A 144,179-nucleotide genomic window follows, 5' to 3' on the forward strand; every position below is an offset into this window, starting at 1 on the left:
GAAGTTGGAACAATGAAAGGACACCTCAGGTGAAAATAAAAGGATGAAGATTATTTGATTAATTCCTGTTTTGTTACTGAACAAAATGCAGGGTGAAGTGTTTTTTTTTTTCTTTTTTCCCGCAGTCATGCACTGTTCATGCAGTTAGAGAGATACGGTATGTGGGGGTTAAATACCACGAAAGTGTTGCTTGATTTGTTACCCTTAAACCTCTAACCCTCAGCCGGCTCCCTCCTCGGCCTTGATCCCTCCATGAGGAGGCCGCTGGGTCGCAAGGAGGTCGCCAGGCGGCAATGGCTTCCGCTGTCAGCCCCCCCACCACCCCTACCTCGCTCCATGTGGTACAAAACAACTGTCCCCATGTGTCCATTTAAACCGAGCCCTGTTGCCTGGCTGTGGTATGCTTAGACATCAGTTTATGTCTCCTGTTGGACACAAAAAACAGAGCTATTTTACTCGGTGAGGGAAAATTCTCCACTGAACAAGAGCAGAAAAAATGGAAAACAGCAGATTCAGTTCCTCTCAAGTTTCAAGCCTTCCTGCCATTGTTTTCCAAGATGGCTGTTGCACAAAAGAGGAGCCAGGGTCAACTCCTATAAATTAGGTTCTGCAAACAATGTGGACTAAATAAATAGAGCTTCTTTTTTTTTTTTTTAAATCTACTTCAAAGGAAAACACTGGCATCAAAGTCAGATGACAAGATGTCCGTGATGCAAATGCAAATACAGAAAAAGAAAATAGCCTCTGTCTGACGAACTTTAGGAGTCAAGCATCTTTATTTTGTGTTCATAATGTCCCATGTCTCCCACCCCCTTTTAGATTCATTATTCTTGTTGCGACAACAGCAACAAGGCTCTTGAGTGCGCTCCAAATAAGGCCAGTTTTAAGAGGCCACTTCCTGAGGCAGGGAACACCGGTGATCAGGAGAAATTTGTTCATAGTTACATATGAGCATAATTCTGATATTTTTCCTGTTGCAATATAACCAAGAAATGACATCCGATGTGATCAAGTTACACATTTCTTTTGAATTATAATATTGGTTACAATTCCTAAATCTGTGACTCCCATGTGTCAGATTAGTCTGATGCTGTTCATAGTATCTACTCTGTCTAGTCTGGGCCTGTAGGCTGTTGAAAGTCTGCTATCCACTCAGATGTACATCTTGGCCCAATCTCCTCGAGATCCTGCTGTTTTATGCCTCTACGGCCAAGATGTTAGATAGACCACTGAGACACAGAGAATGAGGAAAAAAAAAGGACAGAACCACAGACTGAAAGGTTGGTTCTATCCTTCCAGCAGACCACCAAATGGACTTCCTCCACGCTCCTGTGTTATTTATGTGAAGAGGGCTCTGGCCTGTTTCTGCCTCAGGCAGCATAGTGCTTTTAGTAGGGATCCTCTCAGCCTCCCTCAGCCAGCAAGACATCACAGGGTGGAAATAAATAAAGGTTCTCCAGGAAGAGTCAGAGCAGTCAGATTGAAATGAAAAAAAAAAAAAGGAGGGAAAAAATGTAGTGGAGGGGTGGGGATTTGGGGGGCTTGAATAACAGCACTGAAGAGAGGCCTTTTTGCTCTGAGCTGAAGCAATTTCGTTTTTTATTTTTAGGAAGCTCACATTTTAGGAAGCTCGCATTAGGCTGTTATTTAAAAACAGCAACGGGTCATGAGAGACATGGGAAGGGGGATTTTAAATTGGTAAAATGGTGGATATTTGATTGACAGGATGGTGGACAGACGGTATGTTTGAAGGAAACTGAACAGCTACGAAACATAAATCCACTCAGAGGGCTGGGGGTGATACAGAGATGAGAGTTATATTTCCAGTGACTCACTGGCTCTATTGGACAAGCACGGATGAGGCCAACAGCTACAAAATAAATAAATGAATCCCTTGTGACACTGTTGTTTGAAATGACCTGTTTTGGACAGTTTTGAATGAGCAGTTAAAGCTGCTTTTCACTGAATTGTACTGCTTGGCAATGGAAACCTACTGGTATACTTTGCTAAAGAGGAAGATGTTGACTGGGCTTTCTGCTAATTGAGGCGTTCCCTTTATAAAAACAGTGGTGCTTTCTCCATAACCCTGCTGTCATATTAATCCAGAAGGCATATTTGGAGTTCCTTCCAGTGGGACCTGATATACCACGAGTCTGTGGCCAAGATGTCATACTTTAGCTGTATTTTACTGCGGCTATATTTGACCAGGTTATATTTTCTCAACGTTTATTGTCATGTATTAAAAATGGAGGTGGAGAACACTGCAGAGGGTGCCTTTGTGGTTGGAACGGCAGGGGTGACAACCTGCATGGAGGCTGTCTTCTTCAGCATTGGCCATCGGAAAGGTCAGCCCCCCTGTGTGGCATTTGGTCTGTGACAGGAGTGACCCAGAAACCCTGCCATCTCTCCGGCTCACAGCGAGGTTTCGGAGGAAACTGTAACATCCACGGAATCAGGTACAGACCAGCGTAGTGAGGGGCTGGGGGATGAGGCAAACAGCGGGGTGGTGGAGGGAGAGACAGCAGCGAGGCAGTGGTGTTCATCGGTGACATTCTAAAAGATTATAACTGTGTGGTAGGAAAATATGACTGAGGTAGAGAGGGGGAAAAAGGTTAGTTGCAAGTGGCTGGAGAGAAAATTTGATTCAGTCAAAACAAACCCTGGCTCACCCTTTCCCTTGTCCTCTACTGGTGAGCATGATGGCCTGTTGAGAGCAGTCACAAGCTTGCAATTATGAAATAAGTGCACCAAAGAGGAGGTGGAGCGACTGTACATGGGTGGTGGCAGCCATTTGAGATGAGCATAGCTATTATGGGATGCATGAACCTCTGGCTCTATTGGTTCTGAACAAAGTATGAATCCAGAGCATAATCAGAGTCACTAATCCAGATGATAGCAGTGGGCCTGGCCCTGTATACGGTGCCAACCCTGCTCTCATTCCAAAACACCCTTGTATTTGTCAAAACAAGCGTTGCGATTTTTTTTTATCATGCCACTGTAAATCTTGGCTTTTAACCTTAACGTACAGATGAGACGACCTCTCCGTTATGTGTAGACTCAGCTTGATTTTGGAAATTTTCGGAAGAACAGATGTGATTGGAGATTTTATTAACTGGTTGCCACTGGCAACATAATATTTGGATATTGTGGATCTAAGGGATGACAGCATTCGTTTTGCCAGTTGAGAGAAAGAAGAGGCAGAAAGGAGAGAGGAGGACGAGGCTGATTGGACTTAACTTTTTTTTTTTTTGTCCATGATGCTCAGCAAGTTCTTTTTGTTTGTTTGCCGGCTCGCCCGGGCAATTACCGATTTGGACAAAAGATCTGTGCCAGCTACAGTGCTCCTTTAGCTTGAAAAATGTGGGCTGTAAGTCATTTTTACAACTCATTTTCACCCCCAAAACACTCCACTGTGTGGCTCGATACATCATCGCTGCTGCCATGTCCTTGAGTTCCTGGTGACAGGTAAATATACACTTTCATCCAAACACATGTCCCACATTGCCTACATGTGACTTATGGGAGGTCAGCCTGTGAGGGATCGATGCTGCAGTTCATTTTTACAACCCTGATGATGTCATGCCGCTGTGTGCCGGGTTATGGCTCCACAAACCTGTTGCAGCAACAAAGCAACAATCGCCAGAAACTGTCCTGACTCAGAGTAAGAGATGTACGAGGTAGAGTGCTTGCCGTAATGAGTTCCACACACGCTTTGAGAGACACTTGAATGGACCGAATCTTGCTCTACTGTAACTTCAGCACATCGCTTTGCTGACAACATCCTAATCCCGCAGGGATCATCGCCGGGTCACACAAGAGGGAAGAATGAATGGAGTGATGTGATGTTGTCATTGAAATGCAATGGATCACTTGAACTCCACTGCTCACTTGTAATGACCCTGTGTAATGTGGTTTTCCCATTGGGTTTGAGAGAAACTCTATTCCCTCCCATTCAGGTGCGCAATAAAGTGCTTTTCACTTTCTGAGGACTTCCTGTCTCCAGTGGCGTTCTCCATTAACTCCTCAGACAGACAAGAGGCTTTCTATTGGCCCAGACACTCTTTATCGCAAGCAGTTATTCCCCCCAGGTATAGTCCTACCTGGCCCCTAGATAAGATAGGACACCGGCTGCCTGTCATTATTGGCAGATGAAGGCTATCTGAATATTGACAACAGTTTACACTCCTTGTTGAGAAACAAAGTTGGACTTGTGGGACAGTTGCACACAGGGGTTTTATTGTGCATTGGAGATATGAAAAACCAAGTTCCCTGTGGTCACACACCCATATAGCCTTATGTCACAGCTTGCACCCCTCCCCCTTCCTCCTCCTCCTCCTGCTCCTCTTCAGTTGGCTACTATTTATTCCCACCAGCTGCAGTGACGTGCTAAAAAAGTTCTTGACACCAGCTATTGCTTTTCATCACTGAAGCTTCCGACTGCTAACAGGGACAGAGATGGGTTTTCCTGGCTCTCTCTCTCTCTCTCTCTCTCTCTCTCTCCCATGGCAGTGGGAAGAGAAAAAAAAACTCACACACGCCAAATTTATCTGAGAAGGATGTCCCACGTGAAATCTTTCTTATAAATCCTTACATCATCTGCCACTGACGTAGGCCGCGTAAAACACACTCCTGGTGTGTCAAACCAAAAATAACCACAATAAAAAAAGAGAAGAAGAAGAGGAAAAAGACCCGATGCAGTTTTCACGTCTTTCACATTTTTGTAACCCCAGAAAAAAAAAGAAGGAACAGAAAGGTGTGTCTAAATCCTGTGGTACAGATGAAAGATCAATTTTTTATTTTCCAAGTGCAGAGTACCCACATGACAAACGTACGCAATGTCGCACACTGTGAATAAATAAACTGATAAATTGATCATTTTCCAGGTCGCTCTCTTCTTCGCGTATGTGAGCAGAAACTGGTAATACCCCGAGGAATTTAGGACCAGTGGAAATATACGAAGTTGTTGAAAATACGGAAGCCGCTTCATTTCAGAGAAATGCGAAAGAAACCTTTTTTATTTATTTATTTCTATAGGGACAACAGCCTATTCAGCTGTGCTGTCGTGACAAAATGTAACGTTTAATTCCAGCTCCAGAAGAAATGAATGATTATCATTCGATTCATTTTTGATAGAAATATTTCACAGATATGATATCAAACATGAACGATAAATTCTAGGTAAAAATTAAATTAAACAAAAGCGATGAAGGCTATTTATTATTATTGTAGTTGTTATTATTGTTATTATTATTAAAACCAAAGGAAGATCATTGCTGACGGTTTTATTATTATTCTGTTATCATCATCATTATTAAACCAGTGTAAAGTGGACCACCTGTATCTTCTGGAAACGTTCGCGTGGAACTCCATCCCAGGGACAACAGTCTCTCTCTCTCTCTCTTCGTCTTGGCTTTCCTTGTCCTCGCTCCTTCTTTTTTTTCCACCCCTTATTCTTTTCGTATGCCATTACATTGTTTTGAAAAATAAGTAGAGGTTTTAACTGCCACCCGAGACGATAATGGTTACCGGTTCTATACTTTGAGTCATAATCTTCAAGTGGGCCGTGATTAATGATGGCAGTGTTAGCTGGGGTCCTTCAGGCCCCTGGCTGGATGACTCCAGTCCCGATGCCCTGCTCTTCAGAGCCCCTCTCCTTTCTTTGAGAAGGAACACTGAGACTCACACTGAGCTTGCAGAGGTTTTGTGGGCGCATTTTATCAATTGCTCATTTCTCTTTGCGTGTCACACACACGCGCGCGCACTCAGGGAGAGGGGGGGGAGCCGGGCAACAAGTCCCCAGGTGCAAAGCATGATATTGACTCTCCAATCCATCTTTATTGATTTTACCATCAACGTGGCCTCCTAATACATGCATAAGCAGCTTTATACCTGTAAGTAAATATGAGATGAGGGTCGCTGGAGGTCACATTTACTGTTGCAGGTCGGAGTCTTATCATCTCACAGGTAGATGCGGAAAGAAAAATAAACACGTGCGATTCTGATGATCATTAATGGAAATAAAAAGAAAGAAAAAAAAAGATGTGATCGCTCTTCTGAACATTTACAGGAACATTGAGAGTGAAAGCTCCTCCGGAGCCGGTGCCTCCAAAGAAAGACCGACGAACCTCTTCCTCCTCTTTTTTTTCTCTTTCCATAAACAAATTTACTCTGGCCTCCAGAAGGGGTCGCCATCATGTAATAACAGTGCGCCCAAGGGTGTGGTGGGGAGGGGGTCTCCAGCTTCCTTTCTCTCGCTTCACCAACATCTACTTTATATTGGAGTTATTAATGAATGGATCTGAAATGCGCATCGTGCCTTTAGAAATGTGCACATTAATCAGTAGCCCGGAGAAATTTCATATTTTAGAAAACCCACTGTGTGAGTGCGTCCCTGCCTTCCCCTCTGCCTCTCTCTCGGTTCTCTCCTGTTATTTACAGTTCTTGTGAAATGTCTCACTTTGCTGCCCTCGGCTACCCGCAAGATATTTCTTGGCCCTTTTTTTTTTTTTTTTTTTTTGCTTTTTTTCTTTTTTTTTAAGATCTCAAAATAACCCAAGGAAATGAAGAAGAATGATTAAAAAAATCAAGTAGAACAACCCATAAATTAAGGAAATCGATATTTTCGCCGCGCACTGTAAGGACTTCCGTCTCATAATGGAATAACGCCGGATTTATTTGCGAATCTTATGGGTTCTCCAGCCATAAAGCGTGATTATTTCACCGGAAAAAGCGGTCAAATGTTGACAACCTTGAGGCCATTGTAACACAGCGCTGGAAAAGGCAATATAATGAGAAAAAGGGAGCCCGAGGCTCGCCTAATTAAATCTTAACTGATTGAAATAAAGGTTTGAGTACCTCAAGGCTTGACTAAACTCCGGCTATTTCCCTTTTTATTGCGCTTTATTTATTCTGCACTTACATGCCCTCCTCCCTGCATCTCCGGCAGCATCACAACTGGCCACTGCAATTTTCAGCTTGTGCTGATTTCAAAGCCCCGTAGCCATGTTATCTGACTAATTATAATTTTCACATCATTAAGAATTATTTTTGTGGCGTGAGTGCGCAGAAGAGAGGGAGGGGGGAGGGGTGACAGTCAGTCACTTTTAAGAGGACAAGCATCACTGAAGTGTGACAAAAAAAAGCCTTTAATATAAGAGGCCAAACAAAAACCTCCCATGTTATCCCTGGAAATTTCTGTTTTTGCTTTTCGTTCACTTACTCATTGCGTGATCTCTGGACGGATTAGTTGGGTGTACGGTGTCGACAGATGTAAGAATAAGCCTTGAAAAAAAAATCCGTAAGATTGAATATGAACCCATCTGTATTTGGATCATTCACCAAGATCCAAGGGCTTGATTTAAAATCCCAATTTCCAGTTGAACAGAAAAAAAAGAAGAAAAAAAGCCATCGGATGCGTTTGTGAAAGGCCAGAGAAGAGTCATCAGTGAGACTATCTGTAGGCGCGTTTCTCCCTCCATTGTCTGAGAAAATACTATCATAAATGATAAATAGATAATGGAGCTGTCTCTTGCAGACGCGTTCATCAGCGGCAAATGGGAGCTGGCGCGAGGCACCACGGAGAATTAAAGCGAAAGAGTTTGCAACATTCCTGCAGGGGATAAGTTGTTGACAATTAAAGAACACACACGCGAAGGAAGCGAGGCACAGGGAGCCTATAGGGAGGAGAAGAGAGGTCAGAAACACTTTCACTCGCCGTCTTTGTTGGTTATTTTGTTTATTTCTGTGTTATTTCTCCCTCCCGCGTTCCTCTGCGCAAGTTTTAGATGCTGCGTTCAGATGGTGCTGCTGTGTCTTTTTCTCCTTTCTTTCTTTCTTTCTTTCTTTCTTTCTTTCTTTCTTTCTTTCTTTCTTTCTTTCTTTCTTTCTTTCTTTCTATCTTTCTTTTTTTTCCCCAAAAGCAGAGAAAATACATGAGAGGAAATATATCTCAGCTCTGAGATGGTTTGTAGACTTTCACATCTTGCTTGACTCTCAGTGTTATGCTTTTGTTTGGCTTGTTTTTAATGTGGCTAATTCCTGCCACTGGGATTTTGTGTCGGTTTAAGAACGTGCTTAGACCAAGAAGGGGAACTATTCTTTCCCTCACGTGGAAGAGGGTCAAACACCATAAAAGAAAAATTTAAAAGGAATTCTTGTTTTTAAACAATATTTTATAAAAAAAAGGCTGATATAGCTCCAACATAGTACTGAGAAAACACATAAAAAAAACATACCGAGTATATTCATAACATGGAAACTGCGTCCAGGCGAAGTTTCTCCCCTCACATGATTGTCTTTGCCAGTTTGGATCAACCCTGCCTCCTATTTAAAAAAAAACACACACACACACAACCAGTCCCCCCTCTTCCAGAAAGCCTTTTCGGTGGTGCTATAATAAACCATTTTCCCTAGGCTTTATTGATCAGTCACTCTGAGCTAATGTAATTATCCTCATCAATAGGGGGACTGCAGGGAGAATCATTATGCGGTTGACATTGATAAATGATCAGCCAAATGCAGCCCTTTTCTCCCATGGACCCCCGCCTCTGACCCGCTCACACAGGCCTACATAACGTAGTCATAGAAACACCTTATGGCAAGAGGAGCGAAAACTGCTGAAATGTTTAAAAAAGAAAAGAGGGCAACACGCACACACACTCGCTGCATGCACAGACCCTACAAACTGTCCCCCTGAGCAAGCCATTTTGGGGAGAGCCAGCTGCACAGCGAAGGACACTCAACCCCTGCCTGAGCAGATTTTTTTTTTCGTTTTTTTTATGACCACTATCCAGATCAGCAATTTGAAAGAAAAACAAAGGCAAAACTTTTGTGCTCTCCCCTTCCGTGCCTGCAGATGCACGCGTGTATCTAAACAGTCGCCTCTCTTAGATCATAAAGCCCACTTCAGCAGATGCTCTACAGAGAAGAGGGGGGAAAAAATGATCCAATAACGTAAGCGTTATTAACATGTTGCCTCTGTTAAACACACACACGCTTTGTGTTTCCAGCGGGCAAACTGTGTGCGGACTTTTAATATTGTTGCACGGGGAAGGGTGTCTTCCACAGGAACGGGCTGCATTGTGCATCGGAGCAGAGGGAATATATTCCTTATTTTATTCCTGCAGCAGCAGCCCGGACTGGCTTTGACAGGGAGGAGATGAAGGGGAGGAGTTGTTTAGCTCGGCTGGATCATCCATCATCCCTGTCACACCGAATCGGCAAAAGGAAAGCAGCAGAGGCAATCTACCTTCTGTCTCATCGGGGAGGAGGTGGAGAAGGAGGGAGGGAGGGGGAGGAAGAGGAGGGGGAAGAGAGAGTGAGGGAAGAAAAAAAAAACTATTAATATTAAAATCCTCTCCATCCACAGTAATCCCCACGTTTTCTCTCTTTTTCATCTGATAATCTCCGCACAAAACGGCGGGATTCTTCCTTCCGTTTTACCCACAGAATAAAAGAGCAGCGAGAAAAACAAAAGAGTCTTTTAAGGCTCTAAATAGTTGAGAGAAGACGAAAAAGATTCTCCGTTAATTAAAAGTGATGTAGAACGAAGAGGAAGCATTTTGTTCTAGTTGGTTAAGGCCTAACACGACTCTGTGTGCGTGGAAAAATGCAAACTGTACCTGCACAGGTGCTACATCATGATTGCGTTATACGGTTTGAATAGAATGGTAATAAAATAAAATAAAAAATACACATAGTTTTTAACCTTTAAACCAGATGTTAAAAGAACCTGAAGACTGATGCTGTGGGCTGATTGTCCAAAACGATCCTTTTAAAAGTAACACTCATCAAACGATCAACGTTATTTGGGGGGGAATAAAGAAAGGCCTCATGCGGAAGTTACATTTAGTATGAAATGGGATTCAATAAATTCAGGAAAAAGAATACTACCATAATTTAATTTACTGTTGTTAAAAATGATTTAAATTCCAATAGGTCTTAATGCTTAATGTCAAATAAAGACTCGGGTCATATATATATATATATATATATATATATATATACTTTTATATATATATATATATATATATATATACTTTTATATATATATATATATATAAAGAAACAAGAAAAAACTGGAAATTGGGAAGGTGAAATAAAAAAGTATAAAAGGAAACTTGTTATATTATTATTATTACTATTATTATTATTACGTTATTATTACATTATTATTGTTATTAGTGATAACCTTTGTTTGTCAATTCACACAGTGGCAGAGGTCAGTGATAAACTGTAATAAAACTAAAGAAAAATCAAGAAAAAGGAGAAAAAATGGGGAAGAAAAATATGTATATTTAAAGGCTTGGGCCTAACATGGCAGAAGTTTGAACTTCTTTGTGAAGGACAAAACATATTTCAGCCGAAGTGATGCCGTCGTTTGTGGTTTGAGGCTATGACTTGGATGGCCGCGGGCAAACACATGCAGAGGGATGGAGAAAAGTAGAGAGGAGATGGCCCATCAAAGCCCATCTGTGTGCTCCCGGTGCTACAGTGCCGGATCAGGCCGACAGGCGGCGCTGCAAAACGGCAGAAACGAGCACAGAACACACGGAGAGGGCCAGCCATGGCTCTCACTGTGGAGGCGAACGTTCCGAGAGCAAAGACTTGCTCTGTTGTTTGAATGACCTGGGAAGCATTGAAGAACAATTCCAATTTAACTTTTTTTTTCTCTCTTTTAAATTGTTCTTATTTGGACTTTTTGCAGATTCAGCAATCTCCTACATTTATTGTATTAACCTCATTTATTGTATTAACCTCTACTTTTTTTTAAACAAGGATACTTCCAATCAAATTTGTATTGACATTTTTAAGAAAATGTTCTCTATTCTCCTTCTTATCATTATCATTATTATCATTGTCACCAAATCTGCTATTTTTGTCCCTCAGGCTCAGGAGGCCATTTTTATCTACCTTCATGTCACTGCTGATAGTTTAAAACTAAAATGGCCTGGTGGTGAATTTGCAGTGTAATTTGCACCCTTAATTTGCATTTGACAGTATTTCATCATTGGAAGGGTGCATTTGTGAATGTAAATAAATTGCCACGGCAAGATATATTTCCACCACAATTTGTTATTGTCATTTTAAGAGGGCAATCAATACTAAAATGGGCAGTCTGGGTAAGACAGGAGGGGGAAAAAAGGAAGAAAGGAAGAAAAAAAAAATGCTAGTCCAAACAATGCAGGAAAAAAGTGAGGACTCATGTATTTTTTTTTATGGTCATGTGCAAAAATAAATTTAACATGCAACAATATACCCAAACAATACTTAACCAGTAAAACGAGTTCTGTTAAAACGGGAAGGTGAATTTACGACTTTGTATGTAACACAGTTAATCACACAAAAATCTAACAAAAATCAAAAATGAAATATTTATTACAGCATTTGTGACTGAACACCTTTTAAACATTACGTCACAGTCCTCATACAAGTATTTAATGTATTTTTGACAAAGCTTAAGGGAGACGGCATCTTATCATCTAGTGAGGAACACGTGCTGAAAAAGGAAGGAATTCATGGACATACAATATCAATGCCACAGCAGATCTGAAACTAGCAAAAACATTCTTTTTCAATTGAGGTAAACACATAGAATATCTAACATGAAACAATTAATAGACTGAACTCTGTACGAAGTTTGTTACAATATTCTCTCAGCTTTTTTTTTTCCTCCCAAAAGCATTGAGTTCATAATTTAAGTCTTTTTTTTCTTTTTTTTTCTCCTTTTTTTTCTGTTTTAGGTTTTTTGGTGCATCAACCATCAAATGCTTCTCCAGTGCCGCAGAATCAACATTTGTTTCAGTTCTGTCCTTATGGCAAGTGTGTCGATCTGCAGATAAAGAAGCGCCGCAGGATGTTGCTTTTCCACCGTTAAGCTTCCTTCGATAGGCTCTTACCAAACGAGAGTCCAGGGTACAAAAAAGAAAAGAAAAGAAAAAAAAAATAAATCAAATAAAAATGTATAAAACCAACACAATCCAGTGCTTGGGCAATTCAAACAAAATAACTTTTTCCTTTAAAACCTACAGGCCAAACATTCATTCATGAACAAAAAAAAAAAAAAAAAAAAGAAAAGAAAAACGAGGGGCATGACAAATGTTCAAACTGAATCTTCTGGAGAGATCCGGTGTCATTTAGCAGCCTTTTCCCATCATGCCCTGTTCTTATGGGGGACAGGACCTGATTGCCCTCTGTGGTTTGAAGCCTTTTTGAGATGTTCCATCTTCTTGTTTTTTTCCTTTTTTTTTTCTTTTTTCTTTTATAGTGCTGTGCTGCGAGACAGTTTCTCCTCCAGGAAGGAGCACACACAGTGTGAGAGAGAAAAGGTTAACCTTTAATTCTAAAACTAGCTCAGGAAACATAAACCATGTGATCAACAAAAAATGCACAAGTTTTAACTTATTTATCTATACTTTTTATACTACAGTAGTTATAACTCTTGGAGTCTTTCTGTTTGTTTCTTTTTTTTTTTTTTTTTTTAAATCGTCCAGAGTGATATTATTTTAGAAGAGCGTGTCACATGAAAGTGTACTGAACGTGTTTATGGTAGTGTGTTGAGTGGGTGTGCGAAAGGTGTGTGTTTTTTCGAGTGTGTGCATTTGTCCATTCTTAGCACACGCAAACGTCAAAACATCCTCTGTTGATCTTTTACCAAAAGCCCAAGACTTTACAAAGTGTTCTTGTCAGCTTGGTCCTCCGTTTGGATGAAAGTAACAAAATTGACAAGTTAAGAAAAAAAAGTATCACAGCTCATCTGGAATTCTGTTTCTTTAGTGTCAAATTCTGGTCAAAAGGGTTTGCTTTTTATTCTTAAAAATAGTCTCAAAATAGGATTTGTTGTGGGCTGCATTTTTTTTTTTCTTGTCGTAGCTGCTGTTGTCGTGGTAGCAAAGTTCCCTTATACTATTGGGCATGGATGTCCAGGCCTTGTCCTCCAGTACTGGGGTCAATGGGAGTGAGCAAAGGGGGTCTCTGTGCAGACATGGTCATTCCTGGGTGCGACGAGGGTCCTCCGTGCATCAGCATGGCGTGGTGAGGGTGGTGGGGATGATCAGGTAGGTACGCATGGAGAGGGGGTCCGTGTCGGAGCTGGGAGGGGTGAGGAGTCATCTGATGAGGGTTGGTATAAGTGGATGGGGCCATGCTCATGCCCACAGGACTGCTCTGAGGTACATATTCCCCTGGCATGCCCGGCAGACCTGAGTGAAAGACAGAAAGAGAGAATGTATTCATGCAGTCCATAAAACGTCTCTGACTGCAGCTTTGACATGCTCCTTCTCCATTAACAGGCCTTAATTCAATTTAAACTCAACTCCACCAACAAAGAGCTTTGCAGATTTTATGACATTGTGTGTGTGTGACTACAGAGCTTTTAGCTTCGAAAAGTAAAGAGAGACATTATTGCACTAGGCTATTTTAGGCTATGGTGAGTGGTTTACAATGCCCAATAGCGTTGTGGTCAGGTCTCAGGTTGGAAAATGATCCTCAGTCATCCACAGACACTGTAGTCCTGGAGGATGTGAGGAAAACCAAGGAGGCGTATTGATGTGGAGAAGTGCTAATACTTTTACAAGTGGAACAGTCAATTCCCCGGCTGAATTTAGTGACAAACCGAAGAGACATTCTCTCCTGGGGACATGCCTCTGTGAACATATTTGATTTAGAATCCCTTTAAGAAGTTCTTAAATAATTGAGGACTCAGTTAGTTGCATCAGCAAGACCGTGAACATTAAAGGCTTGTTTCCACCTCCGAATGAGAGCATTTTAAGCTTACTAATAGAAGCACTGAGTGTGGGTTTTGGAAGAAGAACAAGAGTAGGAAACAGCGGCAAGATGCAGTAACAAAGATAAAAGGAAGTAAAGAGAGAAAGGAAAGGAAAGGAGGTGGGGTATGGTGTTGTTCCTTTAGATGGAGCCCACTTCATATGTGAAGAGACCCCAGCATGCTGGCATCTCTCATGCTGTGACAGCACCCAGGACACAGAGCTGCCTCAGCAGTGCCACTGTTTGACTTTTCACCTGACTGTTTGTTGTAATCAGAAAGAAAAGAGTAAAAATGTGGTGGGGGGTTGTTCTTGGAGCCTGGGACTGGAGTATGGGAACATGGCTGGTCCAGAAGCCTGGACCTTGGGGAGAAACGAGTGAGCAGGAGGTCCCACTGGAGCCAGGGGGCCTGGGTCTGGGATTGGGTCTGGGCTGGCCTGCTTTGTAATGTGAACCCCAGGGGGATTAGAAGCTGTAATAGGAGGGGAGAGGTCGCTGAGAGGTCACTAGGCATGCTCACTCTCTGCATTCCTCCACCTTCGTACACTGCAATTAAGAAATTACACTGGAGGGCCTCACGAGGGGAAGAGGCGGAGGACAGAAAGGAGAGAGGGACAGCAAAGGCCAAGATTAACGACCAGTCTCACTAGACGAAAGCTGTGCCATTTTCTAATACTCTATTTCCATGTCAGTTCATTTGAAATGCAAGTGTTTGTCAAAGCAGGTCTCTTAAAACCTCACTACTGGGGTCATAAAATGAATAAATCATTTGCAGTCTTAGGGTATGATAGGTGCCCTCGCCTCCATATAACCTGGAGCAGCTCCTGTTAAAAGGCCCAACAGATGTTTTTGACACTGTAAGCTGGTAATCTCTAGTCTTGTAAGCTGCAGTCATTCCATTAAGTAGATCTGAGAGCCTCCCTCTCTCTCCTTTATTAACAAGAGTGGTAAAACCATCTGAAGACAATAACTGAGAACAGACTGGGCCCCTCTCTTGCCATCTCTGCATGCCTGCCTCCCTCGCTGGCTGTGCATTTCTGTTATGGCACAGTAGTCCTGCTCAATGGCTGGCCATAATTAAGTACCAAATACACCATATTGTGTGGCTGTGTAATCAAATCAAGACAGGATAATATTCCTCTATATTAAGCTATTAATGTAATTGGTCATGAAGCATAAAGTATGTTATGCAATTAAATAGTCTCAAAATTATATAGCCCTATATTAAGAATTAGCCAACCTGAGCAAATGTTGTCTCTGTGTGGCTGTTTTAGGGAACATTGCTTCCTGATTTTCCTTTTTTTTTTTCTTTTGCTGCCATTAGTGAGACAGGAGGGGATGAGAGCAAACGTGCGGGAGACAGAAAGGACGGACTTGAGGGGTGAAATGATCTCTGTCGGAAGAATTGCCGCTGTGACCCTTTGGAAAATCTAGTCTCCATTTACATATAGAGGGTTCTTTTAATCAAGGTAAGTGTTATTATATAGTGCCTCATTGGGCGAGGGAGTTTAGGTGTTAAATAAAATCTCCACTGCCCTGCTGCCTTTAAGATGTGATATGTCTTGATTTTTTAAATGTCAGCACTGTGGTAGAATGACTGGCTTAATCAGACTGCCGCCATTTAGATGGGTAGAGCTTGTGTGTGTGTGTGAGTGCGTGTGCAGGCAAAACAGTCACACAGAGACACTGTATCTGTATGTGTGAAAGAGATCCTCTCCTTTTGGACCCAGCATGCATGCTTGTGTCTACAAGCTTATAAATTTATCTCAGTGCCTCTTGTCTGTGAGTCCCGGGTCAGGCTTGTCTCTGGCCCCCACCCTCCCTTAAATCGTCTCCCTCCAGTAAAAAATAATCAAAACACACAGCCCCCCCCCACACTCATTCCTCTCAATACACAGCTCAAACCAAACCCCCAGTGAGGGATCGGCCATGTCACCCACGGCCCGTATATCTAGCTCAGGAACCGTAATGTACTGCGGTGTTCCCGTCTTTGCATATAAGATAATTTGGGCATCAATCCTTCCCCAGACAGATTTATGTCACTCGGAGGACAGTTTCACTTCTCCTTCTTTATCGCTTCACTGGAGCCTGCTTAATTTCCCCCCTGTCAGCCCCTTCCCCAGGAGATGTTATTTTTTCCCTAAATGTCCAACATTTGCATTGGCTGTCCAAGACGGAGAGAGTGATGGCACTGTTGTGATAAATAAATTTGAGCTTGCCATGCCAGGTTGTTTCTCTCCCCTTTTTTCTGTTGCTGTTCCTGTTGTCTGGCGCCACAAGTCGGGTCCTCTCTGTCCCAGGATGGTTCCCCCTTTTCTCAAAGTTTCCAATTCATCCATGGCCCTCCCACCTCTACCCTTAAAGCATCCTGCTAAAGCAGCCCTGCAGGCTGGCTGAGGGTTGTTGCTCAGGGCAAGAGCTTGTTGTTAAATTGTGGCAAGGGTAGAGAGGTTGTGCTGGTGCAGTGAAAGGAAAAAAAAAAAAACTAAAACCCTTAGCCCAAAAGTATAAAAAAAATTTAAAAAAGGAAAAGAACCTAGTACTTACTTCCCCCTTTTTCTTTGCGTTACAAGTTGGAGGTTACATGTAGTGCCATTGCCCATCCATGCCCATATTCATCCCCATTCCACTCATAGGCCCTAGAAAGAGGAGATAAATGCCGGAAAAAAAGGGTCAGCAGGAGTTTGAATCATAGAGAGACCGGAGAAGACCCATTTATAGAGACGATGAAGTCTGTTAGCTTTAGGTGGAAAATGAAGGTGGAGAGAAAGAAAGATGCATAGAGGTAGCTGAGAATTTACTGCAATCCATCCCACAAATCCCATTGATATGATCATTTCTCATGAATTTATGCAGATGTGTTGGATTAATAAAAGAATGATAAAACAAGTAAACAAACAAACAAAAACAAAACAAGTAAGGCAGGCAAATCATGCAGGGACTTTAAAGCAGAAGTATTATAATGATAGTGGTCTAGTTGATTTTAGGGTTCTGTTGACCAGGGGGTTTTGCTCCATGCTGAGATGGCTGAATCTCATGCTACAGACAAGAGGGTCAGTGTTGGATCAGCTCTGGAATAACTAGGGGTGAAACTGGTGACTGGTAAAGCAGGCGTGATGGAGGGATGAAGGGAGAAGAGGAGATGAACACACTTACCAGCTGGTCGGATCCCCATGTGTTGCTGACCATCCAGCACGAAGCTGCCCATTGGCTGGCCCTCTGGACTGTATGCTGCTCCTTGGCTCACTGAAGGATCAAGAAGAAAACCTGATTGTAGTCAAAACGTGGACATGAAAAAGGGAGGGGGGAAGAAGAAAGAGAACACACCAGACAATCAGCAATTGTCCCAGCTCCAGCCCAAACATACTGTAAGACATTGTGCTCATGTTTGTGGACCGCAATGACTGACGCGTGGCATGCAAACACGCATACAGTAGGTCCTTATGCATGCAAGCACACACACACTGGTGCGTACACGCAGCTCGTGTCATTCAAAACCACGCTCACAGCAGATACATTGTTCTCTAACTGGAGGAGAAAGCATGCAGTTTGACAGGATGAGAAGAATTTCTGCCAGAGCGGGCGATTCATCCAAATAAGGAGTCATGTACTGTACATACATTTCTTCTCAGAAGATGAACAAAATATGTAATTCCAGAAATGTTGATAATCCCCAAATTATCAAATGATTTCTTTTTAGGAATGATTTATTTATTTTGCTTGTCATAATACACAAGACACAGCAGCAATAAATGTTCTTAGTCCTGTCTGGTTTTGCGTATTATTAGTCTTAATGAACTAATGCTCTTTGGAGTCTGTAGAAAACAGTGCATTCTGGGAATATAACAGTATTATCTTGGATAATCTGTAATTCTTAAAGATTTTGGGCAGGGGGGGGGGGGGGGGGGGGGGGGGGGGGTCCTTGTCATGCTGCGTTTGCACAGATTGCCAGTTGGCACACATTGGATGTTTGTTGTTAGATATTCCTCATTAAATGCGCAATAGCTGTAGACAGTCGCCCACATTTGTAAGTGCATCTCATCTTAATCATGGCTCATGTTTTTGTGAACAATCTCCACCCCAGTGTGTAGGGATCTTTATAATCAACAAAAAAAAAAAACGCTTTTGCCTCCCTGAGACAAATTACTTGGCTTGTTTCTGATAATGTCATTGTAAGTGAAGCGATTCCATCATCCCGCAGAATCGCAGAATCTTGAGTCTACGTCTGAGTATGTGCTCTTTTGTAACAGGTATGGAATAGATATGGAAAATTTGTGTTTAATCAGCAATAAAACATCCAAAATAATCCGTTTTAATCAAATGCAGTACTCTCAATGCATAGAAATTAAAATGAAATATAACATTTTATTTAATTAAGCAATCATCAAACCCGTCCTCCCTCCGTAGCTTTATATTCATTACTCAAAATTGTTTCTGTTAAGAAAAAAAATTGGTTGAGCAGTCTTGGGACTTCTTATATATGGAATTTGCTGAATGCCTACTGGAGATCAAAATTCTGAGTGATTCTTGAGGGAGTACAATAGAAATATGGCAGAAAAAAGTGAGGGTAACTCCCCCTTAGACCTAGACTGGACTAAAGACTATAAAAAATATATATAGAAAATGAAAAAAAAACTGAATAAAAGAGGAGATAACTCATAAATTGCTGCTAGCATTTCTGGCACTCCTCTTGTGTCCAATTAGTAATTCACAGAGAGAGTGCTAATATACCTCTCTCCCCACTTAGACTGGGAAATCTCCAATTAGAGTCAATCAGCAAACAGCTTGCAAAACATCTCATTGAAAAAACAGAACAGGGAATAAGCGGAGGGAGAAGAAGAGGAGGAAGTAGAAGGGATTTTCCGAAAAGTAGGTGTAGGGACGCCCTGTTGGAAAATCTGGGCTCCAGGCATCATGCGCATGCCAGTAAAGGATTGAGAAAGGGTGTCTTCATGTAGAAGAAACAAGTTAGGAGACAACACTTTACTGTTGATTGGCTGAATTGTTCTGCTTTCTTTTTTTTTACCTGCTCGATTTGACTGGTCAATCATGGGTTGTACTATTCTTCTCCTGGCGTTAATAAACCTGGCAGAGAGTATAGGAAAAACAAAGAGAAGAGACAGACAAACGTTAAATCAGCCTGCATTCACACATAGAAAGATTCATTACAACCCTCTACAAAGAAAAACAGTTTTGCATGACTTAATGGCAACATTAGCCACCAAGTCCTTAAGAGAGGCACACACAACAAAACGGTAACAAACAAAAGGGCAATTGTGTGCTGACTTGGGAACCCAGAGAGGGATACTTTTAATGTTCCATATGATCTATTCCCCTCTCTTTTAATCAAGCTTTTGATTACGTTTGGTTGCTATGGGCACCAGGGAGACATTCCTCAAGTATTAAGTGCAGCTTGGGCACAGAAGCTTGGGCACATCCTTTTTTTTTCCTCATCCTTTTTCGGTCCATCCTGCAACCAACTGCATACAACACACAGCAACTGTATACCTACACAGTACACAGAATTCTATCGACAGTGGTCCTGCGGAAACATTCTTTGTTTTTTTACTGTTATCATGCATTGCAATTTAAAGAGAGCTTTAAGTTAGCAAAATACAGGACATAAATGGTTCCTTTCATTGCACCCTGCCACTCTACCCCCACCTCCACCGTCCCCCTCTGTGGGACCCCCACTCTGGCTGCATTGTAGGGGGTTCTGCTCCCTTTCCAGCTGTCTAGAAATGAGGACCAGGCATGGGCCACTCCGTGCTTTCACAAGGTATTGTTATGTCAGTGAGCCCATCAATTAGGCTGTCTGAAGTTTTATCACCGCCACTGCAGCGAATAAGTGCAGCTCCACAAAGCCTCCCCAGCCAGGCTTGCTCCTGTGGCTTTTCCAGTGTAGAGCCGGAGGTCATCGGGAGGTGAGTGCCAGCCAGGGGCAACCTTTTTAACTTCGAATGGGGTGCCCTGGGCTGTGTCAAATGCAAGCTGGCCACTCAGGGCCAAGCAAACTCTCCACTTTTCTGTCTGTTTCATTCTCTTTCACCCCTTTTCTAATTCTGCCTTTCTTTCATTCACTTTCAAAAACTTTAAAAGAGGGAACATAGCACTACAGGTACCACCATGTGGTTGATATTAAAGAGGGGTTTCAAATCACATTGGAGCTGTCCAGCATGCTGGTTCCAAAAAAGCAGAGGAGAGGAAAAAAAAAAGTTTCAACTCCCTCTCCTAACATACAGGCCCACTGCACGATCAATACGGCTGAAGACCTGGTCATTAGAAGGAAGGGAGAGCTGGAACCAATTTGGGCTCCTAATCCCCCATGAAGCCCTGATACCTGCCCTTACCTTCTCCAATGAACTTAAACGCCTGTAATCTGCCTGGCTCAAAGTGACATGGTTAAAACGTACAAAATGCACGGCTGGGAAAAGAGAGGCGCGGTACTCATTTGCCAGGGGGCATCCAGAGTGCAGGTACGCAGGGGTGCTGTGGGCCCCTGGCAGAAAAAGATGAAACGCAGCCATATGAGAATAAGAGAGAATGAAAGAGGAGTAAATCAGTGTTGGACTGGAAATCATATGATTGTAATGTATGGTTGATGATTTATGGGAGGATGGAGGATTAAGTTTCATTAACTGGGAAAGAGTTTTGTGGTGGAACAAAGACAACAAAGCATTGTCAGATAGCTGTGCCGTCAGAAATCCTTGCAGCGCTTAGGAAAGAAAGACAGTTTCAGCATCAAAACCAGCTGAGCAAGTAAACAGAAAGACATTCCTGGTATTGCACTCCCTCTTTCAGCGTAGTGCATTGCCTGCTGAAATATATGTCCTGCTTTCTGCCTTTCTAGATGCACCGAGGGGCTCAAAATTACAACCATGTGCATTCTTACCTATTCTGGGTCATAACCATAAACACATAATATTAGGAATGTTCTTCCCAGGCACTAAATTTGACCATACGGTTTCCAGCAACTGCAAAGAAAATACTCTTGAGAGTACGCTCAAGGATCAAAGTGCCAATTTCAAATTCCTTTTTTTTTTCTTTTTAAATCTTCATTTAAAAATAAGGGTTCTTGTGTTTTTCCAGCTTTTTGCAGGAAATGTTTTAGTAGAAATATACAGGAAAAGATTAAGAATGTTTGCTCACATTGGCACAGTAATTTTCAGCATGAGAACAGCTCCTTGCTGTGTAGACAAAGATATGGATATTCAAAAATATTTCTCCAACAACCTGCTTCTGAGATGAACCTGTATCTTCTCTATGTTTCCTATTCACTAACTAACACCATATCACACCGCAAAGTCACAAAGGCTTTGTTTTTGCATGCTGAGCAAGTTGCCACAGTAACCGACAGGCGATGAGGTGCGCTAGAATGAGAGGTGGTGGTGGGTGGGTGGGGGGTACCAGGGGCTCCTATTGTGGCCCTAGAGCACCTTTTATCTGTCTGAGTAAAGGCAATTGAGATTATCACAGCCTGGCCTGATAACAATGTTTTCCCTCGACCCGTGAGCCGCTAATGGAGTGTGCTTAAAACAACACAACCAGGAATCCTCCAGAGATGAAGGCCAGTCAACTTGGATGGACAGTCAGATGGATGGACCCAAAACCCCGAGGGAGACACAGAGGTTGACCACAGGGACTGAGAATTCCTAAACCACTTGCTAAAACATACGTGTGTGCTGTAAATCTACACAACGCCACCATGAACATGACCACAACCGCCGCAAGTGTGTCCGAAGGCTAACCAGAACACAGAAGGCACACTGGGGACGCTAACTAAAAACCTCTAACCCAAAGCCCATGTTTTATTATCTACATCTGGTGGTCTAGCTTATTATGGCCTGCCTCTGCTCAGTGTTAGCGCACAGAAACACCAACACACACAGTACACAGAGTACCTCTCAGCATGGGAACTTCATGCTGTCTTCAAACAAATAATTAAAGCCAGGGTTAGGGGGTCATGGGGAGGTCATTCATTGGGAGACAGCCCTGAATGTGTACAATACCCCAGGAGAAAACGGCTTGGGGTGGGGAGTGGAGAGAAGGCAACAGCAGCAGTCTTCTGCTGTTTAATATGAGGAGCTAATGTCGTCCAGCCAATAAGACTTAAACACATTTTCATGTTGCATATCAAAAACTACCCTTGCAGCGCTAAGTGCGCTTTGGAGCGTGCATGTGAATATGTATGCACGTGTCAGTCAGTGTGTGTGTATTGTGCATGTCAGCACATTCTTCACAGACTGTTGCCAACTGGCCCATGGTAGCACTTCCAGCTGACATGCCCTGCAACGGTGTAAAGGATGCATGTGTACAAACACACGTGTGTGCAGATACAATATGCAACGACTGAGAACCCAGCTCCTTGATGATAATAAAGTGGCAGGTTTACGAGAGCTCTGACCGTTGAGGCTTTGCAGGTCGCAAAGGAAAATAACAGACAGATATGAATGATGGAGCCATGGCAGCAGGAGTCCACTTGACACAGGGTCTCCACTAGGCTGGATCAACACGGCATCCGTGGTTAATAATATCTGTTCTCACACAAGGGGGGAGCTTTAGAGAGAGTCTCTCTATGTGTTAAATACCTTGTCTAGCATACAACGTTATGTTATAAGGATCGAGGGGGTAATTGAAAACCTGAAAACTTGAATAATCCTAAACGGCAACTTTATGAGATTTCCATTTTATGTAACAAGCCAACTGCATTGTCATGTGTTGACGAATTTGAAGGATGGTTACTGAAAGTCTTAAAGATGTAATCACTGCAAACCAGTTTGGCTGACTCGGGCTTGCCTTTATTCTCTTTTCGTACTTCCTCATCTCAATCTGTCAGAAATGCCTTCTTTCTGGTTAACTGACTTGCAGCCACACCTGGTAACTCACTCCTGTTGTCAGCATTCTTTCGCTGAGAAATTGTCATGCCAAACCACCCTACCCTGGAGCAAAGCCAAGAAACAGAGTGCATGAGGGAGAGAGATGAAACGGTAAGAGTCTCGCTGCTTGGCTGGCCAATTGCTGCAGAGATCGGCGGAGACCCAGCCAATCATGAGTGGGGTCACTCGTTTGACGAGTTTGTGATGAAAGAAAGAAACCGAGCCATAGCCAGAGTGAGATGGGAGAGAGAAACACTGAGCATGTCCTCTCTGTGAAATAAGCACCAGAATGCTCTAATCGTAGAGCATCCAAAGAAAGGTGGTTGCTTTGAAATTGCAACACAGAAATTGTTGACAGTTTATTACCATCATGGCTGACCAGCCCATGCCCGTTTTGAAAGCTCACATGCCAGGGAGAGGGGGAGCAAGTTTCCGTTCATCGGTCAAATTCCAGGGCCCCTGTCTCTCTGCCTTTGTAGGAAGATTACATGCAACACAATCTGAACAAGAACGTGCTGAGCTCAGTCTATGATCACTGCTTGCAAACACGACTGTCCTCTGGTTCCTATTAAAGCTCATTGCTTCCATACTTCCGCTTCAGACAGAAATAAAGATTCCAAACCCCTAGCAATTGAGTCACAACTGACTGGAATCAAAAGGGGGAATGTTTTAGTTAGGTCCTCACTCCCGAAAAGAAGGATGGAAGGAAAAAAAATAAAAGCACTCAATGTCTTTTGACCAGGAAGTGCATGCAAATTAACCCCATGAGGAGGGTGTGTTTAGTGTAAGCAAACACTAATTATGGTCTGGACAGACAGTGGAGCAGGCTGAGGCTACTGAACTTCCAACACTGATCTATTGTAGTGTCAACAACAGTGATTTAATCAGCTCACATGGTCCAGCCAGGCCCCCTGTAACAGTTTATACACACAGTAGTTCACCACCAGACTGAGCCTACAGTATCTGTGTTTTTATCATAAACTATCACAAAGGAGCTTTTCACAAGCTCTATTCTTCCAGGATAGGGAGATAAAAGACAAAGAGATAGGAAAAGAACGAGGAAGCTTCCTCCAGCTCATCCTATCAGAAACAGAGTTTCCCTTTTTTTTTATCCCTCCTTTCCGTCTTTAAGTTAAAACAGGAGTCGGGAGACATACGCTGGGTGAACATTACCTCACCCCCGTGTTTGATTTAGTGCAGATGTGAAGCGGAGCAAGGCAGGATCGTTTTTTAAGGAACGTCAGAGAGTGGGCCCACGTTTAGGGCAGCCACTGTGTTTACATAGTTTTACCTCTGTCTATCTCTCCCTCTTTCTCTCATCCAGAGTGCCTCCATACCCCCACACACCCCCAAGTCTTTTGTCTCCCTCTGAAAGGGGGACTGTTTCACCTCTCCTCCATGGACTTTCACTGACCTGTTTTTCTTTCCCTTTTTATTACTCCATTCATTGCCCATTTGTGGCATCCCCCCCTTAGCCCTATATGACTAACATTTGCATTGCTCTGTCAGTCTTACTGCAGAAGTCATTTCTCTGAAACCCGGGGAGTGCGTCATTAAGACTCCAGTGGAAAATCAGACAAAGAATTATATATTTGTGTTGCAAACTGACAAGATTTAACGAGGAGCTAATTAAAATAAATCAATAGCACTGCGGCACGCTTGCTCCCTGTCTCTCTTTTCTCGCTCTGATTCTCCGCACCAAAGAGGTGGAGTACCGCAGTGTTGTGTGCAATGCTAGGATACTAATGGTTTACCGTAGGTCTAGCTTCAACTAGTATGTATGCATTGTGATGGATAAAATGAAAAGTCGCCCACTCATCAGAAAAGGGTAAATATCTGGTAGAAATACTGAAAAAATAATTCCAGCTATAACAACTAGAAAGACAACAAGAGACACAAACATAGGCATCGCTGCTGCTATTTACCCTCCCATCTAACACCTTCTCCCCTCTTCCCCTTGTCCAGTGAGGTCATGTCATCTCTGGGCCTTGCAGTCCAGCAGCCTGACCCCTACAGGGCGGGCTATACGGCCCCAGCTGCTGACTGTCCGTCAAACACCTCCAGAGCAGCGTTTGGCCAGGAAAACCACGCTTGTTGCCCCTTTGATCCGGCAAGCAGCAGCTGCTGCTCCACACAGCAGCACTTTGTTCCTCTGTCTCCTCACCACACTGTGTCCTACGGCACAAAAACACTGAATCCAGTACAGAAGTGGAGGGAGAGAAATGAGGAGAGGAAAAAAATGTGGGGGTTATGGGGGGGTGGGGGTTAAGAAAAAACATTTTTTTCCTCACTACAACACCAACAAGCTCTGACAACATCAGCGGGGGTTTTTCTTGGCCCCGACACAGCTTTCAGGCATCTTCTGCCTGACTCTTCACCCTCCCTTCTCTTTTAAGAGATACGATAGTTATTGTTCAAATCAGCCAGGGTGAATGGAATGGACTGAGGCCAAGCCTGCCCCAGGCGTCAACACACCTGTATGAAAGAGGCCTTATTGTAGCAACTCAGCATGGCTAGCTTGCCCTAGCTCTACCAGTTTTCTGATGTAAAGAACGAGGATGGAATCTCTTCTCTTTTTTTCAACTCAACAGTCCCCTAATATTTTCCTTAATTAACCTTCCTTTCCTCTGAGGTTGGCACCTCTGCCCTGGAATGTTTTTTTATTATTTCATTATTTCTGAGTATGCCAAGCAGAAATGAGGGGATTACGGGAACAGTTGATCCACATCTCACTTGTTGGCACAGCCTTCTCCTCTTACTCTTGCACCCCCTCCCTTAAGACAACACCTTATTACGTCCTTAGTATACAAAAGGTATTTTCTGCCTGCCCAGGAGCTAAAGGACCAACAGCTGTGTTTTCTGCTGTTTTAAGTTGTCTGAGAACAACCAAGTCAATATTAGCCCCCGTCAAAGGGTCCAGCACATAGCGCAAGACAGAGGCCGTCAGCGTGCTCATTCTTTATAAGCCAGTTTCTCACCTCATGGGTGGATGAGTGCTTTCATACATGGCCAGAAAGATACAGAACAGAAATGTACTCACAGGCTAACTCAGACACACAGACTGAGGTAACATACAGAGGGAGAGCAGAGTGGAGAAGAGGGAAAGACTCAATCCAGCACTATCATTACCCCAGCCTATCCATCAGCCCTCCTGAGATGAGTGGGTGTGCTTACAAGATCACCCCAATTTCTCATTTGTGAAGAGCGCCACACCACTGCCCAGATTTTTCTAATCTTTCCGACAGTGCCACCCTTGTATGTCTCTGTGGGATGGGCAGATATAATCTCAGTTTTCATCACTTTTTACAACTATCATACAAAAGTGTGGCTTTTAAGCCTCTTCATCTCTCCTGTGTTATCTTTCCATCTCTTATTTCCCTCACCCTGTCTTTGTCTCCAGCTATGTCGTCTTCTGTTCCCCTTTATTCTCAACCCTTTTTCTCCCTGTGCCTGGTAATCGAGTGAGAGATTCCGTGACTCTGTGAGTCCCCCTTATTGTCAGATATCAAACAGGGTGGCTTTGTGGATTACCAAGGGAAGCTGATAATGACATGATAGAGGCGTGATATTTCAAACAAAATTGAGTGTCAATTGCCTGCATCGTCTAGGCAACACAAGTGTCTGTGTTGCAGCAGCCAGGCAGGAAATAAGGCCAATCTATTTCCTTTGCTTCATATCAAACGTCTCTCTTCTCCCTCGTTTACAACCATAATGGGTTCAGCTCAAAGAAAAGAAGAGGGGACCTGCCAAGAGCAACAGCACACATACATGCTTGGGTACATTTGTAAGCATGTGCCGCACATGTGCCCTCACAATGCAGAGGGTTTATTTTGCTGATTCTAACTGAAATCAGAGCCAGTGGGAGGTTGCGTCAAAGGTGCCCCCATTTAATCACCCCACCCCCATTCATAAGTATACATGCACTTTCTGCCCCACTCTCAATCTTTTTTTCTCCTCTTCATATTGGTGTGCTATTAACTGAAAATTTAGGGCAGTTCAAATCAACAGCATGTGAAGTTATTAAAAAAAAAGACATCTAACCCTTAAGATTCTCTAATGCCTGGGTTTAAGTGTCGCTACTCTTGGAAGTGCTTAAGAACCTACTGGACTACTCAAAAGTACAGAGTTTGGGAAAGGGCTCTCCATTGAAAAGGGATGTCATCATCCTCTCATCAATGTATCTCTGGCGTGTGAAAGGATGTTTCCATCAAGCATATTTCCATGATGTGTCTGAGTGACTTAATTTCTGTCTTGCACATATTAGTGACCATGAAAGTCATTGGTTAAATGTTGTCAGATTCCTTCTGACTTCCCTATTGAATAATTAATCTGAGTTTCAGTTGCAGAAAACTGCTTTGGCACACATAACGCTTGAACATACAGCCGCACACCCATTCACAAACATGTGCAGGCATGATCAGAAGAGGATTTTAGGGCTAAAAAGCCAAGCAGGAGGCCAGTGATATAAATAGCTGTTGTTTGTGGAGGGGACTACAGGCAGAAACGGTGATGACACCGTGGAGCAGACCACAGTGACTCTGATGTGCCTGGTGGCCTGAAGCAACCCCTCTGCCTCTCACATCAGCTTTACCACTGACTGTGCACAGCTTTGACTGGCCTGCTTCATATGTGACAACCTTAAACAAATGCATCAAAGACAGTCAGTGCAGCCTAAACTGCAGTATTGATCTTGAATTTAAGACTGTCAACTTTGTGTGATAGTCCATACAAACATCATATAACACACAATATATCAGACAATATGCTTATGCTGCACACCTCACATGCTCACAGTGACTCCAAATTGAAACATCAGCATTGGTAATGGGAGGAATAAATATTCAAAAGGATGAGAATTGAGAAATCCTAGATTAGGCTAATAGACTCATTGTTCCCCCTCCTTCTTTTCTCCAGCTCTTCCTGTGTATCTCAGGATCTTGTTATGCATGTTATAGTGTTGACTAATTCCTTCTGCTCCCTCTGATAACCTCAACAAAGTGCATGTGTGTGTGTTTGCGTTTGCATGCATAGAACGTGGGCAGCAGGCTGCATCTTTTATCCTCTCTCCTTTCCCAAAGTGCAAACTACCAGGTTCGATGTGTAAGGAGTTTGGGCCAGGTTCTGTTTATGTTTTGCTCCTTCCTCATCTTCCCTTCACTTTCCTACTTGGCACATACTTTACTTCTATCTAATCTCTATGAAAAGACATCTGTGTTCTACTGACCAATCATGTTTCATAGAGCACATTCACGTAAACCTCATGTAAGTAAGATGTCTTGAAACAATTGGCTACAAAAGAAAAAAGAAAATGTATCTACATTCAAATGATGAAAAACATTGGCCTTTGCTTGCCATCACCATATGATAGCTGATGGTTCCCAGAGTGACTGATACTTCATCCATAACAGGGCTTTTACTAGGGCAGAGCATGGCTTGAACCAACAAAGGACCATATTGATTTATAGGGTCTTCTATGATAGACTTATTGGCCTACACCTCAAGCCACAGAGGGCATGACGCTACGAATCACAGTGTCAGAAAACACACACACACAACAAGTAAGAATAATACACTATTGTGTTGTTAAGAGTGTAATAACAACTCTCTCCTGTTTTATATCCCAGAACACTCACTTTCATTGAACAGAGAAGGAGTGAGGTCACTGGAGGTTCCTTTAAATGTGACACCACACAAACAAAGCACAGATAAAAGATAGTGTTACTCCGTATCAAAATACAGGGATAGAGGGAATGTGAAGCGTGTAAGAGGGAGGTAAAGGAAAACAGATGGTAATAGAAAGAGTGAGAGAATGAGCATGCCTGGACAGAGAGAAAATACCTTGTGGAGGTTCATAGAGTTTAAAGAGCTCAGCCAAAGAAGGCGCTCCTGTCCTCTTTGGCTCCAACACACACAAACATGCACACACATACCCTTAAGGCCATTCTGTTACACCTGGTCACCTTTATCCCTTTTAGTCCTCCAAACCACACCCCTCCTCCTCAGCCCATACACAACATCCAGCCGTCCAGTTCACATCACCGCCAATGCACATATCACTGCAGCCTGTGGATAACGCGCAGCTCCTCTGGCTATCTCCCTCAGCAGATAAAACTAATTATTCCAAATCTACTCTGTCAGGTTGTCTGATCCTCTGGGGCCTCATTTTAATTCTCTCTTCCCCTCCTTTTGTCACAGCTTCTCTCTCAGTCATAAACCACAAAAAGGCCGGGAATCTGTGCCAGCTGACCTCCAGAATAAAAACATAAACAAAAGTGACAAGTCATAAAGACACATATAGCGTCACAGCAGCTGTAGCGCATGACTTTCTTTGTGAAAGCAGACCTTTCCTAGCAACTGCCAAAACATGTCTTAAAATGCAAGATTACTTCACTAATAACAAAAAAGCAGCGATCATGCCTAACAATCCCCCCCCCCAAAAAAAAATAAAATGCATGACATCATCTAACACACAATCAAAACAACTGACGCACCGATTCACATGCTTAGTCTCTCCGTTGGCACTTGCTGTTGGCACCAATGTTAAGTTTTAGGGCTAAATAATAAGCTAAGATGGCAGACTTTCCAACTGCGCCCCCTGAAAATCTGCAGAGAAACCATCCTTCCCAATGAGTTCTAAAGGCAACTGGAAGCTCATAAACAGAGACTTGACTGTATAGACTTTGCATTTTATCTTTCAGCAGTTTTCCCCTTTATGAGCAGGGACCTCTATAACAAGGGTGGGGGGGGGGGGGGGGGGGGGGGCAGGAGGACAGCGGAGAGATGGTGAGGGTGACAGTAAGGATGTTAAGAAAGAAGATGATGGTAGAAAGAGCAGAAGAATAAGAATGAGGCAGAGGTTGGGAGAATGAGATAGAGGAGTGCTTGGGTCACAAATCTTGCTGCTATTCTAGTACGTGACATCTTTGCTCGTTTGCGGCTGCTCATTAACAAACAATACTGCTGTGAAATTGGTTTAATGACAAAGTAATAAAATTGCTATTCTGCTCACAGATGGCCTCAGGCACAGGGAGATTCTAGCAGGCTTACTGTGGCTGCCCGTGTGCATTAAGCTGCTTGTTCACGAAAACAGCATCCCTACACTTTCCTCCTCACTATCACCAACCTTTTTTTTCTGTCTTTCTAAGTTCTTCTTCTTCTTACAAATGAAATAAATTAACCTACTTTCCTCTCTTGTGTTCCCTTTGAATTCTCCCTCTCCAACATTCTCACCCTCTTGCTCTCCTCAATCTCTCTAGTGTATTCTCTCGATCTTTCTCCAGTTCTCACCCCTGGTACAGAAATTACCATCTTAAAATAAAAAAAAGAGAGGCCTGCCCACGCAAATGCAGCTCGACTTCATTTCAAACGCAGAGCCCTTGTTATTAAACGACCCACCAATAAAACCAAGCCGTTGAGAAATAAAAGAGCCAAAAGGAGCAGAGAAGTACAAAGACCTCCCTCCTCCCATCTCTCTCTAATGCTTTCTCTGTAATGCCTCTCTATGTTGCCTCGTCTGGCTTCGTTCTCCTTGCATGCCGTCTTCGCTGGGAGAATTCCACAGCCTCGGAGAGTCTTGAGTTTGTAATGGGAAAACAAGTAAAAAGGCATTCATTTTTGTGCATGATCGCCCAACATTGCCAGTTTTATTAAAGCACCACCTGTTTTTCATAACTCCACACTCACACAGAGGTGGGCACCGGGCTGCTCCATAGCCTTGGTGGGTGTCCGTGCCACGCTATGACCCAATGTGCCCCCAGTGCCTGATAAAGTGGGAGTGGGCCCTGTTAATCACACTGAACATTTCAACAAGGCTCCTGTACTCACACGCAACACATGCTGTATACTGCGAGAGCAGACATAAACACAGTGGCACACATTAGCATCAGCTGTTTAAGACTCCCATGGCTTATCCTGTGAGCAAAGCATGTGTCTAGATTATGCCGTGAGCAGATTTTTGGATGCATGACAACTGCTGAACAAAATGAAAAACAAAATGAAACCTGCTACAACAGGGAGTCTGCTCTGTTCTACTCTGCCAATAATGATAATATGTTTTTCCAAATGTGTTTCTCTTTCCAAAACTGATAAAAAGGGATTATTATTACGGCATCAAGAAAGCAGCCAGATCAAATGAACTTAGCGAGTGGAGGGTGTTGGCAGGGGGGCTGGCACTTGGGATCTGACAACAGAGTCAATTCTGCTAATTAACTGCCAATTAGTGGTCCCTAAATGAGAGGGATCATGATGCCTATGTTGGCAGTGCCCTGATCGTCTCTCTTTTTAGTTAGACGCACATATACACTCATGGTATCACACACAAACACACCAGAGAGAGAGAGAAAGACACACTCATACACACAGCTGCAACCTATCCACACTCCAGCTGTATATTTAGAAAGCCAGGGGCATGAGATGGCCACTGCTGGGAGTCCCTGGTTGCAGCCAAAAAAAGGCATGACATTTCCATCTGGGTCAAAGTTACACAGATAACCAGCGACTTCACTCAACTAGTCCACCAGTGTAGCACACAGGAAGCGATGGAAAAGTAAGTAAGAGGCAGATTGTAGAGTTTGGTGAGGGGGAAAAGGACCCCAAAAAATCTGTGTGAGATTCATGGGACTTAAATACTTATAAAGAATGTGGAAAAAACAGGCAGCTAGGCCAGTTTCTTTATGTTACATTTGGAAAATATTAGTTATTATTTTGCATTTCATAATGGGCTTGTCTGCCAAACCAGGGAATCATAAAAAAAATCATAAAAGCAAGTGTTCCAAAATGTCTCATTGGACATGGAGAAGGGCTGGAAAATGCTTTTATTGAGTGAAGGAACAAATTTGATTTTGTTCCTTCTTTATCTTGTTCTCACACAACACAAATAATGTGCTTTATCATAAAAAATTTGCAGCACAGCTTCTACACACCTCTGTTGGGAGATTTAAACTCTGAGAAATCTGGAGGGAGCCATAGAAAGAGAAGAGAGAGGAATAGAGGATCTGAATGAGGATGGGGAACCTGCTGTTAAGAGAGCTGCAGAATAGTCAGTTTAGAGCTATCAAAACACAGCTTATCTGCAAGATGTGCTCCAGCACTGCACAATTTTGGAGGAGAATACTAATTCTACCTTAATAGAAAATGCTGGAGAAGCATATGATTTGAGATGTATGCCTTCTTTAACTATTGTATACTTTCAGTATTTCAATATATGCATTGACTAAATTTATATGCACTGATAGGTTTGGTTGTTTCATCACTTGAAATTCAGATGAAATTCATCTTTTTTAGTTGCTAAATCTCAATACAATGAGGAAACATCTAAATCTTAATATAAAGAAACAGTGATTGTATAATGGGGGAATGGTGACTGTTCCTCAATGTTGAGTTTGTCCCGCTAGTAATTAAAAGAACAGAAGAAAAAAAAAAAACAACAATCAGTGCACCATGCCCTGCCCTGAATGGCTGCAGAGATTGAACCTATTTCATCTCCTCAGTAGGCACAGGCCGCTTGGCGCCGTCGTCTGGCGGATATCCTTCCCTTATCATGTGACCTGTGCTCCAACAGGGGGCAAAGGTTGGCTGCGATCCGCCCCTGTGTCTTAATAACTCACTCATTGTATTCCTTTCTGTCGCTAATTAGAGCCTCTCCCCAATGCATGTGTGTTGTGTGTGTGTGTGTGTATGTGTTTGTGTGTGCATGTAGTCCCTCCTGGGCTGTAGAGAGGAGGCAGAGAAGTAAAAATAGAGTGTGGCTTAGTGCCCTCTTTATTGTTATTAGTGCTCCAGTGGCACAGCAGTCAATCATCATAGATGCCAAGAACTGACATATTCGTTCTCTGACTTGTTCTGCCTCTCCCTCTGCCATGGAAATGACCAACTGGCTGCCTGTGAGATGAGGGAATAATGACGAGACGATTTCCTTCCTTTTTTTAGATGCTGTTTCTCTCAGTCATCTGTCATCGCCGTCATCTCCCAGGCTCATGTAATAACCCTCTGTGTGTATATGTGTGTGTGTTAGCATAGCTGCAGTGGTAAATAACGGCAGGATAGTCGGTGTGTGTGTTTATGGCAGTGAGCGAGGGCAAATCATGCTGGGTCTGAAGCTGAGACATGAAAAGATTCAGTCAGGCTCCATTTAGCCCAGACTGATAGCAGGACACCAGGAGCTGCTGAGACAGGCAAATATGCCGCTAGATACTGTAAACTATAAATGCTTCTTTAGAGTGCAGACACCTGCGTCTGCCGTTTCACCTACTTTGGTAACCCACAATGCCATGGGTGAAATGGCCCTTACCTTTTCCTGCAATCTTAAACAAATGCAATTACATATTAGGCCACACCCCGATTCTGTTAGCATGACGCCTGTTGTCTCAAATGTAAGCAGAGCAAACAAAACGCTACACACCTGATGGTCCACTAATAGTGTTCTGACACACCATACACGTGGAACATCTCAATACATATTGAGAATGTGTATGCATATAGCATGCACACACACAATCACTTTTGAACACTATTAATAGGATAATCAAGTCCGCCTCATCTGCTCAGCACCAGTGCTGTGAGACTGTGGACTTTAACCTCTTCCTCTGCTCCTTATTAGCATTAGATGGCTAATGGGGTGTGAGCTACAAACAGGTGAGGCTGTTAGCTAATGATATACACTACATATAGAAACAGGTGGAGTGTGTCAGTGGCACTGAGACAAAGGGTTTCCAACCAAATGAGTGCTGTTTTCTGTGTGTACAGGTGAGCTGCAGGTAAACGTAAAGGGATGTGTCAGTTGGACAGTATGGCTCTGGGAGGTTTGATGGGGCAAGAGGGGAGAGACTAAGATGCACTGTCTATTGACTATCACACAGAGCACCGTTGTGCCCTCGCTGGGCTGTGATTGTGCCAGCGGACAAAGCCCTGATTCAGCACATCCTTTCCCCGAGGGAGAGCTCTGGAAACCGAAGACGGCAGCCGTCCCCTCCTTTTGCCCCCTCTCATCCTCGGCTTCTGTCTCTCCCTTCGCCTGTCTCTGTCTCTCTTTGGCCGGTAGCATGGCAGCAACCATGCATCAAAGGGAACTACAGAACAATGCAAGGGACAAGCCAGGAATTTGAAGAGCTTTTTTCTTTCTTTTTTTTTTTTAAAAAAACAATCATTTCATACAGCTGTGTTTTGTCATTTCCAGGATGGACCATATCTCAGAAGCCATTAGAGCCAGAAATAAAAGTAAAATTTAACTGTAACTTATTAGACTGGAGAGTTATAAGTGGGGAACATCCTCTCTGCTTCTCATCTCTCCTTCACTGTAATGCAGACAATAATGTGGCAGCAACCTGTGCTGACAACAGAGTCAGTAGCACAGATAGATTAGCACAGTCTCAGCCACTTCAGCAAATTTATTTGTGAAAATTGATTCCTGTTGTGTTTTAACTGACACAGCTGGTGTAACATTAGTACCCAGCTCTAATAATTATCTACGTTTATGTGCATGCATGTGTGTAGAAGCAGGATGAATCTGACCAAAGGAACCTGGGGTTTAGGTTTCATGTTCAATGAGAAGATGGGGAATCCTTCTATATCTATCAACAGTATGATCCTGTCTGTTTCCCTTTCTCTCTCCTCCCAGGTTAGCTGAGTATTTCTGCATTAATCACCATGACACAGGCAAGGCAACTCAATTTTCTGCTCCTGTAGGTAAGGTGCATGGTGTCCCGAAACGGTGGCATGAGGCATGAAACAGGCAAGCAGGGGCTAATCTTTGGTTACTGGTGTAATTGAAATGCTATCCACACTGTAGGGTGCATTAAAGTCTGATAACAGTGGTTCCTGTGGCCAATTTAAGTAGCTTGACTTCCCCTGGCTAGAAGAGAATAAAGCAAAGGGTGTGTTAGAGAGACAGAGAGAGACAGAGTATTTCAGGTTGGAAGGGGGAGGTTGGGAGGGGGGGCTGCTAGATAAGACCGACAAACCCCGGCTAATTCTCCAGGCATGTTTCTCATTGTGATCCAGGAAAAATGAGAAAAAAATGAATCACAGAACCAAAAAAAATCAATTGACCCTCGGGTGGCTTGTCAGGCTGCGAGTCTGATAAACCTAAAAGCTTCGTTAATGTCGGCCTGCCTGTATCCAACAGATAGAGCACTTTGTAAATGAACCCGCTTTGATAAATATATTAAGAAAAGCTGTGAATAAAAGGCACAGACTTGTCATTTGTAAATAGAACCCCCGCTACATGGAATTAGAATGATAAAATGGGGTTCCATATAATTAAGTTTGTGTAAGACCTGAAATCCGTGCAAATACCTTCCCAGAATTTTGAAAGGAAGCTGTCAGTTCAATTAATCTGAACATCACCCTGAGAATGTACTGAACAAAATTAAGCTGCCGATAAAACCTAGGCTAGTATTTTGATAAGTAATTCCTGTATCATTTCTTTGCTTCTGTGATCATTTTATTTAATCCACCACCCCCAGTTATGTGCTAAGCCATCTACAAAGGCCCTGCTGGCCAGGCCACCAAAACCTTAATCCACCATATAGGTTGTGTAAAACAGGGAGGGGGTGGAAGGCAGTTTTGCCTGTTTGTGGGGGCACTGGTGGCAATGCTAGGTATGGTTTTGGGTGAAGGGGTGGGGTGGCTTTGGGGGCTGTAGGGGTAGCTTATGATCTCTGCCTATCTTCCTTAAATATATCCCACTGAATACATGTGCATCAAACCACAAAGACCACTGACTTAGCCGCAGAACACTGTAACGATAACACCGGAACATCCCAGTAGCTTACATATAAGAATGTTACAAAGGTTGTCTGTGTGTATGTCTCCGCGTCAAGCGCTGTGTGTCTATACAAAACAGGAAGGGATGTACATAAACGGTTTTCACACTTTAGGAGTATTAGTTGTCTTGGCTGGTGGGAAGAGGGGAGGCAAGGCTTTTGAATATAAAAGGCAGAGCGATGCTGGTGGTGAAGATAGGATAACAGAAATCTTGACTCACCAGTTGTTTACTTGTAAGATAGTGAGGCCTGTGTCTTGGGCTAGCTGCTTCTTCTGCTCTTCAGAAGGATATGGGTGCTGCAAGAGCAAACAGAGAGAGAAAACACACACACATGAGCCTCTTTGACATAAATATTCAGACATATGTGAAGACTCCTTGCTGTTGCGCATTGCTGTATACATTCAATATGTTTCTGTTTTGTTGCATTGTGTAACGCAAGACTGCACCTTCTTGTGACCTCCACCCAACCCTGCCCCTCCCTTAAACAGTATAGACATTCACTTCATACACGTGTCCACCCACTCACACACTCGCATAGAATTCAGTGTTAAACCTGTCAGAGCGAGCCAAACAAGTTTGTCAAATCTGTGAGCGGTGATAACCCTGTTTCCTATCCCCAATCTGCCTACACACTAGGCTAGGTAAAGTCCATGTACTGATCATATGCAAAGACACACATGATGACAAGCAAACAAGACATTCCAGTCGGCCTAACACATATTAGATATTGTGGTGTCTTTTTTTTGATGCTAGACAACAAAATGTGTGGGAGCACATTTGCAGTAAATACATTTATCTTTCGTTGAATGTCTGACATGTATCCTGGTGATGGCTCTTTCAAAAGAGAGCAGCTGAATACAGTCTAATGCTGAAAGAACAGAATGCTGTGAAATCTCCTGCACAGCTTTGCCAAGATTTTTACCTGAAAATGGAATTCTCCAACAAGGGCTGCAATGATACTATTTGTGTCAGGTCCAATCTAAAGAACATTGGCTGATATAAATGGCAGACCTTGGGCTGCCTTGCTCCCCCTGGGCCTGCTATGAAGCATGACAAAACAACAGTGATCGCTGGTGACAGATGTCTTTAAGGGCCAGATTAGGAGTCGGGGCGCACGCAAACGAAACAAATGAGACAGTGTGTGTTTCATTCAGCCGAACTAAACAGAGAGCATGCATGCACGCAGACTTGCAAATACACAAAAGCGTGTGCAAACAGAAATACATACAAACATATAAAAACATTCAAAGACATGACACCTGCGAATCACAAATTCTATTAAAAGGTGGCGTTTAAATCCTGGTCTGTTTTCTGAAGGTTTCAAGCTCCACTGACACACATTCTCCAAAAAAAAAGACAACCCAAAAAAACACCTCCACTTGTCAAAACTTTAACTTTTTAGCTCCTTTCCCACTCATGCTCATCAAGAAAGCAAATTCCATAGCTGGTAAAGCTTGCATGGCTTGTGCTAATTGAATCCAATTTTAATGTGAAATGATAACCGCTGCTCAAGAAGCATTTTCTCATTTACTGCTGAAATAATTGATGTAAGTGAGAATTCATATCAGCAGAGAGGAGGATTTCTCCTTTCAGGTAGCCCTGCCTGTTTAAATGTTTTAATTAAAAGAGAGATGGAAAAAAAGGTTTGAGGAATGTGCTCAATTAATAACAAACAGGGCTAAGATTGGACAAATAATGAGTCCCCACTGCAGAGAGGGATTAATCTGATTTGTACTTGTGTGTGCAGTCCCCTTTTTAATATGCTAAAAAATTATTAACAAAGGAAAGATGATAATGCTTGCAAAGAAATACATTTTTTGATTGCCAGGTGCTGACATTTCCTTGGCTGGCATGGACAGAGTTACTGTGTGTGTGTATGTGTATGCATGCTCAAGGCAAGGCAAAGTGTGCAGAAAGTCTGAAGAAAAAAAACATATCTACATCTTCATTCGTATTTGTGCACATGGTCTTGACAGCTATGTTTACCAGGAGTGTAATCTTGTTTTTTCCTCTCCCGTACTTTTGTGTTTTCGTATGACCCCGTTCGTCATCAAAACACTTACAAATATAGCAGAGCACACATTCCCTCCCACTTCTCTCTCATACTACACAAACCCATGCGTATGTACACAAAAACATAAACAGACAAAGCCCTGGCTAAAGATGATGTGCTGTGGAAGCATAGGGATAGGAGCAGTTTAAATTGGAAATGGGAGTGGGTCATTTACATTGTATTAAGGCTTCCTCAGCCTCTCTGGCCCAGACCTGGTCATCAATCGCCTATTGTCAGCCAGAGCGCGCTCTAGCCTGGTGATAAATATGCCGGCCAGCGGCACAGCTCGACCAGCAGCCACCAAGTAATGAATGGTTTGAACAAACTAGAAAGATGTCTCATCAAGGAGAGTGGGGACGTTAAAGCTCTCCTCACACACAAAACCCCTGAGTAAGGAGATTTACTCTGACCACATAGACACCACTAAAAAAAGGCCAGCAGAAACAAAACTATTTTGTTCAGCTCATGCCTCTTGCAGCCCTCTCTCATTCCAGCATTCTTTGCCTCTCTGTATCAGATGATCGCCCCCCCACCCCCCCTGCAACCTCAAGACTTGCATGCATTTGCACATATGCACAGCCAAGCATGCACACATAGAAAACTACAAGCACACATGAACATACACAATGTGCCTGTACTCAACCTTCACTCATTCTGTCCTCATCTTTCATCAACTCTGTCTTACATTTCTTGCTGACCCTCCCTCTCCAACATACTCAAATAATTTTCATGGTTAAGACTGTAGGCCACCCACCCAGACTTACGTTGTGGCAGCATTCCCTTAAGCATGGCACTCAGCAACAGAAAAGGGCGTGTGATGGCAATTGAGACACATAGAGAGACACGAGAAGCAAGCCAGCATGGTGGGCCTGGTTATTACAAAGCTGCAACCTTTGTGAAATTGGAGAATGACTATTTAGACCTCTGCATAACTTCTTATTGTTTAGTCATCACAGTTCAAAACATATATGTTTGTAAACCACCCAATGAACACTCAAAAATATGATGTGAAAAGATAAAAGGTGAGATGAATGGATGAATAAATGTCAAACAAAATACACAAAGTCTGCCTTGAAGTCCTTCTGTATCCTCAGGAGACAGTATGACGTGGTTATTTAATGGATGAAACACAAACACAGTGCAAGAACAAAGATGATATTGATAACCTCACCAGTAGCTCTGGAGCCACTCAATATGTTCAGTTAAAAACACCAAGACCAATATCCTTAAAAGAGGATTGACTGCAGAGCGTAAAACAGTCTATAAATAATTAGAGCCAGAAATGAGTAGTTTCAATTTGTTCTCAGGGCAGTGTCAGCCTTCGATCGAAACAACTCTGTTAATTACGCTGAAACCTGTTAATGGCAAAGGGTCAAACTATGCTCATTTACACATGTTGTCCAGTTCCTATAATTTGACCTGAGAAAGTTAAGCCAAACACTGAAATATTTCAGCCGATGTGGATCACACTCCGTGCACATGTTTGTATGTTTGACCGACTACTGGCTATATTACAGGGTTTGATAGGTCCTGTGCTGTCTGATAGTGCTGGATATAATAGCCCCTGTGGTTACTGAACATTACAAGCTGAGGTAGCTCTACCATCTGCTGTGCATGATCCTTAAACTCCCCCTGAGCCCAGCTTGGCATTTTACCACATACAATAACCACATCTACTGCTGGACCACTCTTACTTCACCCACGCTGACTCCTATCTACTCATTCAATATCCAGTTTGCTTCATATCACTTTCATACCTTCCGACACCTATTTGTAGCCGTCATCAAATCCCACAGCTGGATCATTATCCTGGCTGTTTCAGGCAACCCCCACCACTTTTCCAGCTCTGATGCTTCCTCTCCACTCACTGAACATGCAGCCCCTTGCATGAGCCACTGGTACAATCTATTGATTAATTACATCATCAGTGTGTGACATGAATTATAGAGCGAGGTCACAAGGTTGCAGTGGCTTGCAAACCTATTCCATGCTAATGACTCCCAGGAAATCACAGGCCATTGGCTGTTTACCCCCAGTGCCATGACAACACAAAGGATTTGCTCAGATGACCGGTGTGATTTGACCCCAGTTATTTATTTTATTTATTTATTTTCGCTGTTGGGTTAGGGATTTAAATAATCTGCCTCAATATTTTTCATTACGATTAATTTCCAAGTGTTTATTCATTTTAGAAATGAAGTAGGCACAGCGCTATAACTTATTTCATAGTATATGCTTTGGCCTCATTGATGGGCTTTATTGTGACTTTCTTTGTCTAATTCTACAGATATATTGCACCCCAGTATTTCCTTTCATATATGCCTTCCACACATTGATTGGAATCATATTTGTTTTTAATCAAAGTGACTGGAAGATGATAATGATATTCACTGTCAGAAATAAATGCAATCAAATAAAGGAATGACATTTTAATATGGATTCTGCATTGAGCTGGGGTAAGATTGGCACATTTTAAATATCAAGTTGCCGTTGTTATTAATGTTACAAGTGGCTTCTTTGACAAATGACAATGAGATTGAATGCATATCAGCATTACTGAGAGATCAAACAGATATGACAAATAAATCAAGTCGAGAGGTTTTGAATCCATCTTCAGTGTCTACTTTGTACTGGGCCCAAACCATAACTGTTTTTTAACGGGAGGTTTTTGACATATTTTGTGATTTAAAATGAAGAATAAAGTTAATTGCCAAACATCAAATAGAAGGACACTTGACTGTTAAAAAGCTTTGAATTTATGACAATGAAAGATATAATTCCTTCTACGCAATGATAGTAATGCTGAGCTAAATTGAGTGATTGAAATAATGATTTTTTTTATTTTAAAATGTTATTTTGATAATTATAGAAAATGATAAATATTGTTTGGATTTTAATGGAGCCTAACCTAAGGATGCCAAAGGGGTTTAACTTGAATGGAGTTCATATTTAGACAATGCGTGTCAGACTAACTTAAAGCTGCACAAATACTGTTATTTTCTTTTCTTTGTTAGCTTCATGTCCATCACCTTTTTTAATTATATGTTCAACTCATCTACTGTACCCCCTTTGTGAAGATTTTGGCAAGTGGAGGTGGGAGGTAGGGTTATTAGGTTGATTTAGGTTTATTTCACGGGGAACTACTCTGCTTCCTGACAACAGTCTGAAAGCAGGCAAGAATGCCACATGACTCAATGACTCAACCCTGCTGCTCTCTCTCTTTCCCTTTCAACTGCACACATACACAGATATGGCCAACTTATAAACAGAACTCACATGATGCCAAACAACAAACTGCACGCACTGCATGCCAAACTCTGATAACAGCATATGAAAGTACATTCACATCTACACTTCATACATGCATTCAGAACATACCACTACGTTTCTGTCTCTCCCACTCCAAACTCCAAAGCTTCCACACTAAGTAAGGACTCTCAGTGGACTGCCCTTTGACTGTAAAAAACTCATGATTGAAAATACAAGGCGAACTGGCCAGGCTTGCGGCATCTATTATAGAGAGAAAGGGCCCCCAGTCTGTCTGTCTGCCTCTCTGACTGGCTGGCTGGTAGGCTGGTTGGCAGTGCATCAGTACTACTACCGCTGTTGCTGCCACGGCCCCCCACAACAATCGCTGGCTGGGCTCCTGAAGCCAGTTCCTGGACCCCAGCCAGCAGCCTGTTTGCTCTACACCATTAATTTATGTTCACTGGAGACAGTGCAAGGTTGTAGAGGCTCTATGGCATAACTGCCCTGTATGCCTGCCAAGCTACAGCAAGAGCGAAGTGGGTGAGGGGAGTCAGGAGGGAGGAGGGAATGGAAGGAGAGGGTGAGGAAGGAGCCCTAAAGGATGTGCAAGACATAGGCATCTGATTGTACTAAGCTCCATGAGGCTAAATAGCAATCACTCCCACACAATCCCAATGCACCTCCAGACTTAAAAATTGAGTCTTTTTTTAGGGGAACATTTCCAAATGCGTTCATGCATAATGAAAAATATAGATATCACTTTTATCCAATAGAGAAACTAAACTGTAAAAACCCTGTTCATTATCTTAACTGAAGTCTTTGAAAGAGACCCAAATAAATATTAGTTTAGAAATTAATCCATAGACTAACTGTTATGGCTATAAGCTGTGCAGACCTCGTCCCATTTTGTGGCATGCAGCCATAATGATCTGCCTATTTAATCATCAGATCAACTAAATGGTTTCTTCTTCCACCACACGGCGGCTCCTCTGCTTTCAAGAGAAGGAACACGATCCTTCCATCCTCACAGTGGGGGTCTGGTCTTCTGTTTGTGACTCTTGTTTTTGTTGATCTCTCCCTCCATCCTTTGACGGCCCCTGCAGCAATCCCTTCCTCGTCGCAAAACTCTCTGCCCTCGTCTCCTATCCTCTTCACTCCACCTCTTCCCCTCTCCTCTCCACTCATCTCATCTCATCCCCCTTTTTCAAAGTTTCCGCTCAAGCTTTAAGCCAGGTCCTAGAGGGCAGGAATTTGGCCTGGTTTTTCAGACCAGTCTGTTGGCTTTGTTGTGGTAACTGCCTGCTTAGGGGCACCCAGCTCTGTTCTGCTTTCCTCTCCAGCTTGCCTGATGTCAAGACATAGCCACACTCACTATTTGCTTTCAAGACATCTTTAAAACATCTTGTTGCAATGACTTCAGCTGAGCCAAAGGATCATCCTTCCAAAAAGGTTTTGTCCTTGTTCAGTTTCCATACATGTAAAGTCTTTTATGCAATTCTTTGTAATTCTCTAAAATGATTCTTCTGTTCCTCTGGCCTCTACGATGCCACTTGTTGGAAGTGAGAAGTAATTGGTGTCTTGCCTTTGCGAGGTACTTTTAAGACCAATAAGCAGATCATTAGAGGCCTGGTGGGCTCGTCAAAGCAGAGGACACACCCCTTTTTCCAGCATGGGACAACCCCATATCCACACCACTTGTTACTGTTGACAGTCATAAAGTCATTGGGAGCACATGCAACAGCTAAAGCGTAGTAAGCCTCTAAATAAACATCTGCACTGGTTTAATGATGTATGTACACATTGTAAAAGAGCAGCAACTTTTTCAACTGAGAGTCTGAGCCTATGAAAACCTCTAACTTGGGTAATTCCTATTTCAGCTTCTTGTATATTCAGTCTTAGCAAATATATACTTAACTAATTAATTAAATGTAAACATCTAGTTTCAAATTAGGCAATGCATCACAAAGTATAAAATCAAGCCTGGTGAGTACAGCACTTAAGCTGTACAAGCTAGAGCCTCTTGATAAAGTCTTTTGAAAAAAGTTCTTAAAATTAAAATACAGTCTCTTCAGTTTATCCTCTTTCCCTATTGTGTACTTTAGGTATTGTTTAACTTGCTAAGTCAAAGTAAAGTGGATCTGATCTTCAATTGAAATAGAAACAGTTTAATTTGTGAAGAGCTGGGCCAACTAAGCTACAGAAAAGTGGGTGGGTTGCTCTTCAAATAGAAACTTCTGAGAGTTTCCACTTGATGGTCCTCCCTTTCACTCTGCACTAACTTAGTGAGAAAAGTATTCAAACACACAACTAGCACCTCTTTCTGCTCTCCCTCTCTCCTACTAGTATCTCTGTCTCTTTAAGACTGCACGTTCTCCAGAGAAAGGCCAGTACGTTCTAATAGCGAGCCTTGGGATGTAACAACAAGAGGACAACCACTTACAGAGGACAAACAAGAAACCCCCGGGGCCAACTATAGAATGTCAGGCCTATTTGGAAGATATCATAGGACATTTGTAATGTCAATTTTTGTTTTCAGGTCAAAAATCAAAGGCAAACATGGTGGGTAACATTTGTCCATTACATTGCAAGCAGGAACACCCCCTCCCCTGCAAAAAAACAGCTGCAGGGGACACTTCCTGTTTGCTAATGATGCTAAATGTGTTCAAGTCAACCATGTCAAATTTTCTCCCCCTCTGAATGGACAGCTGGGGTGGAAGGCAACCTTTTCCCTCTTCCTCTCCAGTGCCTCCCTTTTTCTCTATCTTTCTCTTGTAAGGGAAATTCTTATAGGCCCATGGCAGACAGACACTTTAGATCATGTCCCTGTCAGTAAGGTAGAGTAACATAGCTGATGGTAACCATAGGTGCATTCATGTGAGATCACAAGTACTTCCATGGCACAAAGCCAGCCAAGCCCTGATCAGTCATCACCCGTCCCGACCTGTTGTGTCGGTTCCCTTTTACTGAATACAGTTTTTGCCTTTCAGAAATGCTAGTCTTCTGAGCTCTCCTTTCATCTAGGAGTGTATGAGTCAAGGAGATATCTCCTGTCATTGCTCAACACCCAGGGGCGACTGGCTGCATGGGGCTGTGTGGACTGACAAATGCCCTCAGGATCGTTCACTTTTTTTAATATTCCTCAAAGGACAGCCGACACGTCACAAAGTTAAAATGCCTTCATGAACTGCTGTGAAGAAGAAGAGAAGAGAAGAGAAGAGAAGAGAAGAGAAGAGAAGAGAAGAGAAGAGAAGAGAAGAGAAGAGAAGAGAAGAGAAGAGAAGAGAAGAGAAGAGAAGAGAAGAGAAGAGAAGAGAAGAGAAGAGAAGAGAAGAGAAGAGAAGGCTTTTAGGCCTGGTTAATAGCATAGAATCTTTAAGTGCACTCTTCCATCCTCTCTTTCTCTCCCCTCACAGTGGTCTTAGGCTCAATCCCGCCCGGGGGCCGTTATGACCTTTGACCTGGCTGGCCTGCCTAGCTACAGCCCTCTCGTTTGTTAGGCGCTTTATCCACTGACAAAGCAGGCAGGAAGTTGGCAGCAACCCAGCAGCCCCATGGGAGGATGACCATCAGCTAGCTCAGCTTACCGCTTATTACAGGATGGTGGGGAGCATGTGTGTTTTTTTGTGTCTGACTGTGCACTGCCCTGAATGTGTGTGCTTATACCTTATGCATCTCCTGTCTGTTTTTATGTGAGTATGTTTAGAAATGTGCTTGTGCATGTGCTTCTGCAGACGTGTTCAATTGCACATGTCTAAAAGAGCAAAAAGATATTAAAATATGACTCATCTTTTTTATGTATGTGCTCATATGTTGGCAAATTTTGCAATGCTAGCTAATGACACGCATAGAATAAGCCTGGAAGCTTCAAACGTCCCCGTCTCCAAGCTAACCAGATCAGCTACGCATGTTAGCAACAATCAGGCATCCTTCCAGCTGCTGGACTCATGGGACCCGAGCACACTTCAGTCTTTCTCTCTCCACTCTTTCTGTCTTCCTCCTCCTCTCTGCAGTCTGCTCATCAGAGCGCTCAGAACAGCTCACTAAAGCATTATATCATAAGACACTCCAGTTTCACTCTCGCCACTCTATAAAAGTCAGGTAATTCATACTTCATTTATATACCTTCCCATTAATAAAGCTGATGAACTTTTACTCCTTAAATCTAATGGGCCATTTTAGAATGACTGCCAGCTCTGCCGTTTTCTCTTTTTCTGCTTCTCCTCTTCCTTGTATGGCTTCAGAGAAAGATATTCCACACATACTTAGCCACTGCTCATATGCAATGTTATATAGATAAGTAGCAAGAGAGACAGCTTTTGAGATTTTAGAGACTTATGACCAACCCTTTCTTCAGACAAGCGATGACACGTACCTTATGGTGGATTTTTTTTTTTCTCCCTCCTCTCTTTCTACCTCTCTGTCTAGGTGCAACAGAAGGTCATTGACCTACAGGCCTAACGCAAGGCATGATGGCTCCCTGGCTCAGAGGCTGTTGACAAGCGTCTGTGTTCTTTTCAACAACTCGTTGAACCACCCCCCACCACCCCTTCCCTTCTCAGGAATGTAACACAACCGCTCACTGAGGTAACCCAAGCCCCTCCCCTCTACCATCCTTCATTTACAGAGAGACAGACAGAGACCAACTGGGGGTGTGAGACAGCTGTCCCCCATCTCCCCATCTAACTCTTGCTCCCTCTCTATTTCTCTTCCTCTCTTTAGATTTGCTTCTAGCCCATTGCCTGTGGAATAATTAATGATGCAATTGAGCCGAGGAGAGGACTCTGAGCAGCAGGGGCCATTCCTGAATGCCTGGGTAGCCATTTTATGGAGGACTTGAAAATAAAAACAGATACAGATAGACAGAGGAAGAGAGCGGAATATAACAGTCAGAGAGTAAGAGGAATAGATTGTTAATACGCTAATATGTTACCCAACAATCTTCTTTTCTGTTTTTGTCCCTTCAAGTCTAATCCTTCATACCCATCCCCCTCTTCTCTTGTCCGTCCTCATAGAAGAATTGGGGGGCCTGACCTGTCTGGTGATTGATGGTAATGTCTCAGGAAGTCATTTTCCCCAACAGCACCCCACCGCCTTTCACCAGGCCTGGTGCAGAGGTGAGCCCATCACATGGGCGCTTTTAACTCTTTGCTCACTAACCTCTAGGTCTTGTGCACCGATCTATCCCGCACACCTCATCCCTACACCACCTCTTCCCTCAACACGGCAATGCAAACCACAACTCTCAGGACCCCTACTTCTGACATTACAGCAGGGGTGAGAAGTAATTCTGTGAGAAATGGTTTTCAAAAATAGTGAAAAGAAGTCTGTCTTAACAAAAAAAAAAAAAACAAGCACAGGCCATCTTGAAGTGGATCTGCCAAGCAGCCCCTAATTCAGGTTGCTGGGGATGGATCCCCACAACTCCATTACTGTCAGTGCTTACCACCTCCATTATGGCAATTAGGACATGGTTCCAACGCTAGGAATTCTTTGCTATGTTGTGGAATTGCTAACATCTGTGCTGTCTCCGCTCCATGTGTCAGAGTGGAGTTTTCTTAAACACACATCTTTTTACAGTCACACCCTTTTTTCTTGTCCTCTTATTTCTTCAACACTGCTCTCCACATTTATTTTCTTAATTCGACTCAAACTGTGCCTTAAAGAGATTCCTCTCTGTTTGAGCCCAAATAACCTAAAATGATCCGTGAAGAGACTCGTGGTCCCCGTTTTCAATAGGCTTCATTAGTTTTTAATATCTAGCCAAGGAAAGGAGGGGAAAATGGTACCGAGATAATCAATGGAAAGGGGTTGGTAGCCTATTAATCTCCCCCAAAGGATTGTGGGTTAATACACGTTCTTGCATAGGCAAACATGGCTGTGTGGTGAACACATCTGTCTGCCTGGATGGGCTACTTAATGAAACAGCCAGCGTTTGGCTGCTGAGATGGATGTCGTTCCCCCAGTGAAAAATGAGTTCCCTCTCCCACTATGCTGAGGCTGAGCTCCACTTGATAGGGCTCTATTCAATTCACTAGAGACCTGACTGTGTCCCTGTGTGAGAGCAGCTTAAACAATAAAGGTGCCGGGCAGGACAGGCAACGCATGGCCACTAGAGCAAATCTTCATGGAGATCATATCAGGGAATCCTAATGTGAACAAGACTCAGACTGATCTAAGAATGAGAGAAGATGCTGAAAGACTAGAAGAGAAGTGGTACAGCAGACAGATAAAGAGCTATGTGGAAGGAGAGATGAAGGATGAGCCAGCTGTGACAGAACAGCAGACTCAATGTGCTTATGTGTTTAAACTCGGTGTGTATGCATGCACAAGTCTTACTTCCTATTTGCCAGGACATGTGTGCATGTTTCTGTGTATTCTGACAATGACGGAGATGACCCCTGGTCAGGGAGTCTTGTAACAGGAGCTCACCTCCGGTTTTGCGAGCTCTCCTCTCACTGTGCTAAACAGCCACCTGAAGACAGGATTAGCTATTGTGACCCTGCCCCTGAGGTAACTGAGATACACCTCCAGGGAAAGACATGAAACACACACTGTCACGTGTTGCAGAGATACAGCCAGGTGGGGAGAGCCAGACACAGAGGAAGATAGAGGGTTTAAAAGAAAAAAGCAGTAGACAGGTGGTGGCAGGGATTGTTAAGTGCAAACAGAACACTTAAAGAGGATGAATGCAAGTATGGTACAGTATAATGTTGAAGAAGCTAAGGTGAAGGTGTAAATGGTGTTTGCTGTTCTCTAATGAAAACAAAGCAACAGAGTGTAAGAGGATTGGACATCCTTACTCTGTGCCTTGGGATAGCTGAGATTTGTGCCTGTATAGAAATTGATGCCTGTCAGCCTGCCTATGACTCAACTGTGACAATATGCATTCATGTGTGTTTCTGTGTTCATGCTGTGCTATGACAAATGAGCAGCGCTTAATTTGTGACTGATTATGTGGGCTGCGGGTGCCCTAAACTCCTTTGAACTTGTAATTGCCCCTGGTTTCCGTAATGAACATTAAGGAGGATTCAGAAATGTGTGGCTAATTACACCCCCCCCCCCCCTCACACACACACACACTCCATTTTTTTCTTTCTCTTTTCTTCATCTTCATCCAGTTTGAGAAAGAGGAAAAGGAAGAGCCGTTGTGCCAGTAGGAGGATGAGAACCAAGGAGGAGGTTCTGGGTTGGGAGGCATGCACCGCTGTTGTCACCCTCTTTATCTAAATAATTGTACAAGCTGGTTTATGGGCTTTAGAGAGGTGCTTTGTGTGTCAGCTGCTGCAGCCCTGGGGATATGGGGGACTAGCTTTCCCCACGATCAATATTCAGAGAGATTCACATCTGGAGCCAAGACCTGCTCGGCGCAGATTTGGATTTATATATTTATTTTCCCCTTTTATTTGATTTTTCATTGGCTCCCCACTTTCTTTATCCATCTGCTTTTTCTTATCAGTGTGTGGAACAGCTATTTTTGCTACAGTGTTTGCTATCTATCACACATGCTTATTTGTGTAGTATTACATGATCTTCAGAGACATGTGACTACGAGAAAAATCCAGAGGTATGAAGAGAAATAGGTCTGCTCTGTATAAAGAACAGAGACCAAAGATACATGGCTCAATAATATATATGCTATGAGATGTTTTCAGAATGAAGCATTCTGGGTAAAAGGGTACAGAGCAGGGAGAATCCACTGTAGCTGGTGGAGGGGGATGAAGTGGGGAAAGGAGCAACAAATTGACCCGCTCAGCCTCAGTCTTTGATGTGAACTGGGCTCCCTCTTAAAAATCAGTCCATATGTTCAGAGGGGGAAAGAGAGAGGATATCAATAGGGAAAAAATGAAAAGGTGAGGAAGTGGGGTAAGAGGTGAGAACAAGAGACATGGCTCCCAGTTATAAGGACCCCACTGTGCAGGAATCCCACTGCTTGCCTCTGGACCGAGCGTTGGGCAAAACAAAAGCATGCATGTGAGAAGAGTAGGAAGAGAGAGAAAAATCGCACAAAATGGTAGGAGTGGGATTTGGTGGAGCTATAGGGTCCCATGACAAACCAAACAGTGAAACACATCGTCTGTCTTTGATTTCTACTCAGTGCCTCCATTCCTCAACCTTTCCTCTCTCTTGCCTCCCTCCCCTCTTTAGCCTGGTTTGCCGTTTCCACGCTTGTGCTGCTCTGTTTCCCCTTTGCATTTTCCTTCTCTTGGTGTGAGATGAATATCAAAGCAGAGCTGGAGCAGCTCAGAGGCCTGCAGCAAAATCTCATTGGCCTCTATGGTCCCCAGCAAGCTGCAGCCACCGTTCTAACAGCTCTTGCCACAACCCCGCAATCAACCGAGGGGGCCATGTGACTAGCCCACAGGGCGGAACCCCAGGAAGGGTAAGGGGTAATTTAAGGGAACCGGCTCCAAGATGTGTAACCAAAATCCTCTTATACATTTTGTTATGAGTAAGATAACCCCAATAGTGAAGAAAAGGGAAAGCTGAACAGAATCAATGACCACCATCTTAATAACCCTGTTTTTTTTTTTTTTTTCCACCAGGGGCATGCAACGCTATCACTGAATACCATATGGGGTCCCTTTTTATAAATGATGTCATTCTGTCCTATTTGCCTAAGAGTCTCAGGCAGGTCCTAGTCTAGATCAGTGTTATGACTACATAGGCAACTGCTGAGGGGAGGGAAATGTTCCTGAACTGGGTTCTATTCTCATTGGAGCATAAGGCCTTAAAAAAGTCTTGTTGGCTTTGTATATGTGTGTTCTTAGATGACTCTCTCACTGCTGAGAGCTGGGAGTTTATAAATCTGACTGCCGTCCACAGGTCTTGCTCTGTTTGTAGTCTGCTGTGGTCATGCCATGTGCAGTCACCTCTGCAGGGGCCATTCAAACTCATGCTGTGCTCCTTGTCTTCAATGAGGACACCCCTTTTGTAAAACCATTATTTGAAGAAATGTATATTGCATCACATTTCTTGGAGCTTTTTTTGGGATTGTTTTTAATACTGAACTGTGTGCTGCAGGTTTTTCTACTTTTTTTCCTGCAAGCACTGGATTTTCTCCCAGCTTAATCACCTCTACGCAGTCCAAATGTGTCGTAAACAGTCCCTGAATGAAAGCACTCATCTCTGCTACTTCATTAAACGACCTGCATTAAGATGCAAACAGCAGGAATGAAAATTAACAGGAAGGGATGAAAATGAGACGATACACAGGAGGAGAAGTGGTGGGGTTATGCATGTACCCTTCATTTACAAGTGCATGATAGCATGAAGCTAATTTTCAATAAGCAAACCTATGGGACTGAAAAGTTCAAAACGAAACAAGCAAAAATCATAGCAACATGTAAGCACTTTTCTCACACCCATTGCTGGCTATATGTAAGGATAATGTGACATGCTTTATATGTGAATAGATTCCATGCGGGGTTTGTTGGCTTTGAAGTGGAACTGTGACAGATCTGGATTAGGGGGCAAAGTGTAAAGGTCTGATGTCGGAGCATGAAACGAATTAGCGCTTATTACATTCAAATGCAGCACTAAATCTCTGGAACAGCTACCATTTTTTCCAAAGCACACTGTAAACAAGGCTTTTGTCAGTCATAGCGCTGCACCACACCGACACTTGGAAGTCACAGCAGAGCTCCTCTGCAATGAGTCGTCAAACTTGATGCAGCTCATATAACTGCACAGCCTGAGAAAATTTGAAGTCACTGGATATGCCTTCTAAGTGCTCACTCTGCTCTTTGCTTTATACTCTATGAAAAAAAAACAAGGAAAAAAAAAACATGTTGACATGTTCTGATAAGGCAGATGAAATTCTTAAGTGAAGTACAGAATAATTTCACTGCTGTCTCTGCATTTGATTGCTCTTTGCTGTGAGGGCCTGTCATTGCTGTGGTATCCCCTCTGTGGTGGCCTGGCTGAAGAAGAACAGATGGTAGACAGAGGTGGCTTGTGTCTCTGTTTTCCAGGGTCGCTGAGCAGCCAACATTAGAACATAGTGACTAGACAATAGCTAGGCACCAAACCTCAACCCCCTCTCATTACCAGTGACTTTCAATGACTCCTGTGATAAACATCACCAAACTATGTCATATTGTCACTAACATCTGTTTTGCAAACACTCACACAGCAGCTGGTATTGTCACAGTGGCAATGTGATGACTCTTTTCCCTATGTCTCCGACTGATAGTCACACATTTGGATAGTGGCAGTGAACCAAACCGTCGCCTGGGTTGCTACGGGTGACTAGAGAACTGACTTTTGGGCTCCTGAGGCAAACAAGCACATGACAGATTAGTGTGTGGGCCTCCTCCAGGCTTCCACCTCTGTGACCCTTAGGAGCCCCCTCTTTACCCCCTCCCCACCCCTGCTCTTATCCCTAAAACCCACTCCCTGCCTCTCCTTTGTCTCCACACTCTCTTCATCCAAACTCAAAACAACCTAAGGAGGTGGAAAAGCAAACTGATTCTCAATCACTGGAACGTAGACATGAGTGAGTTCTTTATAAATATCTGGCTTCCAAAAGTACTGCTATTTAGATAAAATATACAAATGAATGTAATTACAGTAGATTACAAGTAACCAAAGTATGCATTTATGAAGAAAAAAATAGATGTCGTGCCATGTATACTGGAAAGGAAATAGTACACACCAAAAAATATGAAATAAACAGCTTTCGGCGGTTCAACGTAAAGAGAGAAAGGGCTTGGGTATTTCAAACTGTTTGCAGATGTGTGTCTCCACCGTTAAATGCTGCATCCACTGGAACAACACACATGGTATAAAAGGACTAGATGAGCTTAAACAAAACTGGGGATACTACAAGACTGTGTAGTCTACCCAAACAACATGCCCACTCCTTTTTTAGGGATGGACTTGTACACTTGTTTATTGTATGGAACAAACATCCGTTGCCAGGGTTTGGCCTTGCCTGCGCCCATGTCTTGTGAATGACCCTTGCTGGCTCTTTTATGTGCATCTATAAAGGGTGGCAGAGAGAGCAGCTCCCACAGGAGGGCTCGACCTGACGATGACACCCTGTTGTCATGGAGACTAATGCTATGTTGGGCTTGGGTTGGGAGTGCGTGTGTGTATGTGTGTGTGTGTGTGTGTGTGTGTGTGGTGGGGGGTGGGGGGGGGTGGAGCACTGTCACTAGTGTGTCTAATGATGTTTGCAGCACAATGCACTCAACTCCTCAAAGGTCCTCACTTTTGTGATCCCCTGTATTAGCAGGGTTCCTGTTGCTTCACTGGCATCTTTGAGTAGTATTGTAAGTGTTTTTCAAGGTATGCAAGTGAAGCGCTATCATTTTCATTTCATAACTTCAGTAAAAATACAGATCAGGAGTCAATATTCCCTTGAACATCACATTTAAGAAGGTAAATGCCAATTAAGTGTTATGCTAATGACAAAAGCCAAATAATCACAGATAAACATTTCTCTTTCTCTGTTCATTCAGTTTTGTCTCTCATTCCAAAGGCTCTCTAAATGACCAAAGGATATATCACTTCCCTTTCAAGGTGCCCAGGGGACCAATACACCTGGCTTAGCAGCTTAACAGCATTTCCCCAAACACCCAGGCCAAAGGGTGGCCCTGTACAGAACTTGAGACGCTTGATGATTGAAAGAGCTACCTACTTACTCATCTGACTGACCATTCTCCCTCTATCACTCAGTCTGTCCCTCCATCTAGTTCACACATTCACAGTAACTTTCAACTGGTTTGTCTTGCTCCTGAGGTCCTCTATTTATTTTCATAGGATTTTGAAGGTTTACACTAGTCAAAAGACAAGGCCAGGGCTCAGAGTGATATCTTTGCATCTGAGTGCTTCCTGTTTTCATTGCAAGGCCGACCCTTGTCTTTACAGGGGTGAGTAAGGGCCAGCAGGGGGTGAGAGGGAAGGAAAGGCCAAGGGCGCCAAGGGGCTAATTGTAAATTTCAGAGTTTGCTTTTGCTAAACACAAAAGGGTATCCCTTTTGGAACAGTAGCAAAAAGTCACATCACTGCACTTTAATTTATCTTCTCTTCTCACTCTTCTTCTATCTTACATTTCCTCTATCTACATATCCAACATTTTCTTAATTCTGTTGGGTAGTCCATGCTATTGAAGTGCAGCAGAATATTTTACCCCTAACAGAGAAGTTTACCTTTCTGATAACATAATCTCCCTGTAGTATTGAAAAGCTTATACCAACAGTCTGGGATTTCCCTTCCCCTAATGTGGCTGGAAGACATCCAGAAACTCATGGCGAGAGACAGGGGGGTGGCATTAGAGAGAAAGAGTGGGAGGGAGGATAGAAGAAGGGAGTGAAGAGACAGTCTGACCCTCTTCTGCCAGCCAACACCAGCTGATCTGGCCAGCCGTTTGCCAATTACATGTGGGATATTTAAGGTTGCCAGCTCACGTGCTCTCTAGTACATGTGCATATGGCCTTAACATAAAAGGAGTCAGGGATATCACAGCCTCTCCACACAGCCTTTTCATACTTTGTAGGATCAATACGGGGGAAAAAACTGTACTTTCCTCTCAGTTGGGATGCTGGCATTGTAGGGTTGGTGGTATATATGAGCTCAAATAAGTGTTTTTCTTATAATTGACTGTCTTGAAGAAAACAACGCTGTGGTTTCTCCAAAGTGAGTGTGAGGTCAGAGGAAAGCCTTGGAAGGTGGGAGGGGAGAGGGAGAGGGCAATTTTGTTATACTGAATCTAAAAGCCAACAGTTGTTACTATTGGCCCGTGTTGTTTTTTTTTTTGTGTGTGTGTGTGTGAAGGGGGGTCCTGTCCTTTTGAGCTTTTCAGAAGATGTGACAATGGCTGGATGTTGAGAACATATGTAGGGAGACCCCTGTGGCTCATGGAAGAGGAGCTTCATGCTGGCCCCTCAGTTTGAGAAAATACAAGGCCACTCCTTTCACTCCTCACCCCTCAGTTAATGAATGCGTGAATGGCAGAATGCCGCTATAGGCCATTCAGGGGCCAAAGTCCCCAAGAATTCACCCCTCGACAAACGCATCCAGCTATGGCAAATACATTTGCTTAACAAATTAAAAGAAAGGAGAATGGTTAATGGGTGTGTGTATGTGTATGTGTGTGTGTAAGAGAGGGAGAGTTTAAGGGTGGGAGAACTGGATGGTGAGAAGAGAAAGGGGATAATTCAATTAGTCCTCTTCCTAAGCAGAGAAATGAAAGCAGGTTAAAAGGGAGGGATTATAATTTGTACAAGACTGGCCAGGGCTTTGCACAAAAGACACAAATAAAGATTGGAGAACATCCACAAGCAGGAGATTTGATAAAGGAAAGAGGAACAGAAAAAGGGGGCCTTGAAAGCTCTGCTCTGTATGAATTCACCAGATCTCTGAAAGATGTGCCCAGCTCTGGGCCTTTCCCCTACCGTTTCTTGCAGTTCTTTCAAATTTAAAACAAATCGAAAGAAAAATGTTGGCAACTCCTACAGAGAGTCTGTGCAGAAGGGAATCCTGAAATTGTGAGAGACTTTCATTAAAGAAAGTGCAAATCAGAATGAAATTCATAGTCTAAACGTCATTAAATGGTTTAGTTTTTTTATCACCTCTCACACTCTGCTCATGTTCAAGGGAGGAAAAAAGACCCATAGCAGAAAGAAATGTTTTCCTAAATAGTAATTAATAATAATAAAAGTTTAGTTTCACTCCTGTCCTAAGCCTCTGAATGAAGCCTGGTCTGGGCAGTTTGACGAGAGGTCTCCAGTCAGGGAGCGATGGAGCTGTGAACAGCTGTGAAGTCATTTTGATAATGATGAGAATAATAAGCGTGTAGACTGGCGTGGTGGAGCTGCTAAGGCCTGCGAGGCTCAGGGCTTTGCTGTTGCAGCTTCACTGCTCCTGAATAGATAAAAGTGATTAAAGCACTCCTGATTATCCCTGACCAATATGTAATGGATTTACAGCCCTTTCAATTAGGCTGTATTTGCTGGCCGCTTATTACTTGGGCTTTTGGTTAGGTAATCAGGGTAGAGAGAGCTTTAGGTTGGGAGTGGGCACTTTGGTGGTGGTTGGGGGGAGGCTCCAGGGCACACAGGGGGGCACCTGACCCTCTTAAATGTGAGGATGATCTGTAATACTATAGCTCTAAACTAAGTATCTTCTACTTTCTCCCTTCTTTTGCTTTGCCCATCCCCTGCATCATCCCTCCATCTTTGGAACAGGGAGGCACAAGCTCCGGCAGCTTATGTGTCCCGGCGTGACCACCTCCTTCTGAAACCTGACCTATGTAGCAAAATCAATACAACCCGATGTTCTGATAATGTCCTAACATTAGCAAGGGTGAGGGGACATGTGAGAAGACCACCCCCCTTTTACAAAGACACATGCAGAAAAGTAGACTATAGTAGACATTTTATTGAGTATGAGTGAAGTACTGTGGCACTTAAATTCCAAATCTAAGTCATGTCAAATGAGTGTGTTTCGTGAAGCGAATGAGCTAATTTCAGAGTTGTCTGCCTGCACTGTTTGGCCAACAATTTCTCCTCAGCTAAGGAGAAGAAACGCATTAGTACAGCATGAAGTCAGTCAGATTTAAAAACGTGAAACTGGTGGAAAGATCATTAAATATAGTCTTTGCTCATTCCAATGAGAAGTTGCATCTTAAGAGACATGAAGTACATGTTGCTAATTCTGTTCCCTCAGTCTTTACTCTCACAATTGTTCTCCATTAACTATCACTCTTCTTTATCTGCTGAGAAACTTTCTTCACGCCAGCCAGTGCATCTCATACTGTAGTAAATGTCATGGATTGTTTGGCCCTTTCGGGATCATCCAGAGTGTGCTGAGCAGAGCAAACAGTCCAGACTGATTAGATTGACCTCGTCACTGTGTCCCTCTGACAGGCGGTTGACAAGTGAGCATCACGACGCTGCCATCACTCTTTCTTTCACTTGCTCTCACAGCAAATGCTTTTTGGAATGTGTGTGTGTCTAAATGGGTTACTTTCATGTGTGCATCTTGAAAACATAATGGCTTTACTTACCGTGAGATGCTGGAACAGCCACGCCCTCATGATGTTTGTGGCCACTTTAGGGAAAATGCCACGCTTTTTCTGCCTCTTCTTATCCTTGTCTGGATCATCATCATCCCCTGTGCCAGGCGATGCAACGCTGTTGTCTAAGCCATCTCCTGGACAGAAACCAAACCCAGGGTTAAATAACATCTCAGACCACACCATAGACTATACCATAGATCTGTTGTAATGTTCAAAGCTTAAACAGAAGGTACAGACAGTCAAAGCTGAGTTTAAGGCTCATGAAAGATGGATAAATGGACAAATACTACAGATACAGATGAAGGAATTGGAGAGTGGTTCACTAAGGCCGAAAGATTGCCACAGCAAAGCCGGTGTTGTGCAATGAAGATGTGGAGGTAGGGGGATTTAGACGGCCTTAGAGACAGGCCCATACAGAAAGTGAGGGGTTTACACAGAGGCCTAGTAGAGCTGCTCTATACCCCAGAGTACAAGAAAGGGGAACAGGGGTTAATTACTTTATTGTTATGGTTGGACACTGAAACACTGTGCTCCTCATTCAACGACAACAGTTGAAAGAGGAGAAAGCAAAAGGAAAATGGACAAGGAGCCTGTGAGTACAGGAGAGACTGGGACTCATGTCATTAATTCAATTAAATTTGCATGCTTGACGTTACATAGGGCATTTTTCTTTCCATCCTTTGAAAAAAGCCAAAGGGGACAGAATTGAGTTATGCGGTTATGTACAGTAATATAGATTTATGAATTCATACCATCCAGTTGAGGTGCATGAGCATTGATATGTGATTTAGGGAGGTTCATCGTTGCACTTCAATGCACATAATGAACTCATCGTCTGCTTCCTCCACCCTCCCCAAACTTGCCCCCCCCCCCCCCTCTCTATTCCACCACAAGATTAGCATGACAGGCCAGCGGAAGGCTTTGCCTGCATTAATGTCCATCAGCGTTTGATTTTATGAGGAGAACATGAACATACGCTGGCACGATTTCTCCTTCAAATCGAAGTTTCCATCTTTGTCCCTTGCCTTTTTCTTGTTCCTCTTCCTCGGCATTAATTGTGCATTAGCAAAAATGATTTACTTTTAACAGTCATGGTTATTTTTTCTTGCCCCCGGGCACAAATGCCTTGAAAGCCTTCCTTGAGGGCATCTAAATTATGTATCTGAAAAACTCCTCCACTAAGGAAGAGAAGGACCCTGACATTCTCAAAATTCAGACGCACATGTCCTCCTGTTTTTGGGGAGGCATCAATCACAACCACCTATACAAGCCTTAATCTCGCATAAATATTTGAACTAATAACATTAAAAAGGGGGAAAGAAAAAGGATCCGACTGGTGGCGTAATCAAATGCAAAATAAATGAAGAATTCATGGCCAGCAGGGGCCCGCACTTCTAACTTTTTCCTCTTTCTTTTCCTTTTTTCTGCCCCCATTTTTTCCCTCTCTTTTTTCTTCTCTGTCTCTCTTTTCTGTCTGTGCACAGTGTTTTCCTTCCACATCATTAGTGCAGAGCCACACGAAAGAAGAAAACAGAGAAGTGCCGACTTTGCGCTCCCTGTGTGAAGTTAAAGAAGCAACAGCCCTCCTGGAGGACATATGGGTACGGGGACACAGATAAGGGGTGTTGTAATTGTAGAATGGGCTTTCATTAGTGGCAAATGCCATAAATCCCAAGCTAAGTACGAATCCTTGTTCAGGAAAGCTTAAAACAATAAACTTTGGTCTGGCCATAGCCCTACCCTAACTGTGAGGGGCTTCCTGAGAAATGCAACCCAGACGGAAGCTAAGTCTAACTCCCCCAGTTTGCTTCCAACTTCAGTAAAAACACAACTTGTGAGCTGTGAATTTTAACCACCCCTTCTTTGTTTCTCTGCTTTTGAGCTTCACTGAATAATGTTGATACACAGTTTGGTGTTTGTTTGTATGCCGCTAGGTTTTGTGTTGATTTTCGAGCTTGTCTCCAAATCCCCCTCCTGCTGTGAGCAGTCAGGCTCATCCAATAGAACCACACAGTGGCCAAAAGGCTGGCAGATTAATTTTATTGACGTTTCCATTTTCACTGCAATGCGATAGCCTTCCCCCTGGCCACGGCCAGTGCGACCCGTGCGTATTTACAGACTGACCTGTCACTTCATTACCCAGCATGCTTGCTGCCTCCTGCCCCAGCCCGAAAGGAAGAAACCAGACTCCCCTACTTGTCAGCTCCTCTCTAGCTTGTATACACATGGATACTGACATGTGTCCACAGATCAGACAAGCGGTATTCAAGCATCAATTTTATGTACAGTTTTAAAAGTTGTTTCTGAAACTGCTATTTACATGCAGATGTACGCATGTTCTCACCAGAGAATGAAGAAAAAATAAAAGTGGACATAACATGAAAAAAGAGAGCGCAGAAACAAGACAAAGCATGAGCAATAAAGAAGGAGTAGAAATAGAATAAAGAAGATCCAACTTGCTCAACCTCATTACATCTAAAGGAGAGCTGGTGCTTTGCATCCACCCCCACTCCTTTCTTATGAGCAAGAGAAGGAACGCTGCAGGGCAAATTGTCCCAAACGCTAATGGCTTCTGACTGTTCCCTGGCAACTCTGCCATTCTAACCTGCATGGATGTGCACTCCGAAAAAAAAAAAAAAAAAATTGGGTGAGGAAAAAAAAAGTACAGGGCAGAGCACAGGGAAGCGTCCCATCATCTGGCCATGTGACACAGATGGGGGTTGGCTATTAGGAGGCAGTCGAAAGGCCTAGGGGAGCCGAGGTGCTGGAGTGTAGCCCCAGGCACTTTTGGAAAAGCAGTGCCCTTGGAGACGGAAAAAAAAGACAGCCCCCCTCACCCCCACCCACACACTCTCCCCTCTCTCTTTCTGTCTTCCTTCAACCTTTTCTCCTATCGCCCTCTCCCTCCCTTCTTCTATCAAGATCTTGACTTAAAGTGTCGGCAATGAAAGTTTCTGTGCATATTTTCAAATGCAAAGAAAACTGAGAGAGTGTAATCAGGCAAGAAGGAAGACAATGACCGGACGCAATGAGGGTAAGAGAGTGAATGAGCACGCTAGCGAACAAACAAGCATGAGTCCAACAGCACATTACGCTCACATACATTCCCTCTCTCATCACCAGTGGGTGGTTATTAAAAATGCATTCAGATATATCTCCTTGTGAGTAAATTGGTCTCAGGGCTTAGCTCATTATCAGGCTGGGAAAGGACTGTAAACACATTGCAACTCTGCTTATCTAATGTTGGCACATTCAGGGCCGCTTCAGGAGTTCTTGTACAAAAAAAAAAAATTGTGTTATTACAAAGTGTCCCACAGTTTCTGCTGAGAGTAGTGGGAGTTCTAATGACACTAGAGCCTATGTTTTATGTCTAGGAGGTACCTACCCCTTGGGGAGCCACTATGGTCTAGTCAGCCCAGGAAGTAATATGGATATAACCACAAGTAACACATATTACTGCTATCAGTACACCAAGAGTGCCCTCCGTCTGCTGTTTTACCATTCACAGATCGTCATGTATGAATAGCTGCAAACCACATTAAAACCTAGTTATGGTTAGTTGTGGAATAGTACTCCAGATAAGTCCTGATACCATTCATATATTAATCAAAAAGCCTCTAGAGAAGCTTTACATATTGTGTGTATGTGACTCTAAAGGCTGTGCTGCAATTTTGCACTGGGAGGCCCCCGCATTTGTTTCAGAGTAATGAAGCAAAAGTGTAGAAGCAGTGGCTTATGCAGGCTGTGGTTAAAGTGACTAATTACAACAGACCCCCCACGCCCCCTGTCAGCCCAAACTAGTCAGGCATGTTCACTCAAGCTCACCCAAATACGGAGAGGAGAAAAACTCATAAGGAGAGTTACAGTACAAGAGAAATAGATGGATAGCAGAGGCTATGGTTTTTGTTGTTGCAGAAGCTTCTTTGGATTCTCTACCTTAACACACCATTCTGACCAGGCCCTCCACCTCTCCCTCCAACACCCTCCTATTACACCACCTCTATCCCTGCAGGCTTGGCTGCAGAGAATAAGGAGAAAAGAAGAAGGGGGATTTAGAGCCTCCCTTTTCCCTCTTTTTCTCCTCAACTTTTCAGCCAACATAAGCGCCGTTTAGCACATTCAGTCCCCCCAAATGGCAGCGAATGAGAGAAGCAGTGGGGGCTCCTCTTTTGTCCGTCTGGTTACCCCTTTTATTTACTCTGGATTTACGAAGGGGTCTTTGCCGGCTCTGGGACCACATGCTTTTGACACACACAATCTCTCTCACATACACAAATGCATAGAGACTCCATTCACACTAGTGGAACAGCTAACCCTCCATTGCTCTGTGCTGACTGAGGATTACAGGTCCTTGCTATAACCACATGCTAGCAATATGCTTCACACGTAATATAGTTAAGTACCAACAACTATAACATAATCCTTTTAATGATAAAACACTTACTTGACCAGCCGATTTATAACTGCAAGTAGGCTATCAGTGTGTTTCTATGACTTTGTGTGGACATGCCATATGGTTTCCTGCACTTATTCAGATGCATACAGTAGATGAAGGCTCTAAACGGAACAATTTTAGTGTGGCTGTGCCACTGCAGCCAATGTTTTACGCTGATTATTTCCTGATCTGTGCTTAAACAAGCAGCAGCCCCTTGCACTGGACCATAAAACAACAGCTTAGTAAACAGCAAGCATGCTGACAAATTGGTGGCGCTCAGGCCGGAGTCATTAACAGCCTTGAAACCTGTCAGAGCAATTACAACAAACTCTCTCCTTTAGCAAGTCTCCCTGCCAAACTCAGATGTCACTAGTACACCCACCTCCTGTCTACCACTCCCCTTACCACCAGGACACTAGCTAAAGGTGAACAAGAAAACACAACCCTTCTCCCCCGTCTCCTTCAACAAGCATGACACCCTGGAGAAATAAGAACAAACCTCCGTCTCAAACACAGCTGTATCTGAATCCTTGGGGCTACAACTGAGTGGTTCCTTTTTCTTGATAAATAATATGTAGTTGTCTCCCTACAAAAATACATCATTAAGCGTTCCATTAAATGAAGTGGAATAAGAGCTTCTAATTAGATGGTTTTTTTTTATCAATGTGCGAGGAAGCAAGGCAGTCAGGCAGTAAGAAAGGCATGGAGGGAAGGAACAAGGGAGGTGTGATGGGGGGCAGTTGCTCAACAACTCCTGTACCTCTTCTCCCTCCCCTCTCCACCCCTTCTCTAAGCCCCCTAACCCTGCCATCAGGCAGATATATCTCTGTCATCCCTGGAATGCTGAAGATAACTATCGCCTCTCCACCAATACATGGCCTCTCACAGGCACAGTGTTGACCCCACTGTGCACATCCCTACCATAGAGGGTGAGGCTGAAGTAGAAGGAACCGAGAGAGAAACAGAAGGGAAGGGGTGAGAGTGTTGTGTTGGAGGTAAAACATGCTTTTAACAGCCAGTAAGACCATTTTACCTTATAACCCAAAATATGGGCTGGAGCAAAGCCACCCTCCTCTTTCAGCTTCTCCCCTGGAGCCAAAGAGGAGTAGTGGGTCCAGAAGGGAGAGGGAGGACTGGGAGAACTTGTGTGGTTCAATCCTTTTATACCAGTCACTGCCTACACCTCTCTTGGTCTTTTTATAAAATGAAAATCTGATAATAGCCCACAGTACAATTATAGTTTTCAAATACTTTCCTGTACTTCTGTACATTTACATGTTTGTATAAAAAATACAAGCAAGTGCAGCTTTTACACAGATGTGGATTATATTTAACAGAATGCATGTCAGCTGCAAGAAGGCTCTTCCACCTAAATCAGGCTTTTTTTGAGGGGCTAAAAAGATCTAAAAAAAAGAGATGGTATAAAGATGTATAAAAGAAAAGAGGCAGGCTGTTGCAGATGTCAGGACCCAATTTGCATGAATGGCAAAGGGCTAAATTGCAGGGGATGGGGGGAATCTACCCTCCACACCCTCACCCCGCTTTTTTGGGGCGAACTAAAAGGGAGTTGTGATGCCCATGACTGCCCCTCACTCAGTAGACAGGGATCAGTGGCTAATGAAGGGCTTTGGGTCTCCACCAGACATTTCACACTCTCTGCCTCCCTGACAACTCCACCCTGCTCCCCCTGCCCTCTAAACTCTGCAGTAAAAACTGCGGCTGCTCCTCCCCTACTTTTAGAATCGAATGGGGCTAATTGGTCTCACAGGTAATCTCGATCCATCACTTGTTTCTTCATAAACAAATTTACAAACTTGTCAGTGTAGTAGTGCAAACCTTGCTCGTGTCTACCAAGACTGTACCTTTTTTCTTTCCCTAAATGACACAATGGAGCTATTCTTATTGAATAAAAATGCAAATAATGACACTACTCGCTCTATAATCTATTATTGTTACAACAGAAAAACAGGGCTGGGTGTACCCAGAGAAGCATACCTAAATCCTATGGTTTGATGCTGCATTAAATATTAAAGAACAGGTATTTCCCTAAAGTAATTTGGTCTTTGTTGAATTGAAACAAGCATGATCATTAGTAAAACAAGCTGCTTTTGAGCTTGTGCTTGCAAAAAAATACTAAGTTGCTCTGCTTTGGAATGATAATGTTGCGAAAGCTTCAACTTTAGAGATGAGATAGAGCAAAAGAAGAAAGGAGAGCATGTAGAATAATCATATGGATCCATCTGCTCGTGAAAAAATGGCTGCATAATCCCCACTAGGAGCTATTGTATATCAAAGACTTCTACCAAAACCAGACAGAGCAGTTGTATGGTAGTTGCCTGTTTAAGCTGGCTGTGGTTTCATGATTCAGAACAGTTCCCATTGTTTGAGACTACATATGAAAACAGGAGTCATTCTTTACCCTCAATTACAATTTGAAACCAAGCAAACAAACATGCTGTTTTATACATAAAAAGGATAAATAACTTGGATTTATTACAGACACCTGATGGACTGTGGCATCAGAGTAGAGTTTAACAGATATGGAGTGGCTTTACGTAAAGCAAGGGAGTTGAAAGAGTATATGAATTAAAAGGTTTATAAATCAACAAGTCAACCATCAGATTGTAGCCTCTGCTCAGCAGCCCTCTCATCAGCCAAATGCCATGAAGTTTTTTTTTCCCTCTCCGCTCTCTTTTTTTTTTTTCACACAAATGTCCTGGAGGCAGGGAACAAAGCGAGCAGAACTGATTACTGCACTGTTGCTCCGCTCCGCCAGTCTAAACTCTGTTTGGCTTCCTAATGAGCTCACTAAAAACCCAATTCATCACCCATAACCCCTTCTCAACCTGCCTTGAAATCCCCCATTATGGGAAGTCAAGGACAGTCCGTTTACAGGCTTTGGGCTGGGGTCAAGGGCTCTAAGAGGTGGATGGCAGTGGCTGTGACAACAGCGCGGCCAAGGTTATTTTGACACAAGGGATATTTCCAATGTGGCTTCTCTCACCTCCCAGTACAGTTCACCAAAAAACATCCATTTCATTCCAACTTTTTGTCCTTTTGATTGTCACACACTGTTGATTTTATGCAGTAAAAAGGATATTTGTATTTTCTTTCTAAGCGGGGCATGTTATTTTATAAGTCTTACACCAACCATCCCCATCTCCTGCGCCCCCCTTTCAGCAAAACCAGCGGTGTCTCAGCCTGAGCGGAGGTATGTCCGGCTTGATGGCTGCAGCAGCGGGAACGTCCCGTTCCAGTCAGCTTTCGCACCAGAGATTTCAAATTTAATACCCCTTCGTCCCATCCCTGCAAAGACAGGAATTTGGTGGGAATGCGGTGGGGTGGGGGTTTGGGTTTAAAAGAGTGGAATACAGTTGGTCTATTAAAAATGGGACAACGGAGAGTGAAGTGTAAAACCGACTGAACATTGCAGGTGTATGACACACAGCCGAGAAGATGGGAATCGGGATAAGAAAAAGAAAGTCTGTTGATTGGAGGGTTACTATGGTGGAGTGGTGGGGGAGGAGGAGGCGGAGGACAGGGTTGGGGTAAACTCCCACAGTTCCTCATTACATGAAGCTGAAATGATCCTCCTGACACCTGGGCTGTAACCAAGAGATTACAGAATTGATGAATCCTTGGTTTAAAATGCAGCTGTTTTATTCTGCTTTAGTAATTAATTCTTTTTCCGATAACGTATTGATTAAGCGTAGCCCCTGATAAAGTTCAAACTGAAAGAGATCCCCTCAGGGCTTTGGGTTGGCCTACACTAGAGACTCAAGGAAAACTTCCTCCCTTCACCTGCATCTATTTCTCTCTGTCAGTGCAGTTTACCCTCATAAATTAGTCAGATCTGTGAGGAGTGAAGATCTTGCTTGGTTGATACTTGCATTCTTTACCCTCTTCCTGAAGTGTTTCCTTGCTATTTTTCAGAAATCATACCCACACAAATCCAGATGACCCATTTGTCCATCTTGCACATATCACCAAAACATAAATTTGAAGAGTTCCAGCTCACTAATGTACTACATGTATTCATGGAAACAGTGCCTTCATCTAGGCACTGCCTTCTAAGCTTCGTTTGCTCTCCACCCTCGTTCTCATTGTCACCCTAGCATGAAATCATGGTGTACAGAATGAAAGCATCTGGTTTTGTCAAACTACTCTTAAATTCTTTTTATCACTGCATTTTTCATACAGCTGTGAATAAGAGTGATCAGCAGAGGGTGGAGTGGGTCTCTCCAGACAGCCAACAAGCAGAGAAATCAGATACAGCTTTACAAGAGAGTCAGCCGCGCTAGTCTTGTCAAGACCCTTCACCTAAAGGCTCCTTTACAAGTCAATAACCAGGGACCAACGTCCTCCACTGGGCCTTGACACATATTCACCTCTTCTTATAGAAAGCAGAGGCAAAGGGGGAGAAAAAGAGTTTTGAATCCATTGTGCAAACCTAAAGATTACTGTTTTGTATGCAACTATGGAAATAACTCTAGATTTCTGCCATGAAAAATCTTTGTGGAAATAGAGTTCCTCCATCCTTGCAGTGGCAGTGAACTACATTTATTTCTAATATAAAACCCAGACTCTTCTGACACCCCCTTAATACGCAATGACAAATAATTGGTGACCCCACAAAGACAGAAAAGTCAGTTAAAAGCCTTTTTCAATATTAAAAACTAATGAAAGAGTGAATGAATTATGAAGGGAGAGGGGGAAAAATATAATTAGAATGTGGAAATAGTGCTTAATACATTTACTCGAGACTATTTCCTTTCGTTAATGGGACTGTAGCATGAACATAGATGGTTTTGACGAGGCTAGTATTGACTGTCTGCCCTGCTCCTTAAGGTAAATCCAGCAGGTCATTTCATTAAAGCCCAATTCCATGGCGCTAATTTTGATTTTAGGGGCTTGACAGCTGTTGGCATGTGGAAATTGCTATGGCAGGATCAGTGGGAGAGGAGCCTATTACTGCTGTGAAGAAAAAAAAATACAAATTACAGCTACAGCCTTGCTACAGATTAAAGCTGCTCTGCCTTGCTGATCCAAAGTTGGATTTTGTTGCAGTCCTTAAGTTTTCAATAACCAAAAATAGTATGAACAAATGATAACGTATCATGCAAAAAAGGTCCAAATCCAACAAAAGTAAAGAAATATGTGAGAATACCTACTTACATGCATGCCTACTGTCCCTACTGTTTGTGATAAACAGTAGGGACTGTAGTAGCAAAGTGTTTGAAAATATTATATCAGTGTAATCAGTTGCTATGAATATGGCTCTTTTACATGTTTTGGCTAACTCAAAACCACAGCTGTAGTCCAGTGAAGATCATGATAATTCAGTGTGATTTTTTTGTGTTGGTCTTCATTTTCTGAAAAGACATTACCAATCCTCCCTCACATGTAATGGTTGGTCTGGCAGTGAGATGAACCTGACTCACAGTATTAGCTGTTAATCATCCTGCCCTGCAAGTTAATATACAGTATTAAAGTTCCAGAAGGTAGAAAAAAGAGCTCCTTGTCCGATGCTTTTAATTAGCAGTGCTCTGCAGCTCTCAGCTTTTTGAAGCCCTCCATTTCCTTTTGTTTCACCCTTTCTTTTCTTTCTTTTTTTTTGTATCTTATTTCTTTTTTTCAGTGCGGCATTTGCTATTGACTTTTCAATTTTCTCCTCACATCCACTCCCTGCACTAAAGGTAGCACCAGTGCCTCCACAGTGGTACCCAGCTCAACAATACCCCCAAGCCGACTCTACGAGACGCTGGCTGGGGAGCCCTATGAGCTGGGCCAGCCCTGCAGCTCCCACCACCCCAGCACTCACTCCCCACGAGACCAAAATCAAAGAGAGCAGCCCTTAAAATCTAACCATGGGTAATGAGGGTGCTCCAAAGAACAATAAGCATATACACCAAAGGAGAAAGAAGAGTAGGAGTACAAAAGAAAGAGAGATAAAACTATAGGAATGTTGGCCTGATATTGTTCTTGAGGAGAACAACAGAGAGTGTTGGAGGAATAAAATCCTAACTATACTGTGTAGTGGGAGAGAGGGCAAAGGGCCACAGCTAGTGGTGATGGTAGCCGGGGCCATGCATCTATCCAACCACGTATCTCAACTCAAAACAACAAGGGGGTCTGCCGCATGCCTCTGGAGCCGAAGGGAGCCAAAGGGAGCACGACTAATTTCTGCACAACAATGGGCCTGGATGAGCGCCCACACAATGGCAGGTGCTTTGAATAGCAGCAGGGCCCTTGCAGCGGGGATCTTCTCCTCTCTCACTCCAAGGGCTTGGGCTTTGGCTTGTGTAACCTTTCATTTTCAACCAGGCTTCCTTTTGACTCATAAAGGATGAAAATGATCTCATGGGGGGCCAAAGGAGTAAGAGACAGCCAAGCCTGAGAGGCACAATTCAGGCCAAGTCTGTCTATGTTTTCTGTTACATGTTATCTGCCTCAGATTTCTTCTCTCCCCCTTTCACATATTCTTTGCGCTCCTCTTTTTCTACCCTTCAAATGATCTCCGCATTTGTTTGCTTGCTTTAACATAACTCCACATTTTTTCTACCTCTCTCTTTTCAGTGACTGTATTTAGTGCTGTTATATTACTGCAGTACTTGTGTTTGTTGTGCTGCGGCTGCTGCTGCTAAACTGTCCTGTAGGCCATGATGCAGTGGAAAAGGCAGTTTTCCCCCCACCTTAAGAGCATTCTTTCCGGGGTCACAAGGTCAGGCTTCACAGATGTCTCCTGCAGACACTGTTGTCAAAGGACTGCATCCCTGGGAGTAAGTATTCATACTAAACAATGCAGCTTTAGCCCTCACTTTGGGAAATGCAAAATGTTTTTTTTTTTTGTTTTGTCTTGCTTTTTCCTACCTTTCTGTTTTCATTGTTTTATTTTTGAATAAACCAATACAGTGAGTGCACTTTTTCCAAGGTGGAGTTTTTTGCTTTGAGATAATGAAAGAAAGCGCTGGTTATCACAAGATAGTGGTGTTTTCTGCTTGCTTTCATTCCTTTAAACACTCCCCGTCTCCATAAGTTTCCTCCAATTGTTCAAATGGGGCCTTAGTCATCCTTGCCTGATGGCAGAGGGAAAGATGCTTTAAAAGGTCTTTCTCATTATGTGTTGCCAGGAGAGAAAAATGAAAACATGTAGTAACTGTCCTGAAATACACACTGAGAGACAGATACAAAAAAAACCCGGGGAAGCAGGGTTGAAGGCAAACAAAGAGTAACCCTCAATGAACAGAAAGGCAATATTTGAACTAGAGTATCTCTGTGTAGCCTCAATCTCAACAAAAATTGTTGAGAACAGAATTCCTGAGCCAAACAGCTTTCATTAAAGGGTAATCAGCTTGTGTGCTGTTAAAAGGCGGAGTGTAACTCTGATAACAGAGAAGAGATTGCACTATTTAACATGCAAGTTCTGCCTCAGAACATGGAAAAGTGTGTAATTGGAACAACATTTTAAAAATCCAAGCACTGAGCTATCCTTGAATATCTTACTCTTTTCATCTCGCTTTTCCTTGTTTCTTTTTCTCTTTCTTCGTTTGATATGGCATTCTTGCTTCCCCCTCCAAACATCTCCTCTGTTTTCTGCAAATTGATAACCCTCTAAATGAATTATGGTAAATGCGTAATGAAGGTTTTCTCAGCTTCAGCCCTGCAGCCAGCCAGGATGGAGCATCTCGTTTGGCATGTTTGATTCGTTTTGTTGCGCATTTAGCCCCAGTGTTCCTTCAGAGTGCTCACTGCTTGAGGGATGTAAATAAGAAATTATCCTTGCTGACTAACGTGGCTAATACCTCCTCTGGGGTAATCAAAAATTATTAGTCGCTCGCTTCCAATAAACATTAGGGCTCACGGCGCTAACCACTGTCAAATCGCTCACCTCTGCCTGCTCCCCAATAGCCATAAAATGGGTGAACAAAAGTGATCAGGTGTGGAAAAAGCACCCTGGCTACATAGAAACTGAGAGACTGCGGGGCTCCTTTTATGCCTAAAAAAGCAGCCCTTGGCTTTAAGAGTCATTAAAGCATGTACTAGAGTGGGAATCAGACTAGAAAATGAGCTTATCTTGCATAATGCCCTCAAAAGCTTTGCATAAACGTGAAAGATGAGCGCGTGAAAATCAGCAGCAGAGAGGAAGAGCCCGGATTGTAAGACACTTCCTTTATCATCCTCCCACTCTCTTGGACGATGGCAGCATGTTAAAGCACTACCTGTAGGGTACAGCTACTTTGCTCAGTTCCAAATATTCGTCAGTGTGTAAACCCTGGTTTACACAAGAGAAAAACCACACAGCAAGTGAACAAGCTGTAGCTAGCCTCGCTAAGCCACTCTACTCAACCGCGTGCTGTTTTTTGGAGGGACCTTTGCTGTGATGTGGGGTTTGGACATTAGGGGGAGGAGAATTGGGAAGGTGGGGGTGGTGGGAGAGATTAAAGAGCCAAGGGAGGCAGAAGGAAGAAAAGAGAGTAAAAGAGCACAAGGCCCATTGGTCAAACACAAAGGGGAAGAGAGGGAAAGGACATTTGAAGTCAGGGTTACACTCCAAATAAGCACACCTTAAACGGCCCTGTGTAAGCTGGCAGTCAGGGTTTTTGGAGTTTCCCTGCAGGTGTGCCTTTGACAGACTTGGCCTCCATAACCTCTCTCTGATCAAGAATGAGGCCCAGGGTTGGACACAGAAACCAGTGGCATCTTGCTGTCTGTGCCTCCCATTCTATGTCTACTGCACACACACACACATGCGTGCACGCGTGCATTCTCCATAAACACACACACCAAGACACTGCCAGACAAGAGGAAAACAAATCTGGCGAGGGCTAGAGCGATTGGATTATCACCTCTTAAGGGTGACTTCTTGGCTGACCCCTTCAGGCTAGCCTGCTGAAACAAGACAAAAAATTTCCTGGGAAAACATTCTCTCCCTTTAAAGAAGTGAAGCACTGTCGTCTTTGCAATGCAATGACGGCAGCATTAATGGACGTGGAAATGCCCTTTGGGGCAAGTGCTCAAATCCCTTTTAGCCATATTACATCAGACCCCTGTGCACTCCTCATCATCACCACATGCACTGGTGTAATCAGCAATGGAACATGGGTGTGTAAACCCACTGTATAATGAACTGCTACAACAGCACTGCACTCTGTCCTTGTTTTTTGCCAAAGCCTGTGGGTGAATGAAAGAATTCCCTCTTTTTTTTTTTTACTGTAGTTCAGTTCTGATGACTCCCCTACAATACTGTTTCCTCTCACTCACTCTCAGATAAACTGGTCTTCGTCTACTTGAGAAACAGAAGGAAAAGAAAGAAAGAAAAAACGTATTCCCCAAGCTTTCGCTTAATGGCGCACAACAGACATTCTCCTCAGCTGCTGTCAGAATAATCTGGGTAATTTTTTCCCTATGTTCCCCAAACATTAGTTTGCACATTAGGCTGACCCAGTTAATGTGCCTTTCCTGCTGTGCAGGACCCAGTTCCTGGCCAAGCTTGGCCAGGGAAGCCAGGTCGCGCAAAGGGTCTGCTCATGATTATGGACCAGAGGGACCAGGCCTCATCTAACGTTAAAGCAGAGGGGACAGGGGGGAGAACAGAATGAGGGAAAGAGAGAGCATAGGAAGAGGAGTGGGAAAGGATTGAGCTGTAGTGTGGACAGAGGGACAAGGGGTGATGGTCATGTAGTAGGAAGGCTATATTGCTGGAAGCTGAGTGGCAGGCAACCTTGTATAGACCCTCTCCTTTCGTTGTTTTACAGCTGTAACACACGCTAAGAAGAAAGACAGAGACTGAAAAAAGGAAGAGAGAACAGAAGGGAGGAAGGAAAGAGGGAGCTGAGGGAGCTGATCATTCTCTTTAATCACATTTTGGATGAGGGCCAGGTAGTCTACAGAACTTAGGGCAAGACAGAGGGGTGAAAGAGAAGAGGGAGAAAGTATAAGAGGGAGAGGGAGGAAGAAAGAGAAAAAAGTGAGAGATGGAAGCATAAATGGAAAAAGAGGGGGAGAGGATGGGAAAGTGTATGTACGTATGGAGAGACACAGAAAGGAGGATGAGCTATAGAGCTTGAAGAAAACAGCCCCAAGTGCAGCAGTGCTTAAGCTAGTGCACACATATGCCCACACATACCATGTGTGTGTGTGTGTGTGTGTGTCTGTGTGTGCGCAAGAGAGAGTGACAGCGTTCCCGTAAATGCCCGCGAATGCTGAATCTAGCAAGAATCTGGTGTTAGAGCAGAGGCAGAGAGAGATCCATTTTAAAACTATGTGCATTAACTATACTTTTCCCCATAGATTAAGCACTCCACATGAATAATTTAGCCTCTTTTATGCTAATGGGATCATGAAAGTATCCCCTCCATACTGTTTTCTACCCCTCCACAGCAACTCCTCTCAGCTTTCAACAATGGCCCTGCCCCTTCCCAACAAACCATCGGACAGACACGCCGCACTGTTTTCACAGCAAACACCTGACTAACATAAGGCTGACATGTAGGGACAAGGCTAAAGTTGCACACAGTAGCGTATTGAGAAACACCACGGCATTGCAATCCTTATTAAGCTGGTTTGTCTTCAGTTTATTCTCTGTTAAATGCAGTTCTACTTCTTGCAAATGAGTAATATATGGCAAGTTTTAAGGTGAATGCACCACATGGCAGCGCTTGGTTTAATGTTTATCTGTTGCTGTTGAGCAAGTTTTGTAAATGGCCTCTGAGGTAGACTGCTCCTCTTACACTTCTGAATGCTTCACTGTGGTTCTTTGTGTTTTCTTTTCAGTGGGGAAGTCGACATATCCTGAGTGTTTATGTGTTTTTTTTTTTTCTTTTTTGGTTCAACTTCTGCCATCACCCACTAAAATAAACTTGTGCACACATTAACAACACATACACACCCTTGTTGCTTCAGTATTGTGTTGTGGTGAGGTGGGGGCACTGTGTGAAAATTATCAGTGCTCCAACAGCTGGGAGTGAGGGCCATGAAACAGCAGGGCTTGGGTCTGCTTTATTGTTTATCTGTTGTTTATGGGCTAGTGTTCAGCTTTAATTACTACACTAAATTAAACTCTAACAGGCACTTAGAGGGAACCAGCTAACGCATGCACATGCGTGCCCATACACACACACAAACCATATATTTTATATACAAAGACACACCTCACCAATCACTCAGAGTTTGAGTATATTACTACTAAAATGTAACAAGGCTTCCATCTTGTGTTTAGCAAAGATTGTGTTATTTCTTTTGTGGTTACATGTTTGTTTCTTTCTGTCTATACCAACATTTTTGGGACATTTTAAGCCCTAAGCATAGCTGTTAAAGTACAAAGACAAAGCCAAAGGTTCTGAAAATGCAGGATTCAGTAAGCCTTGTTCATGCTGGGACACCAAGAATCATGTCCCCACCAGGAATGACCTCTTGCTAGTGAGCTCAACCACAAAGACCCTGTCGAGTGGGGCCCCTAGCCAGGGCCAAGGGGGCTCACCAAACTCCCCACACATGCACACACACGCGCAAATGTACCACAACACCATCAAGCGCAGCATGCTCCCTTGGAGCCGAACACTCAAGCTCTCCCTCTCTTCTCTGCCTTCCTCTCTATCTCCGCCTCTCTCAGTCTCTCTGGGGAGTCTGTCTATCCACAGAGCGTAGGGATTGTTCAATTGCTGAGAAAATGTACAAAATGCTTTCTCCTCTCTTCTGTAGAGTCATTTCCATCTACAGTAGAATCTGGGAACTGTACAGAAAGCCCCTTTGCTGAGCACTCAAGATGTCATCGTGGATTTGGTCTTCATGCATAGCTAATAATTACAAGTGTGGACTGGAGCAGAGGCACACACACACTCAGACTTACACAAATACACATTCAGGAAGAGGGGAAAAACATTACCTACCAGGCTAAATCAGTGTTGGGGATTTGCAGTTTATGACTGAGTGCATTTGACGTTCCTGTGTTTGTTGTGGGCAAATGTGCAGAGTATTTCCCTACACTGCTCCATCACACTTTGAGTGTTTAACATATTACAGACACCTGCTTGGAATGAGTGCTATCTTGAGGCACGCACATTCATCAAGTTTAACTCCCTGCAACTGATGTCTCTGATGTTTCTAGATAAGCTTGGAAGAGCTCCAAAGGACTGTTACTCAAAATGATGTGCATGCAGAGCCAGTGAGGTTATTGTGTGTTACCTTCTGAACTATCTCCCCTTAACCGTTGATATTTGTTTATCTAGTCAGAACCTAGGTAGCTCTCTAAGAGTCAGAAAGAAAGGGGGGGGGGGATCATTCTTTTTTTCTTGTCAGGGCAATTCTGTGTCACAACCTTTACTGATGGCTATGAGAAGGCTTATGGTTATCGGTTTACTTCTTGACGCTAAAATCTTCCACAAGTTCAACGATGTATGTTTTGACACTTGTTGACTTTTTTTTCTCTTTTGTCACAGGCTTAGAACATTGCTCACTGTTGAGATGCAAAAACTTCAATTCAGTTTGTAGCGACCATCCTGAGTCCTTTTTACACATGCGGTACTTTTTGGAAAAAATAAAAGAGTTATTTAGCATTACTGACATTTATTTCCTTTGCCAAAGACAGAGGAATAGGTAAAACAAACCTTTTGATTTGGTCACTGTCAGAAATGCCTCAGTATTTGAGAGAGGACTGGGCTGGACCCTTATATTCCACACAGGGAAGCTCCTGGATCTATTATTGAGCTAAATGTTTTGCAAGCCACAGGCACAAATAAAAAAACACCTTTAAAGATGGTACGCTGCAAAAAAAAAGTTGATGTTTTTCTTGGCAGCTTGAACCAAAAAGCACTGTGGCTCTCACGCAATCTTTCACTCACCCCTCCTCCCTGACTCTCACCCATCTATTCTGTCTTCCTTAACTGATCCACATTGTCACCCCTTTTAACAGGGGCCAAGCTGTTAAAGACCCCATTACTGAAGTGAAGAGCGCATTTTACATTTTCTCAGAGGACTTGAGAGTGCGGACTACAAATTTTATGTTGAAATGTATGGAGAAAGGAGGCGAGTTCATGCGTGGATTGGAAAAGAGTAGGAGAGTGGAGGGGAAGGTGGGGAGGTTGGAGAGAGAAGGCTCTGTCAGTATGGAAGGGCCAGAGTCGGGAGTCAGCGAGCGCTTCAAGCGTTAACGTAATTGCAAGAATGTGAAAAATGAGGCGGCGGGGCTCCCGAGCGAAGCGAAAGGTCAGAGCATGCCTCACACAAAACAACTGGCTAGAGGACGGCCTCATTAGACCATTAAATCAGTTGCCCTTGGTCTCTTTCCCTTTTTCACTCTTTCTCTGATTTTTTTTCTTGATTTGCCAACTTTTTCACCTTTTCTACTTTTTAACCTCTGTACGTGAATGACTCTTCTTTCTCCCTGTTTCAAATCTCTGCTTCTTTCCTGAGCCGCTTACTTAGTTTTTCTCATAAAACATTATGAGCTCCTGAACGTTGCATTTAGCATGATCTAGTCTCGGTCTTCGCTGGCCCAGTGCATGATGCTGTACCGTAACTGTCTTTGGCCTGTATTGATCCGCTGTTACTGGATACGGAGGGGAAAGGAGTCGATAAGTGCTCTGTGGATTACAGGTCACTTGTACTTATGTGTGTAAGATAATCAATAGGCAGTGCATTTCTTTCGCTCATACCCCCCCTCATCTTTTGGCCGCACTTCATCCCTGATGCAGCTGCTCTTGCAAAAAGCCGTGCAGAAATTATTCTTGTGCTTTGCCATACTCTGTTTTTGACCTTATTTAACTCTTGACATGATTTCATGCTATGTTTTTAATTTCTTTTATTTCTTTGTTTGTTTTTTGTTCTCTGGTAATGGCTTTCATGTAACACGCCCTATGTACCCTATGTATGTGTGATAGTAAGCCCTGTGTGATTCGCACTGATGTTGCTTAATAGCTGTCAGTACAAACTCGGTATACCTCACAGTATAAACTAAATAAGGAAAACAAAGAGAGAAGAATCCAGTACTAACACATTATTATTCACCATCTCTTCCTTATGCCTATACTATCAGATGCGCATGTTACTTAATCAAAGCTTATCATTATCTTCCTTATTCCTAGCTTGACAACAGCCAGTGATCCAACTGATACTGAAACAGCCAACCACAAAGGTCAGCTACGGCCCTCAATCTGTGGTCAATAATTGTACAAAAGCTGCAACTGCTGCTTCTGTCTAGAGAGGAGAAGATGATTTAAACACCCGCACCACAGAGGACACAGTCCATCGATACGTTTGATCGCTTATTGGCAAAACGATAGCCTTGAACAGACACAACAGACGTGTTCACACGGTAAGTGTGCTGGTGAGCGTGTGTACTTGAGCGAGTTTGTGTGTGTAAAAAGTGTGATGAAATTCCATGAAAAACTCTGGACATTGCCAGAGGGCATATAGAGAAAGAGACCGACAAAAACACACACTCTGCCGTCAGTGGAAGGAGACTATTGGTGCATTCAAAACAAGGCGAGGACAGAAAAAAAAAGAGAGGTCAGGTGCTCATCGTCTGTTCTCTTAGTCTCAGCAGCATTTGCACATTTTAAGCAACATGTCCAAATTACATGTCAAGGCTGAGACACGCCGAAACAATAATGCACGGCAGATAGCTGTGGCTTAAACACACTATCTGTAATGAATTCAAATACATTTGTTTTTAGATGCATTATTACTGTTTGGCAGGTCGAGTGCAAGATAACACAAGACTTAGCAAGACATAATTATGGGCTGTTGTGCAGGCAAAGTTGATATGGTTTAAATTCAAGGAAGAACTGGCAGATATATACAATTAATCACCAGTCTTTGTTCAGCTCTCTAAATAGCAACATTTTGGAAAGCCTTTTACAAGGTTGGTGCATTACAGTAGTTGTTGCTTGTGTTTGTGCCCAAGTGTTACAGTGGATAAGCATGTTCATTTTTAGGTGTGACTGTTTACATGGACGGCAGTCAAAAAACGGGATAATCCAAAGTGTAAAAGCAAGGTCTGGGGTATGTGTAAAGAGGCATCCATTCACTATAGGTTTCACATTAGACACAGTTAAACTGAAGTGTTGGCAACTCATTCCACGCATGAGGATTAATGTGTCCTACATGGATATATATGTATGTTTATGTGTTATTGCTTGAGTGCACATGGACATCCATGTATGCACATGTGTGAGTGTGTATGCTCACCTTGTTCGCTGCTGTTGTCACCGCTCTGTGAAGCGTGTCCCCCGCTGGAGGGCCCCGGTGTGCCGGCTGAGTGTGTGGAGGTGGCGTCATCGTGGTCTCTCCAGGAAGCTGGGTTCTGGAGTTTAAAAAGGGAGAAAGCGAGCGTGGGATCCATCCATCCATCCGTGCATCCAACCACATTCCCCATCCAAGCCACAAGCCAGGAGCAGAGAGAGAAGAGGGTAGAGGACAACCACAGAAAAAGAAAAAGTCCATATGAGTTTGCAAGAAACATGAGCGTGACATCTGTAAGTGTCTACAGTCACTTTGATGGTCCTTGCCTTGGTCTGCTTACATTCTCCTGGCAAGGAGAAGAGCCCTACTTCTTAGTTCCAAACTAGAAGACAATCAAAGAAGCTATGATAATCATAGATGAGGAAGGAAGGAAGTAAGATGACGCTCTAATGCAGCTGGCTATAAGTCAAAACACTGTAATCAAAGTGTTTCATTAATGCATGAGAGCCAAACACAGCACAGTTAATGTGGCGGCTGATTTTGAGAGCTGCAAGTAGAGCACTTGTGAATAATCGTCTAAACACACATGGCAGAGCCCAGTGCTGTTCATTTATACCATAACCAATTGAGACTTCCGTGTCAAGTGAGAAATAGAGAGGTAAAAAGTCCAAACACACCACAGCTGCCATTAATCATTACCACTGTCAGAAATGAAAATAAGATATGACAGTGATTCTCCTGCTAATCTGCCAAAAATGTGTATACACCCACACTGACATACACACACGCCTACAAAAGCTTGCAGAAATACACTCATCTACACATACTAATGACATAATAGAGCAAGAAGTTAAAAAAAAATACATGCGTGCTCTGACAAAGTGTTACATTTCTATTGGGTCATTTCAAAGACATTCTCGTAAACAAATGAATAGCTTTTTAAGCGACTTTCGTCTTTACTGCCTTTCCTTGTGCCTTTTTTTCCCTCCTCTTCCTCTCTTTCCTGGGCATTCCCACTGCCCTCTGAGTGCACACAGGCAAACAGGATTTTCTACTGTACAGGAAAGGCTTTATCAGTGCCACATGAAGGCAGGCTAGAGGTGGAATTTCCTCTGCCATTCAGGCTTTAGAGAGACAGACTGATCACGTCATTTACTACGCTAGAGCCCGCAGACACACAGGCTCAGTCAAATACACACAGAGTTGATACAGACTCATAGCTGTAGACCCTAGCTAGTCTTTCCCAATTTAACATGTCACCTGAGCATGATGACAAAATGTTGGCAAATGTGAGCCTAACGTTGTCTGGGGCCCGGGAGAAGCAGCCCCTTGAGCAGAACCCAAGCCAAACAAACACAGGCCTTCACCAAGGCTTCCCACAAACCTCAACCCACTTCTCAGTTCCCGCTGTGTGTTTTTTTCTCCCTCAAACACACATAAACACAAATACATACATACAAAAGTAGAGGGGAAAATGAACACGCCACAGAACATTCCAAGAAAAAGACAATTTTTACCATTTTGTCCAACTTGAGTTCCTGATGAACTTCTTTTCCCTTATCCCCCGCCAAAGAGGAGCCCGCCTGCCCGCCTGCCTGCCTGCCTGCCTGCCTGCCTGCCTGCTTTGGTACCCCAGTTAGAGTAAGCTGTACTGGAGGAGGACAGACAGGATAGAGCCTGGAGACTAATGGAGGTTCGCAGGGAAATAAAGGCTATAAGACAAGCTGCTACCGAGGTCCCTTGGGCACACGGTCCTGATGTGCTGCTGCTTGTTCTGCAGCGGAGGCGAGGCTGCTGCTATGCCTGTGAGCGAGGCCCTTTTATCTGCTTGTTTTTTGGGGAAGGCGGGCTGTTTTCTCAAACAGCTCGAAGCTGAAAACAGCAGACAGAAACACACAACACCCTTCAGACCCTGCGCTCCACTCAAGGCCCTCTCAGCGTCAGCTGTTCACCGGATGGCAATCAGATAAAGAGCTTGGAGAATTACTCATGAGAGGGGTAAGAAGACAGGGTGAACAATGGCCCATGCGTGGGTTTTAGCCTTCCTTAGTAAGCCAAGAGAAAAGTGTCCCTGCTCTGAAAGGGATAGGTGATTGTGATGTTTTCACTCCCTGGACTACTGATCAACACATGGGAACAAGGTCTGTTGTTATAGTAATTTTCTGTTTTTCTCAACACAGCGCAGGCTGAGTAAAATCACTAATGTGGGAAAAGCCCATCCATCCCCTTGTCTCTGTCATATGGCAGACGGAGGGAAGGAAGAAAGAGAGGTAAGAATCCCAGACTCCCAGAATACATTATGTATTTAAGCAGAGCTGGGCTATGTACTCTCAGAACGAGCTGTTGTTGTTCTAAGAGAAGAAAATGACTGGGTACTACTTCCTCACGATGAGACACCCACTGCCGGCAAAGCACAAAGCAGACCTGAAAAACTATGCGTGCTGCTCTCATACACACTTGTTCTCTTAGCTACGGCCACAGTATGATTTTAATGCAACAGTGGAATCGATAGGACTTAATTTAGCTATCATTGCAGAGTAATGTGTCATTTTTAATGGTGCTGGCACTAAATTAAATTCAAAGACACCTCAGCTAATGGTGTGAAAGGGAATGATATTTCGCTGTGATTTGCTACCCTGTGGATTTAATGTGCCTGTATGCTGGGATGTAGTTAGAGATTTGTTAGTCTGGCTCTTAAAGAGCAAAAAGAGCTGCCGCACTTTATATGACCAAATAATAATATTAATAATGCAGTGGATACTAGGACCAGAGCACTCTCTCCTTTTAATACCTGTAAGTCATGGCTCCTTCATAACATTGTCGGCAAAACAAGACAACGAATATCAAAACAACAGTGTTAACTTTCCACGCAGCACAAGGCGACAAAAGCAACAGCCTTTCCTCTGCATGAATAATTTAAAGGCGGGTGCATCATCAGACACTGTGCAACACACACAATCATTTTGTCAGAAACCCTGTGGGTCTGATAAAGTTCAAACAAGTTGTAAAAAGAAAATTTTGTCATCCAAACAGGCTTCCCCAACCTACACAAGGAGTCCTCGAAAAAACAGAGGCAAAATAGGAAAAAAGAAAGGCCTGTAGCCCATGTGACTATTCCCTGAAGCCGGGCATAATTAGGAGTCAAACATGGTTCACTCCATGCTCTTCACTAATTGTGTTAAAGAGCAGTGTTACCAGGAGGAGGAGGAGAAGAACACTAGCAGGCAAATACACATATATGTGCAGGCAGGAGCGCGCACACAAATGTACACAATAGGACTAGATAGTGAGTTAGATACAAAAGAAGCACGGTCTCTAGGGGCAGCCTGTTCTATTTGCTGGGGTTAGCAACTGGCGGCTGATAATACAAGTTGTAATTAATATAAAAGCAGGAGACAATATGGGAAGGAAGGCTTGTAGTGCAGCCTGGCCACAGGAGAGCAGGAGAATGCTGCTGTCTCTTTTGCTCCTGTCCCCTGTTTCTCATTTACAAACACCTGCCTGGCACAATCTTGCCTTCCTTACTGCACTCTGTCTACATCCCAAGGAATTTCAAATAAAATTGATTTAGCAGCGTCATTGAATTTCCCTCAAATTCCCTCGAAACCTGGAGGGAACGGAAGAAATCTGTCTGTGTAGTAGCAGCATAAGGCAGGCTGAGAATGGCTAACCTTGTGGGTGTGTGTTTATGTTGTACTACCAGTGTGACAGGCAGCTACAGGGATCCTGTGCTCAACATGTACAGAATTGCTGACACATCAGAAACACACAGGATCGTAAATCAGAAGGCGAGCTGACATTTCAAGACACATCTTGCCGCATGGCACAAACAGAGTAAGAGAAAAACTCCTCACACATTTTTTTCCTGGGTTAAGCTCATAATCATACGCAGCCACTTCAGAAAAAATGTTGGTGTGCATCTATTGAACACCTGAGTATTTACAACACCCTCAATTATCTGGAATATAAAGAGTCCTTAATTTAGCAGCTAATAATTCACCATGGCATGTTTTAACAGACAAGAGGGATAAACTGGTCATATTTATGCTTGAAAACTTTCTCTGGGGCTAAGTCACTGTTGAGAGACACACAAGATGTGCAAATATGTCCTCAGAAAGAAGAGATTATCATAAAAAATTGTGAAAGCTACTGTGATTCATAGGCTGGCCATACATCAAAATGATGTTTCTCAAAAAATGAAAAGGCATATAAATGTCAATATAAGACTGACATTTCATTATGGATCATTCTGCTTTCATTTATGCCTTGTAGCAAATAACTCAAATATATGGGTTTTCAAATTAGTATGTAAATTTATGCCCGTTCAGTCGTTAACTCTATATCTGGTATTTCAATCTAAGTAAATGTACAAGTATCTCATGATCCTAAAATGACTAGTGAGGAAATGTTCATTGCAGTCATTTTCAGAATAAAGAAAGGGGAGGGTGGGACATGCAACAAGTGAGCAGAGCCTCTCTTCAGCCACAGTCGTGATGATTAGACATGCCTGCCAACAGGACCCTGCCTCTGAACACTAATCAAATAAGAAATGTATGGCCAGACATCCAAACTTCACAAAACAATCGTGCAGAACAGTCAGAGCAGCCCAACTCAGCAGTTTTCATCAGGTTCAAAACATAGTCGTTCCCCTAGGAGAGCAAAGCTTGTAGAATTAGACTACCTCAAAAATGGAGAAATTCCACGCTTCAACAGACCAGCGTGGCTTGAGGGCTCGTTGCCCACAGACAGAGAGCTGCACCGTGCATGGTGACGTACAGAAATAGGACAGGACATTACTGAGCACCTATCTCTGCTAATACACTGTAAATCATTGCTGAGGCTCACGATGAACGATTGCATTTACTTGATTGAACCTGTGATATCACCACATCCGACCATATATCTGGTACAGGACCCCGAACCTGTAACAGAGAATCAGAACAGAGAAGGCTTTTTTTTTCCTTTTCCCTCCATTTCTAGCTATGCAGTTTCAATATATGCTACACCATAACTATGGGAACTATTATAACTCCCCGAGGAAAGCTCTCAAAAACAAAGCAACGGGGACTGTGATTACTGCAGAAATTCTATATAACAAATCTGGAACCATGCAGAAATTCAAAGACATTCTCAACAATGTAATGCATATGCATAAAGGGAGAAAAAAGCCTTCTGCTAATATGTAAGACTGACTGAAGAAGCGGCACAATGGCACAAGAAGACACAAAGGCTAATTTATTAGAACAGATAATACTCAGACACTGTTAATTCTATTTGTCTGCCTAATTGGATGTAGCACAGAAGAGACAGAAATTTTATTCATTAATTAAAAGACAAGCGAGCAAACCATTGACAAGTGCACACACCAGCCATTTACAAAACTACACAGCTCTGTGTCTTTTTCCCCCTCTATCTCTCTTTGTGTGCAATCCAACATCTTTTTTCCCTCCATTTAAATAGGATGGAGTCAATGTGAGGATTGGCAATGAGTTAGGAAGCCTTGGGTGGGCTACATGGTTGAGATAGTCACTGCCAGCAAATAAGGGAAATCAACAGTGTCAGCAAGGCCTCATCCTGCTCTCACTATACCATAATCCAATCATCTGCACAACAGTGCTGCATTCAAGTGTAAATAAAACTGTGCTTATTATGCTCTACTATCAGGTATGAAGAGGGGAGACGAGGGGAAAAGAAAGAGGCAGAAAAGGAAGGAGACATACATAAAAACAAGCTTAAGGTGCCGCCTCCCTCTCAGTGAAGAGCCTCATCATCTCCAGAAAAACCAACTTTCTCCAAACGAGATGTAGCCCAGGGCTATATATTAAAAATGCATATCAAAGCAAAGAAAAATGGACGTGAGAGATTCTAACTAAATAAATTAGCATATCTAACTATCAAACTGCCTTCCTCTCCTCAATAAGACAAGGACAGAAATGAATAATAAAAAAACAGAGTCAAAGACAAGTGAAAAAAGGAAATTTAAAATTGGAAAAACAAAGACAACTAGGGCAGAAACTATTTTCATCCAGCAGCACAGTTCTTAAACCAAATGCATTTTTTTTGTGAATTGTGACTGCACTCTTGTCAGTTATGGAAATTACTGCTGATTTTCTCACTGAACACATTATCACCTTAACAGTTGCACCTTCTCCAAATATTTAAAGAGAAAAAAAAAACGTAAGCACCATGAAGCGTGCGCGTGTTCTCACACACTGTATGGTACTTTACTTTTGAAACACAACTATTAATCTGGGGTATGAATGTTTCCATGAGGTGTAGTCATTATTAAAATTCCCTTTCACTTCAAACACGGCTCTGAAAGCAAACAAGGAAGAAAAGGGGGAGGGGGGGGGGGGGGGGGGGGGGCTCTTCTTTGCTTTAGAGAAATTCAGGCCAGTCGTTGGGTATAATAAAAAGTTCAGTGGTGCCACAAAAGTGAAGTAAATCCCTCAAACCTTAAATGCCTAATGAGGTGGTCAGTCCAAACGACTCTAAGATAAATAGCCTGTCATGCAACCTGCTTTGTTTATTGCGGCTCCTTATTTGCTTTATTGACATATTTAATTTTCTAATTATCAAAATATTTCTTACAAGAGCAGCGATGACAAAGCTGGTGTCTGAGCGTTGGAGGCTCCATCGGAAATTGGCTTGAGTATCAACCATCTGCCATGAAACTAAACAGGCCAGTTTATCTAATCTCTCCAATATAAACAACAGCATGCCTCATTTCTACACTTGTGTTGGAGGATCACAGTGTTGCCGTTTCTGACCATTTCTGAAACCCAGCATCGTCCTGTGCGGACTAACACGAGCTCAGTTCACCTGAAGCCGCGCGCTGCGTGGTCCTGTGCAGGCGACGGGCATCCAAAGGGAATCCAATATTAGGCCAATGGCCAGACCCAACAGATGTAGCGCAGAGACTTTGCATAACACTTAAATCTGCTTTAATTCCTAATAGGCTTGGCCCTGTGCTGCACAGATATTAACCAGTCACTTTGTTACTCTGTAGCCGCTGATTTTTACTCCCACCAAAACATTAGCCGCTTTATCACAGGCGTGCGGGACGCAGTAATTCACAGATATCAACTCAGTACCACACTGTCAGCGCAACCCATACAGCAGACGGATATTCTGTGTTTACTACGTCGAAAATGCGCGATTTAAACTAGACAATCGATGCTCAAATTTAAAGCTACTGTACTTCAGGTGCATATAATTGAATTCAGCGTTATGGAGCCTCCGGCCATAAAACGGGGGAGCAGAGGAGAAAGCAACTGCAGAGCAAACCACACGGCAATCGATACGAAACAATTAAACACATTAACATCAACAGCAATGGAAGGCCTCCAGACGAGCCATCATCTGGCTTGTGAACTTGACATTGATGGTAAACCCTCAGCTCTGAGATCGCTTTCAGTGCAGACTACCACTTTCTCCACCTCTTCAGCAAAATCCACAGCTTCGTGCGCAGCCCACATCAAGCTGCCATGTGCAGCCCCATATATGAAGCCCTTTTCTTTTTAAATATTGGCCTAAAGCTAAAGCTTACACGGCTGATGCCCTGCTTTAACGTTAAACCTGCGTAACAGATAATTGCCTCACTTTTTTTCTTTCCCATTGCTGGAGCGATCCATAATGCGCTCCAGCGATTTACTCACACGCACACATACACACTCATTCAAATCTCCAGCACTCACAAGCAGGCACGGACGCATTATGCACACATGACTGCTCCTAATCAAAAGACTAAAACAATAACTCAGTCTATTGTATCACATGTAGCTTTTGACCCCAGAACATCGATCGGCAGATCTCCCTTGCAGAACAGAGCATGCTCTATTTACTGACGGCGCAGCAGGGTCAAGCAGAAGCCCCAAAGTTGGCTTTATGAGAAACATCAAACAGTCTGATTATTCTGCAGAATGGTTGATATGTCATATGCATGCAGAAATAGAGACCCAGCAGTAGAAATATCCGCATCAGACAGGGACAAAAACAGCACGTCACGCATTATGAATATAATAAAGGTGGCGTTACTTACATGATCTGCAAGGTTAGTCGACGATCCCGAAAGTTCTTCGTGATCTGATTTTGAGCTGCCATCCCGTTCGTCAATAACTAGGTCTATTGGCATTTTTCCTTTCAAACAGCTGATGTACCGGTGACAAAAATTGTCGCAGAGCTCATGCACCTATAGAAAAGAAGAAGAAATAAAAACACCTTTTTCAGGATGGGGAAACGCTTCAGCCAGTCCAAGAATAACTCCAATTACGGGGCATTATCGGCAGCGAGGAAACAATAGTGAAATTGTTGCTGTGCTTATTATTCTCCTGAGACCAGAGCAACAAGTTGAACGGCAAAGAATAAACAGCATGCCGTAAGCTGGCGAGATAATGAGCGACTGAAACTAAATATGTGGATCAATAGCAATGTGCAACGTGGGCACAGAGGCTCTGACATATTCCATCAATAGTTACCTCAGCCGCGTCAATTATTGGCTTAATGAAACAGCATATTTTATTCAAATTAAAATCATTAAACTTTTTCTCAATGCTTTCCGGATGCCTTTCAGATACATCTGATAACTACAGCACTGCACAGAATTTTGATGCACGTTTGACAACAGTCATATGGAACTTTTTTTTGCGTAAGATGGCAGCATTCTCTCGCCACAGGTTAAAGACAAAAAAAGGTGTACGTCCATAGAAAAATTACCTTTTCTAATTCCAAGAGGTGAAACCGTAATACTTGTATGGCTTGTATCATCTGAAAGAAAAAGAAAAAGAAAAAAAATTTAAAAAGAAAAAAAATAAGCACAATTAATTTGACCAAATTGAAAATATTAATTTTCTTTCACACTTGTACAAAATGATCGAATACGAATCATCAAAACAGTATGGAGTGCACAACAGCCAACTATGAAGGAAAAGAGAAGTTGCATCTCATAATCTGATAAGTAATTAAACGCCGGTGAGCTGCAAAGGTCTTAGATGAGAAGCCTGAAAAATGACAGCAAAGACTAATGTGGTCACGCAGCTTCACATCAACACGGATCTGATATCTGTGCAGAAGTTTAAACCCTGTGTTCACATATTTGCTGCTGTGCACACTTCAGAGTATTGTCGGAGAGCATAGTCAGATAATCTTGAGAGACAGAGAGTTGCGCTTACCAAATTGTCCAACTCTGGATTCGATGAAAATAAAGGTTTTTCTGCTCGGACCTAAAGTAACACAGCAAACGTCACAGTTAGCGCGGCATGAAATGACAGGAATGTTTGTCTGTTTATTTTTCTTTGTTGTCCTGACTGCAGCCAGATAACACATCTTAAAATTTCATAAATTAAACTCGTGAGTTAAGAGGAAATCCTGCAATGAACACACAAATATTGCCACAATAATAGCATTTTTTTTTTAAAATTCTCTGCACAAATATGTATGAAGCAGGCAGGAAACCGTGCGTCATAACGCAGCCATAACATTCAGTCAAATGCATTTATAGTGTTGCTAAAAAAAAAAAAGAAAGAAAGAAAAGTGACCTGTTTGGCAAACACTGCAATGTCCTCATTGAAGGAATCTGAGGAGCAGACATCGCCGCCTGCTACGCCGGGCTCCCTCGGAGTACACGTCGCCAACTCGCACTTCTCAAAAACCAGTGCGAGCAGTGGGAATAAAGGGTGACTGCAAGAGGGGGAAACACAGCCTGAGTACAAGCAGCACACCGGCTCCACAATGCCCACTGCAAAAAATGGCCCGTCAACCTGTGTCCGCTTTTCTTCCATTTCTCTTAAAACTCTCTCAGCTCTTAAAACCTCACACACAGCGATAAGATATAGATATATATTTTCTTGTATTTTCCCTCTCCCTGAATGAGTGCCAACGACTCAAAGACAAGACGGGCAACAACAGTTTTATCAAGTCAATTCTTTCCATGGGCTGTTTTTTAAAGTTGAAAGTAAGTCAGAGGGGGCGCCTGGAATATTTTCACTCCATGTCTTGGAAAATTTGAGCCTTTTTTTAAGCTTAACGTGATATCATTTTACTCGTCGAGGATGACATTTTTTGCAGTGCAAAGAAAAGAAAGAACGACCGGGAAGTCAAGAACACTCAAACACAACAACAACAAAAAACACACCGACACAGTCGACAGATGTCACTGGAATTTTTTAGAGAATAAACGGTCTGCAAAAACATTCATAATTTTGCAGTTGTTATTCACCAGAGACTGTAATGTGCCCCCTCTGAACAGGCCTACAACTTTAGCCCATTACATAATTAAAATGGTTCAAAATGAACTTTCAGTAAGTCAACATAAGACAATCAAAAGTCATTTTTCTGTGTAAATTGTAATTCAAGAAAAAAATATGTCTGGAACAAGCGTTCGCTTCATGGAATCGGCTTTAGACTCTTTATTTCTCTCATTTTGATTTATGGGAGTATGGAAACGAGGGTAAACTTTGCTTCACATATAAAACAAAAGGTTAGTATGGGAGATGAGGTGGATTTAGTCCACGCTACCGCCCAGATTACATCTGTGGATTAAAGCACTTTCTGTGGATGCATGTGAGCCAATAGCTGTAATAATATTTTAAGTTTTGCACTCTCCTGCTCTTTTCGGAAATAATCTTATGAAAGTGGATTTGGGAAGACACACGGTGCGTTGTAACGCAATCTGTGTGTGTGTGTGTGTGTGTCGATATATATATACAAATATATAATGTGTGTGTGTGTGTGTGTGTCACTGAAAACAATTCGTGAAATATTTCAGGCGAGAACAAAAGCGATTAAATTAGTCCATCTTTTTTTTCATGTTGGTACCATATAGTTGGCAGTAATATTGAAGCAAGTTTGTTACTAATGTTATCAAGTTAAAATATAGATTTTTATTCTAGCTCCCAGCTGTCTGCCACTTTTGAGGTAGGACTTTTGAGCTTCCATATTATTTTACAAGCTCAAGGCTTATATTCTTACTTACTGCAGGCTTGACGATGCCTTGTACAATGAGTGTAAAATTACACATCAACAAAACTCCCCGAACCAACAATGGGGCTCCGAATAGCGGTCAAATCTGCACAAAAACACTGTTTAAAATGAGCGGTGGGAGAGAAACTCTAACAAAACAAAACTTACAGAAAAGATTAAAACTTCAGGGGGGGGATAACAACAGAAAAACAGGAACCTATTCGGACGCGTATTTAGTCCGTGCAAACCTTACCCATAAATTTGATCTTTATCCCTCTTTAAAACGTCGTTGACAGCAGAGCCCATGCTCGTGGGCATAACGTTAGGGTGAGGAGCGTGGGCTCCGTAGTGCTGGCTGGCGTGCAGCGGCGGTCCGTGGTTCAGGTGGTGGACCTGGGGAAGCGGCCGGGGAGCATGCGGGTCCCCGTACATCGACGCCGGGACTCCATCCATCCCACCGTAATGGGCCAGCTCATCGTACTGGGAATAGAATTAGAGCAAAAGTGAGCGCACTTACCGGTTACTTTTTCAGCAAATGTGAAAAGTACAAAAAGCATGCCGTCTCATTGTGAAAACACGCAAAAGGAGAAAACTACTAAGCCGCTGGCTGGGAGAGCACGCTGCAGCCAGGGCAGAAAAAGTGTCAAAAGTGTACGATATTAGGTCTGTTACACGGTTCTGTCTTTACCAGAAACATTACAACTTAGTCGCTCCCCTCTGTTCGCAGAGTTTCGTGGGCGAAAAGAGCGAATTAGTTTGGAGTCTCCTCTGAAACTGCTCCACGACTGTGGAGGCTGTCGGTAAGAGCAGAGGCTGTCACTTTGCTTGGAGAGTGAGTGCGCTGCAAAAATGTCAAATATAGCAGCTTTGATATGAATACTTTGTAAATTTGCCAGCACACGACACGAGGGTAGCGATACGAGGGCCTCCCTACAGTGGATCTGAACAGGTAAGTGTTGGAGATTTAAAACCTACCCTTTGCGCCATCAGGCTGCGCTCCAATAAACTCCTGAATCTGTCCGTATATTTAATATCCCAGTCCCGGTTAGAAAGTGATTTAGTGGCAAGATTCCTCTTTCAACCAACTTTGCGAATTGTCCTATTCGCCAGTGTGGTCCAGCTGAAATCGTAGCATCAGGGAGTTTTGCAAATTTACTTGGTTTCCCTCTTTCCTTGAAAAAAAAAGAAAAAAATGCGCCAAAGTGAAGGTTACAATCGGCCCATCAACAACCTGCATGTATCTAAACTGTCGTGTCTCATGGCTTTTTGCCACTCCAGCTGTCAATCAAAGCCAGAGGTTGTCAAGGTAATGAATGAATGACGGTTGGTGATGATGTTCAAGAGAAGGACGAATCTTTTTAGTCCGTTTTCATCCCGCAAGTCCGCGTCTCCTTTAATGCCTCCAGATCGCTATCTTGTTTTATTATCACTGTAAAAAAAAACAAAAACAAAAAAGAAGTAAAAAGCCGTAAAAATTAAAAGATTGCGATTCGGATCTCTCCTTTCTTTCCCCCCGTAGGTATTTCGTCTATCTGGCGAGACTGAGATGAGTGAGTGTCAGCGAGTGTTGGCAGGTTGGCTGCTAGCTTGCTTATAGAAACAGAGTCAGTTCGCAGCGCTGAGCGGTGGGCGAATGAAATGACGGATCCCGGAAGTAGTGGTGGCCATAGCCAGTCCTACAACAGCTCCAGAGAAGAGAGAGGAGAGACCAAATCTTGTGATATGCAGAGTATATGCGAGGCACAGGGACGACTTCAACTCCACACTGGGGGTAACAAAGCTAAAAGCAACACAAGCTCCAACTCCCACCCAATTCCTTGTTTCGCCGAGTAGAGTCCTGAAGAGAAAGAAGAGGAGGTTGAATGAGACAGAGCGGACACTTAGAGTGCTGCGAGTTGAATTAAACACAACAAAGACTGAACTTTAGTGCATGAATTATAATTTACGGTTTAAAAAATGACAATCTCAAAGCACAATTACGCACTGCTCATCCAAACCTTTAAACAATGAAAACAAATAACCTCAAAGTAATATTTGAACTTGCAACCATCCATATGGTCAGTGATAGAGAAATAAACTGTTTTAAGTCACCTACAAAAAACAAAACAAAACAATAAATACTAATGCTGGGTTTAATACATGAGCGCTTACTTGTTGTCTGTTTTGTGTTTATAAGCCGGCGTGCATTAACATCTCAGTAATACCTCCTAATCTTGCAGCTAATTATTACTCTGCTACTTTTTTAGCAAATTAAACGGCACACAGCACCCCTCTAAGCCCAAAATGAACTTTTCCAAGAGAAAAAAAAAAGCTTTTGTGGGGAAAGTAATTTTGTACGTTTCTTTCGTCCAATCCCCTCTCTTGATGGAAACCCGTGCCTTACCTCAGAGTAGTCAATTATCAAAGCTCCCCAAGATCATCAATCATGCGAGGAGATTGAAGTTTAGAGGAGGAGCAACGCCCCGGCCATCGATTGCAGTGAAGCCCTTTTTTGGAGTCTGAGCACTTTTACGCACCAAACAGAAGCAAGTCATCTATCCCCTTTAATATTTAGCTCCATCAGTGCTAATATGCCATCATGGCCGTATTGATAGGTTCTCACATAAAGGCTCCATTTGTAGCTCCGTGGCATTTTTGATGGTGGAAATTAATTATTCACAGGTTAGGATTAAGGTAGACACACGCTCAGGGAGATGGGCTGTAGCTACTGTTGGAGGGTCAATAAACTCCCAACAAACAAAACACTGAGCAGCGTTGTTCCGGGTCGATTATAGAGATTGCCGTTTTACATATATATTTTTCTTCTTCTTTAAAGGTAAAAGCTTGAATAAATGAAGCCGTGACAACAGTTATGTTTGTTGGCATAAAGGGGGGGTGGGAAGTGTAGGACTGCAGGGTTTGACAAACGGCTGTGTGGACATTTCAACGTGCAATACCCCGGGAAGGAGCAGCAGAGCTGTGCGCAGAGAGAGCCAAGGCATTCACCGTCTCCAAGTCTCTCCCTTACACTCTGTAAACACAACCAGTCCGGCAGACTCTGCTCCTGAAGACTGATATTCTCATAAGCTAAATAGTGTCGTTCATGTTGATTTGTGCGCTAACGCTTGACTTTTTTCTCTCTTTTTTTTCCCATCCTGCTCTTTTGGACAACCATGGTGAGTAGCACAACCCTTATGCTGTATCTACCCTTTTGTTGAGAACGCGCGTTCTTTTACGGTGCAGTAGAGGGAAAGTTTGGAGGCTGGACTACCAAAAAATGCGGACAGAATTATTATATTTTCATAAGGATGGCTGCTCTCATGTACGGCGTGCTGAAAAAATCCAGATGTTCGAGTGCATTTTTAAGTTTACATACTTCTAGATCTTGCGATTACGCCGGTATTTCCCCGCATTTATTGTGGAAATATGTGATTTGCCCCGAAGGAGAGTGATGTAAACACCCTAAGAGCGTGTGAAAATAGGAGAGGCTAATTATGCGTGCCCGGTGTGGGCTCCAGAGAAACACATCCATCCTTGAAAATCTTCCAGCAATGACTCCTGACCGTGTAGAATTCTCAACTATTTCTTTTGGAAACTATTTATTTGAGTAATTAATAGAAGCTATAAACACATGACTTCATGGCCAACAATATTTTGATTGCGAAATAGGTTAAACCCGCTTAATAACAGCTTTATGTGAAACATTACATAGGTCGGTGCTTCATTTTATTTTAAAATCGCATTGGAATCATCATTCACTCAATAGTTAATTAAAATTAATTTTTCCTCATAAACAAGACGTGTGCCAACTTAAACTCCCCTGCTTATGACCTGAGCGCGTTTACAAGCCTGATCATTCCAGGAGGACACCCCTCACAGACAATTAGACTCTTTAAGTAGTTTTATATTTCTTCGCGTTGCGGCTCTTTTCAGGTGCGCGTATGAAAAAAATCAGTAGATGGCATTAACAGGCGGTAAAATTTCATCTGGTGGTGTCAAATTGAGGTCAGTTTAGGGTTAAAGCGCTCGGTGTCCGTGTGGGACATGGCCAGCTGCGTTTGGATTCATTAGGGGGTGGGGGGGGTTAGAGGATCCATTTCAAGGAAAACACTACTGGGACAGTCACCAGGCTAAAGATCCACCGCGTGTCACATCCTAAAGGTGCACCAGGACCGCCTGCATGCGAGCAAGATCCAGCGCTGAACTTCCACTCTCCTGTTTACTCTTCACGGGACCTCCAATCCCTCTCCCCCTCTGCTGCCCTGCAGGGCTCGGTTGTTCATCCACACATACACACACACAAGCCTGTTGCTAAATATGGAGAGAAATGCATTGTTGATTTAATTCCCTCAAAAAGATCACTGATATGAAACGAGCTTCAAATCCTCTTAGTAGCCTTAAACACTCCTGGAGAAACAATTGGCCCTCAGCAGCAGGAACAAATAAAATCGCCCTAATCTTGTTTGTAACTTTGTTCTTCTTTGGCCCTCTCCAGTGTTTGAGATTATGTAAATGAGCAAAGCAAACGTATAGAGAGCCCAAGATAAGACTGGATCATGGGCTGATTGCGGCAGAGGCACGGACAGGGAACATTTAGCAGCTTTTTCGTCTCTTTTCTGCGTCAGTTGCGAAATTAAAAAAGACAGAAGCGCAGATACTGATGCGATAATTCAACTTAATTTTTTTTTGTTTTGTGCTTCACCACACTAATGCAGTTTTAGGATTCCTGCTGGATGTCAGGTGTAAGGGAGATAAATAACTGAAACCCATTTCCCAGCTTCACAAACTACATTTCAGTTCCGTCATTTGTTGGCGTGTTTTAAATGAATTCTCATTTGCTCATATGCAAATAATTTTGACTGCTCGGTGTTTTCTTCTTGCAAATAATCATACCTCGGTCCTCTGCATCTGAACTCCCTTTGACCTCGGACTAAAATGTGACTATAGGGTTTCACAGAGTGGACTGAGCAACTCAAATACTTGTAAAAGTTTCGCGACTAACTGTAAATTCTTCAGCTCCAAAGCCTCATTTTCCCCTCCACCGATTCTCAGAGTCTGGTGTCAGAGGGTTAGTAGAAGGGAGGAGGGAGACAGGCGCAGAGAGAAAGAGAAGGGAGACCAACACAACATGTAACTGTGGCTTCCCCCCCCCCCCCCCCTCGTGCAGTTGACAGGAAATTTGCGGCCCTCTAGCGACACCTGGTGGCCGCAGCTGATGCGGAGCTGCCGAGAGCTTCGCCGCAAATCGGAGAAAAGGCCCACAAAATCCACAAAACTCGAACGGCAAAATCCACGCGACACACATTCACAAAAACAAACGTGTTTATAGCCTAACGTGTTTTTTGGGATTATTATGAAAAAATCTGTGGTTCAGTTGTTTGGTAAATTTTAGCAAATTTTAAAAGTAAATTTCACAAAATGCAGATGTTTTTTTTAAAATTGTATTTCGTAACTTTCTCTAATTCGGGCATTCCTTGAATTAGTATGATTTTTATCCCTTTTTTTTTGGTGGCAGATTCTCTGCTGTAAATTCGGTTGATCCGTTGACGTTGTTCCCAGCTGGTGCTGTGAAAAAGTCACACTGTAAATGTGCAACATAAATCAGGAGGATGTGGCTCTTTAGTCGAGGATTGTCTTTGATTCACGTTGTAAGATTTTTTTTTCCCAATTTCATGAATTTGTGTGAATTTTTTAGAAATTATTTTAATGTCGTTTAATGTGATAAAACAATTATTTACACATGGCCTCTATTCTCAGATTGTATTTTTTTTAAAGTGTGTGATAAAATGCACCTTTATGTCTCACCAATATAAAAAAAAAGAAAATCTAAATTGATATGACTTTTACCATCACTAAATTAAAACAACTTGGAGCTGAACTGTCACTGAGGTGAAGCCTTTAAAAAAGAAAAAGCACTGAACTGATTCGTGTTGTGATTTGGGACACATCGCGCCGCAGCGTGCTCATTTACATAATTGCATAATAATAACGAAACATCCGCGCTTGAAAATAACTCGTGTCAAATTCCTCTTTGCGTCCACGCGATCACTTCAGGTTAAACACGACTGCAGTTTCCACCCAGCCGAATTTAGAGACCAGCTGCATTTTTTCCAACACGCAGAAGTAAATATTTTCCCCTGACACTGAAGGTGGTAATATCTTCCTGCTCTGCAGCCTGTGTTGCAGAGTCTCAGCTCTGCTCGCCTGTGACACAGTTTGAGCGGGTCACCGCTGAGATTAGAGCCCGTCGTTAACGCCTGCTCGGATACACCAAATGCTGATTTAATGAGCTTGCATTGGCTGTTTGTCCCAGAATACCTGGTGTGCATGTGTTAGTAACGCCACCGCCTGTAATCCCCGTGTTTCCTCTTAACACGTGGCTTTAGGGACAGCCTAAAGCAGCGGGTGGATATGACTATGATCTCTCTCTCTCCTTTTTTAAAATTTATTATTGTTGTTTCAGTTCGATTGAGCAAGTCCAAGCCTATAAGGCCTACATGCAGCCACAATACCAGATGTAATTGAGAGAAGTTTAAGTGGAGGCCGGGAAAGCGAGGAGTTAATAGCGGTGACCCTCTTGCTGTGCCTCTGTCGCTCATCATTTATCAGGCTTAAGGGGCTTAAACAGGCAGCACAGACCCACCTTTTATTACATATCAAACCCTCTCTCTCCCTTATCTACATTATAGGAAATACATGCATCGCTGGCTGTTATGCGGATTTAGAAATAGAAACATGCCCAATAAAGTCGCCCTCCTCCGCTGATCAGAGGAAATATGTCTTTGGGCGCAGCAGAGACAGCCCAGCGGTTTAAGCCCTTATTAAATTGTCTTAATTCCTCTCTCCACTTTGAAACGAATTCAAATGCCGCTCGTCTGTTGTTTGTCCAGTGCGGAAACGGGGAAACGCAAGTGCGGAGGTCTTCATGGTTTCAATATGATTAGGAAGTGAATAAAACTGCGCCAGAGCAAAGAAACAGGCTGCCTCCGAAAGAATACGTGCGGCGCTCAAAGTGGAGTGTCATAAAACCTATGGTGTGATTGCAAAATATTAGATGTGAACTATGTGCAAAATATATAGACGAGAAAGTGTAAGAGCAAAAGGAAGCTGCTTTATTGGGAAAAAAAAATATTAAAGGTGAGAAACAAAGATGCAAAACTTCCTTGTGAAAAAAAAGAGATATATTTAGCCTGCCGTCATTCTTCTTTATTTATAGTAAGCCTTAATGAGGTAGGCTACACTTCCCTTATAGACAGACCTTCTGTGTCAATCTTATCACCCAAAATTAGTTTTTAATGCTTTTTTGTTGTTTAAAAATGCTTTAAGAATTCAACTTTTTAGCGACAAAAAAATTCATGTTCAGTATTTGGTTACAGGAGAGGGATGTTTTTTTTGTTTTTTTTTTCAAAGAAACGCTGGCACACTCTTTAAGTGTAACTTCAGGTCCATTCCTCAGTTGTCTGCTGGTTCCCTCCAAGGAGAGCTCAGTGAAGTCAGCCTCAACGCAGCTGCACTCACGTGGTGCGACGCATTTTGATATTCTAGTCACACAAGGGAGCAAACACTGCTCTCCTGTTCAATAAACATCATTGATAAGGGTTCACTTTCAGCCATTTGAAATACTGAACTTAAACCCAAGAAAAAGGCTTTTTTTTTTTTTGTAAATGCATTTGAAAATGCATCTCTCCTTCCTGTTTGAAAACTAAGTTCAGTATCTTTCTGTCTGTATCAGAAGCATGCAAACAAATGAAACACATTCTATTCTGATTTCTGAAAATGATCTGTAAATGTTGACATTCTTGTGATTGAAAGTTTCTTTTTCTAGTGATGATGCATTAAAACATCCTAAAATCGACTTTTGATTTCTTCTGCAGTTTATTACACACACACACACACACAGAATCATACAGTTTCACTGTGTCACTGCTCTCTCTCTCTCTTACAGATGCACATTACAAGTTAACTAAAGAGACTAAACCCATTCATTTGGATTATGTGCACCACCTCCTCTCTCTTATATTATTTTCTGCAACTTCCCCTATATGACCTCATGTTTACTCCCCTCACAGCATGGGTCAGTCCCACTAAAAAAAACTACTGCCAAACATTTTGAAAACACACTTGACTTGCTGAACAAAACAGTGCGTCTCTTAGTCATGACTCCTCTTGTTTGCAGTACCTGCAGGTAACAATGCACTTAAACAAATGCCGAGAGTTTCTGTTTGTTTTTGTCCCCCTGCTTTTTTTTTTTTCTTCCTGTTTTTGTTTTCCCATTTCCATCTTCTATCTGATACCCTCCCCCCTCCCTCCACAGCCACCGCCACTCCCTCCCTCTCTCTCCGTTCTGGTTCTGCAGGAGTTCACACGATCAAGCTACGTACTCAGGTAATTACCTGGCATTGTCAAATAAAGCGACCACTGATTCAAATGAGGAGTGAAATATCAAAGAGCAGCACTGCCTTTGCAGCCAGTATTTATCCACACAGGAGACAGAGAGGAGATCTGAGAGCTCGGGGACCTGCAGGGAGGAAACAACAACACTCTGCCTTCCCTTCCTAGATAAATATCACCAATAAGAGCAACAGAGCCAAACATGCCCAAGTTCACAAGTAACGGCATATTTGTTTGTGTTACATTTCCTACTTATCCATTATTAACTTATGTATTCCTTAAAAGTGGTCACGGTGCACCTTTCACAAGAAGGATTTTGCAATATTCCCAGACCCTGCTGAGTCTGTCTTGAAGGTCAAAGGTTGGAAATATATGAATGTGAATGTACTCAGGCAGTGCAGTCACACCATGATTTCAGTCCTCCCTCACAGCATTTGTTTCTGCATCAGATACAAAGGGAGATATAAAGAGAAGCCTTTCACCAGGATTAGAATTGAGTAGCGCGTTAATGTTCAACAGCACAATTCCTCAGCCAAATGCAGCGCACAACCACGCGATCTTTTATAAGGTCCAATGTTTGTCTTACTCCTGCTGAGAGTTGTGCGGTCTCAAATCAACTTTGTGAACCAGCGCGGCTCCTCTTCCTCACACTGTACTGCTGATTCTGCTTTCACCGCATAATCTCGTACACAGCGTTTTCTACTTATGAGTAATGACACCTTGATTCCAGCCACACTGACAACAAGACCTTTGACACATTGACACAGTAAGTGGAGAGTGATCTCAATGAACAATGTCATCGCTTTGGAAACAAAACCTACAAGAAAAAGAAATAATAATTTCTGATCCCTTCATGTTCAAACTCGACAAGCAGTGTCCTGGGATTTCACCTCAGCACAGAAACACTACCTGTAATTTGACTTGCCACGTCTCGATGGAAGTTGAATAGGTTACATTGTGCTACAACAAATAAAATGCTTGCAATGCTTTAGTGAGTGTTTTTCATGGTTGGAGGCGAAATGGGTCGCTGACGATATTTGAGTGTTTAATGCCATAAACACATAGACTTCCCTCCCTCTGGCATATGGATGGCTCTCAGGGACACTTTGCATGTAAATATTCATAAAGTGACGGGATGGGATATTAATTATTAAGCATGGCAAAGAAGTGTAATATTTCAATATTAACACATGAATCTTTTTTTTTTTTTTTACTTGCTGTACCTTAGCACGAACAGTTTAAGGTGAAACGAGTCATATTTTACAAAATGGTTTTATTAGTAAGGATGAAAAAAATGTGGACAGGCTCACTGCTGACTTTCAAGAAATAAAGAGGATTAATTATGAAAGAGAACATGAGAAATATCATCAAGGTGATCATCAAGTTTCTTGATGATCACCTCAGAGCATAAGGCTGGCTCTCTTACATCAATACTGACGTGCACTGTAATATTCAAGCCACTGCTTTTCATTAGTTTTTCATGAATACGGGAGAAGTTTGAGCACTTCCTGTTTAACTTTCCAGGTGAACTACATTCCTTGAGCTTTTTTCCTCTGCACAGCTTTGCGGCCTGTGGCTCGTGACAGATTGTCATACTGTGATGGAGCTTGAGTGGAGCCACCAGCAAGAGGTGGTTAGAGGTCTATACCTGTGCCTCACACTGCAGACATCTGACAACTAAGAAGACAACTGCTCTTACAAGACCATGACGTTGGATAAAGAAGAGGCAAAGAGGGAAAAATAGATGAATTCTTAAGGCCTTGCATTTCTTTAGATGTATGAAACAATATCCAATTTATTATCTCACTATGAAGACTCTAGTGCTATTGTTGATACTAAATTAATGAATTTTCAATTATGTGCACAAGAAAAAAAACAAAAAAACAACCTCAATACAATCATATCTTTCCTGGTTCACATCCCGTTGTTCCTTTGACAGAAATTAACCAGTGATCCACATAATTTGTATTGGCATGCCTCAAAATCAAAAAGGACACTGTCATTTTGTAAGATCCACGCAACCCTGCCATTCGGTACATCTGTGAGTTGAAAACTCAGAATAATCTGAGTCAAATTGAATTAAGAATTTCCCTTGCTGATTTGGTCTTTTAAAACCCTCATTACACAAAAGCATTGTATATATTATCCAACTCCTTAGAGGAATACAGAACGAATGCACTACATTCATCCCATCATCACGAGATGTAATATTATAATCAATTACCATGGATGAACTAATTGTCCAATCTCTCATTTGCTAATTAACCCCGGAAATATAAATGGGACAAACAAATGCACCATTTTTTTTTAAGAGGATGCACAAATAGAGCTCATCCTTTGGTTATCTTTTCACCATGTTCCTCAATATGTATGAGCTACATCAAAGAGTAGAGATAGAAATGGGGCTTGTACAAAAGAGGAAGACATTTAAGATCCAGAATATGTAAATGCCGTGGTTCTTGCTGAATTTTGGTGTTTGCATAACATCAGTTGAAACCGTCTATGAGAGCTTTTCTGTGCCACTGTGTACAGACTACAAAACACACAGTCCTTTGGGATATTTTATTTTAAAAGGCACGCTCAGAGCTCACTGCACTTCAGTCTGTGTGATAACACAGTTCCCATTCTCACAACACATTTCCAAGTTGGAGCAAGCTTAAAAGTGTCTGAATTGACATAATTGTATGTAAAGCAGGCTGCACTTTTAATGTAAGTTGATCATTATCACTCTGTCACTGGATGTGGATGGTATACAGTGTGTGATGTGTGCTTATCACCCTGCAGTTTCATACTTTGCCTAGACAAAACGCTGTTGGCGCTGCTGATGCTGTTGATTATAACAGAGCACAAGTTCACAGTGACTACAGACAACAATCAAATACTGAATGAGACACTATGAGGAAACTGTGTAACTGTACACTTATGTTATAGGGAGTTGCCCTTGGCTAGCTCGCAGTATGAATCCAAGAAACAATAAATCTACTGTATTGTGCATGGAGACGTAACAGAATTCTCTTTATTTAAAAAGTAAGCACGCTCAGCAAAATATTTCTCAATCCAGAAACACTGAGATTATTCATCATTCACATTTTTTAGAAACATAAACCAATTGTCAATAAAACAAAGAAAAGATAAAAATTTTAAAAATGTCACACTCATACTTGACTGCCATTTGGTTTTTTTTGTATTTTCTTTTACTTAAGCACAAAATAAGAAATCGTCAACAGACTTTTCTGTTTTCGCCCTCTGGTCCTTTGTTCTGTGCTATTGTCAAATTTGAAATTTAATACTGTTTTCACCTGACGCTATCTGCTGAAAAGATACCCCACATTCTGTTTTAATATTCACTGGTGGTTAATTATTAAAGGTATGTATTTGAATTATAAATATACTAGTTATACAGAAGTAGGCAAAGCAGGCATATAGCCTGAGGCTAAATTCCTCCATTACCCATTATTTTCCAGTCTGCCGTCTCCATATGTCTGCCTCCTATTCCTATGTCATCTCCAAAAACACCAAGGCATTCCTTTGTACTTACCTACCCCTCCTCACTTTGGCCACCCCAAATATCCCCCCTCCATACATATGTGTGCTGCCTCCTTGAAGTAGGATGTCACACTTGTCTTAAATATAATGAATCACTATCTTCAAGGCATCCCTGGATCCCAAACACTCCCCACCGAAACCTGCCTCGTCCTCCCCCGTTCCGAGCCTTCCTACATGTCACAAATCATCCGTTGTGGAGGGCTCTCCACTAAATCATTAACATTGTCAGAAATGACTGGGCCAAGAGTGGGAAGAGCCCAGAGATGCAGCAGAGGCGTATGTGTGAGAGATGGGGATATAGAATGGTAAACAAAGACGCAAGCTAACTTTCTGTCTTCCATTTTCCTTTGCCTCCTCTTTCTGTTGATTTTTTTTCCACTTTTTCCCTTCTTCCATGGGATTTCTGAACAAAAAAAAAGTACAGAATGAAGAAAAAAGTAAAGAAACTGTCAAAGAAGGGAAAGAGCTCACCTAAAATTATTGGGCTCCGCTCCCTAGACTGTTGTGGAGTTTTCCTTTGGAGCTTTTCCTAAAAGCCCTTTTTTGCAAACAACATAAGGGTCATGAAAAATATAAGATTATGTGTCAGGACAATTTACAGTTGGAGCCCACAGTTGAAAAGATGATGAATATTTGCTAAAACCGGAATTATAAGTCTTTTGTCATACAACATTGCAGTCTGGTCCATATATATATGGTATATCCTGAAACACAAGCTCCTTGTGTAATGCAGCTTATCAGCCAACTTTCACTTATTGCTATAACCATACTTATCTAATGTACACTCTTTCCTATGCTATCATCCATCAAAAGCATTACTAATTTTCCTTCAATTTCCGTCGCTCTCTTAAGAATCTAAAGGATGATTGATAACAGTTGAAGGAAAAGCACAGTGGTACTGTTTTTAACCTTGCTCAAGTCATTAATCTGCTTTATACCCATGAAGGTAGTAAAGGAGACAATGAATTAGTCATTAAAGCGCAGGTCAGTTTATTAGAATTCCTGATTGAACTGTAAAACGACTTCTCCCAAGATGCCTGGGCAGACGGAGGAATCTGCAAATCTAGGGAGAAAAAAGAAGCTGAGGGAAGCAAGCAGAGGAGACGCTCCACGAGTGCATTTTCTCATGAAAAAAAATGACAGCAGAGAGTATCAGTTGCCGTCGTTGACCTGATAAAATAATGGCTCATTAACGCACAAAGTGTATCACAAAGTCAAGAATAATGTGATAAACATAGCCTAAAAATGATCAAAGTAGAAATGAGATGTCAGCTTAAAGGTGAAGGCTCTTATAAACATATATAAACACAAATCCTGTTGTGGCCACTCATTTGGCTGAACTTGCTTCATGTCTCTTTTACCACGTAACGTCGGCAGTGTGAGTGCTGGCTTATGTTTGTCACCATTTATTAAGCCATGTGGTTGTTGGCGCCGCTCCACAGGAAAAGTTCAGACGGCCTTGGATGTTTGGTGCTCCCTAAAACAGAGTAATGATCTAATGACTGCTAAAGGGCTCGCGTATGAGGATCTAATGGATGGCATGAAAGCAAAACATGGGGCACTGTTTCCACTGCTCAACAATGGATTCAGTCTTTTGTCTTAAAAAAGTCTGCATGACTTACATTCTGCAGCTGTGTTGACTGCATGGCTTCTCTTTGTGGAAACGGATGGAAACATAGATTTTTAAGATGATGAACTTTTTTTTTTTTTTTTTAAATCGCGAGACACTCACGCCAGACAGTTTTCACAGTAAAAAATGTTAACATGAATATGTTTAAAATACTTTGCACACAACAGTGTTATGATTGAGTGAAGTTGCATTCCACATACAGCAGTTATGAAACTATAATATGACAAGTGAGATATGCATTCTCAGGTATGTAAACATCTTACTCGATTAAATGGGGATTTTGCCGGCCTTTGTAAACACTGTTTCCATGGTGGCAAACACATTATTGTTTATTTATGTAAACAAGCATGTTTGTGAATGGGATATGAAGATCAGTATACACAACCAATCCTAAATTAACTGAACAGGGTTGAGCTCTTGTGGAATATTCTCTTATCATTATCTTTCACTTGAAGCATGTACAATGGGTTTTAAATTCCACAAACAGTATTTGTTTTATACCCTGCTGAAACTGTGAGGCTGTTGAATTGTTTTGAGACCAATCACAGCCTGAAGGCTTTCAAGGGCTGATTGCATGCTAACCAGGAAGGCCACTTATCGCAGTGGTGGACTTCAGAGGGGCTGGAAGGGCTGTGGGGCTCTCTTCTTAATGTTTTGTCTATGATAAAAGAAGTGAACTGCACCAGTTTAAGGAATGTTTGAAAAAGCCTCCCCAGGTGGCTTTGAGACTGTGGGCACACAGCCTTGACTTAGGCTGTGAATTTCTTGTTTACAGTCATGTCTACAGACTGTCATCCCAGTCTGTCTTATTCTCTAACTAAGTGGAACTTTCATTTCCTGGTTTGTAAATGAGCGTCTCCCCCTGCTTTTGTTTGATAGTTATTTATTCAGTTTATGTGACAGGACCAATGCACATTAATCAACATCTCAGCTTTCACATCACTGTAAAAGTGTCAGACCCTCTCCTCCCCCTCCCCTCCTCTCCATCATACTCTCCTCTCCTTCACTCACAGTGAAGTGGCCTTAGAGTAACTCCAATCAGCAAATCAGCACCGTAACTCTAATGAGTCAAATTGCTTATGAGGGGAATCTGTTTCCGATGGTGGGCCTGATGATAAATGTGCACTGACAACATGTCTTTCCTTGAGGAGCTTTGCTGGGTTAAGGCAGATGTGTGACGCCACCTCCTCAAAGATGTCCCGCTCTTCTTCTGAAAAGCTAACATCCCAGAGGGAAAGGGACGAGCTGAGGGAATCTTGTACGTTCAATAGTGCAGGACTGTCCAACTCTGGCTTCTGAAATATAATAGGAAAACACTGACCTTACTCTGCTTTTATCACAGTAATAATATATCTATATATTCATATATATATGATGCACAACAATCAGCCACAATGTTAAAATCATAGATGTTTTGAATAATAAGTACCACCCAAGAAAAGTGGGGTTTAAACAGGAGGAAAGTCATCATTAGAGGAAAGTTTAGATATGTGCTTTGTTTCTTAAAGTTGACTTAAAGGTCAACAACTTGCTTAAAACAAACACTTACAACACAAATGAAGTTACACGATTCCATTATCCTGACTGGTGGAGGAGCCATCTTTCACGTGGCTCAACTGCAGCAATGTGGAAAATGCAACGAGCCTCAGATTTATCTCAAAGCAGACGCTGTCTTGTGTAACAGCCGTCATGTTCACGTTCCACCTATCTTTAACTCAGGATTACATCTCAGAAACTTGCATGAATCTTTTTCAAACTGCTGATGCTCAATCCAATCATGTGCACCTAGGCTATCTTCTTCACTATTGTAGGTGTGTCTGAATGAAGCCAGGAGGAACATTAACTAAATGTGACCAGTGTCTGAATGACTGAATGTCGTGAGGCCATTAATGTTCCATATTCCATGTCTGAAAAGGTTTTGAGTGATTTGGCACAGGGGTAATATGCTGAGTCTCAGAGGGCAACACTACATGCAACATGACTGTAATGGTCAGCTACATGGAGTGTAAAGATAAAGCAGTTTAAACCTTTAATGTCCTCGCTAAATCAATAACGATGGAAAAAGATTACTTTGCACTTTTTTTTTATTTCCTTAGGGCAAAAATATTAAGAATCAATGTTTTGTGTTTTTTTCTTTTTTCAAAATCTTAATAAGATACAGTGGAGACACTGAAAACTGTGCTCTATGGACTGATGGAGCAGGAATTTAAAGGGTCAACACCTGGTGCATGGAACACTCAAACACAGGTAAAACTATATGATCATTAGCTACGATAAGAGATGTTCCTAATTCCCAAGAGTCAATTACATGACAAAAAAGACATGTTGGGCTAAGAGGTCAAAGTAAAAGATACCTTCTTTCCTCACAGGTTAACGCATGTGCTGAATGTGGTTATTCATTACTCCGATCAATTGGATTGGCCTATTTACCAGTTTATTCTGACATGGCTTGTATATGGAAATAATATATATATTTTCTTTTATTTACTAAATGTCATATCTGTCTCTTTTTCCTTGTTGGTGTAGAACAGACATGTGTTAGAGAAGAGAGACTGACATCTTGTGGGGCTGCAGGACCATATATAGCATCTCAGACCCAGCAGTTAACTGACTTTGTATATCAATGAAACATTAATAGTTTAGTCTGAGGGCCTTGTTCTGTTGCTGCAGCCCAGTCTCCAGGAAAATATGTTGCTTCTGCAAAACATAATTACATATACTGTGTATTTCATGTTTCATGTTATTTTCCAATGAGCAGAGTGTGTACCTTACCTCCTGGTAACTAGGCTGGTGTCTGATGCTGAGTCATGTACTGTATTTATCCCTGACCCTAAGCAAGCACATTATGCAGATTTGAATCATCTAAACTTAACTAAGTGGCTTTAGTTTTATGTGAAAGAAGAGGGAAAACAGCAGCAACAAGACTTACCACAGATTTAAACTTTGATATCAAAGGTAAAAGAGAGATGATCAGTTTTTAAACTGGAAAACAGTTTTGTCAGTTAAAAGTCTCACTGTTAGATCCATTAACAGCTTCAACCCATCTCCCAATAACTTGCTTTTGTTGGCTGTCATTGGTTTGTTGGATGATGACACTGATGTTTGCAACTGGATCCCAAAGTTACTGATGGATGTGTCACAGAAGTTGAAAAAGAGGCTCCGCACTGAAGCTTAAATGTTGTTTAGGAATTGTAAGTCACTTAGGTTAGCAAATATCTGCTAAATTACTAAATGCAATGTAAGACACATAAATGAGGTATGTAGGGCATGTGGACACATGTGCAAACATAATTTGGGATCTTAACTGGCTCTTGGATACACATGGACAATTTTCAAATTAAATGAAAGGTGAACCTTGAATATTTTCAGGTGTATTTGGTTGTTGTGAGATGTAATACTCAACGATCAATGTTCTATTATGTTTTTTTTTTATTTTATTCAGTTGTATGAAACTGAATAATACTTTTCAATCCTATAAAGGATAATTATCCAGTATTCATTTTGAATCATTGTAAGTATACTTTGTTACATTTTTTCATCAATGTAACAAAGTAGATGTTTGTGTCACGTTTTGAGTTATGTTTTGTCTTGTTTTCAGGTTTCTTGGTTAATTTCTGGTCATGTTTTTTCCTCTGTCACTTAGCTTCACTCAAGTCACCTGTTTTCGTTCACAGCTGCACTCCATCACTAATCACCTCCCCACAGTATTTAGTTTCCAGGTTTCCCTCATAGCAGAATCCTCACCTCACTTCCTATGGTCAAAGTCTTGTTTGCGCACGCTTTGTCAGGTCAGGTTTTGCCTCACAGTCTCATCTTGTTTTCAGTTTTATTTCCACAGTTAAGATTTTTGATACCCGGCTCAGCCGCACCTTTTGTTTTTGCCTTGTTTTTTGTAAATAAATCTTGTTCTTCTTGATAGTTCTGCATCTGGATCCTCCCTCAACACCACCGTTCTTGACAGTTTGAAAGTATGGACATGAAAAGGTAAAGCCAGTGTTTCTGTTGGAATTAATTACATTTACTGTAATATAGGATTAGTCCAAATGCATTTGCCTTTAGCGCGTCTTCGGCTGTAGCAGGTTGCATGAAACAGGTTCATGTGATGTGATGATGGTCAGATGAGGAGCAGCTGGTGACTTCAGGTCTCCTCCTGCTTCATCTGCTCAGCTGTGAGCATTTCATCAGAGCTACTGATAATGCGAGAATGTTGCGATATTGCTCACAACTAATATGCATTTCCGAATGTTTTGTTAATGCTACAAAATTTCAGCCATTTATTTAGATAATATGTTTAAACAAGCATACTCTGTGTCTTACTGTGTTGGATCTGCAGTTTAATAAGACACTTTCAGCCTTATATCTGCAATGAAAGGGTTTTGGACATCCATTTGTGTTGTAACAAATGTGCATTGGCCAAGTAGCATGTGACAAGTTTAAATTAACAAAGAGCTTGTCATCACTACACCTCACACCAGGAGAATTTCTTCTCCACCATAACCATTTAGTAAATGACATTACACAGACTTTGAAACACCTATGCTTGGTTCATAAGGGTCTAATGTAACATGCGTCATTATCAAAGAATTTCCACCTAACGACCCACCTAACCCGAACACTCTTTTCTTCATTCCAAGCTCACAGATGAGATGAGACCACACTGAGCCAATGAGCTTCGACAAAACTGACTTGATTGCCAGAGATTTAGCGTCAATGATCCTGGAATAACAAGGAACATATTGTGTCATCAGCACAAGGCTGCAGAGCCAGGCCTGTTCCAGGTTAACAGGCTCTTAGATGCCTGGGCTCAGTGATGAAGGTAATGATCTCATGATACAGCAATACAGCTGAATAGGTAGCCATATGGGTAGAGAGGAATGGAGAGAAGGAAATAAACTGCAGAGCAGGTCAACTGAACATCTTATGCATTTAGATCATGTGTAAAAGTGCATTTAGATTAGAAACAGTTTAAGTTATAGACTGTAATGCTAAATCACAGTAAAGGATAATGAGTTTTGTGGTCATATTATACCACTGTTTAATATTTTTGATTGGATACAGGGTGAGGTCACAGTTAAACAGCAAGTACAAAGAGACAAAAAAGAGATGACATAATGTCAGAATCAAAAGTTACTAATGAGTTATTAACTGCCATTGCCTCGGCATTATATCTATGAGACAGTATCTTCTTGCAAGTAGTTATCACAGTGACATTTTTACACTTCTCTGGCAACATCTTGAGTGGAACTTTAGTTCTATGCACAACTCTATAACGAGCGGTTTGAGGCTTCCTCTAATTGATGAAGACCACTGAAAATCCACTTCTAGTCATTTCTACTGTAAATCCACTTTGTCAGTATGTCCCTATCAGATGTGCACAGCAGAAGTTTGTAAGTGAAGAAGAAAAAGCTCATTTTGTTTATCAAGATGTTAGTGACACCAAAACAAAGCGTAGTCATTGTGTACCGTGCATTTGTTTGTCATTTTTCCACAAGTTATTTATCTCAACATGTGACATTTGTCATGGGGAGGCCTTTGTGATGTTAGCGAAGAGGAACGGCCCATGTGGCTCTACTTTTGATAGATGCATCACAGTTTGTAAAGTGTGGTTTTGTGTGCAGCTGGGGAGGAAGAAGTTGGATCCTCTGCTTCAGGCCAACATTTTCCTATCGCCAATACAGCAACAGGAAAATGTTTGTCCTGCATGAAAAATCATGCCTGTGTAAAAGTACATAAGTATCAGCAGCAGAATATAGTTATGACATCACTACAATTTTAAAACTGAGGCATCAGTGTGTAACCAATATGTCAGTGTTGCAGCTGCTGGAGGTGGAGCTACTCTACTTTGAACTACTTTTCACACAGATTTACATACAGTTTCACAAGAAGAATTGTGAGATTATTAATGGAAGAAGAGAGAGGAAACGCAAAGACCTGAGGCAAACTCTGTTATTAGTTTTAGGTATACAATAATCCTTCATAAATAGGATATTGGATTGTTTTTTTTTTTCCTTTATTAAAAGGAAACCATGTGAGTAGTTGGAGTAATAAAGCACATATAGCGAGGCTGTCAGCACCTCATTCACGTCCCTATTGTGACCACAATGACCAATTACATGCAGCTGTTAGTTTGTCATTAGAGAGCCAAAAGTTTGGAAACCATTGGTTTAGTCCTTCAGTGTTTCATGTCATGAGCCGTCAGTAAATGTAGTAGAGATGGAAGTAAAACATTTCCTTCTGAAATATTGTGGAATAAAAGTGGAAATTTTGAAGTAAAGTACAAGTACCTTTGCAAACTCTTGTAAAATTTACTATTTATTTTTTCTACTATTGCTTATATGTATATAAGATATATACATATACAAGATATACATATAAGCAAAGATGACTAACATGTATATATAAGTAATCTTGAACATGTATCTCATGTAGTTCATATTTTTACTTGGATTGATACTGATACAAAAGCAAGGCAACATTATCTGTGCTTTACATATCTGCCTGTCTGCTATCACCACTCATGAGCTTAGTCCCTGTCGCCAGCCGCCTTGGGAGTTCAGATAATGTTCCTTGGCTGGCAGAAGACAGGTTGATAGCTGTCAGGGACAGAAACAAAATAGATGACAGGATTTCATTGGGGCACCTCTAAGGCGCATTAGGGACCTCAGGATCCCAATCCCCAAACACGGGATGAAGAATCATTTTGTCACAAAGGCACAAGGTCGCCCATCACTGTCTAATGCATGCCTTGATTAATAGTTGGGATGGATCAACATTATGTCCTATTCAGGGAGATGGTTAATTGCCTCTGCCATCCAACTCATCCATTGCTCTAATGATTGTGCGGCTGCTTCCTTGGACCATGGTTAGTGTGGCGGACTGTGGCTTCACAAGACAGGACCCCCTTAAACATCAATGCCAGCTGAGAGCTTACCCTCTTCAGACACCTTTACCCCCCCCTTACCGTGAGTATGTGGATAAATGGAGGCAGCTTCATCGCCCGTAAGCCTCATGTTTATATTCGCAGCAGAATGTCTGCGAGTGTTAATATATGTAGATTTCATTTCTGATGAGTGATTATTTGACTGCTCATTTTGCCTGAGATTTATGGCATCCCCTCTATCTCCTGACTGCAGTGCCACTCTTATCTTTAATAAAAGAGATGAGGACATTAATCAGGTTTTGTTGGCGGCCCTTACTAAGACATTAAATGTATTGTATGGGGTAAGTAAACACGCTTCACATCCTTCTCTCTCACAGCCGAGAGAGACTGAAGGAAGGAGGGTGAGGGACAGAAAGAGGCAAGAGAGGAGGGGAAAAAAAACTCTAATTATATTTATCATAATTTCACATCTGCTGTTTTTGAAGCAATGTACCATGAGCCCATAAAGTGTATTACAACTGGGCATAAATTCAACTGATTTGTGGCTGGAGTAGCTAATTCCTTGAGTACATTTTAGAAAAACAAGCACTGAGCCCTGAAATTGCAATTCCATAAAGGCTTTAAATTACTGAGTACAGAATCAAGAACTTGCTTGATGTGCAGCGCATGGTGACCACGTTATAGGGGAAAGCAGCACTCTCAAGATAGAGACAATAAAACCTGAGATGAGAGAGCCATATACTCAAGCAAAATAGAGGAAGAGAAGATGGGCTGGAAACATGATGAGGGGAAGTGACTATCAAACCCCTGCATCTCATTTTACTCTTTTAACCATGAGGATGCATTAGAGAGGACTCATTTACTTTTTTTACACTATAATATCAATTTCTCCATTCGGTTGGGAGTCAGAGCAAAGGCTATTCAGAAGTCGTAAAAGTTATATGAATGTTATCACTACAGAGGGGATTTACAAACTGTACAAGTGCTATTATTTTTAATTCCAAATTTACTTTTCACAAATCAATGTCTTTTCTTTATGTAATACTCAAAAATTCCAGTCACAAATTCTTTGCATTTGTAAAATTAAAGACAATTCTGATACTTTCAGGCACTTATAGTTAAGAACACACACATAAACAGAGTCACAGATGTTTATGCTTTTTTACATTTTGACTGACATCTATGACTTAGCAATAGTTTCTCTACAAATCAAAAACAATTCAAATGCTGCATTTTTCTATACAAAGCCTTATTTTGTTATCATATAAACTCTAGGTGTCACACTGGCCTATATTGTATTAATATTTCATGTCATTCTTCCTATCTTTCTCTCATTCAATCCCACCCTATCACCTCCTCTATCCACTTTCGTTGTCTCTCGCCTCCCCACTTTCTTCCACTTCTATCTAGAGTCATTTGGGATTGGCATGAACAAGATTTTCATATCAGGTAAATGAATATCTTTATCACAGAGGCAGGAGCCAGGATGCTCAGGGAGCTAGAGAGAATAATCACACAGAGCAAACAGTCTTGGGGGAAACAGAGAGGCACTCGGTAATAACAGCCTCTCTCAGTCTCTCCCACTTCTCTCCGTGTACATCTAAATAGCCCGCTTGCTGTGGTGGATGCTGCGGGATCAATGGCTTTGCTGTGGCTTTCCACTGACCTAACATCTTTGGTTTAAAAAAGAAAAAAATCCAGCACATGAGCACTGATATGATTTTTGATTGAAAAATGTGACCATGTTTTTGTTGAAATTGAGATGCACTGATCGCATTTGTGGCCCTTCAAAAAAAAAAAAATCTGCAGACAGAAACATCTTAACAGCATCTGGAGGGATTGTTTTGAAATTTCTGCACAGGCATTCATAGTCCCCAGAGGATATATCTCCTGACTCTCACGTTTTCTTCAGCACCAACAGGATGCCACCTTTCTTTCAGTAAAATATCTCAACAGCTATTGCACCGATTTCAATTTAATTTCATTCAGACATTCACGGTTCCCCAGGGACACCTAGTATTCACCACTGTGACTAAGAGCAGCCTGGCGAAGATACTAGCAGGGCTGCAGAGTTCTATCTTGTTTCAAGATTCCTTTTATAAGACGTAATTAAAATGTATAAGACTAACTTGCATCTCACAAGAATAAATATCCCAATGATAAAATTTAAACAAAGAAACAAAGTATATTCTTATTAATGCTACTTCTTTAGAACTCAAAGAAGATGAATCACTGAAGACTGATACTAAAAATTTTATCAACTGCGTGTAATGTTGGTAAGCACTGCACAGGTTGGTTGACATTTCATTTACCTGTGCAAAAATTGACCACAATTCATCCTTTTCTTAATGTGGAGTGTGGAATAAAAAGCAGCCATCTCTCTTTATTGCAATGCCCAATAATAGTTGATTTAATGGCTATAAAATGTGTTCATTAGAAGGTTACAGTTAAGAAATATTGAAAGTATACCTAAAAGTGTCACTTTTATAGTGAATGAACTGGATAATATAATCTAAAAGGGGAGTGATTATACTCAAGTCCTCCAGCATTATCTTGCAGCTCATAAAGAGATGAAATTTAATATGATGCTTTCAGTCAGTTTAATTGAATTTTAATTGCCACTTTGGACAGAGGGTTTAGATCTAATCAATAAAATATTAAACTTTTGGGGCTTTGACGTGAAATGGTCTCCCTGTCGCCCCCTCGTGCAATGCATCCTGGGAGATGGGAGTATAAAATGGCTGTTTATGAGCTAAAGAAGCTCTGCCAACACCTTGCTGTTTTCCATAGTGTTTCCACGGAATGCAGTGGATAAATAACACCAGGCAGACAAGATGAGATTCTATTAATTACACTGGTGTGGAAGAGCGGTCGGTCACCTTCAAAGGAAGGCCTTTAATGTGCCAGAGCTATAAATATTTTGAAATGTCACACCTTGGGAAGACAGCATCAGGCCAGATCTGTGACGATAAATCAGAGCCTGCAAAGAACCTGGAAAGAAAAGATGGCTCTTTGGTATTTTAGAAATAATTACTAATACAAAAGGGGTAATGAATGAAACTATAAATTATATTAAAACAGATAGTTAGGAGAGAATTAGTTTATAAAACACATTATTACCCTCTCAGAACAACAGCAACTATTTCCTCCATCCATAACTCAAAGAAAAAGCATCATGTATAATGTCACCAGCTCACTTAATTGATGCTAAATTAAGTGATTTTGTTCACTGCTTTTAGATAGGAAGATTGTTCTTGTCAGGATGCTACATATGACATCATCATAACAGTTCTGTCTTACGAATGTTACGATTATATGGATATTGCCCATGGTCAACTTTTAAGACTGCTATTAAGATCTGCTATTAATCTGTGCATCTTTTCCAAAATTTTTTTCCCAACTTGGAGCAGGTTTGCTCAGGTTTAAAGCAGGTCTGACCAAGACAGAGACCTGTATGCTCCTAGCTGCATGTAGGCCACTAATTGTGCACCACCATCATCACCGACACTACATACAGTTATAAATCTAAGGGATCCGTGGTTAGGCTGCTGCATGGATGGAAGGAATTTATCCTCCATCCCTGTAGAGAGAACCATGGAGAGAAAAATGACATGGCCCATCCTCTAAGGCTCATAAAAGTCTAAATTAAATATCAAATGGAACCACTGATGGATAGCGTCCCCTCCACGGATCCCCAGCGCAGCCTCAACCTCCACTCGCTGACACGACAGGTACTGCTCACATGACCGGAGAGCCAGACAACTTTGTTAGCAGGATTATTCTAGGCTCAGTGTAAAGCCTCTGTGTTCAAAATGAGGGAGGAAAGTAAGTGAATGTAACAAGGCGCCATTATTCGCCACTGGTTGCAGCCAAAGCAGGATCCTCTCATTCATTTCAAAGGATTCTTTGATACTATCCTGTGCAAGTAGGACTGTATGAGGCTGTTTCTTCAGATGACTTATAAGTGCAATTTATCATCTGAATTACAGAATATATGATTCTCTGCATCCATATTTATAAATTTGAGAGTCTACCGTCTTCAGCAGGAGAACATTTCCAAAGATTGCTGTCACACGGGAACAACTCGCTTGGAGATACCGTAATACTAATGCCCACCACAATAGCTGGCGCTATCGCCAGCTAAAACTGTACATTATGAATCATCAATTGTCGCCAGCTTTGTATTATCCCCAGAGAAAATCCCAATCTGGGCTTGAGCCCACGGCTGATGGACACCCCATTATTCACCCGCACTTCTTCAGCTCTGAGACAGGAGTGGGGATAGGCAGTAAAACGACGGTCTTAAGATTAATCCTCTGCTCTTTTTGCTGCTTCCCGATTCAGAATGAAATGGAAGATTCCCTTCCCTTAATCAAAAAGTTTTTTATCACCCCCCTTCTCCAACTCAGGATGTGGGGATAATGCTTGTTCCATTGCGGATCCTGTGAATTGACATTAAGGTGGGTGATGAGAGGGATCTGTTATTGCTGTCTTTTGTACTATAACAAGTGAGTACAATTTAGACTAGCTCGTGGTCATTGATCAATACATGTATTAACACCACACAAGTCTTTATAACAGGCTTACAAATCCTTAGAAACCTCCCCTGCCATCTTCATAACTGAATGTCCTTCATAATTAATAGAATAGAAGTTCCCAAAAATGCAAAATGCTTTGTAAAATGTAAATAAAAACCAAGTCAAATAATTTGCAAATTTAAAAAAACAGTGTTTTAGTCATAATGGTACATAGAAAACATATTGAATATGGCTGAATGTTGAATGTTAAAATTGAGAAATTTTACTATTTCATTAAAGATATTACCATATCTTGAATTTAATGGCACCAACACATCTCAAAAAGTTGGAACGGGGACACGATTACCAGTGTGTAGCATCCCCCCTTTGTTTAAAAACAGTCCATACATGTCTGGGAACTGAGGATACCATTTGCTGGATCTATGGGAGAGGAATGTTCTCCTGTTCTTGTCTGATATAGGACTACACTATGTATTATGTATATACTACTAGGTGCTAAACAGTCCTCGGCCCTCTATGTCATATTTTGTGTTTCATGATGTGCCAAAAGTTTTCCTGAGCCTATACCATGATTTCCACGACAGAATCATCCCTGTGTTTAATGCAGTGCTACCTGAGGACTCGAAGAATACTGGCACCCAAAACCGATTTTCAGCAGTGTCCCTTGATTATCTCATGTTCTATGGATGATAGACTATTCAAAGTCTTCACAATATTATGCTGAGGAACAGTTATTTAATGTTATGTGGTGCTGTTACACCAGGTCAAATTCCTGTGTACGTTGTACATTTGGGGAATAAGGAGATTCTGATCTGATTATTCTGAAATTGCTCAAAAAAATTTGTAGATGCTGATTTTTGTAGATGAACATCTACCCATTTGTATTTCTGAGAGACTCTGCCTATTTAAGGTGCTCTCTTTTTGTCACATGACACTGACCTTAATGCTTAGTTGTAACATGCTCTTCCAGCTGTTTTTTTTTGTTTGTTTCACTACCTTCTCCAGCCTTTTCCTTGCCCTCATCCCAACTTTTTTTAGATGTGTTGCTGCCATCAAATGCAAGATGAACTTCTAATTTTCATGAATCAATAAAATGTCTCTTTCAACATTAGATATGAACACTATGTTCTACTGTGAATATAATATAGGTTTATGAGATTTGCAAATCACTGCACTCATTGTGTCATATTTACACAATATACAGCTTTTTGGGGAATTGTATATCAACTGCTCTAATTAGAAACCCTCCACTTTCTCCTTTTGCTCATGAGCAGAAAATGAGATGGGATTTGGTTCTCAGATGGATCACAAGCATCAAGTCAGCTGTGAAGTTGTGGTTGTAGTCACTCAAGTCTCACCTTCACAGCCAGTTTCACTAAAGCCTCAATACCATCAAACTTGACCCACATCACTTTGCAGTGGGGTGCGAATTTGTTTTCACCCAGGCGTTAATGAACTGTGGGCTTTGTGGTCTTAATGAGAACGAGACTCTATTGAGTGGAGGTACCTGGGAGGATAATAAGAGCTTGCTTTTCACAAACTTCTCCATTGCCACAGCTTAGAAGGTGTTTTTACAAAGGAGCTGTTGAAGGCAGCTGATGCAGTTCATCTCTGACCCGCGAAATCAGCTGCATGAGGAAACCAGACTCCTGGAGTATCTGTCATCTATCAAGAACATGCAGTTTTGTGCCACAGCTTCTGGCTTCCAGCCAGGTCCAAAGCGACTCATTGTACAACAGCCAAAAGACAAAGGCAGCTCCCCCTCTGCTCTGTTAGAGCAGTGCGTGGAGGTGTGGGTGGTTATGCAGATCGCTAATTGTACAGGCCACCGGGGAAAGGGAGAACGGAATGGCAGCCTCTCTGCAAGACATGCCGAGGGAGAGGAGAAACGGACTGGTGTGAGCCACCCTCCTTTTTCTTCTTTTCCTTCTTTTTCTCTTTCACTCTCTCTACCCTAAATTGGCAGCTGGCAGGCAAATGAATGCAGTGTGAAGTGAGCCCACTGAAGTGCAGGGTCCTGCTGTTCAGGCAACAAAGGAGCTCCATGCGAGACATCTGCTGTTCAGTTATCAGAATACATTTAGTCACGTGCCTCCTTTTCCTCGCTTTTTCTCTATTCCTCTTCCACTTCAGCCCTGCAACATCCATTCTGTCAACGGAGAGCTGAGCCTTTCTTTCATCCCATTTGTCTTCAACGGCATTCTTCTTCAGATCACTCCTCTGCTAACACTCCCCCCCATCCTGTTCTCATTCTCTCATTTACCTCCATAATCCCTCTTTCCACCTCTTCTTTTTCCTGCCATTATTTAAACACTTTAGATCTGGAAGATAACCTGGGAGTGCTTCCTATCTGGTCCAAAATGTGTGAACCCTGCGTGAACGATCACAAGACGGCCTGAGGAAATGGCAGACTGAATCTTAATGAGCCACTCTCGCGCAAGCAAAAGTAAATTGAGCTCACCACCATGATAAATTAAGCTAATGAATGCAATTGTTTTGTGGCACGCTAGCTTGGGCTGGTGCCAGATGGTCAATACTTAGTGCTGAATTTTGTGGCTGTTGTCTCACTTTTCCACTCAAGAAGGGGCAAAAAAACTTACAAATGGTATAAAATGCCAATTGTTTATTTATTATTTGCGTTTTCTTTATCTGGCCTTTTGAATCTAATTTAAATTTTTTCGCTCAGTGTAGTCCCTCTGAATAGTTGGGTGTGTATGTAGCCTTTGTCGGTAAGCATCAGCACCACTGACCAGGGATTACCAGCTGAGTTGAACAAACAGTGACATAATAGGGACCTCCAAATAAGACACTCAGTGCGGTTACATGAGGGCCATCGGATCGGATTAATGGCTAAATTACAATAAGATTGAGTTATTCAGTTCAAGGTATACAGCTTAATCTGACAAGAAATCGAATTGGATCGGGTTACTTGCGATCGAATTAAGGCCCCGGGATAACTCTATGCAAATGCCCACCGAACGTGCATGTAGACGACAGTGGATCGGATCGAGCGTTCTGCACATGCTCGAGATTTACCGCCATATATCCAAGGATATTTACCCTTGCTCAGATAAGGAGCATAACCCAACTATAGCTATAATCGAGTTAATCTCATCATGTAAACCCACTGACTGGTGCAGATTTCTCCCCATTTCCTGTCCTAACTCACAATATCCGTGTTTACCTTAACACTTAATCCCTGTAAAGTGTGGCACTTGGTTTGCACGCTCTTCACTCTCCACTTTGTCCTCCATCCTTTCCCAGTGGTGTGCACTAGCATGAAGGTTGCACATCCAGGAAGGGACAAACCCCCTCTCGCATTGCGTGTAAACTAGATGACTTCCTCTAGGCAGGTGGCACATATCCAGATGTTCTTTCCAGTTCCTCTGTGTGTGTGTGTCTGCTTTTGTGTATGCATGCATATATTGCTTGACACACCCCAAGATGGTGACCTCTGTGCTCTCTCCACAACATCACCACTGGAGCAGTTTACGCCATAATGACTTGTATTGCCCGAGGCCCCACCACATCTGTGGTTCCTTTCCTCCTTATCTGCCTCTCAGTCTTCCCTTCTGTCTGTCTCAGTTTCTCTCTCTCTGTTTCTCTACTTCTACATGCTGTTCATAACTCACCTTCTCATTCTTCATTCATTCTAGTTTTCCCATTTTCTGTTGTCATACATTTTCCCAATCGCTGCATCCTCACTTTGGTCAACAGCACTATTACTGTGGGAGAAAATTGCAAGGCTCACTTTGCAAGGACTTAATGTGGGTCTAGCATGACACCTATCTGCCATAATAAACAAACACATCATTCAGTGTCAACAAGCTTCAAAAGATAGATGCTGCCCTGCATTGGGAGGGCCGAGTGTCCAAGATAAAGCATTGGGTCAGCTCTGACAGCACTGACGAAGTCTAATGTCACAAGGAGTGACGTGTGCTACATGAACAACAACTCAGCTCATTACACACCCAGGAGGGCACGGAGGTAAAATGGTGCATCCAAAATGCGACCGTGTGCTGACCAGGCACTCTGTTCCCGTTTCTCCCCCGCGGCTGCATATGGAGAGCAATGACCTCTCACTTAGACAGTTTGGTATTCAATCGATCACACGTGACATTTGTGACATTGCATGCATCCTAGATATGCATCTCCATGGTGTCAAGTTATCAGTCAAGCCATCTCACAGGCAGGACCCACATATCACAATACGTGTTCAGCAGCTCTTGTGATCCAGTGGTAAAACGGGAAAGTGAGGTTTGAGTCAGATTCTCGCGTGAGGTGCAAATGCCAGCTACATCTTTACAGCCGAGAAAAAGAGCTAAATTCCAAATAATCACGAGCAAATAACTGACTGCATCTTTATAATATATGGCACATTTTGATATACTATCAGATATGCATCTGATTTAAATTTTTAAAAAAAAACAAAAAAATATGCTCTACCAGGGCCAACTCCAAGGAACTATACTGTACCCATCTGGATTTATACTTACACACACACACTCCCCTGAACCTCACACAGTGTCTTGTTTTCAGGTTCATTAAGCCCCAGTGCTACCCAGAGTGGCTGACAGGATGAGGAACAGTGCAGAAATCTCCCCCTGCAGGTATCCATTCACATTATCATTGGGAAAAAGCCTCTCTCGTCAGTGCCCTTGTTACGGCTCGAGGGGGGACCACTAATTAGAGAGACAAGAACAGCTTGTGAATAAGTCCATTACACCCATGTGGACCCAAAAGCTTAAAATACCTGGAATATCAGCAAAAACTCCCAATGTCCCCTCCAATCACTATCACTGTGCCGAGGGCATGTTTTAAAACGTGCAAAAAAATATGGGGATAGAATTGTAGAGCTGGACAGCAAAAGAGAGGCCGTCAGCTGTTTGAAAGACTTCATGAAAAATATTTTCTAATCAGAAATGATGATCAAATCTGACAGGAACCCCACTCTTGAGTTCTTGATGTTTCTTCCATATCTCCTGTCTGCCTCTTAACCTTTGTGTGAAGGTGTTTGTGTATTGCAGCTGTTGCTCTGATGGACTTGGTTAGTCTTGTCATCACTGGTAATGATACTTGCCAAAGTATGCACGGGACCTCATTATTGTGATATAATTTAGGATTAAGAATACGAAACTGATCATCTCCACTTATTGCTTATTGTCAAGTCCACATCCACAGAAAAAACTGAAGAGACAAACAGAGAGAAACAATGCTTTATGTAACAAATTCTGATTAAAAATATTCATATATATTTAATTTCATGCCTTTAACTTACAGGTACACAAGGATTTATATGCCTACACTGTAGAAGTGCCTTTGAGTTAAAAAAGAAAAGGCAACTGCTAGTGCAACGGCATCATTTCATTCAATCCTCTCACAGTCAGTCCCCTCAAATTACATTTAGTTTAATATTTTGTTTGCTGCTGTGCATGCTAAACTAAATATTAATTGAAAAATCTTGACAAACAAACAAGGACAAATACCAAAATGCCTCAACTTCTGTGGGTAGATGGTTGCGGATATCTTCCTTCTTCTTATACTGTAGAGCTACCTAACATCAGATATTTGTGCAGGCTCAGAAATAAAAAAGCATGGGGAACGCTACTAATTTCTGCTTAACTTAATTCCTTTTTTGCTTTGATTTTATTACAATCCAACAAATTATCCATTAGTTTGGATGAAAGCTGTAAGAAGGCAGGTGAATTGGGGCTGCAGTTGGCAGTATTTATGCGAGTTGATTTAACTGCTGCATAGGGTCCTCTTGTGAAACATGAGTCAGTTCCAGCATTTAACCTCACCATGCTAATTTATGCACCATGGCATAGGGTACTTTATCATCTGCTCTTTGGGGAGAGACAGTCATCTCATTAGGCAGGATTTAATGAAATGCAAGGATACACTTCTTAATTCCATAGATGGCTGCAACAAAAATCCAGTGTAAATCCTGAACTCCTCTGTGGCTGAATAAATTGTACCAGCCAGAGGAGGAAATGTGAGGAGAGACGGGGAGGAAATGCGTCAGCTGAGACTTCAGGTGAGAGAGAAAATATGGACCTTAGGTGTAACAGAATCTATAAGTCCACTTGACGATAACCACTATGTCCAATATTCTTATACCAGAGGTTTGTGTGTCTAGTTAACTTGCTTAAATTATTTTACAAGTGCAGACAGACGATAGTGAAAAAGACGATAGCCGCACTGTTGACTGTTCTTGGCAAATGTAAATTTTCACTTCCAGCCCTGCTTAAGAGTCACCAGACAAGGCACACACCAGCACGTCATCAACGGCCCGACACAGAACATTAACACCATAATTTACATGAAATTACTTACATATTGCTGTAGAATTTGATTTGTTTGACCACTACAGTGCAACAGCAAGGAATAGATTCATACAGGCACCACGAGGGAGTTCTGCTTACTCTTCCACATGACTAATTCTCCCACACAACATTATGGGAAAAAATAGAGACATTATAGAAGACCAGAATTCACGAACAAGTCCCTTCATCCAAACACAGGCAGACATTAAAACACGGATGGACAAGCTCATATGCATGTGCAAAAAAACACACACATGTGCAAACAGTATTTTATGATGTGGTAACAAATCAACACTAGACACTGAGTGTGCTTTGGGGGGTTCACATTAAAACATAAACACTGAGATGTATTGCATTTGGGTATATTTCAGCTCAAAGTAACTCGTGGGTCATGATGCTTGGAATATGAACAGATAAAGAACTGGTGCACAAAAGAGTGCTGTTTTTTCTTAATGACCAAAGCAGTTTCACAGTAGAACCATTTTAAGCTGTATGCCAGTTATCGGTGTTCCACAATCATCATTTTGTTTGCGACACTTTTAAAAAATCTCAGAAATTACAACAACATATGCTGAAGAAAACCTGAGCCAGTTGAGAAAATATTGTGGTTTTATGTGACTCATCTCGCATACTTTTGCCTAAATTATTTTTAATTAGGCAGAAGAGTTTAGAATTATTAGATTTATTAGGTTTAGAGATAACCCTGCAGGGTGCAATGACAGCAAAGAAATTGGAAGCCATTTTGTAGATTAAAGGGAAAAGTGGACACCAACACTGTTCTGTCAATAGGCCATCTCACATGCACAGCTTAACTGATTATTGAAACAAAATTCAGCATCATTCCCTGATCCAGCATTGAGAGTTTGTACGTGTGTATGTGTGAAGAGGGGGTCGACAGCGAAGAATGGATGATGTGAACATGGTCAGACAATAAGAGTTTTGAGTCAGACAAAAAGAGTGGTTGGGGACACAGATTAAAAAATATATATTTCCTGGTTTTCACTTGTGACTGACACATGAAAAAAAATGTATCAAATATAATGGGATTTGGGGCAACAAGCTAATTGTGTGAGTTATTTAAATGATCTTTTAAGCATTAACTTTGGAGTCATATATATTTGTGCTTTAAAGTGTTCTGAACCATTTACAGTTTATTCTTTTTGTTTGGTTTTGTTTGGTTTTCTATTTCAGTATAAAAATGACCAATATATTTTCCCAAATAAAGTTAATCAAGAGAGAACCCCATTTAAATGAGTGAAAAAAATGTAAAGTTGTTTACGGTGCAGTTAATTATTTATTAGCAGTTAAATCAAAAGTAAAACTATAATTCAGATGTTTTCAGTCAATGGGACAACAATCACTGTTGTTGAGAGACAGTGGGCACCCTTTTTCATTTAAAAACAGGACTCTGTCATGGTCTTATCTTCATAATATATAAAAGTAGTCCTACACCAGAAATGTGTGATAGACACACTGGTCCAAAGTGCAAAATAAAGCACTTTTATAATAAAGAATATAGGTGCCTTGTAAAATCATTACACTGTTACTGGGGATGTAAAAATTAAACAATACAAAGAGGAACTCAATTTTAACATTAAAGATGTAATTACACCAGTACGCACATCCTTGTGGCCCAAATAAAATGTCTCATAATCTGGTTGATAGCCGATTTTGCCATTAAAGTGTCGTGGAAAAGGTTTTGCTGTAGATCTCACACAGACTCACAGTAAGGCTATAGTGTCAATGTCAGAGCAAAACGTTAGCATGAAAGATTACTGTGAAACGTGAAACGCCGGTGCATACTGAGTGAGCACAGTCTGCCCACCGTTTAAAAATTGTATTAGTTGTGATTTCATGCCATGCTCAGATCAAGCAGTCAAAGCAGCTTATATGCAATTATCATTGCTCGCTAGATAAACACAAAACATGCCTGACAGCCGATGCTGAATTGCACCACGAGCACGTCTCAAAATGTTTCAGAGGAAGAAAGTAGCATTGAAAAAATATCTGTTGAGCGCTGATGAAGAACAGAAGTAGGATGACACTTCTGAACACTCATCTAGTGAGACATTATGGTGAATCCGTGCATGATAACACAGCCGGCACAAGCAAGAGCAAGACATGAGATAGAGATACAAGACGTGTTACAACCACAAGTTAGATACAACCCAGCAAGGCCAAATGTTGAAAGGGGGAGTTACATCGCAGACTGTCCAGCGAGATAGCCAAGTTTGATCCCCAATACTATGCAACAATTTTTCACTTTCTCTACTTTACTCTTGGTCATATTTATTCAGGGTTTGGGGAAAATAAGTTTGTATCATGCCAGCTGCATACTTCTCTACACAGACAAATCAAGTTGTAAAAGTTGCTCACAATTTCCACACTTTTGTTGTGAAAATGATACGTTTTGAATATGTTAACAAACGCACTAATTGCATGCTTTTCTTTTGTGAGACTGGGCCGTTCTCAGAGGAGCTCTGAAAAAGCATTGTTGATGGTCATCGGGCCAGAAAGAAAGTTGCAGACCATCTCTAAAGAGTATGGATTCGACCAATCCACAGTCAGACAGATTGTGTTTAAAAGAAAAAGAAAAGGAAGGAAGGAAAAGGAAAAAGAAAATCAAGAGCGCTGTTAGCCTATAAACATCCTTTTGTAATTCCTTGTGCACTTCAGTTTGAAAGTCAGCCAACATTTACCCTTGAATGAACTGGCTGCTCTCCTTCATTATAAAGACCATATTCTATGGTTTAGCAATTGTTGTTGAGGGCCTGTAGCTTCAGCAGAAACACTGGTGTTATGGAGTAGTTTTTTTAACTGTTCAGATCTGAAATTGAGTTTTTCCGCTGTGACCAAACATTTATCATCACTCAGGAACAAGATATATATCACCATGATTGCTCTTGTCCTTTTCACCCACAAATCCAAAATCACATGTGAGCTCCACGATGAAGAGAGCTACACATTCATACTGATGTGTGTAGGACTGATGGCCTGCTGAGCTGAGGAGACACAAAGTGCATCTGGGATTTTCTTTTTCTTTGTTTTGTAGCAACAAAATGCATAAGCTGTTATGTCAAATGTCAACAGTACCTGCTTATCTGTCAAAGAAACTAGTAAAGGAGAACTTGAATAGCAAAATGACTTGTTTCCACAAAAAGTTATCTGTGTACCTAGATTACTGTACCCTCAGCACTGTAAACAACTAAAGCATTCTCTTTCATTAACGTTCACCATCAGAAGAACACTGAATTGCAAGGCTGCAACACTGGTGCCCATTTGCAGTTCTCTATATATACCATGAAAAAACTAGAACACTGTGGAATTTTTTTTTGTTGATAGATGAGACCACTATAAAAGTTTTTACTTTGAATCAGAAGCGTTATATTTGGAGAGTAGAAAAAAACAATAATTCTAAAGAAAGATCAAGTCCTTTTTTGGCTGAATCTGGTCCAGAACTGCTTGTCATCATTGATGCAACAATAGATTCTGAGTCATACAAGTGAATTCTAAAGGAAAATGTATGTAATAAGTATTCAATATGTGTATTAAATACTGGTACCTGAATTCAGTCTTATGTATTTAAGCCATAACTTTCATCACTGCACCTTTCACCTCAAATCAGTTTAAATTTCTGGCACTTATTGTGTGATTTTCGTAAATGTAATGAGGGTTTCGTCAGGAATCTATGCACCATTAGAGATGATAAAACTTCACAGAGGAGGAGATCATCATAAGAGAACACTGAACCTTGGCAATGCAAATCATAAGGTACACCACTTTTTTTTTTATCATTAGACTTTACAAACAGTCAAATACAAAGCTCAGGAGTGCATTGTTGTTATAGTGAACGAGGCTGGGCAGAAACGTAGACCTATACCTGATATCAAAAGGAATTGGCCTGATCTGTGAAAAAAAAAAATCCCTGAGTGTGGTAATTAATTCCTCAAAGCTTCATTTGATAATTCCAAACTTACACTGTCCATAAAGTTCCTGTGAAATTTTGGTTTAGGTCACACTTTACTCTGGTTCTGTTTTCTGAAAAATGCCCCTGACCTTCATCAGATAGAAATTATTAGAAAAGACCTGACAAGAGCGATTCATGTGAGGAAATACATCAACATCCCCAGATGTAAGCTATTATGTAAGGAGGAAATTTTTGTTTTTATTTGGTCTCTCTTCATCGACTTTGATGAAAATCTAATGATGTTTTTAGAAATATTAATTCAGAAATATAGGATATTGTAAGGGTTTTGTTTGGATTTCAGGTAGTAAAAACTTTGTTTACAAAGAATTCTCATAAAAGTGGCATCTTCTGCTTGCTTTTGTAGCCATATCAGTGAGGGAGATGTGAATGTTGAGCTCTGTCTCACTCCGTTTGTTGCACTGAGCCACTCCCAGTTTCTTTCTCAGTTCAGAGCTTTAAACTCTGTGGAGATTTCGCCATTAACTTTTCCCCAGATGTTTGTTACTACGTATTTTTATCAATCATGTTTTTCCACCAGTCAGTTTCATTTTCTTCCCCTTTTCCTTTTTGTTCTTGGTTCATTGAAATCAATGATGAAACATGGAAGTGTGGGAGAACATAACACAATGCATCTTCAGCCTGTTTCTTTGAACATAGCAGAGAATCATAGTTCTTATTTAACATCAACCATGCTTAACCTGACAGGACAGTTGTTACCTTCCCGGCTGCTGTTAGCTTCAATGTACGTCCCTGTCACCATGACATGAAAAAAAAATCCCCACCACTACCATAGAAAATAACTTAATGTCCTATTCACCCCTCTGCCCTGCACCGTTTTGAAAATTGCTCAATCTTTCTTCTCCTCCTGTCCCTGTGACATATTATTATACACTGTTTCTGAGGAAAAGCATTTTCTATTATTTCCATTAAAAATATGAAAGTTAAAGGAAAAAAGAACAGAGCATGTAGGACACAGAAGAACATTTGGGGAGAGAGGTGAGGGAAAAAGGGATTGAAAGGCTGTAATTATTTGAAATAGTCTGCTAATGTGTATTATCATGTCATTAAATGTAAATGAGATTGAGCTAAAAGACCCAATGCAGAGGAGTAGCTCTCGAGGGGGAAGGAGAGAAGCAAAAAAAAATCTGTGACAAAAGAAGAAGAATGTCAACAAGACTTTGTTCATTTATAGGGACATAAACATTTAATAAGCTAACCAACCGATGACAATGAACCAGAGCACTGTCACATGATGCTGTGATACATGTACAAACAGCCACTGCAACTTACCAGACCTTTGAGGCTGCTGCTGACACACAGATAAAGAGAGGGCGGATGGTGGGAGCGATTTAGTGGGAAGATCCTGATGCTGCCTGAAGTTCCAAAGACAACTGTCTTGACTGTGAGTGGGCGTGTGTAACTGTATGCGTGTGTGCGTGCGTGCATATGTGTTTACTCTTGCATTTGATCCCTGATGTGAGCAAGCATCATTCCACTCCAGCTGCTTAATAAGACTGTCTGGACCGGCAGCTCCTCGTGGCCCCCAGCCCTGTTATCAGAAACATTAAGCTGAATATTAATGGCCCGGCCCGAGACGCATGCCATTAAGCTTGGCTGGCCATTTCTCTCTGTCCTTTCTAAACCACTGTACAGGAATTAATGGATCGTGGATAAAACAGGGTACACAAAAGAACAAGAGGGATAGTGAAAGTAAAAGAGAAATGAGGAGTTTGCTTGGTGCCTATTCCTCACAAGCTAGAGATAAATATGAGCAGAAATGTAGCATATCATGCGTGGACAAAGGAGTAAGAGGAGAAAAAGAATAAGGTGGAAACATCTAAAAATAGATTCCTGCCTGTAGTTCTCTTTCTCCTGTTACATTAATAACATACCAGTGACAGGCCTTTGTGTCTTGCTCAAAGAAAGACACAATGAAAAAATTATTTGGTAATGATTTGTTCATCTTTATTTCCTCTAGTTGCACAGGCACAGAGGCTTACATTTGAAATGGAACGCAGAGAGGGGAAAGCACTTATTACTCCCTAAGTGCTGTGCCGTTGCAGCCTAAGCAAAGTGAGCTGTTAACGGATATAATTTGCGCAGAATTGCTAGAAGAGAGCTTTTGATATGCAGAAGAGCTGACCTCTGGACTGCCACTTTAATTGGGTTTTTAATTTTCCAGGCCATCTGACAGTATCAAACATGATCCCTGAGCTTTGCCCCGCTGATTGGAACCACCGTGACAAGAGGAGACTGACGTTCCCTTCGCTTTTCATGCGAGGAAGGACAGCAGAAAGGAAAAAGTAAAAAAGAAGCAAGAGTAGGGAAATAAAAGCATGTGAGCCAAAGAAGATTGAGGGGATTGGAATGGAAATTTGCCTTAATAGTAAGGACCTGAGTGTAGATTTGTGTGGGGCTGAGACTGAGACTGTGCTGGTGATGGGATACCACCCTCAGAGACGGGGAGGAAAAGTGCAGGCTGCTGAAATATAGGCTGTCACTTCTGACTAGCAACAGCACACAAAAGACCAAATCAGACTTCACCACTTGCAGTTGCAGCAGTTCTAAGAGAGCAGGCCAGTTAATAGAGGAAGATGCTAGTCTTGAGAGATCTCAAGAGTTTTTACAAATTTATCTTTACAAAATGTTTTTTTCTTTGATGCTAAATGCATCACAATCAGCAGCTGTAATGTGTAAGTATTCATGAGTGGAGATGTCCAAATACTCTTCCTTCCTCCGCAGGAAGACTTCAACTCTCATCTAGAAACATTACATCACGGAGCTGAATGACTTTCAAATGAGGTTACATCTTCAAATCCTTACATGGCCCATCAACACACCAACCACCACAATTATCACCTGCGCCAGTCCATCTGGCTTGCTATCGTCACACAGACAAGAGTCTGTCTTGTGGTTTTTGGACAGGGGTTACTACTGGTGCCTGTTTGTTCAATCTGCAAGACCACACAAAGAGTTTCAGCCCTCTAATCTCCTAACCAAACAAGACAGCAATTACACAGGCAGATAACTAGGGGACGTTTTCATCCGCAGTGACAGTACTGGCACAGAAGTGTGTCTGTTGTAGACAGAAGAAGGGAGACTCAGGCAGAGAGAAGGAGACTGTTGTCCTTTTTGAAGAAAAGAGAGATTTACCTGCCAGTCAGAACACACAACTCTGACACCCACTGTACTTGTTAATGGACAGTTATCTCAAGGAGCACTGAAGGAGGTTGTGCAGAAACCTGCCAACAGAATGTGAAACTTACTGAGTGACTTACGTATTTTGCAAAGGGATGCAATTCACTTGCTGCAGAAATAAAGCTAATCTGAATTAGATTTCCTTAACTGAGCCTAAACAACAGTGTCTAACTCCATGTAAAAGTAACAGCGAATATAAAACTACATTTTGTACTTTATAGAAAATGACTCATGTCCTTGGTGAGTGTGAGAATGTGAATGAAATCAGTGGAAAGGGTCATCATTCAGAATTTAGTCAGTTCCATGACATGTATTAGACAAATGTAGCTATTTTTCACAAGTAGTGGAATACATTACAGTTGGGATTGAGAGTAATGTACCTTTCTTGGCGCCACAGAGATTCTTCAACCTTTAGTCATTAAAAAGTGGGAACTTTTCCACCTTTTCCTTAAAGTTCATGTTCTCATTGAAGCTAAATTACTCTGTCCTAAGATACTCGTAAAAAACCTGGGGTGACAAAACCCTTTTAACGTGTCATGAAACGCAGAGCTGTTATATATTTGTACGTGTGAGCTATGTGCCTGCTAACCCACACCGTGCAGCCAAATTTGCGTGCATAAGCACTCATACATGCACAGCAGAGACACTCAAACAAGACTCCATAAAGTCACGCTCACGTACACACACACATGCCTACGCAGAAATCTCATTAGAGCCTTTGTTAATTGCAGCAGACAAATGCTAATGGTTCAGGCAACAAAGCAGCTGTGTGTATGAAAAATGAGAATCCACAAAGTAATTATTACATCCAATATTAATTTAATTATACCGTTTTATGCGATACAGTAATTTAGTTTTTTTTTTTTTCTAATCACACACACTCTTGAAATAAATTAGGAGTTATAGAGGCGCAGGGGAGCTGAAGATTTCTCCAAAGACTCACTAGGGGGGAAATAGCATCATTCTCCTTCAGAGAGCTGGGATTTTCACATTTAAATTAAAATGCTACTGTTGCTCTCTCATCAAATGTGCGACTAGAGGAAAAGAAGTGGGATATCGATGTGTTTTTTTTTTTTCTTTTTTATCCAGTGTTTTCTTTTGATATCCTATGCTAGAAAAATACAGCCTTTTTTTTTTCCTGGTGGCCATGCTTTGCTTTTGGCTGGCTGATGAGAGAACTGGTGAGCCAGTGAAGCTGTCAGTGTATTGGCTGTGTCTGAATAAAAGTACGAATATTAATCATCTCTCCTGGGCCTGGTTTTGCCTCTTCGCCTCTCTCTTGTGAGCCCAGAAATGTAATTGCGGTTGTTTTCTATATAATCAGTAGCCAGAGACTTGCTGCTATTACAGACAGTCAACAAGGGAGCTTTTGTTTTAATCTTTTGATTCCAGAGTCAGGTTCTTTTTTTATCTGCTGTGGTGTACACAAAAGCAAGTTTGATTGGCGTGGAGTTTGCATCTTCTTTTTTCCTCCCCTTCTCTCCCTCTCTATCATGTAAATTGTTATTGTCTTTTACCTCAAATTGCCTGAGAAGTTTGTCAGATGAATGGATTCACACAACAGTACCCTTTCTTCTGTGGATCTGTAAGCTACAGAGCATGCATACTGGCCAGTTACATTTCAAGTAAACATACCTAAGCCCAAGCTTGTGTTAGGCTGTATCTCAGCCTGAACAAATTGGACAGATGTATGTTAACAGTCTCTGCCATTATCTTCTTTTGTGCATGCATGTCTGTCTCATCCCCACTCTGGTTTCTCTTTTTTTTTTTTTTTTGTTCACACTTTTTAATAAAGCAGAAAATCTCGCCTCTGGACGTCACATGGATGGACAGCTGTGCCGGTGGTCGAGGTGAAAATCAACCCCAGGACATGTCAAAGAGTGAGATTTCCAGTCCTAAAATTAGACGAGAAACCTGGGTGTCTGTGAAGGGTGGGAAGGAGAAGGAGAGAGAGAAGGGAAGGAGCGCAGAGGGGTGAAATAAAGTGTCAAAGAAGCACGTCCACCCCTGGCCAGTTACTGTAAATCAGGTCCCTGAATGACTAAGGGTTACACCTCAGGAAGTAGCTTCCTGGAGTCAAAAGTGCAATGGTATTTATATAATAACACAGTTTCATTCCAACATCCCCCCCATAACAGAATAATGGGGCCTCTGGCAGCAGCGCCTTTAGTGCTCTAATGGCGGAATTAAAAGCTGGGGACAGAAATGAGCGGATGTAAATTAACAATCACCTTGCAATCACAAACTTGTATGCGCACACGCATCCCCTCTCACAAGAGGCCAGCATGCCAACTTGCTCCCTCCTCCTTCAATAAAGAATTAGAGAAGCAAAAATTTAGTTTAGTTTAGTTTAGTTTGCTTTGCTGCCTGGTCGACCTTTAAAGTTTGAACTAACTTTTCTACTCGACCTGAAGAAAGCGGTAGTTTACGAACCCAGATCTTCTACCTAAAAGGTACATTCAGTCCTTTCTCATACAGTCATACAGATCCCCAGCAGAAGTAAACTGGTTACTCCTTAACCATGCTCCACTTCTCAACATAGTTTTGCAAATTCCAGCTCGCAACTCTTTGCTTAATCTTGCTCATATACAAACTGCATCTTCAAACTATAACCATCTATGTTATCACCTTTGTGGAGAAAACATTCTTCCATGGCATTACAAGTAGTCAAATGTCCACCAGTATATGTTTATTCAAAAATGGTAATACTTTAACATAAAAACACTTGATGCACAGTAAAATCTTTTATTATTTGATATGCTACTATTAGTGTGGCCGTGGGAGTAGAATGGTTGTCTACCTTGGAAAATAGGTGGTTCCATCTCCAGCCCTTCTGGATTCAAATTGTCCTTTGTCAAGACATTGTGAATCCTCCTATTGCCCCCAGTATGCTCTTCAGTGTTTGAGAGAAAGAAGTCTTATCGTATTTAATAATAAGCACTTCATGAATGTGTGAATGAATTGATAAGAAACTCGTCATAAAGCAGTTTGTAGAACACAGATAAGCATAAAAGTATCTCTGTGAGTTTGGACGATTTAATGTATTTCACAAGTTTAGCTGGTGGAAGTTAATTTTAACTTTAAATATGTAGTAACAGTAAAGCTAAAAAAGAGAAGAAAAAAAAACAATAGCAGGAAAATACAAAACAAGCTATTTCCCTCTGAATACAGATCATAAGATTAAAGCGAAGTTAAGTAAAAGTACTAAAAAGCCTAGTCTTCATAGTGGCCATTGTGCTGTTTTTGAATGCGTTTTTACTTTTTCATAATATCTATCTTAATGCAGTTATACTCTAATCTGTATCTAAATAATTTACTATTTAAACTTGTTGCATGTCCTTAAATAATTTATGACACAGAAGGTCAGGCAGTCTGCGCTGTTGAAATACTTTGTACATAATTAACTGCAAAATGTTATTGTAATTAAAGGAAATCCACGCACCGGGATTTTACCCTCCTTTCACCACAGCAGCTTATGTTCTCTTCAGGGACGGGAAATGTTTGAGGGATCAAACTTAGTTCACATGTTACAGGTGGTTAAGATATAGCTACAGTTCAAATGATATCCCACTGGGGCTATACTAACCCCTGAGTATTTACACTAACAATGGGTCTGGCATACTGCCCATGTTAGTGCCACATAGCCATATGTGAATGTTTATAGGAGGGTGAACTTGGGCTGCTGGAACAGGCAAGCAGTGTGCAGAGGAAGCAGAAAATATTCAAGATCTTAAGGATATTGTTTTATGGTGTAAAGGTTTAAAAAGAAAATCTGGCTGAAACAAATTATGTCAATTTCTCTAGAACTTATCTATACTCCCTAATGCTCCTTCCAAGGCTGATATTGCCCCATTATTCACCAAGCTAAGTAGAAATAAATTGATGGATTATCATTTGAGTTTATTCAATGGCTCAAACCTTATGGAAGGAGAAAAGAACAGTCCTTGCCATTTAGGATAATGGTTAAAAATGTGTATGAGTGTTTAATGTCCCTGCAGTGTTTGCTCTGCAGGGGTCTCATGGGGAGAGGAAGATGGCTGTTCTGGGTCACTGAGGTGGGGATGGCGAGAGCTTAGTCGATTAGCCAAAGTCTTTTTAACCACATCAGACCCGACTGGCAGGCAGGAAGACTGCTAGTTTTGGACACATTCAAGCTTTTTGTTGTCTTATTATTCCGCTCAGTGATTGGGATAATAAGCAATTCTTTCTCTCGTACCCTTTACACCCCCGACTTTATTCTGTCTCATTTCTTCTTTAAATGCGCTGTTGTTCCTCTCTGTCATTTCCTGTAGCTGTTTGGATTTTTTCCTATCTTTTTTCACATAGAAGGTCATTTCTGAATTTGCAACCACTCTTACTAGTTTTCTGTGTCAGTCCTTATACTTAGTTACTTATTATACTTTGTGGATAAATATTGGAAAAGGGTCTACAAATCTTGATTTTAAATTCAAAAACTGTCATATGACCACATGGTCAGGGTGTGATTGTGTGACTCGCTGATTACCTGCATTACTACTAGTAGTAATCAGGACAAGTGAGTTCATTAAAGTTGGCTGCAAGGTCAACTTCAGAGACTGATCCATTTAAGGAACAAACCATCCACAGACTAAAACCAACTACAAGCCTTAGCTCACCATATGCTTTTCTTGATTTTCTAGCAACAGATGCACAGTGAAACCTAAACTGTAATTAACATGTACTTCTGTTTAAGTGTTTGCCCTCTTTTTCTCTAAACCCATCGATCCTTTAATACTTTGGTTAAGTAATTTGACCCAAGATGGCTCCACAAGGATATAAATATACAGCACCATGCAGGCACCACTTACCAGGGAACCCAAACCTCTTTACTGTAGCAGGCAACAAGTTAATGCTGGGCTAATAACATTACCAAAGTGAACACACTCAAACAAACTCTGACACTCTGATCTTAGGTTCAGACTATGCTGAAGGATTTAAATGTAAGGTACTTTAAGTGACTACCATCCACCACCTGTGTCACTACCCCTCCCACTCCCCCCTGCAATTCTCCATTTGCTTTTGTATAAACCCAAATAAGGAGATTTGAGGAGATAAATGTAAATGGCACCTTAATCCGCAAACACATTTGTTGTACTGTGTCTGGTAAGGTTCAGTTTGCCAAGTGCTTTTTTCGTGTACAGTTATTAAGATAAAGATTAACCTTTAAAGCACTCTTTAAAAAAATATTTTTCCTGGGAAATTTACATGGACACAGTGTCCATGTAAATTTGTTTTTATGTTTTAACATACAGTTAGAATGTATATCACTTAGTTTGGTAAAATAATATTTGTGGGGCCTGGCAGGCATAAACTCATGGAGTCTTAAAAAAGTTTAGAGTTTAAAGCTTGCAAAGGAGCATTCTTGTAAAAACAGAAAGTTTACCCCAAACATTATGTTGATATAATTAAGGCAAAACAAATGTTCAATACCCCATCCCAACATTCTGCATGAGTCTGAATTATCCTCCACATAATGTTAACTTCAGGGACCTTTTTTAACAAAATTCCTGTATTTAGAACAACAAGCAACAAACAAGCCAACAGACACTGCGGTTGTAATATTAGCCACAAAAGCTAGGATGTAATAGTTTCACAGTTATAATAGTCAAACCAATATTTGCTGAGCTTGTGTATAGGCTTGTTTTGATGCAAGCAATTGCTTTTTTCCTTAAGTTATTACAGGATATCTATATATAGAGCCTTGACCATTGTTGTTTTGAGGTAACTTAACCTCTTAAATCCCATCTACAGCAATACTGTTGACTACTGTGACAACATATGTAAAGTGTAAATCTCTGTTTTTCCTTTTCAGTGGAACTCAACTAAGCTGCAGTGACTAATTAATAATCTTGCTAATGAATTTAATAAGAAGTGATGAACTGTTGTGAAGTTCTTTTCTATACAATTCACAGTTCCCTTTGAAACTAGCATTTTTTTCTAGCAATCATGCAAAAGATGGTTGAATACCCTGTGCAGTTTACGTCACAGGGAACTACTCGGCAATGAGAAAGTACCATAAATAGTGCCTTAAAAGCTAATTCTGCTCTGCAGTGTTGTTTCAGTTATGTCTTACATGGGTGTGATTTTATCTGATAACTGATCACGCAGATTGATCCAGATGATAAAATAGTGTCAGGTACAACTGAAAGGTCAGCTGATATCAGGTGTTTAAGTAAGAGTCAATCCAGGCCTACTGGATACAGATATCATTGTGGTTGGATGGGACCTTCATTTCACCCCAGCCTGCCATTTAGCCTGCCACAGATGGATGTCCTTATCTTTCCCTGCAGCTTTCCCACAGTATACTGATAGAACTGGGAACTGTCAATCAGCACTGACATGCAATGTCTTACTCAACGAGGAGATGGGATGCCACCAGTCAGATTCCTCTAAGTGACAAATCACTGTTATGTTGGTGGTTAGTCGCTGTTTTATCTTCACCCTAAGATACGTTCATCACTGACTGACGACAAATATCCTGAGTGAAGAGTGATATTAATGATGTTGAGTGGGATTCAAATGCATCTATCAAAAGACAAAACAGTAGTTACTTAACAAGAAACCATATAGAAGTTGTAGACCTTTAGTTTTGGTTGGTGGTTGACTCCCAGCTTTAATCTACAGCTTCTGTGACCTCTTCCTTGTCCTTTTTCATGCTGGTTCCTTCCTTATATGGTAAACTATAATGATGCGCATTGCCGTCAGCCGCTAAAAGTGACTCTCAAGAGTGTAATTGGGCTATATTCCTTCTGGAGTTGTGAAAAGTGAGAAAAAAAACTATTTATAACTCTTCCTACTGACACTGAACGACTTCCACGGGCTGTTTATTTGAAAAATAAAGAAGCTTGTAATTTTGAGCGTTTCCTGAGGAAAATTGGTATGTTTATGAGGGTTAATAACTACCTCAAGTCGCAAGTTTAGAAGCTGTGTTTTATGGCACATGAGTACATGTGTGCATTCAGTTGTTTAGAGACAGGATTAAAAAAAAAACAAGCCCAGAGTATACAGGTGATCCACAAATATCAACATAGATAGACTGCCATTTGCAATTAATGGTTGAGACTTATGATATTCTTTTTTTCTTTTTAATGAAAGTGGTGAAAAGAGCTCAAACCAAAAAGTGATTGCAAACCTTGATGCAGGTTATCTGCATTGTCCCAATTAAAAACTTTCTCCACTTCTACCGTCTTGCAAATTCATTAAACACATAAATTAATCATCTTTATTACCATGGGACATGGCCCTGGCAGTTAATACACAAGACCACACAGTTCAAGGGACAATGTGAGACAATGTGACAATTATGGGGGTTGGGGAGCTCCTTTAGCATACTTTCAAGGGCCTTTCCTCTGGTTGCATTGCACCTCGGTTAGGAACACTGAAGTGACATAACAGCCAGCAGCAGATTCTTTTTAATATAGGCACAATAATACCAGGGTTTTGCTGTGTGTCCATTCCTCCTTGTTTTATTTTGCTTTTTTAGAAGTAAATATTAAGTACCACTTTTTATATATTGGCAAGTTTTGGCTAATATTAACAAGGATTACTTTCTTTTGTCAGCTCTGGTGTTTCATTCATGTATTTTCATCACAAACAGTTCAACTTATGTTGGTAAAAAAAAAGACTATGTAAAAAGAGTTCTATGAACTACAATCTGACACATTTCTTGTTGGGGAAAAATGGGAATTTTCATCAAGAATTATTAGAAATTTCTATGCTCACATGTTACTGTAGAAGTATCGATTAAAATGCCCCGCAACAAATAAACAATCTCAAAATAAATACTGTTTGCTCTGACCTACAGTACCCAGTTTTATGTTGTGTATCAGTTTGACCCATTTAAATCTTCAGTATGAACCAGTGAAAGAAAAGAAAAAATTACTGTTTACTTTCACTTTACACTTTGCTCTGTCGGCCATTTTTAGTCTAAGTTTAGGCACAAAAAATACTTTTCAGCCACCTTTTTTTTTTAAGGAAAAGATCCCAGTTTTGCTCACATAATTCAAGCATTGGTCATTACACCTAATTATAAAAGGGAACACTGCTATCTTTTGTCTGATAAACTTGATCAACATCATGTAGTTTTTAGTCTTTGAGGAGCCAAAACTTAAGTCAGACATTTAGTGGACCTGCAGGTCCTTCATCTGTTTTGGCGTGATACATTCACAGCAAAACAGTTCAACAAAGATGTTTAGAAAAATGTCAGAAAGTGACAGTTGGTTTGCTTTTGGTTGTCTTTATTTCACTTACAGTCACTGTCGGTTTAGACAACAATTCTACTTGATTAGGTTTGAATACCACAACCAACTGTTTAAGCTTCAGTTTTCACCCATTATACACTTTTCATTGACATTTCAATCAGGTGTCGGTTGAGTTTTGGTTAGTACAGAAAAAGGTCACAATTTGGGTTGAAACAGACTTTTCCAGGTTGCCTACATAACACTGGCTGCTCGTTCCCTACTGTCCATTCTTTAATGAGGTCAGGCAACAGCATGAAGTTTTCTTGCCGAGACAAGGCAAATTGTGACACTGACAAGTAATGATGCTTTGGTGTAGTTTCTGTGCATTGCATGGACAGATATGAGTTAACTACAGTGAGTTACAGTGTCTGTTAACTTGACTTATAGTATTATTTTAGTCGTGGTTATTTTTAAACTCAAAAGGCCTCATCAATCCAAAGCATGTTTAATTCATTATAAAAACCTTCATATTACAATCCTGTTCTCATAAAGATTACACTGGAAGTAAGAAACCCAGGAGCTGCTGGTATTAGCAAGCCTAGGAAATTACATCTTCTCTTCTCAATAAGTGCTTGGAACTCTTAATCGGCCTGAATGTGAAACTATGGTCCACTTATGAAGTGAAAGCCTCTGAAAGTCTAGTCCACGTGTTTATCTTTGAGAGAAGTAAAGAGGCTAAAAGAGATGAGAGCAGGAGCAAGTTGCAAAGAGAAAAGCTCACTTTCTGCCGAGGTTCCCATGTATTTATATGAAAGATATTTATTCAATTTCAGAACTCGAGGGATGGTGGATGATAATCCGTTAAATGTCTGCACACACCTTCCCTAGCACTGGCACCTTATTAAAATATGTAGATTAATTTGTGAGTGGTACTGCATATGATTAGAGCCCAGGGACTGTGCGCTCGAGATTCAGCTCATATTTGTAATCTTCTACATTTAACAGAGAGTGAGAGCTTGTCAATTACATGGGATGAAATGACGGGGAAGAGAAAGATTCATCTTCATCTCCTTGTTTTACGCTTGAGTGGCCACAGAGTTATCATTTACAGGGCTTCAGATAATTGGCAGCAGTTTTGTTGAGCACCTTCGGTTTCAGGATGAATTTGTATTCTTCAACCAGACAGCAGCTCAATGCTCTTTGGCAAAGTGTAGCCTGGCTTTGTCAATTACAACGTGTGTCACAGTTAAGGGGAAAAAAATCACGTCACTCCAGATGAGAGAAAGGCATTAAGAGCAGAGTGAGGTGAAATGAGATCTTATGGAATTTAATGGCATTTATATTGATTTGTATTTTTTTCAGTGTTTCTATTAATTTTACTTGCATCAGAAACCTGATTTTAAATACAAGATACTTGTGTGATTAGTCAGCCAGAATGATTAAAACTGTCTAACTCCTAACTATAATGTAATTTTATTCACTAATGGGAGTGTCAACAAGATTTATTTGTAGACTAATTTGGATATACCATAAATGTAGGCTTCATTTCCTTATTACACGACTGAATTGTTGAAAAGCACCCTAAAACACAACCAGGTTTTGCAGTGTTTCTTCTCAGATACCTGTCGTCCATTAACAATCATGTATGATCTTTGTTTCCTGTTGTAGTCCATATTGGCAGCTGGTCGCTCTTTGTCAACCTTGGACTGAACTGAATGAGACAAGAATACAATGATCTGACAATGAGGTTCCCACACAGAAATCCCTTTGTCATCAAACACAATAACGCAATTTGGGTTAATTAAATCTAAGCTAATAGACAGTGATTGAGCCCCACATTTGACTCAAATCAAATTAGTTGTGCCTTCAGACAACGCTGGTGCTCCACAAGTGTGGTATGTTGAGGTTGTGTAGGTCTCTGGAAAAGGTTTGAATTGATCTGCCCAGAGGAAATCCTCCGCTGCTCATGCCAAAATCAATACTGGAAATAACGTATAACATCAGTAGTTTCCGTGACATTCTATTTCATGTTTGGCTTTTTTTGTAGTTCTAAATTATTGAACACCCTGTTTTGTAACTACCCAGATAACACCTATCAAACTCAGCTGCACTGAGCAAAGTTTTCAAGTGAATCTTTAAGTTGACCTGTTGTGCTCTGTCACACATATAGCCATGGGGCTCTCCTTGTCTTTAACAGACCTCAGTTAAGACCTGAGGGCTCAAGAGAGACAGGTGAAAATCACACTCACACGTATGCACCCAGAGATAGAGCCGTCTTGACACTGACTCGTTTCACCTCCCCTCAGCACTTTTCCAACCCTCCGGCAGGATTTCGCAGTGCCACTTTTCACCCACTTTCATGGTCAAAAGTTTTAGTCGAATACGAAAACTCTCCGACTGCAACTATTCTGTTGGTCTCCAGTTGGTCTGAAAAGTTTACAGGTGGGGGAAGTAAGTAGGACTCTCTCCATACAGAAGCGCCTGCAGCAGGGTTGAGCTGAGGTTGTTATGTAGGTAGATTGGTCTGGACAGGACAGGTAAGTTGGTGCTGAGTGAAAAACCAGACAATAAGACAGGATTAGAGGCTACTCCTGACATTTGGCACAATACACCAACTGGGAGTAGAGTTAATTTAACGGTGAGGAGTCATGAGGGTCACAGTCTGACCCAACTGCTGCTGGCAGCTGGCGGAAAACAGAAGTCATACTTGAGCAAAAGGTATAAAAGCAGTTTCCTATCATTCATGTCAGGAAATGATATATTGAATTCACCACAGTTTGCAACTTACATGTAACCTTTAAATATACAGCAAGTGAGAAAAGTCGATCATTTCTAGATGTCTGGAAGGCAGAAAACCTGATTTTCATTTATCTTTGAGGTACACACAAAGTGTCCAGCCCACACGTGTTTACATTACAGCAGAGGCACAGTTACAATGATCAAACAGTTCATCAATTCATTATGCAGTTATCCTAGAGCTCTTATGAGGGTAAAGTAATATGTAAAATTTCTGAATTAGAATGTGACGGCTGCTATGTACTCACTATATTTCAATATCAGTCCACCTTTTTTTGTCAAATTGCAGAAAATGGCTCAGTTTATCCAACAAGCTAATATATTACAACACTGAATAAGCTGTAAAAAGTAACTTTGGCATGATTGTTTTAAAGAGAAATAACAGCGCTGGACAGTACTACTAATGAATTTCTCTCAAAGTTAGCTATGGTAGCTGTATGGGTAGTTGATGATTCTAACTTTTCAGCAGAAGGACTATTTGAATAACAAGCATAATGTTAATGAAATTTTGTGAAATTGACCTTATCCAAGACAGTGTTTTCTTCCTTCAGTCGTGTAGAACAAATATTCATCAGCGGTGGTTGTCAAGGTAACAACTCCCATGATCTACACTACTTCACAACATCATGAAATCACTTTTGATATAGTTTGATTGCAATGTCACTCATATTCTCACCAATTATTAGTGACACTTAAATACATTTTTACATGAAAATATCTGTCAGAATGAGAGAAAATTTTATAAAACAATCCAAGTCTGTCCTTAAATGCTTGGTCTCTATAGGGTTATTTTTAATGTTCTTTAATGTCAATGTCCACATGATGATCTTTTATTTTAATTCAAATCATACTTGACATTTGGTTTTATGCTACTATTCTTTATGAAACAGTAAGTTTAAACACAAGTTGTGTTTAAACCACTGATTTACAATTTTTCTCCATAAATAAGCAACACTTTGTTTCTGATCTCCTGGATAATACAGTGTAACTTTTCGGGAAATAGAATCACAAGGCATTGAAAGAAAATTAGTGTGAGTGCTTATGCAGTGTGTGTGTGCATGTGTGTGTGTACGTGTACATTAGTGTGTCTCACAGTTGGGTGTGTGATAGGCTGAGAGCAGGAGCGGCAGGGCCTCCGTAGTCCTTCAGTCAGTCACTTCCTCTTGCTTGACTGCTTTGCTCAGCCAGGCTGAAAGCTGCTCCGTTGTCAGGTTTGAGTGTGCTAATTAGGCTCCAGTTTAATTTTCCAGGATGCTCTACTGCCCTTTAAATGGCCATTTCAAATTCAAAGTGATAGTAATTGTGCCGTGGCATGCTGATCTTGTAATCACCCTGGGATTTTTTCTTTTCTTAAGTTTTTTTTTTTTTCCATTTTTTTCTATCACGTTCTGTTTCTGTTTGTTTCATCTTGGTTCACTTTACCTGGACCTTTGTTGCTTTCTGCTGGGACTCTAAGTGTACCGCTCCCCTGATACTCTTCAGACTGAAGGTTAGAGCCACCAGGAGGACAAAATTAGAATTAAAAAAAGATTTGATTAAAAAGGTAATTACATGTTTTCTGTTAAAATTGAGAAAATTTGGTTAAAACCATGAACCATAAGAACCATATAATGGTAAAAGACTTATGGCAGTTGTCCTTGTCCATGTTTTTGGCAAATGTAATTCCCACAGGTCAAAGGGTCACAATTTTAAGGAATCAGCTACATAGAAAGCAATGTCTAACTTTTAATGACATGTTTTACAAAGTAGGAGCATGTGCAAAGTAAGACAAAAAGCATAAAATGGACAAATTACATGAATGGAAACTATATTCAGTGTAATTAACCTCTTGTTACATTTTTTCATTTGGCTTACATCCCAGTCTAACTTAGGCAGATTAAAGTGGCTGATGAGGAGACCAGCTGGAATTATTAGAACACTGAAAAAAGAGCAATTTTGATAGCCTCCTGGAAGAGTAATTGGGGTTAATGGGTAGTACTATAATAGAGAAAATGATTACATTTAGTCAAACTTTGAAAAATGTCAGTGGCAGATACGGTACAGAAAAACCCAAGGCAGCAATGCCTGATGTTACAAGATTTGAAAAATGCACCAGCATGCATTAAGATAAAATCCCTTGCATTTCACCTGTTTGTCCCTGAATCAGCTCAACCTTTCAGTGAGATTAACTGCTTTCTGCATTTCTTTGAACTCAATCAGAATTATTTTCATCTGGGGTTTTTTTTGTTTGTTTATTTTAAAGCCAAATGCACAATTGATCACATAGAGCGGCATCAAAATTTCTGCACCAAAACAGAACTTTTAAGGACATGATCAATTTAATTTCCTGAACCTTAATTCATTCCAGCCAGTGTGCTTCCTTTAGTTGAAAGTGGAAATACCCTTGCTGTTTGATGCTATTTACTCTTGTCCTGGACTACCTTTGCTTTGTCAGGTGAGGTTTTATTTCTTCTTGAAAGGGATTCCTTGAAGTGACTCGGGTGTCAGGTTTGTGACGCTTCCTCTTTTCAATTGTCTTTGCACTCTGCAGAGATGTGAGGACAGGTAGCTCCTCAAACGTCACAATATTGATACTGTACGATGGCTGTCAAGGCACAAGCCCCTGCATCTAATCTGCCCTGACAGACCATGCATCACATGAATGATAGCAGGTGTGACATCACAAATAAGAGAGAAATCAAATGAAGTGAATAAAAGAGAAGACTGAATAAGAATGAGAAAAAGTTGGGGTGCTAAGTTGTTGTTTTTTTCTTTATTTGCAAAGATGGCGAAATGGAAACGAGATGCTCATGTGTCTGATCAAAATCATTCATCATGTTCTCTTTCACTTCTGAGCTGGAAGAGATAGTTGATGGGACAGTTTCCTGGGCCATTCATTGTACCTGTGTCAGCAGTGGATTTATTTTCTCTTTAGTGTGCAGAGGGAGACACAGGACAGGACACTTAAGACTGTGGAACAAAGGAAAACAATAGACTTCTTCAAAGACACCTTGAAGACACTGATTCATCAGTCAGACAAGGAGCCTGTGGGCAGGTGTCTGGCCACAATAGGTCACTCACAGATCTGCACATGCACACACAGCCACACAAACAAAAGACATAGAAAGAAAACACACATTCCGGCTAAATTAACTCCTTGCTTTCACTGTGATGCTGTAAGATAAATGGGTTCTGGATGGTACCTTTGTCCCAGAATGCAATGGGTCTGGCAGCTCTTTGTTCTGATCGATTTTGGTTACAACTTAGCCAATACCTTCATTTTCTTTGGACTTGGGCACAAGTGAAAGTATTGTGAAAATGAGTAAATGTGAAGAGATGTCCTCGTTCTCACCATTGACTCATTAATAGGTTTACTGTGTAGAATAATTGAGTTTAAAACAACACCAAAATGATGAAGTCATAGAAAACAATTTGAGTTTCCAAGAGCTCAAGAAGTCATGAAATTTTGGATTCATGATGAGCATTTTCTCTTGATTTTCTACATTTGTAGGCCAAGCGATTGTTAATTATCATTAATCTGAATTAGCTGAATCTCTAATTTATAAAACTATAAAGTCAAAACAGAGAAAATAAGCATTTTTTGTCATCATAGTATCCTTGTTTTTACTCTGATGAGGCCGAGTTTGAGTGAAAAAAATAGGTAATTCAGGACCAAGCAATAGCTTTCTCCCTTGTGCCGTTTTTGTTGAAAATTGCGAAGGATGAAATGATAAGTGCTTGTACATTAAACCAGGTGAGTAAATACGGAGCAGAAACACATTCAAGCACTTTTAGAATCTGTTATGACAATAAGAGGTTTGTCTGGTCATACTGTGTGTCTAAGGTTATCGAGCCATTATGTACAACCGACTGTGTGGTAACAAGGTGAGAATGAGGGGAAAAATGTCTGATCAGGTACCATTGCAGTTTCTGTCAGCTAAGAAAATTATGGCTTTAGTGTGGGTTATTTGTACTTTTGTAGAGTACCTGACTGTAAATCTGTGAAGTAAAACCAAGCCTTTCTTTATGCATAATGTAGAACAAATAATAAAAAAAGAGCGAAATTGTATATTTACTTCTTACTGAAGCATAGGCCAATAATATATTATGAGTTTAACTTATTTTTAAACTGCTCTGGTGTTCTAATTGCTTACAATTGCAGCCAATATACAGACAAAAAGTATCATTTTATCTCCTGAAAAAATAATGCTGTTTTTCCTCTTACTTTTTGTCTCATTGCCAGTATGAGTTCCTCCCACCTTGTCCCACAGGAAAGACTCTTGAAATTGTTCATTTACCGAAAGGAAGAAGTTGAAGGCCAGGACATTCTTTTTCTGTCAGATTTGTAAAGATTATTACCATCATGATCCTATTAGCCACAAGGAGAATGTGACTACTTAAGATGGATTTATGGAAAAATAGTTATCTCGAAAAAAACATTGGAGGAATCTATCCCACTCCCTTCACAGAACTCATTCTCTATACCAGAGGCTACATTTATTCAATTCAAGAGGCTACATTTGTGTTCTCAAGGCCAACAAGTCTGAAAGTCATAATCCCAAACCACAAGTACCACTCTATGCTCCCAGCAGGCTCTTTTCCAGGAACTTTAAGATTGTTGAGGCGGAGCTGATTTGGCAAGGGATTAATCTGCCTCAGCACCTGCAGTCTCTGTAACCAGCCACTGCCTGGCCATTACAGACCCCCAAAACAGTGGATTACCAGATGTAAAGAGACACAACATCTGAAGTCTATGAAAGGGCTTTTATGTCTATTCATAAAATTTCAGTTATGTGTTTTATAGAAACATGCAGGTTTTAAGATGTCACATATCGGAGCCTTAAAAAGTTTTTTTTTTTTTAAAGTTTGGCTTTGGCTTTGTTGATGAATGGATTCATTCTCATACACTCATCCTAATGAGTGAGGCTTACCTTCCCCTGCCCTTCCACAGTTTATTTTCCTCAGGTCAGAAACCCAGCTCAAGGACCCCATGGCTGGCGCCATATGTGAGCAAAGCAGGGGGTGGTGCAGTGGAAGCCTGCTGGTCATGCCACTGAGCTCAGGTAGGTTCCCCAAGCCGGATCCCCCCCACCCGGGCACCCGGGGGAGAGGAGGTGTTAAAACCTGAAGGGCCTTCGCATGGTCCCCCTATGCATGCAACCATCTGCTCCCCGCCCCCGCCCAGCTGGCCACCTTTGATCCCACCAAATTTGAGCTAAAATGAGGATGATGACTGAGGTCTTCCAGTTTGCTCTGGAGAAGAGGGGGAAGGAGGGAGGAGAGGAAGAGCAGAGGTTCAGGGACTCGAGATGAAGAGAAACTTGGTGATAGCATTTAGAAAAAATGCTTGCTTTTTCACCGACGTGTCTCTGCCTAAAAGCTGCATAATGTTGTGAATATGCAAGCAGACCACAAGCATTTGAACTCAGCTTATGGACGTACCAGCACAAAGTTTCTACATCGCATAGCTATATTGCAGAGGTCAGAGAAGAAACAAAAAGGCAGCCTGTCATTGGCCTAACACTGCAAACTGAATAATGACAAAAAAACAAGTAGACTTTCCAGTAATACATCAAAATACATTAATGGCTAGAGCCACACGCGCCAAGGTAATATGATTGCAACATCTCATACCGCTAATTTAAAACATGTCTTTGAAAGTGATGTAATCTGTGACCTGGGGTCAATTAAAATTGATATCAAAATGATAAGAACTACTCTCTCACACGAAAACATATGGATCTGAGCCAAATGGCTTATACTCCCCATGATTAAAAGGGGATTTTAAGCTGAATGACCAATTCAGCTATGAATCAGTAAGGGAGCACACAATCAGCATTTTGCTCCAGCAACCCAGCACCAAATTGATTCCACAGAAAATATCTTGTGAATAATTAAACGCATTGATTAAACAGTGAGATAATATTTAATTAAGGGGGCTCATTAGAACTCCTCATGCACCACCATTAATGGGTCATTAACACAATTAATTAATTAAACACTCTCTAACTACAAAAAGGAATTCAATCTGTACTGAGTACACGTTTTTGAAGAAGTTAATTAGGTAATCCCTGCTCGGAAAAGTCCTGCATACAGAATCTATGGTGACCCACTACAATGCTAAAACTTGCTGAGGTCTTTGTAAAGGATGCAGCCACAAAAGTTGGACAAGTGGGAATATCATGTTTTATATAGAACTTCTCCATGACTTTCCAGCCTGGGTGTTGTTCATATATACGTTAATGAAATTGAGATCCCCATTTTCTGAAGGTAGTCGAGGAAGTTTCGTGGCATTGTATGGTGACTCCTGTCACTAAATAAAAGGAGCTTCAACAGCTTGTGGATTAACAAGTAACATGAACATCTGCTATTTAGAAAGTAATCTAAGGATTTTTTTTTTTTTTTTAGGAATACATCTAAACATTCATTTCTTTAGGGCTCAACTCATTATGAAAATTAGTGTTTTTTCCATATAAAAATGTTAATATTTGTGTTTATGGCTGTTGGATGAAACTTAAGATAAGTAATAGCATTACCTTGAACTCAAGAAAATATTCATGGGCTTTTTTTAAGGGCTTGTGATGTTAGCCAAATGTTAAAAGCATAGAAATAACTGGGTATATAATCAAGAAAGTAAAATATTCTTCTGTTTACTTTTTTATCCATATAAATCAAATACAAAGGATGCAATTGAACTCGTTCACTGTGGCCAAAATAATCCCCAGTTTAATTAGATAGCATTCAGAAGTATAAATACATTGGAGGTCTGTCACATTAAACATTTCTATCTGTAAATCCTCATGAAATGTGAAATATTTTGGGAATGCTACAGAGGGAAGAAGGGAAGGTGTAGAAGTGACAACCAAAGCAGTCCTGCGTGTGATCAGGAGTGAGATCCCCTGGTGAGATTCCTCACTCCTGTAGCGTGAACAATCCTCAGACGTGATCTGCCAAGCTAACCGGCTTGCATAAATAAAATAGGTTATCTCCCCATCCCTTTGCCTCCCTGTCCGCACCCGGGCTGTATTTAATCACGCGGGAGCCGTTGGGATGGGGACGTTTTTCTGCTGGAATAATCAGAGAGCCTCCATGTGTCCTGGTCATATGTATTAATCCTGCCTTCCTATGGCTGGCCTTATCAGCTCCCAAAGCCCTCCTCTCATGGGATCTGAGCTGCTGTCTCAGCGCCCTCTAATCTGCCCTGAGAAATTGTTAACAGGATGTAAATGCGTCCAGGGATGATATATGGCTTCTTGTATAACATATATGTTATTGTTAAGCGTTTTGCATGCAGGCTTTGAGATTATGCACACAGAGAATAGGAGAGATGGTATTGATTGATGGAATAACAAATGTCGAATATCGTTTTAGATGCAAATGATCACACAGGGTTAAGGTACAAATCTTTTTTTCTCCTTCTTATAGATACAGACAAGGATGAAATGGTAGTGGGACTGGATGACTTATCTAAGGTAGCTATTTAAGCTTAATGGTATTCACTGTACACAGTGGAGTAAAGAAAGATGATCTCACCATTAAGATTATTTTGTTACATGAATGTGGACTTCATTGTGGCCTGATAACAGTTTGGATTTCTTTGAAGTGACCAAGATGAAGCTACAAAAAAACTAGTTTTCATGCAAGTCATGTTGAATTTTTTTAAGCCATCTTAAGGTGTCATCGGAAATTAGTGTTTAAGACATGGAGTGAGTACATGCTTTGTTTTGTGTCGCCAGTTTGGATATGAACTCGCTCCTTCTTTCATTGTGTTTTGAGATTTTTTTTTTTGTTTTTTTTGACAAGAATCCTATCCTGTTAATTTCAGTCAGAGCTTGGTTTGAGTTAAAGTCAGTTTCGACTCACATTCTGATGGATTTTTATTTTGATGTACACCGTTTCATCTTTATTCTTGTCAGTGTGAACGCCAAATCTCTGATAAGTATTTGAAATGTTCACACAGAGCTGTCAAGAGCTGCATTTTGAAAACTTTCATAAAGTGTATGCATAGTATATTCTGTCAACTGTAAGCAGTGTAGTCCATCCGATAGGTGCTGGTAGTTACGCCCATTTCATTCAAATTCGTTAAAATAAAGATTGCTTTGCATCTCTAATCATAAAAATATTAATTAATCTACATCTTCAAATGATGAGATTTTTCTCTTTGCTTGTCTTTTGATTTTCTTTCAATTGCAGAGCTCAGAATAGAGAACATGTTTAATGTCACTTTCTGTCAAAGTTGGTTAGGACTCAACGTCAGTTCCAGTGGACAGGAAGCTGTGTGATTTTTTTTGTACCACAGTAATTAGACTTCCCACTCCTCCGATTTCCTGCAAATGCAGCGCAAAGCATCTCAAAGTACCATCTCCCATGATTAAAGGCAGCTCATTATCTGTGGCTATTCTTTGTCTTATCAAAGATCCCACAGAGAATGTGTAGAGCCCAAACACAGG

At 41.6% G+C, this 144,179-nt stretch overlaps 1 protein-coding gene across 5 annotated transcripts; it reads right to left on the minus strand.

Annotated features, from left to right (window-relative positions):
• Positions 1-11,358: 11,358 nt before the first annotated feature.
• meis2a (Meis homeobox 2a) lies at positions 11,359-88,127 on the minus strand. Of its 5 annotated transcripts, none has more exons than XM_072364852.1 (13): positions 87,277-88,127; positions 86,555-86,781; positions 84,879-85,020; positions 84,513-84,563; positions 84,058-84,108; positions 83,384-83,533; positions 75,349-75,463; positions 55,716-55,861; positions 35,623-35,699; positions 18,791-18,849; positions 16,921-17,010; positions 16,312-16,403; positions 13,109-13,199 (listed from the first exon to the last, which is right to left on the minus strand). In XM_072364852.1, the coding sequence occupies exons 1-12, from the start codon at positions 87,286-87,288 to the stop codon at positions 16,345-16,347; spliced, it is 1,179 nt and encodes a 392-aa protein (XP_072220953.1). In that variant the 5' UTR covers positions 87,289-88,127; the 3' UTR covers positions 13,109-13,199; positions 16,312-16,344. The 5 variants fall into 5 exon arrangements, with proteins under 5 accessions (XP_072220950.1, XP_072220949.1, XP_072220951.1 ...); XM_072364851.1 differs by having other exon boundaries at positions 16,921-17,031; XM_072364849.1 differs by lacking the exon at positions 16,312-16,403 and having other exon boundaries at positions 11,359-13,199; positions 16,921-17,031; positions 55,716-55,858.
• Between the last annotated feature and the right edge of the window lie 56,052 nt (positions 88,128-144,179).

The sequence above is a fragment of the Leuresthes tenuis genome, unplaced genomic scaffold (assembly GCF_036924035.1).
Source record: "Leuresthes tenuis unplaced genomic scaffold, fLeuTen1.0.hap1 SCAF_15, whole genome shotgun sequence".
Lineage (NCBI taxonomy): Eukaryota > Metazoa > Chordata > Actinopteri > Atheriniformes > Atherinopsidae > Leuresthes > Leuresthes tenuis.

Bases quoted from the DNA above. Each gene is read 5' to 3' on its own strand.
- meis2a (XM_072364848.1), bottom strand. The intron at 55,862-75,348 runs GTGAGCATACAC...GTTTCTGTCCAG, and splicing joins TGACAACAGCAGCGAACAAG to GAGATGGCTTAGACAACAGC. The intron at 18,850-35,622 runs GTGAGTCAAGAT...ACTCTCTGCCAG, and splicing joins ATCTTACAAGTAAACAACTG to GTTTATTAACGCCAGGAGAA.